The sequence below is a fragment of the Amaranthus tricolor genome, chromosome 8 (genome assembly GCF_026212465.1).
Source record: "Amaranthus tricolor cultivar Red isolate AtriRed21 chromosome 8, ASM2621246v1, whole genome shotgun sequence".
NCBI lineage: Eukaryota > Viridiplantae > Streptophyta > Magnoliopsida > Caryophyllales > Amaranthaceae > Amaranthus > Amaranthus tricolor.
Window position 1 is genome coordinate 27579509 of NC_080054.1, and position 135959 is coordinate 27715467.

A 135959-nucleotide genomic window follows, 5' to 3' on the forward strand; every position below is an offset into this window, starting at 1 on the left:
AAGAATTGAAGTTGATAATGAGGTATTTTCCTAAAGAAGATTTTTTGGGAGGGGATGTCAAATCGTCAGTCACAAATTCATGTATTCTTAATAGAACAAAAAAAAAAGATTTTAAAAGTTAGCAAGTTGTTATGATACTTGATAAAATTCTGAAATGAAATGCTTTTAATATATATTATGCTAATAGAGTGGCTCTACAGAAAAGTAGATTATCGTCACGAGATATAAGATGTGATATGATTGTGCTGTTAGGGTTTATTTTTGTGCTTATTTATGCTTTAGGTATCTAACTTTCAAAAGTTAAATTTATTTTAAAGTTTTGTTATATATGAAATGATTTGAAAAGTTAAATGACGATGATTTAAACCTCATTAGGGTTTAAAATAAATAATATTTTTATCCGTTGAAAATATGAATTTATTTAACAAGTTAAAGAGCAATCCACCCACCCCTATTTTTAGATTTTCATAACGAAAATGTTTGTTATGTAACACAATACAATTCAATATGACCTTTGGCAACTCTTGAAATACCAAAAGAGATAGAGCTATAGCAATCATACAAACTCTTGGCAACTCTTGATATAGCAAAAGGGATACAATCATATTGTTCTAAGCTCAAAATAAAGATGAAATATAGTGTGCATATACTATTTTTGAGTGGGAAGATGGATTAATGTTGGGCATAGTCCACCAATCATCAAATGAAACGAAGCTAATAAACTATACCCTCGGTCGCTAAGAATTCGTAACACTAATAATTAATACAAATATTAAAAAATTAATAGAGACCATTAAATTATACTGAAATATAAGAAAAAGTAAAATATCGTAAAATTAAAAAAAAATTAAAATATAAAGTGTGATAATCTATTAAAGACGGAAGAAGTATCTAGCTATCAACTTTGTTTAAAGATCATGTGAAAACCCATGAGACAGAGCACAATAGTGGCCTATTATATTGCGGCGCTAAGTATAATTCTTTCAACTTTTTATATCATTGTCCCACACTTATCTAAGCTTTTTTTATAATGATTCCAACTAGTTTTGCACCTCTTCTTCTAAATTTATTTTCAATTCATTTTCCTATCAATTTAGTTTCATTTATCTCTATTAAATTTTGTACAATTTCAATTATTTTTCAAAAAATTCTCCAATACTATAATGAGAATATATGACTTATTAAAGACGACTCATTTTTAATTTAATAAGGCTATTATTTAACTAGTTAAATTTTATAATGAGATTAATATTAAAAAAAATGAAATTAATCATATAACACTCTTTTGTCACTCTCTAATAGGAGTATAACATAACATTTAGTTGTGTGTGATAAGTGTTATTATTTGCACTTATCTTGATTATTTTAGACTCCTTATTGCTTATTTAGTAGTGGATTATTGGTCATTTTGGTATTATTAGTCTTATTTTACATGTTAAAACATTATTATTTAGGTTAATGTAATATTTTGATGATTTTCATATGGGATTTTGTTCGAGTTTTGTTGTAATTCTATGTAGTAATAATATAAAGACGATTACAAAAGAGAGTGACATAAAATAGCTGTGAAAAAGTTAAAAAAGTCAACCAAGAGTGATTTCAGAAGAAAAATTTGAATCAACTTCATCAAAATTTAAGTAAAAGCTAACTCAGCTAGTTTAAGGATAGACACATGGTGTATACTGAGTTAGCATTATGTCCAACCTTTAGTAAAGCTAACTAGACTTTTTGAATTCAGGACATTGTTTTGTTGATTTGTATTTTTTATTTAATAATCAGTTTAGTTATTTTCCTAAGAATTATTTTGTATAAATAAAGGCTAGTAACCTAGATTTTACTATCTTCAATCCTTATTAGTAGCAGATTTATTTCATATCTATTTTTATTTCAAGATGTAGGAAAGTGAATTATTAGTATAATATTATATTTTATATTTTATATTATTGTGATTTAGCTAGTTTCCTTAAGTTTAATATTTCGTAATATTTTGTTTTTTTATTTTAGTCCTTATTACTTGTATAAATAGAGGTAGTACCTCTCATTATTATTTAATACAAACTAAGTATTCAAAACCCAAATCAACCTTTATTTCTGCATTATGATTTTTTACACAAAATTCAAGACTCTTTATAGTGTTCATTTTTATATTTATCCCATTAATTAAAGTGGATTTTTTATTTCTTTGTTCTAGTTTACTATTGCTTTCTTATGTTAATCTCTGTTTTTATCATTCAATTAGTGTTTTTGATTTATCTTAATTACGAGTAGCATTGCATGATTAGGGTTTATTTATTTATTTATTTATTTATTTATTTATTTATTTCATGTTTTATAGTGATTAATTTCTTTTTAGGATTGATATATGGATTGAACCTATTGTGCATGAACGGATTAATAAACGTTGTTAATTTATAAAATTTGTTTTTAAATAAGGATCTTTAAGATAAAGTATTATTTGTTTAAAATTCGACCAAAAGTATGGTAGTTGAGATTTAAATTAAGTTTTTTTTTTTTTTGAAAAATACCTGTTAGATTTAAATTAAGTTAAATGGTTATAAGTTACAATTAAACGTACAGAAGCTGAGATTGAGAAAATCTAGATTAATTAATTATTTGACTCATATTTAATTCACGAGTTACTTGTTTATCATGACATTGATTTGCAATAGTGTAGAATTCTCATTTCCTAATTACTTTTATAATTGATATTTGTTTAATTAGAATCTACTTTTAGATAATTTTATTACCTTCATGTTATTAATTATCTTCTTGCGTTATTATTAGATTTCTGTAAACCATATTAACCCATAATTTCTTGTGTTCAACCAGCAACTCACTGTATCGTGTTAAGGAACTAACTCAATTAAAAGTTTAAGCTGCTGGTTGAGGCCCCATGATATGTTATATACTGTAACACGCTCCTCACACGAGAGCCTTTTGGGTTAGAAGTGACATAGATCTTTTTCATACATGGCGTTGAGTATTCCACTATAAATATAATGGGTGGTTGAGAATCGAACCCGTGACCTCTTGTCACACTGACTTTTGATATCATAATTAAAAACTAATTCAACTAAAAGCTTACGCTTATAATAAATTCCCTTCCTTCCCTTTAGACTAACTATAACCAAGAAACAACAAGTCAATAACAACAACAATAATAATAATAATAATAATAATAATAATAAAACTTAAAAAAAATTAATTATTTTTTATAATAACTATCGATAAATATTTTTAAAAAATTATATTTAAATAACAAGAAAATGGGTTCCTCCAAAAACCAAACACCGTACAACGAAAATGACGGTGTATTTTTGAATAGAGTGAATTTATATAAAGAATTACTCCTACGCCTCCTGAAGGAATTGGTCCAGCTCCTCATTGAGAGGCTATTATTTGGTCCCATAAACCAACGCCATGTGAAAATAGGCGATATATTGGTAGAGATATATTAAATTGAGTTGAACTTATTGTGAATGTCAGTATATTTATAGAGAGACACGAGGTGCACACATTGTTAGAATATATCACACATATATGAATATATGTGTGATATATTCTAACACACATTTCACAAGCCAAAAAAATATATAACATCCTAAAATCATATGGCAATGGGAAGAAGGGCTCCAATAACTTATAAAATGTGCAATACCATCTTTAATTTATCGATGTGCGATAAATCATCCCAAAATATATACTTAATTAAACATCAACCAATTATTCTTTTTTGGGCAAAAACTCATCTTTGTCAAAGTCCTTCACACACTCTTCACTCTACTTTGTAAACTCATATTTGGCCCCATCTTTTCCAAAAAGAATCTATTTCTGTTTAATTAAATATTAGTGTCAAATCCATGTTAATATGGTCTATTTTGTTTTGATATAGAAATTTAAATTAAATTAAATTTAGATGATTTTTTTTATATTTATTTTGAATTAATTTTAAATTATATTTCTATTATATGTAAAGCTAGATTAATGAACATTAAAAATATTTTTTTATAAAAAAAAGAAAATTCTCAAATAATTTCACATAATTAAATTGTTTCTATGATAACACCTTAGCAAGAACTTTCCTAGAATTAAAGTGGTGATGTCATATTGAAAAATCCTTACATGTTTTAATATATAGATAGATATAGATATAGATCACTTTGTTTTTAAATTTAATTTGATATGATTTCATAAACTATTTTTATACATATGTACGTAAAGATAGAATGAACACTGAAAATTTAAAAAAAGAAAGGAAAATTCTGAAACAATTACACATAATTAAAATGTTTTTAAAGATAGAATTAATGTGGTGATGTCACATTGAATTCGACTAATATTACATTCATACAACTAATAATATACTAATTGTCGAATTGTTACAAATACGGCTTATATTTCACCACTACTACACCTAATTTTACTTTAATATGCTTAGTAATATACTAATACAACTAATTACACTATACTAACTAATTTGATTAATACGTACTCAAATATGACTAACGCTTCCTTAATGAGACTAATATGACTGATATTATTCTGAGATGACTAATAATATAGTAGTAATACTACTAATAATTTACTAGTACGCCTATTTTTACGCTAATACAATTAATACTACACTAATATAACTAATACTATACAAATATGATAAATACTAAACAAATGCAACTAATAATATAATAATACAACTATTTTACAAATGTGCCTACTATTACTCTAATACTACTAATACAATATTAATACGATCAATATCATACTAATATACTTAATACAAAACTACTACAACTATTACTATACGAATACGACTAACACTAAATTAATATATTTAATGTCATAAAACTAATACGACTAATAATGTACTAATACAATTAATATTTCACGAATACGTCTATTCATACTCTAATACCACTAATAATACACTAATTAATACAATAAATACTATACTAATAAGATATATAGCTGTTAGCATATGCGTACTAATAAGATATATAGCTGTAATTATATGCGAGGAGATATGGGTGGATCATTTTTTCACGAACTATAACTTTTTAGTTATCAAAATTTGAGGCATCAAAAAGTAAATAAATTTTTCCTGATTTTCTTATAATAATATTAATTTTTTATTAATTATGAATTATATCAATTTGGGAGATATTTGTCACAAATAATGTCAACTTTTATTTATACTAAATTATTTGATAAGAAAAAAAAAAGGTAAACTAACGATAAACCAAAAGTTGGTATTATTCTAAATAAACATACCCCTAAATTAGTATTATATTTTATAATTAAAAATTAGTATTATTATAGGAAAATTAACAAAAATTTGTATTATATATGAAAATTTTTTCAAATAAAGTTTATGCAAACTAATATTGAGGGCACGAGACCCATTATTTAGAGGGATACACCTTGTACATGCCCAAATATATCCCTACAAGTCAATTAATCTTGTAAGAGATATTATATTCTAATTTATATCATCATCATCATCTTATTCAGTGTATCCCGTTTATAGAAAACTGTGGTCAAAAAGTCCCTCGGCTCGAGAAAGGTCTTCAAAGAGAGAGAAACATGCAACTTACAAATAGAATAAATAAAATATGTACAAATAACTAAAAATAAAGATAAAAGTAAAGAAGGATGTAAAGAGCGATAATTAAAAGTAATGAACAATAACAAACAATGGGTAAAAGGGACGGGCTTAATAATCTAAGATGTGGATAAGGCGCCGCCAACTGCCCCTATCCCTGGTCAAGTCCTTGGAGAGGGGAAGTTCATGCATGTCACTTTTAATCTGTTCCTCCCACGTACTTCTAGATCTTCCTCGACTTTTCTTGCCCTCCATTATGATGCATTTGATGATCCTTCTTACTGGGATGTTATGTGTCTTTCTCTGCACATTCCCAAACCATCTCAACCTGTTCTCCCGCATCTTTGCGAAGAGAGGTGCAACCCCTAACTTCTCCCTGAACTCCTGGTTTCTTACTATTCATCATAGTATTACCACACATCCACCTCATCATACGTGTTTCTGTTACTTTCATCCTCTGTTCGAAAACCTTCTTCACGGACCAACATTCTGTCCCATACAACAACGCTGGCCTAATTGCAACGCGGTAAAATTTACCTTTTAATCTCCTCGGGAACTTTTTATCACAAAGCACCCCGGTTGCTGCTCGCCACTTAAGCCAACCCGCTTGTATACGATTAGTAACGTCTCCATCAATCTCCCCATTACTCTGAATCACCGATCCCAAATATTTGAACTTGGACGTACATCAACAACTTCTCCTCTATGGTCACCTTTGGCTCCCCTATCGATTCTGTCCCACTGAAATTACATCGCAAGTATTCTATCTTCATACGGCTTATGCGCAAGCCTTTACCCTTCAAGGCTTCCCTCCACTCTTCTAATTTATATCCCAATGAAATAACCTTAAAACAAAAAAATTTTATTCTAATTTTTCCTTTAAATCTGTATTAAATAGATTATTTTTCCATTTATAATTAGTTCCCCTCGTACCAATTTGTGCTTGCAGGTTGAATTGGGCCTGCACGGAGATTTGGGCATCCAACATTTTATGGAGTTTGAACAAGAGGCGTAATCTCAAGTGTTTAAAACAGACTAAACAAATCTTTATTTAATCTTTTATACGCGAATCCAACTTGAAAAATGAATCTATAAGAGCATTAATAATGGTGACCCTTTTAGAGGTCATATGATCAAATTATGGCAAAAATGATTATAATGATGACCTAATATTAGGTAGGTTAGGGAAAAGGTTGAACAAATGGGTCAACAGGTGACCCATTCATGTGAACGGTCACCCTTTTTTTTTAAATAAATTGCCACGTGTCGCCGTGTGATTGGACGGTGGAAAACTGCCTGTCTGCTGCTGACGCCACTTGTCGGCTTTTGATTCGGTGCAAAAAAATACCCGTTTTTTGCCTTTAACGACTATTTTCGTATTTAAATAATTTTTTTAAAAAAAAATTTACACCAACGGTCATATTTTTTCAGAGATCTACAAAATGAGACCCATATTGATATTTTTTGACATAATATTATATTTACATATTTTCTTCTTAGTTTCCTACTTTTTTTGTTAAAAAATATCAAATTAATCATTTCAAAAATCCCAAAAACAATATGGATTCAAATAACCCAAATTATGAAAGAAGAAACCATGTAAAAAAAAACCAAGAAAAAAAATCTTCTAACAATCAAAGTGCTCAAATTTTCCTTAATTATTATTAATGTCTCTATTTATATTTATTGAAAAATATTAGTTTTATTAAAAGAATAATTTTTTTAATTATAAAATAGAATTATAAAATAGTAGATCTATTTTAATCAAATAAAAAATTATATTAACTTTGTACATGAAAATATTATTATAAAAAGATAAAGATAAATATTAGATAAATTAAAAGAGAGAAATTATGGTGGGGTAGAAAAAGTAAGAAAGAGAGGATGATGATCTTTTAAAAGAGGTCATTATTAATAAAATTAGATTGAAAGATGAACTTTTAGGAGAAAGAAAAATTATGAAATAGTAAGATGAACTTTTTTTTGGGTCATGAGTAAGGATGCGATGTAAAAACTAAAAATTAATGTAGACGTACATAAGAACTGATTTTGACCTGACCCAAAAAATCTGACCCGAAACCTATTTGATGGGCCCAAGACGACGACATACCTGCATCTGAATCTGAAACGAACAGTACACACATAAAAGCTTGCATTTTTTTTGCTCTGTAATCTTGGAACGCCAATTCTGCAGGAACAATTGATAAGACCAATGGAATCGTTCAATTTCTTGAGATTGCGAGAAAAAATTGGAACTGATCGTGTGCCCTTTAATTCACCATCAACGTATATACATCTTAGAGAAACTTGTATTATGATATATGTTGAGGTATATATAAAAGAAAAATCAAAAACTTGAAATTATGTTTGAGGCACTATAACTCTAACACGTCCCTTTATACATGAGCAGATTAGGCTATAGATTGAAGTGTGGATGGAGCACTGACTAACCCTCATATAATATATTTCACTGTAAGTAATTAAATGAGGAATAAATAAAATTTAAACTTGTGACCTATATATCACTTTGACTTCAGATATTATATATGTCAAAAAATCAACTCAACTAACATCAACTTATCTAAAACTTTTCTTTGCCACACTCTTGATTTTGCTTCACTCACAATTGATTTAAAATTTGTTCATAATGATTTAGGAATACGATACTAGCAAACTAGTGTATGTATATACGCTCAAGAAGTCAGAAGTCGCCTTTTTAATTTTCTACACCACAGCTTAGAAGACACCAACTTCAAGGATGAAATTTTGAGGATGATCAAATTGAACAAAAAGAAGATTGACCGAGCTAAGCTAATTGCTGGAATTTGGAATGAGATGATCTACAGTCTATAGATGCAACGCAGTAGGAAATTTGTTGATAACCATATAAAAGATGTTATTAATGACATTGTTTTTAGAGTGGCTGGAAGGACGAGAAATAGAATAAGAGAGATGTTTATAACTGAATAGATGGTTTTGTTTTAGGGCGTTACATAGAACTATCACTCTCCTATTTTTGTTTGAGCGTAGGCTAGTTTGAGGGTCCTCTAGCCAGAGTTAATATCCAGCTTGAGTTTGTATTCTTTTGTTTTTTTGTTATATAATACAAATGATTTGCAAAAAAAATTTACAAGAACTCATTTTTCTAACCTTTTCTATGGTAGAAATAATATATTCCATGAAAAGCTATGTATCAAATATTTCACTAGAAATATGGCCTTAATTTGAAGTTTGAGAGTAGTGTAGGATAAAACTGAGTTTTCCACTAAGTTGATGGCGGGGGACCATTAGAATAAAATATATTTTATGATGCTTCCATAAATCTTCTATATAAGATACCATACCCCATAAGTGAAATCACAAAAAAATAATAATTGTTTCAGTCATGAAACGAGGAAGTACAAAAGACATTTAAATACCTGGATAAAAGGTGTGGTCGGGGATAACTGTCAGTATACTGAAAATGTTTATGATCCTTCCGCTGATGAGACCTCAAATCCTGCAATACAACGTTAGCCTTGTCCGGGGGGTGATTTCCCGGAAAACCCCTCCGACGCTCAAGTCAGATCGGGAGACAGAAAGTAATGAATATATGATAATGAATGAATACAAGATTAACGGATTGTAGGATGAGTTCAGATCAATTGAAGGAATATTTGGTTCAGTATAGATTGTACGTAGGAGGGTGAATATTATTGTGGTGTAACGATAGCAATATAAAAGCTTAGTTTGGTGCAAATGATGTACGCGACATGTATTTATAATGGTAGAATGGAGGTTAAATGGTGAATAAATGTGGGAATCATGGGGATGATGGGTGAGTGATAGATTATGGTGAGTAATGGGTAGTTATTTTAAGAAGTTATTGGACCGAGTTGGGTGGTTAGGGTTTGACTAAATAAATTATGGGTTTATTTATTTGACCCCATAACATTAGCCCCACGCATGAAGAGTGATAGATGAGGGAATTTAATGTAGCGAGGGTATCAGTCTTTATGCGGAAAAAATCATACCTGTGATGCAGATCAAATAAATATTCGGAAGAAACCATGCAATAAGGTCCGAATAAGGTAAACTTCGAATTTTTGCCTCGATGGGCCCATGATGGTGGAAGCCCCATGAATTATAAATATTTGGCCTTTGGGCCACTTTTGATGATTCGACTTTTAGAGCCTGATATGATGATTCGGCATTTGAGCCTGATATGATGATTCGACATTTGAGGTTGATATGATGATATGGCCTGGCAGTCAAACACCTGTGACTTAGATAAGGAATCATACTAGATGAATCCTTCGAAAGCATTGATGAATATTCGGATCAGACATAAGTCTGCATTTAAGGAATATTTGGATCGAACGTAGGTCCGCATTGCCCAGCCGTCAATCACCCGGGACTTAGATAAGGAATCATACTAGGTGAATCCTTCGAAAACATTGATGAATATACTGATCGGACATAGGTCCGCTGAATAAGTGATCGAGTTATCAAGCTAGGTGATACTCGCTAGAATATTTTGATCGGACGTAGGTCTGCATTGCCCAGCCGTCAATCACCCGGGACTTAGATAAGGAATCATACTAGGTGAATCCTTCGAAAACATTGATGAATATACTGATCGGACATAGGTCCGCTGAATAAGTGATCGAGTTATCAAGCTAGGTGATACTCGCTATGAATACATTGACAAATAACGCCCAAAATCACTCGTTTTGGGGCTTAATAAGAGTCCGAGTTACCAAGCTAGGTGACACTCGCAAGGATTTCACTTTCAAACTAGGTGAAATTTTGATAATTAAGATAAATACTTTGAAAATATTGCCCAAAATCAATCATTTTGGGACTTCAATAATAATATGGCTTTCAAACTAGGTGAAAGCTTAGATGATTCCATAATATGACGAATAATGCCCACATGTTGGGACTTTAATAATAATATGACTTCAAACTAGTTGAAAGCTCAGATGATTCCATAATGTGACAAATAACGCCCACGTGTTGGAACTTCAATAATAATATGACTTTCAAACTAGGTGAAAGCTCAGATGACTTTATACACTCATCATTGAAAACCACATATAAGTAAGACCCAATATATTAAGAATAATAATGGTGAAGTATTGAATTCCCATGCAGAAATAATATAATATTCTTCCAATGTGTCAATATCATACTTCATCACTTTTCATGTTGACCCATGAATATAACAAATATAAAACACCCGATATATGTTGATAAATAAAAGCAAGAGTAACCGTATGATCATCATCAGATTAATATAATATATTCTTCACTTGGCAATACTAATCAAAGATTTACATCGTTTATGTAGCATTTCATAAAAAGGCCATGGTGATGATTTTGCTTTATGTATCAAGTTACTTGAGATTGTTTTCTCACGGGTGGATGGTTCGAACCACTGTCAGATCATACCCGGATCCAGCCATTACAATCTATATAGGTAGTTTTCCGGGGATCTGATTAATATAGTTTGAACCACTGTCAGATCGTACCCGAATCCAACCAATACCTTGAATTGGGCAATATTTGGAGTAATTTTTTCAGATTGAAATCACGTAGCTGAAGCTAGTTCGGAAACGTTCTACGGGTCATCTAATCCTTTAGATAGTGCATCAAACCGAACTTCAACAATGAAACTGAATTTTTTGGTCAGTTGAAGTTGGTTTGGAAACGTTCTATGGATCTAATAACCCTTTAGAAGGTGCATCAAACCAAATTTGGGTCCGACTTTATGATAATACGTCATGACAATTACTCAACCGGGTCTTCGATGATTCGGATGTAGCATAACTCGGCTACTTTCAATACTTAGACAATTTTGCCAAATTATTGGAGGCCCTTGGGGGGGGGTCCGAGTTTTTAATATTTCGGACAAATTGATGATACGGCAAAAGACAAAACTTGTATAATAACCTTAGACAAGAGAATCCGGCTATTCGATGGTACAGAATGACTCATCGCATCCGAATCGCTTATGATATATAGCTTATTAATTAGACGGTCACATAGCTGGAGTTGACAAAAAATGGTGAAATTATAGAGCTGGATATAATATATCACATAATTAGACGGTCACACACGAGTGGGAACCTTCTTTTCCTCATATCAAAATGATCTTCAAATCAAATCTTCATCATTAACAAATAATTTTCGAATCCCCAAAAATAATGGGTGCCGAGAAAAATTCAGGAAATATTCACATACGGCACAGTAAAGATAAGATGATGGTCCTTTAGTCCGAAATCACTTAGTTTAAGCTAGTTTGGAAACGTTCTATGGGTCATCTAATCCTTTAGAATGTGCATCAAACCGAACTTCAACATTAGGAATGAAATTTTTAGTCGATTGAAGTTGGTTTGGAAACGTTCTACGGATCTAATAACCCTTTAGAAGGTGCATCAAACTGAACTCAACATTTGATGATTCATGTTCATTGATGGTGAAGAAATGTATTCATATTAAGGATGATTTTTTTATACCGAAACCACTTGAAGAATGGTCAAAAATAAATACTTAATGATTTGACCCTCAATTTTCAACTTGAGGGCGACTAATAAGTTATCAAGGTATTAATTTGTACTTGATATGATTAATACGAGTTACAGATAACATAAAGTATAAATGACCGCCCAAATCATAAGAGGACCAATACCTCATAAGTGATTCCAATTAATAAGCTTGGTCCAAAATAATAACCAATTTTACCGTAATGAAAATAACTTATTATTAACCTTCATCCTAACCGCAACACAAGAATTATACCAACTAACTTTATTTAAAAGAAATTAAATAAGCTTTCATACCTGCGGAGAAAGCACATAAGTATTGATAAACATATGAGGTTTGGCGGAAAAACCAATGGAAATTATGATCCTTTGACCAATAGAAATAACTAGGAGTAGCAGCTTGTGAAATTATAAAAATTCTTAAGACTTAAATATCATGATTCATCAATCATCATATAAAAGACATACATTAACCCACAAACTTTGGCCATTGAACTTGAGAGCATACTGACGGTGCATCACACCAATTATTAAGGCATTATAACTAATATGGTGGTTGCGATTTTTTTGTAAGTTATTTGGGAAAAGCCACGACTTTATGTTTCTCTCCCCACGACTAAAAATTCAGGTAGTTTCAGAAGAAAATGCCATTGATGAAGAAGGTTGTGGTGACTCGTCATGAAACCAACAGTAATCTTAAATATTGTAATCTTCCCCGCAAAAATCAAAGGAATTATTTTAAGCAATTAATTCCAACATGTTAACTCTTTGGGGCTACATACATTATTCATGACCAGTAGATATTTAATTTTGCTTCCTTCTGTTAGCTTTTAATCGTTTATCCGTTCCGACAGCTACATTTGATTCTACTACATATGAACTCGTAAGTTGATCCTATTTTTCTCAGGGTAGACATGACTTTTATGTTTGAAATCCCCACAGACGGCGCCAAACTGTTTCAGTCATGAAACGAGGAAGTACAAAAGACATTTAAATACCTGGATAAAAGGTGTGGTCGGGGATAACTGTCAGTATACTGAAAATGTTTATGATCCTTCCGCTGATGAGACCTCAAATCCTGCAATACAACGTTAGCCTTGTCCGGGGGGTGATTTCCCGGAAAACCCCTCCGACGCTCAAGTCAGATCGGGAGACAGAAAGTAATGAATATATGATAATGAATGAATACAAGATTAACGGATTGTAGGATGAGTTCAGATCAATTGAAGGAATATTTGGTTCAGTATAGATTGTACGTAGGAGGGTGAATATTATTGTGGTGTAACGATAGCAATATAAAAGCTTAGTTCGGTGCAAATGATGTACGCGACATGTATTTATAATGGTAGAATGGAGGTTAAATGGTGAATAAATGTGGGAATCATGGGGATGATGGGTGAGTGATAGATTATGGTGAGTAATGGGTAGTTATTTTAAGAAGTTATTGGACCGAGTTGGGTGGTTAGGGTTTGACTAAATAAATTATGGGTTTATTTATTTGACCCCATAACAATAATAATAATAATTAATTAAAATATTACATAAATTATTAAGTAAAGAAAAAATGGCTGGAAGAGGTCGTGGAAATGGGAATGCATCAAGAGGAAGAGACTCACTTGTTGTAGGACAAGTGATTGGAGATGTGTTAGATCCTTTTGTTAGGTCGGTTCATCTAAGAATTACGTATGATAGTAGGGATGTTATCAATGCTTGTGAGTTTAGACCGTCTCAAATTGTTCAACGACCAAGGATTGAGATTCTTGGTAGTAATCCTATCGCTCTCTATACATTGGTATGTTGGGTTTTTATTTTTTTTTTTGAATTACATGGGATTGGTAGTAGGCCGAGGGAAGGGGATGACTATGCATAGAAAGTTATGAGCATGTTTAGCACGTTTGACTGTATAAGGCCTCGAAAAATGAGGAGCCTCAATATTAAAATAATTACTTAGTGTATAATTTTTAAAATTGTAAGGGACTTTATTGAAAATGTCAATATTTGGTCCGCCCTAAGTCTAGGTGATATTTAATTTCTTCTTGAGACCTTGCCTGAGAAAGATTGCATTTACTCTAATTGAGACGAGATCTGATTCTCGATAATTCTTCATTTTAGAAAATCATGTAATTTTATAGCGTTGACAAAGACAATCGATCACTACATAATTATTATATTTTTATATTAAGTTGCATATTATTGGGTTTTACCGTTTAGTTTGTGTCAAAATATAAACTTTAGAAGTCATTTGTTGATGACAGTTGATCATTTAGTAATTACTAAGGAAAATTGATGGATTGTTCAAATTCATAATAATAGAAAAAATACAAAAAAAATAAATTAAATTAAAAAAACCATTGATTTGATGTTTATTTGAGTTTTGTATTATGAAGGTGATGGTGGATCCTGATGCTCCAAGCCCAGGCAATGCCACTGAAAGAGAATACTTGCATTGGTATGCTCTTATTTTATTTAGATTTTATTTGTTTGTTACTAGTTGTTGTGGAGGACGTGTAAATTAAAAGATATAATAACAATTTTTAATTGCCTTTTTTTTTATATGTTTTCAAAAATTTGAGGTCTATAGAAACATATTATAAATTAATATTTAAGACTCTTATTTTTAGAGGATATGGGCAATCAGCTACCTGTATATGTTCAAAACCTCCTATAATTTCTATACTGTATAATAGTATTGTTAACTTAAAAAGATATTTTAAAATATCATTCCTAATCAAATTTAACCATATATATAATAGAAAAGCCAACTTCTGATGATCAAAGCTGAGGAAAGATAACAAAATGTGTGTGGATCAATTTTTAGGTCTCGTTTATGGCTACCCTTATCCAGCTACCCTTCTGATCATAGCTAAGGAAATTGCAGCGAAATAAACATAAAAAAACCTAAAAATAGAAAATCTAAAAATATAGTTGCACGTATTTTAGAATCATGTTCTAAATAAATTTGAATAATTTTTTATTTATTATAGACATATATCACAGTGAGATATTTTAATTGGGTTGGTCTAATGTATATTTATTGTCTTAAACTGATCACTGATAACCTTTAAGTGAGCATGCACTTATATTTTTAAAGTGATGATTTTTTATAGTTTTAAAGTTATCACTAATAACCTAAAAGTGATTACTTACAATTCAAAGCGAAGCACTTAGTGAAATGGACTTAGCTTACTTATATAAACTCATCTTACAGTAAAATAGTCTCATATAAGATGAGCTAAAAGTATGCATTATTGTATCCTTCTCAAAGCCCTAATCATATCTTTCATGTATGAGATATAGATGATGACGTATTTATTTATATATTAATCTTCAGGTTGGTGACCAACATACCAGCAAACGGAGGCATTGTTTATGGTGTGTGATCACTGCTATCAAATAAGTCCTGTTTTTCTGATAATTATACACCACTTTGGACACTATAAAGCATGCATGTCGTTACGTAGTTTCAAAAAATGAATTTATGATATACGTTTATTTCAGGAGTAGTAAAAGATAAAATTACAAAGAACAAATTCAAAGTTTGTGAAAATTAATAATAAGTTTATATATATATATATATATATATATATATATATATATATATATATATATATATATATATATATATATATATATATATATATATATATATATATATATATATATATATATATATATATATGGGATTAAATAAAAAGGATTTTAAAATAAGAAGAATGAGAAAGATTTTTGTTTGATTTTGTTTTGTTACTATATATATAAAAAGAATACTATGTTATAAATTAAGAACATTTTTAAAATTATTTCATAGTTACTTTTCTGTGTAACATAGTTACTTTTACAATTATATGTTTTTGGCTCAATCGTGACCATAGAGTTTTTTTATTTTTGTGAAATTAAGGGTGTAGAGTTCTTCTTACCCTTCTTTTTTTCAACCCCTTCTCATTGGATCCCTCAACTAATCTTAGATAATTAAGGTTTTGAGTTTGATTATCACTTAGTTTTTCTGTTTTTTCAGCCTACTATGTAACTAAAAAAAATATTCTTATTGTATTTTAGTGTATAAATAATTATTTAAATTTTTATAATTTTCAGAAAAATCTAAAAAATATTTCTATAATAACGGGGATGGCACATGCCTGTGATTCAAGCTGTGTAGAATAATTAGTCCAATAATGGGGTAAACCAAAATTTATTATTTACATGATCTAAAGCATCATGATTTTTGTATTTATTTCTACCGATAATATCCCAATGACATGTTTTATTTTATTTTGACACGATGAAAGACGAATATTTTGATTAAATTAATTATTATCTTATATAATTAAAGTTTAAATTTCTTGTGCATCTATTTGAAAGTGCTTCTATTATTCATGAGAATGATCCAACTTTAGAATACAATACTTTTTATGTGATCTATTTTGTTTATCAAAGTTTTTTGTGGTTGATTCTACTTATTTATTTTATTTATAGGCATTTAATTTATCTTTTCTATGTAGTTACGTCTCTTTATCTTTCTCTAGCCGGGAGATTTCTTTGGCCGCGCTCTCCTTTATGGGTATGAGTTGCCGCGTCTTTCCCTCCCCAGACCCTGTCCATACTTTTTCTATGAGCGGGATACACCGGGTAGGATGATGATGATGACGATTATAAACTCTCATCTGTCTATATCATAAAAAAATATTACGTGAAATCTTGACGAATTCATCTCAATATATATTTTTAAAATATCAATTTTTATAATATTTCAAAGTAATTATTAAAATTATTTAACTTTTATGTATGCATTGAAATATGAAAAAATAAATAAATAAATAAATGAGAAGAATAAATGAAACAATGAGAGTAAAAAAATAACTATTGATTTAATTATAACCAACTTTTGGTCTATGTAAGTTTTTTTCTTGGGGCTCACCGAATTTAAATTAGGTGTTTTTAAAATTTAAAATAGGTGCTTTAATTAATTTAAGGAAAGTTATCAATGGTATCCCTGAGTTTTAACACTTTATCAATGGTGCTCTTAAGTTTTTTTTATTATCAATGGTATCCCTGAGTTTTAACGATCGTAACTTTTTTTGACTTTTTTCGCCAAAATCTTCCAAAACCTTTAACTTTTTTTATTTTCTTTTATTTTTCAATTTAAAACATAAAAGAAAAAGAAAAAAGTTAATGGTTTTGAACGCTTTTGGATGGAAAAAGTTAAAAAGACTACGGTTATAAAAAGCTCAATAATACAAGAGCATTGATAATAAAAAAATATAAAGGTACCATTAATAAAGTGTCAAAACTCAAAGTCAAGGGTACCATTAATAATTTCTCTAAATTTTATTAGAAAATTTAGTCCAATTCAGGACTATCTTATAGTGGCACTATCTTAAATCTTGATTTCAATTTTATAATTTAGTTTGTATGATATTAGGGCAAGAAATAGTGCCATATGAAGGGCCAAGACCATCAGTGGGAGTACATAGGCTTGTATTTGTAGTATTTCAACAAATGGAGATGCTGGCAATAAGTGCACCAGGATGGCGTCAAAATTTCTTCACTAGAGAATTTGCAGAATTGTACAATCTTGGTCTTCCTGCTGCTACCATGTACTTCACTTGTCAAAGAGAAGGTGGCTATAGAGGAAGAAGATCACAATAAACCCTATCTCTTTTACGAGATAAAGTCTTGACATAGACTTAGTTCACATTAATTTACTCCACACCAGTACTACTCCACTAATATACATTTCTTACCTGTCACTTGGCTAGCCTATGACATATAAAAGTTAATATCTACTATTTTAGTGTATGATAAGTACACCTAAGAATTTCTATGTCTTTTACTATTACCAAACAATAACTTGCCCTTTAATTACATGCAATATTTCAATTGTCTAATATCAAGGATCATTAAGGGCTCAAAATGAAGGCCCGGCCCATTAAACACCCCTAATCATCACCATTAATAATAATATACTCCTATGTTTTATTTTAATAAGGCAATATTTATTACTTTCAATTGTATGATCAATGTCTCTAATTGTACTCATTTATGTTATTACTTTCCATTTTTGGAAATAAAAAGGGGAGTAAAGCTACATTGCTTTGCTTTTATTATTGCTAATTCTATTTTCTGATTTTCTTTACATTAAATCAGTTTATTTAGCAAAAATACGATTATTTCAGTGAAAAATCACTTGCACAAAGAAGAAAAAAAATTTTATTAGTTTATTGAGCTTTCGTTCAATATAAGTAAGTTTGACTATATATACAAATAACCTTTTAAGCAAACCATTTTGACAAGTCTTATTAAAGCTAGAATACCGAGCCTAAAATGTTATAAGGTATTTTATGAGCAACTTTGGCAAGACATTATACCAAGATCCATGATAGGGAAAATTTCAATAACCACAAGCGCACGGTTGACGTGTAGTTGTGGGTCGAACACAAGGAAACGAGTTAATTAAATTATTTGTTTTATGACTACAAGACACGGATCAAGAAAATAATATGGTTAGGGAAATTAATACTACGATTCAAGAACTAAAACTAAAACAATAACTAATATGAAGATAAAAATGATGCAACAAACTCTAAGGTGTCGGGCATCACCTAGTACTAACATGGGAGTCAATCACTCTCACGATTGTATGAAACTGAGTTATTAGCATAACTAAATGTGATCTAATTAACCTCGAGCTTCCGTTCTATTGATTAATATCGGTTTAAGACCTTACTAGTGTTAATCCTCAAGTTTTATTGGCTAAACTAGTAGGAATTAAACTTAAATATATCTCAAACATAAATTAATCATAATCTCAAACTTCCGTTTCATTGAAAAGGTTAATGAAGATATTTAAACTGAGATTCATTAAGCATAGATTTAATTATAGACTCAAATTCACACAATCAATCAATAAAATATCATCCCATACTTCGAATTAGGATTTATGCCCTAACCCTAGAGAGGAAAACTACTCTCTAGACATAACGATGAAGAACATGTAGTAAATGATAAATAAAACCTTAATTAAAGCACTAGACATAAAGATGATGAATAATTTCAATGCACAAAGATAAAACTTACTAACGGGAAGAACGTAAATATAAATTGCAATGAAATCGAAAATGTAACAATGGAGTTCCACCAAAGAAGCTCTCAAAAGGGAGAACAACAATAAAGAAAACTGAAAATTAAACTAAAGAAAACTACCCTAATGATCCTCCCAATAATAATAATAACCGCCACTATTTATAATGGTTCAAAAATTAATCGTCAGAAGCTTGTCAATGGCAAACGCCGACTCAGCGGTCAAGGACCTCAGCAGAAAGCCGAGTCGGCTTTTAATGAAGCAAAACAATGATTTTTCCAGAACATACCGCCGAGTCGGCGGTCACTTTTCTTCCACAGAAGCCGATTCGACGTTTTGTGCTAAAAAATCGCAGCAAATTCAAACAGTCACCAGTTCTTTCTCGATTGTCAGAATTGGACATATATACCGTTGGAAAGCTCTTGAAGTCTAGTTTCCAATACCGCAAACGTTGCATTAATGCGATCTTTCTATCAAAAGTTATGACCAAAAGAGTGAGCATGTATCAAATTTCACTTTAAAACTTTTGCATTTTAAACACTTTTCAACTCTTTTGCCTATCTTCATTGTAAAACATCTTCAAACAAGAAATAATCTTCTTAGTAAACCCCGTCATCATTAAAACTAGACCTGATCAAACACCGGGCCGGGCTAGGTGGAAAAAAACAAGCCATTGATGAGGGTCGGGTCGTGTCGGAGTGCGGGCCTAAAAGTTCCTGCCCAAACCCCGTCATGTATATGTTTGTTTAGAAAATTAGGTTTGAGATTGTTAGTGGAAAGGACAAAGATATTAGATTGTCAATATTATTATTTATACATAATTAAAAACACAAATTACAAATAATTGAAATAAACAAATACAATTGTTACATATTATACATAATTTAAAACACAAATTACAAATAATTGAAATAAACAAATACAATTGTTACATATTTTGGTACCGAAACCCTCACTTTTTCGGGCCGGCGAGCCAAACACCAATCCCAAACCCGTCCCAACCACTTATTTTCTGCCCAAATCCTCACTTTTTCGGGTCGGGCCGCCCATGATCAGGTCTAATTAAAACCATAAGAATTATGCTTAAAAACGATCAAAATCATTCAAAATCAACATGAATAACCAAAATAGGTAAAGTAGCATAACTCTTTAAAATATGCATGTACAAAATTACTAACAATAATAATCATTAAGGGATATAAAATAATATAATTAAGTGCAAATAATTGCACTTATCAATCCAACTTGTTTAAGCAAAAAGTGAGCAAAAGTTTGAGGATTGGTGATGGAGTTCTTTTTGGATCATAAAATTGTTTGAATGAATATTTCTAAGGTAGAGATCTTGATAGATGATATACTTCATTTGGGTAGAAACTATTACTATCTTTGGAATGCTACCCAACTCACAAAAATTAAAAAATTAAGTTAATAAAGGGTGTGCATAGAATATGGAATTTACTAAATATGTATGATGGACAAAAAGGTAACACATCACCTACACTTTTGGTGTAAAGTGTTTTATTCTTGGCTAACGTACCCACACAATATATTAGAAAGTCAAATAAAATAAAGTCTTCTCATCTCATTACTGGTGGACTTGTGGTGTAAAGACACTTCATGATCCATTTTAAAGATTTTCTAATTTTATCTTATCCCTAAACTTTTTGATTTATTATATATTTTATTTTTGCATTACGTTCAATTATAGATAAGTCTATTTTTATTCAATCATTAACACAAACTTATTTTTTAAAATTTTTACTAGTAATCAGAAATATTCCAAATTAAGAAATCGAAAAAGTGGATCAAACGCGACAGTTTTCGAAATTTCAATTCTCTTTAATTTTTTTTCAATTTTTACTAGTAATAAGAATAATCAAAATGACTCGTCTTAAAATCAACCACATCATCAGCAATTTAAATAGGCATTAAGAGATTATATTGTTGTAAAAGTAGCTATTATATATCATCATTATCATTATATCTGGTGTATTATGCTTAATTGCTCATATTAAAAAGTACGATATACATGAAAATTATAATTATACAACTACTTAATTTAAAAGCCAATATTTATAGTCATACAATAAAATTTTGATTATTCTTAAGATTTGAGCCAGCAATATTTTTAAGTGTAGAAACGATTATATTAGAGTAATATGTTTAAAGTGTATAAAATATTCTGAGGCTTCAAATAAAAGATTAAGCTAATTATATCAAGAAATCAACTCAATTAAAAGTTTAAGTTGATGGTTGAGGCCGCAGAATATGTTATATAAATACTCTTACACGCCACCTCACACAAGAGCCCTTTGGGCACAAGGCCTTTAAATATTCCACTTTAAATGAAGGGTAATTGAAATTCGAACCTGTGACCTATTGTTACACTGGCTTTTGATACCATGTCAATAAACCAATTCAACCAAAAATTTAAACTGATGGTTGAAGCCCTATAATATATTATATACTCTAACAGTAATATCATTAAAAATAACATAAAACTTCTTCAAAATTAATATTTAATCACAAATTAATAAATTCCTGAAATAACATTAATTAAAATAATATATTGAAGTTTGTTAAAATTGTATTTTATAATTTATATTTGATTTAGAGTCGTCGGCTTTTAAACTAAACCATTTATAGAATTACTGCAAGTTAGTCTCAAACTCTCAAGTAAGATTCCATTTTTGTGTATATCATCAAAAGGAGAAATTAAATCGAAAGAGAAGTTTGTAGATCCAATAACAAACGTTACATTATACAACCTCCATTTTATTTAATTCATTGTTTATATTATGTTTAAAAAATTTCATATAAGAGATAAATTTAAATATGGGTTTTCATTGATATATATAAAAGTTTAAATATATTTTTATGAAATATTGTTAGGTTTATCTCGTTGTATTAAATTTTAATACATATTTTATTATAATTTTTTAAAAATGTATTTATTAATATTATGACTCAAGTTATGTTTGGAAAATGGGCGAAAAGCAAATTTAACAAACACATAGAGAGTACCATGGGCATGTAGGTATGTTTTTGATGAATTTCGATTTTTAAAAATATTTTTTCTACTTTCATTTTTCAATTTGACAAGATTTAAAATGAAATATAATAGTTTGAAGTCGAGTTTTCTATCCTTTGTAAATATTTTTCTTCTAAAATTAGAAAGAAAATTTATGTTTTATTGAACTCATTTCAATTATTTCTATTTTTTGAATAGCTTCATTAAACAGTTAAATTATACATTTATGTTTAAAATTAATAAAAAAAACTAATTTTACGAGGGGATCAAAAAGCAAAGTTATCATATAGGACAACATCCAATTGTCAAAAATCTTGAGTAACATGGAATATATAAGGAGTTGAGAAAAGACCATTGCATAGCCTCTCCACAAGGAATAAATATAGAACTCTAAGAAGAATCATGTCTACGCTATTCGCATTTTTTTTTTTACGTATGGCTTTTTATGCAACTACTAATATCCTTAATTCCACTACAAATATCCTTCCACCATTTTAAAGAATCTTGATTGTCAAAGAACCAACTCAACCAAAAGCTTAAGCTTATGGTTGAAGCCCCAGGATATGTTATATACTCTAACACGCCCCCTCACACGAGAGCCCTTTGGGCTAGAAGTGTGGATGCAACACATGTTCTCCTCATACATGGTGCTCAATATTCCACTTTGAATGAGGGGTGGTTGAGATTCGAACCCGTGACCTTTTATCACATTGGCTTCTGATACCATGTCAAAGAACCAACTCAACCAAAAGCTTAAGCTTATGGTTGAAGCCCCAGGATATGTTATATACTCTAACATTGATAAAAAGTTTTGGAAACCTAAAAAATGGCATAAAACTATTGGTACTCATAAAGCACACGTGTTATAAAGTTGGCCATATTTTGTGCCGCTCAATTGTAACGTTTTATTTTATATGTTTGAAAAATAGTATTTATCCAAAGTAATCGTATATTCATGGATGTCATCATAAAAATATGTATGTAAATACAAGTATAAAATGATCGCATGTTATTATATTCATACCATGTAATCATACTTTCTCCTTATTCGGAGTATTATATTAACAATTTTTGTATCATTTTGAATTTTACAAACTTCTCAAATGTATCGAAGTACGATGAGATCATCTATACATTTATACTCTTAAATCGATTATATATAATATTAAAATGAATAATTATAACCTTAAAGTAATCGCTTGCGGTTTACTTTTTATAATTTTAATAGTGATCAATTACAATTCAAAGTGATTACTTTTTATATTCTTAATATTATGATCACATAAAACTTTAAAGTAATAGAGTTACTCTCATTAAAGATCGTCTCTCGATGAGACGACCTCAAAACAAAGAGCTCATATGATAATAATTTGTATTGACATCACTATTTAACTTATATATGGAGTGCGTCTCTCAGTGAGACCACCTCATCAATAATTTGTGAAAGTAATAACTTATAATCTTAAAGTTGTCAATTAGAAAAACGAGCTGATTGTATGTGTCTATCTGTGATACCCCGAATTAAGCTTTAAAAAGGATTGATAGACTACCCATATCAACAAGGTACAGCTTATTTTCAAGGGAGCCTATGTGCTAAGAACTTCACAATTAAGCATCTTGGTGGGGAGCAATCTTTAAATGGGAGACCTCCTAGAAAGTTTTCATGGGTGCACATGAGTGAGACCAAAGAGCGCTAAAAAAACTTATATTGGTATGTGGGGTAAGTCTACAGTCTCCATGGGTGATCACAGGCGATCCGATGGGCTTTTGTATTTTAATGGAAAATTCCACATGATAGCATCTAGTTTTCATGAAACGTCAGTGGTAATACTTTTGTAAGATTTTTACACATGGTAGCATCCAATTTATGCACTATCCAACTGCCGTAGCATCTTCCATTAAATTCTTATTAATTTCTGTTTAATTCATCATTTTGTAAGATTTTTTCACATGGTAGCATCAATTTTTGCTGTCAAATGTTTAATTCACCATGTTAACAATTAATTCATCGATTTATTTATGAACGCCTTTAAATGTTATAACAATTATATTTTCATTTAAATTATTGGCGTTATAAAGTTCAAAAAGTGTGTTACAAACACTAATAAATAATTCAAAAGGGTCATTTTATAAGCTCAAAAAATACATTTCATAAGTTCAAAATGCATTCCAAGCACTAATACATATCTACTTAATTGTTATAACATTTAAGGGCGTTGATAAATTAATCGATGAATTAAACGTTAAAATGATGAATTAAACATTTGAGAGCAAAAACTGGATGCTACCAAGTGGAAAAATATTACAAAATGATGAATTAAATGGAAATTAACAAGAATTTAACGAAAAATGCTACGACATTTAGATAGTGCATAAACTTGATGCTACCATGTGGAAAAATCTTTAAAAAGTCCTACCAATGACGTTTCATAAAAACTGAATGCTACCATGTGAAATTTCCCTATTTTAATTCGACCATCCATACTAATTTGTAATGTAGATAGTATGATGTAAGAATTGATTAAATATAGCAAAAATGAGTCAAATTTAATAGTCAATATAGAAAAAAAAAACATATGATAACAATGAAGTTCGGAAAAATACTAGTGCAAGCACTTCTTTATAATTTCTTTATAGGATAATAACAAGGTTTTAACTTTATAAAAATCATAGAAAATTCTGTTTAAAAAACAGTTTAAGATTAAAGAAACTAAATTCAAAAATAAAAAATTATATCCCAATTCCCTCGTCTCGAACATTTTTAGAAAGCTTGTGCAAGAAAATGTGTTGTATTAACATATGGATCTTAATCAAAAAACGGAGTGGGACCAGACTATTAATGGAGATATGTGTGCTGTGCTCTCTCCCGTGGCAATTGGTAGTTGTGACAAGTTACGAGTATCGAAAGCCCCGGAGAATAATGAACCCGCATCTTGAGTATGGGTGCATCCGGTATGTGATTCCCTATTTATATGTGAACCATATCAAAAGTATGATCATCATCACTGATTTTCTTACAATAATGTTATAATATAATATCAAAAGTGCTTGTGGTTTAATGAATAAAGTATCTGTAGATGGAATAGAAAGTTTGGTCATATGTATCAATTGGAGGGTTTTTTGACTGCAAACATCTCTCTTTACTCCCTCTTTGGGAGAACGGGTATGATTTGTCCGCATCATTCAGGAAAAAGAAAACCCTCATCGGATTTTGTCTTATGCGAGATACTAAGAGTGTCCTTTACCTTTAATGTTACAATATAATATAAATTTAATTATATAATTTCAATAGATTATTACTTATAGTATAAAAGATATGAAAATAGTTAAGTGAATAATAAAAATGTGTAGATGAGACAAAGAAAATAATAGAGATTTTGAATGTGATTCAAGAGAGAAAATTTAGTTTTAATTTTTGGTCTGACTGTTAACCACATTTTAAAGGGTAATGACAAGGTGAACAACATGGAAAAATGTTTTAGTACTTAAATGAGATAGTCATGTGAGTTATGAGACTAAATTTAAAGACTAATAATTACTGAAAAAAAACGTGTAATTTGAGTTGCGCAATCTCAATTTTGATTGTTGGAACTCTTCCTTTTGTAATTAAATTAGTAATTTTGAGTTTTATGACTATCACATTCTCAATAATTTTTATTAGTTATAATAGTAATTTTGGATTGTATACTATCACAATACTCACCTTGGATTTTAGAGGGATGCTAAACAACTAAAGTGAGGGTTTAATATCCACTTTTACATCTAAATGATATCTTAAACACATCTAAATAACGTGTTAAACATTAAACAAATAAAATAAGCATTTTAAGTTACAACAAATTTTTTAAGAGACCATGAGCTTTTTTTTAATTATTTGTGATCACTTTAAAACTATAATTAGTCATTTTAAGATTATAAGTTATCACTTTAAAAATAAGGTAATCACTTTAAGGTTATAATTTATCATTTTACAATTATAAGTAACCACTTTAAGGTTATAAATGACACTTTGAGATTACTATTGATCATTTTAAGATTGCAAGTGATCAATAAGCTTATAAGTAAGTTGTATAAGATTATAAAGTCGTCACCTTAAAAATGTAATTGATGACTTTAAGTTTATAATTAATTAATTCAAAATGCAAGTGATCATTTTGACGTTATAAGTGATCACTTTAAGGCTTCAAGTGTATATTGGGCCAGCCCAATAAAAATATTCTCATCGTGAGACCATCTTATATGAAAATGACTGAAAAATAAATTTTTTAAATAATTTTGTTGGACAATTTAACCTAACTGAAAACACAATTTCTTAAATGCGACTCTCACGGTGAGACGATTTCTATTGGGCTAGCCCATATATGTTTATTGGGTAAAGTGATCTACAAGTTTTAAGTAATCAATTAAAGAAATAAACTAATTATCACTAATTCTTTATTGAAGCCGTCTTACTGTGAGACGACTTTTTCAGTTGGATTAGCCCAAAATGTTTTTTAAAAATTGCTTCCTATAGAAGTGTGAATTTAGATTTCATTTTTTTTATATTTTTTACTAATGGGCCTTTTGTATAGACCCGTGTCACAGTGAGACGAGTCCATATAAAAGGCCTATTGTGCTAAAAATTTCTATAATTGGATTATTTAACTCAAGTATGGGGCACATTTTACGATGAGACTGTCTCATATAAAAATTTGTAAATGAAAAATATCTATTCTTGTGACCGTCTCTCAAAGAGACGATATGAAAACAAGAAACCTAAATTTTTATTTTCTCTTTAATTTGTATTAAATGAGCTATTTAACCTATATATCTAATGCGTCTTTCGGAATAACTGTCTCTCACAATAATTTGTGAATGAGAAATTGGCTAAAGGATGTTGATGATTTTTAATGTTGCGGAGGCCAAAAAGCCCACCAATGAAATTTGAGTTGATACTTGAAACCAATTGGACCCATGGAAAAGGTTCGCCCATGGTCATTTTCCCCTGGCCCATAGTATGATCACGGGTATTAGGTGAAATGGGTGCAGAAAACAAACATTGTAGCAAAATTTCACAAAATCTTTAGTCTTGTATTGTATGAGAACATGGGACGGAACTAAATAATCACCTTATATCATATATTTAGTATTCATAATATATATAATTATTATAACATTATTATAAAAATGATTATTTCTTCTGTTCTTTTTTATTTGTCCACTTTATTGTTTCTATGCATTTCAAAGCAAATTTTTAATCTCGATATCTCTTATTACGCATCATAAAAAATTATAAAAATTATATATTAAAATTCTTTGCATCATGACGAATCTAAAAAGATTTCACTTCGATATATTTTATCTTCAATATATACTTTAAAAACCAAATATAAATTTCTTATATCGGTAAATATATTTTGCTTATCAATAAAAAATTTCTGATCCGCTACCTTCAGATGATGAGTTGCAGTGATGATGTATAAGATATGCTACTACAATTTTCAACACAAATTTAACTGGTTGAAAGGTGAGAATAATAATATTTTCTTCGTTTCATGTTATTTGCACCAAATTAATATTTGCACTATTTACAATTTTTTAGTAATTTACATATTTCGGTTATTATACGAGGAAAAAAAACGTAGTCATGTGGGATTTTGTTTAATTCGTCTCATCGTATTTTTCATAATATAATATCAAATTTTTTTTAATTTTTAGTTATGTATAACTCTAAATATAAACGATCCAACAAATACATTACATTGAAAAAAATATATTTACTGTAAGTTTTTTGGGACGAAGGAAGTAATAATTAAATAAATAGATCATAAAAATATGATTGAGCTATGGAGTATAAAACATGGGCTAACCTAATATCTCCAAAGTATCGACCGAGTCATGTGGTCTTTTCAAGTAAAAGATAAAACTTCCAGAACATACTGCCAAACATACTGTACATATCCAGTTAAGCTTTTGCTATTGACTAGAATTAATTTAATCTTATCTTGTTTCAAGTAAATATTTATTTTTATTAGAGAAAATTTAGGATTGAATTTCATCTTTTCTTTATATCAACCTACTCTTAATTTCAAAAGAATTTACTTGGTAGTCTTTTGGCAATGTTACGGTGTCACTCCATCTTTAAATCATATTTTCAAATTATTTATTCGTTTTCCTCATCTCATCAATCTATTTTTACTTTTATTTTTCAACTTAATTTTTATTTTCACAAATATTCACCCAAAAACACATGTTACTAATTAAGCACAAAGGGAGTAAATGATTTAATATGCACATAAGTAATTTAAAAGTTGTTTATTCAAAAGAATTCCAACATTCTTTCTATAAAATAAATGTAAAACCCAATTTATATTTATAATTATTAAATAACCTAAAATGTCTATAAATTCTTGTGTATAACATAATAATAATTCATTTTGAAAATTATATTTTATCTCAGTTAGTACATGTATCACATTTTTCCCATAAAGTTATGGGTTCGATCTTAACAAACTCTTCCTCAAGCCACATCTTTCTCTCAGTCTAATAATAATAATAATAAATGATTATATCCTTTGCAGCACCGGGAATTATTACTCTAATTTAGAAAATTTTTCATACGCCATGTATTTATATTTTGAAGAAACTAGAAACTAGAAACTAGTTTTCATAAAATGTCCGTAGTAACACTGAATGCTACCATATGAAATTTCCTATTATTTATTTTCAAATCATAACATATACCCAAAAAGATACCAAGTAAGATTTACATGTGAAATATGGCCGGTACTTACTTTAATATATATCACTGTATCATCAGCTAGTTTAATTACTTGACTATAGTATCCAAATTTTTAATTAAAAGAATAAAAAACCCATATAACATACAATAGAGCTATTGTAAAGCTATCCAAATGACAATATTTCAACATTGTAGGCTAAAATGTGTAGCAATGTATTTAAGTAATACATTTATCATCATCATTATCTTACACGGTCTTTATAGTCGTCATCATCATATTCAATGTCCCGCTCGAAAGCAGAAATATTACCCAATATATATATCTCGCAAATAGAAACTATAATGAAGTTTGGGAAGGGAAGAAAGGCGGCAACTCATACCCTCTACTATAATGAAGTTTGGGAAGGGAAGAAAGGCGACAACTCATACCCATAGAGGAGAGTGCGAATAAAGAATCCCTCGATAAACAATACATTAATGAAAACACAAATTGATGATCATATATTATGAATATGTAAGAATGTTCTTGATTAATAATTTAATCTCCATAACCTAATTTTGAAAAATAAAAAAGAAAGCTAATAACATACAATAATATAATTATACAGACTTATGTGATGATAACAGAAGAAACCTGTGATAATACGGATAATCTTGAGTATGAAAACCTTCATCAAAATTCTGAGAATAACTAATGGCATCATACTTAAATGTCAAAGTGGGTGACCTAACTTTATTATTACCACCATTACAATTATTAATACAATTATTACTTTCTCTCATCAATCTCCATAGAAGCTTCCTCCATAACCGCCGACTCCGGTTTTTTCCGCCGCCTCTGCCTCCGTTAGATGGTGGCCGAGGCCGCGGAAGACGGGCGTATTCCTCATGGCTTGAAATGCAACATGTTGGAGACATCAAGCATTTTGATATGTATAGTGATGAATCCTTATTCATTTTATCAAATGATTGTTGATAATTAATAGTTGTTGAATAGAAGTGGAAGAAGTGTAGAGAATGTGTATTGTATGAATAATAAGGATAATAATGTAATAATACAATTATGGGATGTAATTATTTTCTCATATGGGCCTAGCTTTATTTAAAGCTCCACCACTTGTTTTTTTTCTTTTCTTGTTTTTTTTTTTTTGAATGTCTTGAGTTTTCATTTGTTGTTATTATTCAATAATTTGCATGTCTTGTATGAGACCGTTTCACAGTAAGACGATCTAAAAATAAGAAACCCACGAACTAAATGCTTTTATTATTGGGCTATTTAATCCTAGTATGAGATATGTCTCACGATGAAACCGTCTCATACAAGAATTTGTGAATATTATTTGTCCCACTCATTTTGCACATCTATTATTTTAATTTATCTCATTGATTTTACTGTTTTATTTTTTTGTAATGGTCTCATTCTTCTTCTTTTAATCTCATCAAAAACATTTATATTGTCTTCATTTGTTTTTCGTTTATTTCTGCTTCTCCAACTCAATTTTGTTTTTAATTTTTACATATTTTACAACTAGTGCAAAATGAGAAAAATAAAAGGGATATTTATTTATTTATTTCCTACTATGTACCTTTGAATTTGCATTGTTTGCAAATAAGGTGTTTTTTAAAAAATGTGATGGTTTGGTCATAAATGAAAAGCTAATAAAATCATATGAATGATGCTAAAAGAAAATTAAAATTTGTAGATGACATTGAAAAATGATCGTTTGCAAAATAAATAAGACATTTGAATATAGAAAATAAAGCAAATTAAGAGAGGGGAGAGAGTATACAATATACTGCTCGTATAAAATAATTAGGATAACAAACCTTAATGTGTGCTAAAATATAATAATTAAGGAGTAAGAGGGAAGCAAGAGTAAGCTGAGTGAGAGTCTGACAGGGTTTTAATTTTAAAAAATGATAAAGTAATACTCCTAGGATAAATAATGGGAAATTAAAGTAGGCGTGATTAAAGGAAAGGTTGATTTATAAAAACGTTTTTAGAATTTTTTACTAATAAAAAATTTATCATATAGAAGTAATAAAAAAATTAAAACGTAATTGGATGAATAAATTTTTAATTTATTAAGTTATTTTTTAATATATTTAACTGAGATCTTGTTTATTTGTATTGCTTTGTCAATTTAAATTTATTAATTTTAACTTTTGGTAATTGTAATTATACAATTAGTAATATTAGGGATCAAATTAATAAATTGGATAGGATACTAAAATAAATGGTACATTGTTTTTTAAAAAATGGAGTACATTTAAAAATTATTTGTCAATTAAATTCTTAAAATTAGGTCATTTGTGAATTACATGCGGTCTCAGGGTTTAATTTCGAATGATAATCACCAAAGTATTATAATGTCTACAGTGTTTATGTCAATCACAGGATTCTAACCATTTTTTGGTCGGAATTTTATATTAAATGATCGAAATCCTGTAGTTTGGCCATATAGCCCTTAATGTTGTAGACATTGATATTTTGGTGGCTATAAATTCGTAAAAAAAAAAAACATTAAAACTGTAATTCATAAAAGACCTAAACTTTAAAACTGCAATTCACAAGTTATTTTGGTTTTATAAATTTCATTGTGTCATGTTTGGAAACGATTATTTCAATTGAAAATTTGGAATTTGCTCAAATTTATTGTTTGGCAAATCAAAAAATTTTAATTCGGATCAAATTCTACCATTGTTTTTAAAGTAATTAAAGTTGAGAATTTGAAAATGACTCCATAAACCATGTCATTCTCAAATTCTTCATTTATGATTTCATAATTAAAATTCATAATTTCGAAATGAAATACTTGTTCCCAAACACTACATTGAAGTATCTAATGAATCTAATAAATGATAATAAATTATAAATTTATGACAAAATGGTAAATCTGTCCATGAAAGTAATTAATGTTTATTTACTTGATGTTAAAAATTTATACTTTTATTTTTATTAATAGTCTTTAGGCTAATAAATACTCCTATTAAATTAAAGGGTAATGATTAGGCTGTATATAAAAATTAATAATTTTTCTTTATTAGTAATAATTTTTAATTTTTAAGAAAATCTAATTTAAAAATTAGAAAACAATTAATATTTTATATAATAATTTTAACTTTTCAAGAAATACTAAATAATAAAATAATAAAATATAATTAAATACTTATGTTTCCAAATAAAAATAATATTAAATTATATAAATTAAATATAAGATTATTTCTTATATACATCATTTTCTAAATTAAAAAATTTAAAAATCGACAAGAGTCCGCAGGATTTTGATGATATGAGTAAATTTATTTGGATGAATGATAAAATGAGTGGTTGGGGAGGTTGTTGCACATGATATTATTATGGTCCCGTAAATAGAGGAGTTGGTCTTTGTCTAATGTTAATACGCCCCCCCTTCCAATTTACTTTTTAAGATTAGCTTTTTTTAGGGTATTTCACTATATTTTAGATTATAGATTAAAAATTAATTATAAATTAAGAATAATGAATAAATAGTGTCATCTTTTTAATATTACGACTAATTTAGAACGGAGGAAGTACTAATTAATGTTTTTCTCTCTAATTCTTAATTAAGAGAGTAACAGGATGAGGATACCTATTAATAATGACTGACCGATTAATTAAAAATAATAATAAAAACAATAAAAAATAAAAAAATGGATGGTTATATTTCCTAAAACTACGCAAATTGTTTTTTAAGCTACATTGTATGTATTTAATTTAATTAATTAATGTTTCTTTAAAGTGTACTTAGTTTGGACTACATGTATGGGCTGATCTTATATGGTGAGACGGACTCATACAAGACGCATTGTTTTTTAATAATGTTGGTTACATTTGACTTTTTAATACAAATTTCTAGTATAATTTGAGTCTTAATATCTATAAATACACTTTATAAAAAAATATAAAAACTAACCCATTTGTTTGATTCATGCATCATTTGGTATTTTAATCTGTTTAACTCATTTGTGCATTATTTTTATTTTTAGACAATAATTCACCATTTTTTTATCTCATGTATACAATATACATTTTAATTCTCTTTTAATTATTTTCAATCTTTACCAAAAATTCACTTTTTTTAAAAAACAGATACTTCTACTTCATTTTTTTGGTACTAATTCAAAAGAACGAAATATTACATATTAAAATCCGCGTAAATTATATTTTTAACTTATGTCCATGAAAAGTCATGATTAATTTATGTAATCAAGTTGTTTGATTTTCTGTTTTCGTATTCTACGTCTGGATTAGAGTGGTTGGTGAATCTTTCTAACTAGATAATCAGGAATTAGAGCCAGGAGTACGAAAGAGGGAACTAGGTAGGTGTAACAGAATTATGAATTTTATTTTATGAATTATATTTGACAATTTGTTAGGGTTTAACCTAACATTAGCTTAAGTTTTCGGTCAAGTCAGTTCTTTGATAGGTATTAAAAGCCAACGTGATCAGAGGTTACGGGCTCGAAGCTCTACCACCCCCATTTGATTGGAATATTTAGCGTCAGGTATGAGGAAGGTTTGTATTGCATCCACACTTATAACCCAAAGAGTTTCGTATGATGGGGCGTGTTAGAGTATATAACATATTTGGAGACCTTAACCATCAGCTTAAACTTTTGATTGAGTTGGTTCCTTAACACTCATTCTTAAACTAACTTTGCAATTACACCTTAAAATTTAGGACTTTTAAAAATTTTAAATTTATTAAATATTTATATATTTAACCCCTTAAAAAACAATTAATAATTTCTAATCAATAACCGTGATTTATAAATCACCATAAAAAGACAAAAATAATAATAATAAAATAAACAAAATCAAAAACGGTATATTAAAGTCACAAAATTCTCACCCTATCAAATACTACTAGATAAAGGTAATTTATTAACTTTATAAATAATGTTATTTACTGAGACCTCATAAAAACAATCTAGTATGCTATCATTTCCAGTTGACCCTAGATCCATCTTCAATGTTGGTGATAAATGATAATGCTTAGACATTACTCATGGCATTCAATAATGTTCACAATCACAGCCTATTACAATTTAGAAAGAAGCCCATGAGGCCCACCATATGTTCAACAATCAATCAAAACTACTAATGTGATATTGTGTTTACGTGAGACGCTCTTTTTACATCGGTTAAAAAGCCTAATTAATAAATGTATTTGCATATTGACTTTTTATTTTAAGGTCATCTCGTAAATCTAAGGTTTTTTAGACTAATGAAAAACAAAATAAAAAGCTGAAAATAAGAACAATCTAGAAAGGTTAAGTTGAAACAATGCTAGGGCTTCCTCCCTTTTTTGCTATTACATCAACCCTTATATATAGAGGAATGCACCCCTAATGATCTAAGACCTCTGCCAAATGCCCAAATATAGACATTATACCTTTAAAAGGTCGTCCAAATAATAATTGAGACCTAGGGAATATCCGAAAATGATTTTCCTTGCCATTCATTTCACGAATTGATGAATATATACAAAAGGTAATCTCTAATTTTAGGAAACTAAATAACTACAAAATAATTACCAAATCAAAAGATTTACAAAATATACACGATATTATTTTATTCAAAGATATTCTATTCTAATACACTCCCGCAGTCGAATTGGGAGGTTTGCGGACGCTGAGACTAGACCGAAAATCATCAAAGAGAATCCGAGGAAGGCCCTTAGTAAAAATATCGGCAATTTAATATCTAGATGGAGCATGAAGTACACGAACATCCCCACGTCGCACTTTTTCCCGAACAAAATGTATGTCCATCTCAATATGTTTAGTGCCTTGATGGTGAACTGGGTTGCCCGACAAATAAACAGCACTATCATTATCACAATAAACAAGAGTGGACGTAGAAATGGGAAAATGAAGCTCAAGAAGTAAGTTACGAAGCCAACAAGTCTCAGAAACAACATTAGCCACACCATAATATTCAGTCTCAGCACTGGACTTAGAAATTGTAGGTTGGTGCTTAGCAGACCAAGAGATCAAATTATCAAAAAGTAATCTCTAGTTTTAAGAGACTAAATAACTACAAAATAATTACAAAATCAAAAGATTTACAAAATATACAAGTTATTATTTTTATTTAAAGATATTCTATTCTAATAGGGAAATGTGCAAATGAATCGGAGAAGCCAAATGTTCAACACGAGAAGTGATCGATCGATTGATCTAAATTAATCGACCGATCGATCGATTGATCTAAATTAATCGACCGATCGATCTTAGCTGCTTGGAACTATGTCTTATCCTCGGTTTAGCTTCGTTCCCTCTGAAACCTCTGGGGTAACTTGCTTTGCTCGTGAAAAGTTGGTCATTCTTGCAAAAATGAGCAAAACACAATATACCCTACACAAGGCGGATAAAATCCCTAAAAGTAAGAAAGAAAGAACAGGAACCGCATGAAAGTGCAATCTAATTAAGCATAATATACATGCAAAGTGCACAGTTAACATCTCAGCGAGAAACGGTCACTCACAACTCACAAGAGTAGTTCGTCATTTAATGTTCACAACCATGTTAAAAATTCACTATGATTCTATCTAATCCTCATTTATTAACAACAATTACATTTTGTTATCCCAATGTCTTTGATTTGCTATAATGAAATAAAGTTACTTTGATATTTTATAATGTTATTTTATTATTTATGTGGATGAGATGGAGAGAATTACTTAGTTTGTGAATACGATTAACATAGAAGATTTCAAAAAGAATAATTTGTGAATCATATCTTTAAAGTTTAAACCTTTTGAGAATTACAAACTTAATATTTTTTTGCAAATTACAGGCACCAAAATATCAATATCTATAGCGTTTAAACCAAATCACACAATTTCATCCACTTAACCTAAATTACAGACCACTAAAATGGTCAGTATCCTGGAATTTGGCCTGAATGCAGTAAAAATTAATATTTCAATGGCTGTAATTCAAAAAAAAAAAAAAATCAGATTATAAATCACAAAACCTAAACTTTAAACCTGTAATTTCCAAATAATTCTTTAAAAAAACAGCAAATTCAAATTAGTTTCTTGACAAGTTTTTGAATAATAGGAAAACATATTATTCAATCACGTAACCAAACATGTCAAAACAACGCTCCAATAGTAGGTCGTGTCATTTGTTAGTTCAATCATTTATTATGTTAGATTAGATTTCTTTTTAAAGGTGAGTAACCAACTATACTTGGCCAAATGATCTACAAAAGGAGGTACTAATTGTAACGACCAGTGAAGGGAATATTTTGTAAATAATAATTTAAGCAATTTAATTTTAATAAATACTCCTAATAATCAAGAAACGATAACTATGTCCTCTTAATTTGAAAAATACATCATTTTACTTATTTATCAATAAACAAATATTCCCTCCAATTCATTGAAAAGAGGACATTTACTTTTTCACACTATACAATGCAATTATTCAATGCTTAATATATCTTATTATACATAACAAAATATTATAAAAACAGAATATTAATAATCTTTGCATTGAGACAAATTAAACAAGATTTTACTTGACTATGTTTTGATTTATAGATTAAAAATAAAATATAAATTAAGAGTAATAAGTCTATAGTGTCAAAAAGCAAAATGTCCCCTCTTCTATGAATTGGATAGAGTATTAAATACTAATACAACTTGATATTTGAAAGTTTTCTTAGAAAAAGGTAATAATAAGTAATAACAAAATTAATGAGAATCATGTCTTGTCTCAATTGGATTAATTACCATGTTTTCTAGATAAAATCTTAAGTTTGATTTTGACATATATAGCTATCTCATTTCCTTTGCATAACCTCTAATCCTAAAAAAAATAATAAATTACTTCTTTTCCTTTGCCATTAGGGATTCTCTAGCATACACCAGAATAATAAAAGGTAATAACAAACTCAATATAAAAATCACCTTATTTATTTATAAATAATTAATGTAGAAAATACAAAAAAATTAAAATACAAATTCTTACTTATACTAAATTATGGGTTTGAACTCGTGCCATGAGTTGTGCCGAAAAGGTTTAATTTACAAATCTAGCCCCTATTACACCTTCACAGTTAGATAGGGTGGAGGAGGATGATGAGCATTAGTATTGTATATATTTGTAGCTACTTTTGTATATATTGAAGATTTGTAGAATATTGATATTTGTATATAGTTTGTAATAATATATGTTTATTATGAATTCAATTTGATTGCTCGGAGTTTCAGCGATGAATCATTCTGTCTTGAATCATGCATTTGGTATAATGGTTATGATTATCTTAGAATTATGTATGTATTTCAAATAAATCAAACATAAAATCGAAATCAAATAGGAAAAATGTTGTCGAAAATTCGACTCAATTTCATTCATGATGCAACCATTCCTATAACAAATTACATAGTTTATTCGTTAAATTAAACCAATGCTACCTAACATTGCTTTTTAAACTTTCTCATAATCCTCTCAGTCTCTTCTTTCCTATGTGTCATATCATATCTTTGCTCCTGAGGTTAAGTATCTCGTCTTTAAGCTTGTCTTTCTCTTTATCGAGCTTAATTATAATGTCTTTTTGCCATTGGTACCCTTCGGATCAACCCAATTAAAGTAGGTCCAGTCCAATCCTTATCCAAGTAAAATGAACAAGCAACATACTAACTGCCTGGATTGAAGTTGCTCCAATCTCGATCATTTTCAACTTCATAACCACAATAACCTTATATTGTTCTTCAATAGAATGCTTCTTTGACATTTACGCAATATATAATATAATAAAATTATTAAAATTTAATAATCATATAAAGCTTTATAAATTAAGCAAAATAGTTAAGATATACATTGTGTTAATTTCAAAATCGATTCAATTAGTCTTTGATGGAGTTTGAATAGAGTGAAACAAGGAATTGTTGGGTGTATTTATAGAACATAAAGCGACGACTTTGTTTTAAATTTACAACGATTAGTTTTACATATAAAACAAAAAGTCAACTTAAATAGTTAATTCGTTGTTAGTACAGCAAACAAAAGGAGATCTGGTCAAATAAAGTCAAATTTTTGTTTGCTGTTAATAACATTGAACAAAGGTTTAGTCACATAGTTAGTTTACAGTTAGTAGCAACAAACAAGGGGAGACCTGGTCAAATAGGGTCAAACTTTTGTTCGTTGTTAATAACATCGAACAAAGGTGTAACCAGGTTTCCCTTAATTAGCTGTTACTAACAGCGATAAACTCTTCACTTTTTTGACCTGGCCATATGTTACCTGTTATTAACGGCGAACAAACTCTAAACCTAATTTTAGAGTAGCAGACACTTATTTTTGAGAATTAAGTTTTCCCAAAACTTAGTTTCTGAAACTTTTGTTAATTTTTTTAATTTAATTTTATTTTTTTTATTTTTATTTTTTTAGATTTTTGCTAGGTTATGAACTCATGATATGGGTCAGGTATGCTAGCACAACTCATTTTCATCTTTAGTAAACCAGTTGGTCGAGACTGCTTATTATTAAGACCAAACTGTTTTTTCTATTTTTAAACAAGCTACTCATAGTAACGAATTCGAAATCAATTGGTCAAACCAATTAATAAAATCAACTGCACCCGCTATAATCAAATATGAGCTAACACCCATAAGTATTTGAATCAAGATTTTTTTAGTCCTCAAAAAGCACGTTAATAGACTACTGTACATGATATTAAGTGGGTGGTGAAAACAACTGAAAAAAGCTGACATACTTTTCGATACGCACTATACATGATAATCCTTGAAGATGGAGCTACATCCATATCCATTTACACCATTGCACCACAAAAATATCATTCTTTTTTCTTTTTCCTTTTTTTTATATTAGCAACCACTAATAACTCACCCAATAAACCCATCATAATCTCTCTCTCACCAGGAAGCACAGAGAGAAACTAACTGCGACCAAAAATGGCCATGGCCGTGGCGCTTCGCAATCTCTCTAACTCTATTAACAAACCTATTCGTAACTCTGCCTTCAATGCTGCTCCTCTCTACTTTATGGTCTCTCTCTCTCTTTCTCTCTCTATTCTATTCGTGTTTGAATTTAATTAAATCGTTTTCGTTTTATTTGTATTGAAATTGTTCATTTTTGATGATTGTATCTCACTTTTCGTTTTCTATTTTCTGTTTACATTTGAATTGAATTGCTTTTTTATGATGATTGTATCTTACTTTTCGTTTTTGATTTTTACTCAAGTCATCCGAAGCAGTTGTTGAAAAAGAGAAGCAAGTTTCTGCTACGGTTAGAGCAAGATTCTCTTAGTTCTTCTCTTTAACCATATATGATTATTTGATTTTAGTTCATTTGTTTGTCAAATTGAATTTTATTTTGAAAAATTGGACAGTGGACGAAGCAATTGAATGCTTCACTCGAGGAGGTTGATCCTGAAATTGCTGACATTATCGAGCATGAAAAGGCTAGACAATGGAAGGTTTACCTTTTCTTTCTTGCTTTTTTTTCATTATGCTTGAATCATTGACAATGGTACTAGTTTGGTGTTTAATAATTCCTAATCAATAAAATAAACAAAATTAAAAAAAAGTAAATTAAAGTCACAAAACTCTCGCCATATTAAATCTTACCATATAAGGGTTCACAAATCACCGTATCCTCTTGTGTCGAGAAAGTTTGAGAAATGAGACAATCTTGTCATATTGCTTTAATGGAAAATATTATCTCATAGAGAGTGAGACTGTGATTGTGACTGCATTAAGTCTTAGGTTTTTAATTCCGTCTTTCCGGTTGTTGTGGGGGACCTAGGCAAATTTAGGCATCAATAATAATTTGAGCTTTTTATTTTTGAAGATAATTTGAGCTTTTATTTGAGTTAAATTATGGACTCAACCTATGAATTTTTGTAAAAGCATTTTATATATATATATATATATATATATATATATTATATTTGTTTCCCTCTTCAAATTGATTTGTATATCTTTTTCATCTTCTCTCACCATGGCTAATTTATCTTCCTCTATACAGCTTAACTTTTCCTTATTTTCATCTAATAAATTTCTCTTCTTGAAAATGAATTTCCATTTCTTCTACCTCATTGTTATTCCCACATTCGATAGATACAATGGCATCAATTTCCTATACCAGTTCTCTTTAATTAACAAATACTCATGTAACTCTATCCCACCCCTTATATTTTGAATTTAACTGCATCTCTCTTCTTCTTTTCCGTACTTTCTAATTCCATTTCTCCTTATCTAGGACTCATTGACTAATTCATTCAAATAACTACGTCTCCACTTCCCTTCAATATTTTCTCATCTTCACTTAATCTTATTTTCCTTTTCTATCCATCTTTCCGACTCACAAATCTTCTTTGGGTTGGTGTTTTTCTTTTACTATAATCCCACTTTTATATATGTATCCCACCAACATGTTCTCTACTTGGTGTTTTCTCCTTCCTTATTGCATATGCTATATGCAATTATTTTAGTGTATAATTTTTTGCACTTGTTTCTCTTCAAAAAATTATGGATAGTTATAACCTCTACTCTTTAATCTAAATCTCTACAAATTTCTCCTCCTCAACCAAATGAAGAAATTGCACATGATGATTTCAAGCACCGCTTGTGTTTTTGCTATTCCAAGATTGAACTTTGTCTTCCACCGTCCATCTTGCGGGGCATATGAAGTGATATATAATCAGTGATATCAAATTATATATTGTTCTTTTGTTAAGTAAATATACTCCATATTTATATGTGTAATCTTTATTTATATAGAAAAATATCATTGTAATTATTTTGTGATATTATTTTTGTTTTCATTTTACTTAGGTCCTAATATTATTAATTAGGAAGATTGTATTTTATTTATACTCTAGCTTATACTATTAACATAGACTTTTACATTCATTATTAATTGAGTTTCTTCTTCCCTCTACAACTCCAATTATATTATATTTAATCTCTCTCTACATTCTCTATTAACTCTAATACAGCTAATTTATGCTACCTCTTTTAAGTTCATTTTTTCCACAATTTGTCTAAAAAATAGTCTCTTAATCATGGAGTATGATCTTCTGCTAGAGATATTTACAACATTTTTCTTTCAGTTTTTCACATGAAGTGATTGACATGAAATGCAGGCTTACACTATTATTACATTGTGCATGGTGTTTGTTAGTTCTGCAAAGATTTTGTTCTCCATCATTCATTGAACAGCTTAGAAAATGTAGTGTAGTTTTTTTCTACGTTTTTTTTGTGCATTTTTCATCTGTTCTGATTTTTGCTTGGTTCTTCTGGCCAACATGGTTGGGACTAGGGCCTTGAACTTATTCCATCCGAGAACTTTACCTCACTCTCTGTGATGCAAGCTGTTGGTTCTGTCATGACCAACAAGTATAGTGAAGGGTACCCTGGAGCCAGATACTATGGTGGCAATGAGTATGTCAATGGTGTTTTGTTATTACATCTTCATATATTAATACATTTCCTTTCTTTTAATCTTAAAACCTTCTGTTTAGGTACATTGATATGGCTGAAACCTTGTGTCAAAAGCGTGCCTTGGAAGCATTTCGACTGGACCCTGAAAAATGGGGAGGTGAACTTTCTGATTGGGAATACCTTTGTTAAAAAATGTTCTTCTTTTTTCTCCTTGTAAAAAATGTGCTCTTCATCGTCTCTTCTCCTTGAGAGCAGTCATTAACTCCTGTAAGAAAATAAGACTTAAAATATGTCCAAGCGTGTAGGTTTTGTTATCTCAGTAATGGAGCATCCTAATTGTGTTACATCAGAGTATACAACAAAAACATTTTCATACCCCAGTGTCTGTAAATGGTTCCCATCTAATTTTTTTTTTTTTTTTTGGGGGGGGGGGGGGGGGGGGTGGGGGGTGGGAACACAATCTTACCCTTGTATTACATTAAAGAAAGTACGTTATAATTTGTTTGTGTTTGTGTTGACTTGCTGTGCTTCTAAAGCTGTGGTACCCTATTGTCTTGTATGCAGTGAATGTCCAGCCTCTTTCTGGATCTCCAGCTAACTTCCATGTTTATACTGCTCTTTTGAAGCCTCATGAAAGAATCATGGCTCTTGATCTTCCTCATGGTGGACATCTTTCACATGGATACCAGGTCTTTGCTTCTTCACTTTGTTATTGAAAACTTAAATTTCCTTTATTCTTGGTGCAGAAGTCAAAGTCTCAAACTTGTAAAATTTTATGGAGGCAATTTGGTTCATCTATAATTTGTCCTAAGGCATACATGTTACTATACTTCTTACCGAGGACTAATTAGTTTGGTTGAATCAATGTATGTGAAAGTAGCCAGTGAACCAGGATAGTAAAAATGAAGAGCCAACTTTTTTGGGTGTTAGCTGACATACAAAATTTAACATAAATCTGAATGGTTTTTGCCCTGATTAAAGCATTGTAAGCATAGATGTAATTTGAACCATAAATGACAGTGAGGTTGGATCAATGAGTTGGCCTTTTAGGGGTATGCCTTGAGTCTGAAGCCTCACTGGAATAAAGAACAAAGCAAATGCTAGAGAAGCTCAGTAGTTATTTAATTGAGTTTGATCATATGAACGTCCACCAGTAAAACAAATTCCAAACTTTAGGATCATTCTTCTGTATGAAGTTTGAACAGTATCCTGGGTGAAAAAAAGATGTATCATGCGTTATTTCGAACTATGATCTTGTCAAGCATGAACTGGTGTGGTGACCTTGTACCTTGAAATGTTATCTTGCAGACAGACACCAAGAAGATATCTGCTGTTTCCATATTTTTTGAGACAATGCCATACAGATTAAATGAAAGCACCGGGCTTATTGATTATGATCAGGTAGGTCACTGTTTCTGCTGTTGTCTTAATCTTGTCCTTTACATGTTGAAGATGGGAAAATATCATGAGAATACTGTAGTCTCAAAAATTTCTTGTAAACTACCAATTGTAAACTTACTTTCAGGATTAAAAATTGAATATTGATTTGTTTCTTACTTTCAACTTTTAGTCCATATATTCTAAGTGTTCTTAGTATACTTGATCAAATGGCTTGATCACTGTTTAAGTGAAAATAATTGTTAAGAATATAACGTTTCCTTTTAAATGGTTAGGAAGAGAATCTTTAGGATGCTGGAATGATATCTTAAACTACTGAGCATCAAAGAATTGCATTCCTGGTGACATTTAATTTCTTAGACTATGATAACTATAAATCTCGTGATTTATTCTTCACGTCCTTGTCATGAAGATATAAGGCTCATAACATTTTTTTTGTTACTTAATCCTAAAACTGCATACTTAGTACATTGAAGAATGCTATACTTTGTTTTTTTGGCAAAAGAATGCTCTACTTTGTTTTTTTGGCAAAAGAATGCTATGCTTTGTGATTCTTTGATTTTGCCTATTGTTACTGGGCTCATTTAATTGGTGGGTTCCACTACAGCTGGAGAAAAGTGCGTTATTATTCAGACCTAAACTGATTGTTGCTGGAGCAAGTGCCTACGCACGACTCTATGATTATGAGCGTATTCGAAAGGTAGTTCTTTTCTCGTCAGTTTCAGCTCTATGATAAACTAAAATTAAGCTCAATAGGTAGGAACATTGGGTGTTGGGTTTTACTTTATCTGAACTCTGGCTTTCATATCTTTCGCAGGTTTGCGATAAGCAGAAAGCAATCTTGTTGGCAGATATGGCGCATATTAGTGGGTTGGTTGCAGCTGGCGTGGTACCCTCACCATTTGATTACGCTGATGTTGTGACCACAACAACCCACAAATCCCTTCGTGGACCTCGTGGAGCAATGATTTTCTTCAGGAAGGGTGTGAAGGAGATCACCAAACAAGGGAAGGAGGTATTTGAAATCAATGAAATAAGTGATGAACTTTTCAAATATCAAATTCCTTGCTTATCACTTGTTGATTTGTGGATGTTATATAAGATTCAATTTGCCTTATAGTTCAGTTATTATTTATAAAATACATTGAAACCTAGTAGTTGTTTGTAGGTATTGTATGACTATGAGGACAAGATAAATCAGGCTGTATTTCCTGGTCTCCAAGGTGGTCCTCACAATCACACAATAACTGCCTTAGCAGTTGCTCTGAAGCAGGTTTGTGCACTGATATAATTACGGTATCAAATCTACAGATGCTACATCAAATTATGTCGTCGAATCTTTATCAGGGATAAGCCTCATTATGTGTGCACACATTTTGTATTCCTTTTGCTGGTTCTGGATTATGAGATTGTTTGTGCAACACAGGCTATGACTCCTGAATACAGAGCATACCAAGAACAAGTCCTCAGCAACTCTTCAAAGTTTGCACAAGTAAATTGTTTGCTTTCTGAACAGCATGAGCCATCTAAACTCCTATAACTTTTTTTATGTAATAAATTCTTCTTCGTGCTGCATACTGCAGGCTTTGGCTGGGATGGGCTACGAACTTGTATCTGGTGGAACAGACAATCATTTAGTTTTAGTGAACTTGAAGAACAAGGTGATCGAAGATGACTCTATTTATGAGTGTCTCGTGTTGATAATCAGAACAAGTTCTTCCAATATTTTATGCTCTTATCTTTCCAATCTTTTATAGCCTAGAAATACCATAAATGTTAACTATGTCAACAGTTTACTTGGGTTAAGAAAAATAACTAACATCATATACGCCAATTGTCTGGAATCGGACAAGCAGTAACCACTTACTGAACTATTTCTTCGCCTAGGCTACATTTTGTGAAACATCATTTGTAATGCAGCAACAACTAATATGTGGCATAAAAAGTTACAAATGGATTTTACTTTGACAGGGAATTGATGGCTCCAGAGTGGAGAAGGTTCTTGAAGTTGTACACATTGCTGCCAACAAAAATACTGTGCCTGGGGATGTGTCTGCTATGGTTCCTGGTGGCATTAGAATGGGTAAGGGTATCCATAGGATAAATTGTGTTGCACATGACCCAATAACTAAAAATAACTTGTGTTACTTCCTGTTCCAGGAACACCTGCCCTAACATCTCGGGGTTTTATCGAAGAAGATTTTGTTAAAGTGGCCGAGTATTTTGATGCTGCTGTTAAGCTGGCTCTAAAAATCAAGTCTGACACAAAAGGTTCAGCATCTCATCAACACTTTGTCATTCCTGAAGACTAAGTGCATCGATATATGTTTTTTTTATTCTATGTTGGAAGGAGAGAAAAACACTGTAGACAGTAGATGTCTAAACCATTGATGACTAACTTTTTTGCATATATCAGGAACAAAGTTGAAGGATTTCGTTGCCACCTTGCAGTCTGGTGTTTTTGATTCAGACATTGCAAAGCTACGACACGAGGTTGAGGAGTATGCAAAACAATTCCCCACAATTGGATTTGAGAAGGGAACCATGAAGTACAAGAGCTAAGCAAGTTTTTACGACTTGCAAGGTTGGTTGCTGCTTGCTACTTGCTACTTGAGAGATGGGCATGGGTCGGATTTGGGATGGGTCTAGCTAGATCCAGATCCAATCTCTAATTTTTTATTGGACTAAGATCTGAACGTAGGGTCTGAAAATTTCGGAGCCGAACGGGCATGGGTCGGATCTGGGATGGGTCCAGCTAGACCCAGATCTAATTTTTTATTGGACTCAAATCTGAACGTAGGGAAAATTTCGGAGCTGAACGCAGACCCAGACCCTTAGGTTCTGGCGGGTCTAGGGTCTGGATTTGGGTTCAAAACATTTTTTTTTCCTAAAATTATTTTAAAAATATATTATGAAGTCAATTTTGACCATTCGCATAAAATTATTTAAACATTTTTTACTAACAAGGATCTTCTTATACTTTTTACTAAATATATGATTTTTCAATATTCAAGTTCTTAAGACGAAATATTTATCAAGTATTTAATTTTTAAAGCATGGATACAACGATCACATTTTAAATTACATGAAATATAACAAAATTTATATCAAATAATTAAATACACATGATAGTTAATATGTAATTTTTTAAAAAAAGATTTAAATGGGTCCCTGGGTCAGATTTGAGTCTCAACTGTGTAGACCCGGATCCGGACTCTATGGTCATGGACCCAAATCTGACCGGATCTATAGGGTCCAAAAATAGGTGGATCGAGACTCTTAAAAGTAAGTTCGGGCCAGGTCTAGAATCTTAGGGTCCAAAATTCATCTTGGAGTTTATGTAGTTGTCTTATTTTCTTTGCTGAAAGCTTTTATTTCTTATTGTGCAGGTAACCTTGAACTCCAGACAGTCTGCAGGGACAATCATTACCTGAAAAAATACTTCTATAATCTTGTATGTGAAAGAGTTATTGTAATACATGCTCACTGAATAGCAGTGTCTGTGCTGTATAATGTATATGTAATTCCTTCTGTACTTCGGCTGTAAAACTACACATACATGATGGAGCATCAGTGTTAAAAATAATAATCTGAAAAATCTATACCCACGTACTAGAATAGTCTAACATCATAAAAAATATCTTGATTAGCTAAAGTAGATGAATGTCCTAGAACTTGCCAATGTAACCGACATTGAACTTATATAAATATGAGTTAGATAGCAAGATGAAAAAACAGTAAAATACAAATAATGGGTTAAGCCACAAAAGGCTATCCCACAAAATTACAATATGAGTGCTAATTAAAGTTTGTAAGTTATGAGAGATAAGTGAGATATGAGCTCACATAAATAATATAAGTGAAAGTTGTATAGGTGCGGAATAAAAGTCCCACCAAAATATTATTGTATAAATTATGTTGTAATATATGTATGTATTCAATAAATGTAATACAATATTTATTTGGGTCTAATTATAATTCTGTGTGAGTCTAAAACTTCTATCAATTGGGTCAATATATTTATTATTTTATCTTTAAGCTATGGAAAATACGTGGGTTAAGATTTTAATGGCTATCGACCAGTATTTAACTAAACAATTTTCTTATATTAGATATATAAGCTAAGCATATTGGAAGAACATATAATATACAAAAACTTATTTTAAAATAACAGGAAAATATATACTAGTAAGGTTATGACATGAATAGTGTCAAATCAAAATCACATTAACTTATAATTGGGATGAATTGATTATTACATGATATATGAGCACTTTAAAATGGTCATATGAGATGATTTTGAAACAAATTTGAATACTATCTCATTAATTTAAAATAATATATCTAGCTTTTTTTAAAAAAAAAAAATTATAGATGAAATTTTATAAATACTTAAATTTTTATTTTGAAATTAACATAGAGTTAGAGACAACACTATCGGTATCAAAAAATTTTTTAGAAGAGAAATTTGAAGATAATATTATAATGTGGTGCCCTCTATATAAAATATGTTAAAATTTTAAAGAAATTATGTAAGTGATTATATCTCAGAATTTGAGACTAACATAAAAATTAACAAATAAAAATTTCACCTCTATTTCTTCTTGAGACAAAATTTAAATATTAGAAGTACGTCCTAAATTCAAAGTATTTGTTTAGCTCAATCTCCAACTATAATTATCATCCAATCCAAATAAAAATAAATAATCCGTCTGGTATGAGGTCATTTTATGGCGAAACAACTTTAAAACAAGAAGATAATATGCTAAAAGCTTTTATTATAGGATATTAATCCAAGTATGAAACATATCACAATCTCAAGCTGAAACCGTACCATATAAGGAAAATTTGAAAAAAAAAAATTTTTTAAATAACTTTAATCAAAAAATAAGCTTTGCCCAAACTTTATTCCCAAAATAAGCGTCTTTGGCCCTAAAGCTAGGCTTGGTATGTAATCGCTGTTACTAACAGCGAGTATAAAGAAATGGTCAAAATTTTAGTCAAGCTATATGTCGCTGTTACTAACAGTGAAATAAGGCTTTGACCGGTCAATGGTTAAGTCGCTGTTAATAACAATGACTATAGGTAGTACCGGTCCAAAAACACTTCAAAGAAAATTGACGGTCTTTCCCCATAGAAAGAATACATGAGAATTCAATTGCCTTTCTTGTTTCCTTGACCTTTTTATTCTGTGAATTGAATGGCAGTGAAAATCACTTTCGGAAAAAAGAAAATTTAACTCTCAAGCTTACTCAAAAAGAAAATTTAACTCTCAAGCTTATTCAAAAAGAAAATTTAACTCTTAAGCTTACTCATTTTTAGAAATGAAGAGCATATAAATGCAAAAAGAGAGGGATAATGAGTTGGTGAAAACTGAAGCTAAAGATCTGCCCTCTAATATTTAAATACAAGTATTTTGGATATGGATGCATAGATACATCATCCATGGAAAGACCATGGAATAAAAAGGTCAAGGAAATAAGAAAAAGGAACAAGAAAGGCAATTGACCACTACCACCTAAAGTCGCTGTTATTAACAGCGAGTTGACCATTGACCAGTCAATGCCTTATAACTAACAGCGACATATAGCTTGACTAAAATTTTGATCATTTCTTTATACTCGCTGTTAGTAACAAAGATTACATACCAAGCCTAGCTTTAGGCCAAAAGCGCTTATTTTGGAAATAAAATTTAACCAAAACTTATTTTTTGATTAAAATTATTAAAAAAATCTTATCTTTTTCAAATTTTCATTAAGAATATGTGAAAAAAATATTGCCAACACTCTGATAAGCCCAAAAGACTTAAAAGCAGACAAAACACGACTTACTTATTAAACAACAAACAAGGTGATGATTCGAAGCGTATCCAAGTCCAAACCAAACGTTCCAGTAGCACCATTGCTACTTATACTCCAGCTTTTAATGGCGTCCTCCATTTCTTTATCTCGTTCACTGTCTCTCCTCCGTCCTCGTCCTCCTTCTTCTTCCTTCTCTCACTTCTCCCCATTTTCTTCTTCTTCTCGAACCTCTCTCCGTAATTTCCGTAAATCCTATCCTTGTCCTCTTTGGTCTTCTTCTTTCTCCTTCTGTATTGACCATTTTCGCCATCACAGCACCTCTCTTTCTCTTTCGTCATCATCTCGAAGTTATCCTATGGCGGCCTTATCTTCGTCGATTTCTGCTGGTGATGATTCTAATCCTCTTTTGATTGACTTTGAATTTCCGCCTTTTGATTCCGTTAAGCCGGAGCATGTTCGGCCCGGAATTCGTGAATTATTGAAACAATTGGTAAGTTGATTTTGTTTTTGTTTTTGTTGAGGTTTTGGTATTCGATTGATTGATTGATTTTTTTTGTTTTGTATTTGGATGATAATTGTAGGAGATTGAGTTAGATGTATTGGAGAAGAATGTTGAACCAAAATGGGAGAAATTGGTTGAACCTTTGGAGAAGATTGTTGATAGATTAGCTGTAGTTTGGGGAATGGTGAATCATCTTAAGGCTGTTAAAGACTGCCCCGAACTACGCTCTGCGATTGAGGAAGTTCAGGTTTGATTATTGTTCATCTCTACAGTTTAATGGTAGCAATGATTTTCGTTTCTTGTTGGATGATGCTCAATATGTTACTGGTGCAATTAATTTCAAACTATTTGTCTTGAAGACTAAGAATTCCTCCCTCTGCCAGAGTCTGCCTATGGGTTTTGCTTCATTTGCCATAAATATCAATGCTAATGAATTTGCTACGGTTCCATTTATAACGATTGGACCACATAATCTCTCTTGGTCTCATCACAAAGTCTATTTCTTTATTCGTTTTATCTATACATTACATTCATCTACTTGTGGTTTGTTGAAGTTGCATAAAGACAGAAGAGAAAAGTGTGGGATCAGAATGAATCTTGAATTATTATTTTCATTATTTGAAATGAAACTAGTTAAGGCCTCTTCTGCTCACCTGATATTGAAGGAACAATATCGGTGTAAAGTGCTGTGAAAAGATGAAGAAAATAAGAGAAACACAGATTCAAAAAAGGAAAAATTGAAATTAATAATCCAATCTTTCACCATCCGCTGTGAATGTTGGATTATTTTTTAATAATTCAACCTTTGCTTTTAGTTTGTTGTCAGCATACTAATAGGGTATGCCCTTAGCAAACTAAAGGCAAAGGTTGAATTATTATAAAATAAAAGGGAGTGTTGATAGCAAACTAAGGGCGAATGTTGGATTATTAAAAAAATAATCCAAAGGTGGGATAATTCAGAGTGGATGGGTAAAAGGTTGGATTATTAGTATCAAATTTTCCTCCAAACAACAACGCACAAACTAGGTAAGAACAAAGCAAGAAGCCAAGATTTTAATGGTACCTTAAGAACCCTCCCCTACAAACAAAAAAAATATTTCTAAATGTGAATTCAACAATTGCAAACTTGGAAGCCATCTTTATAGGCCAAGGAGTCAAAGCATCAAAACTCTTACTCCCCAAAGTCATAAGCGTGCAAATTGCCAAAAACAAGGTTTTGAGTTATGACAACAATTACTTTCCCGGGCATAAGTGCACAAGCAATGTCACATATTCGCTAATCTTCTTGTGAATCGCAAATCGAAAAAGTGAATTATGGTCGATTTGGGCTATATTGAGTGAATCGCAAAGTCAAGGAAATCTTCTAGAGAATTATGTTACAATGAGCTCCAGTTAGCTAGGATTGTTATAAGTAGAATTGATTCCTTACAAACAATGACTATTGTTTACAATTGATTTTTACTGAATATTATTTTTTATTGTTGAAGAAAATGGGATCTATGTAGATGCTTTTTATTAAAAATTTTCTAATGAGGTTGACTAGTATAAAGTGTTGGAATATTTTATTTGGGTCTCATTTGCTATAAAGAAAAATGTGTTAATCATTATTTGTATAGTCAATACCAAAGTGGTTTATTAAAGAAGCATTAGGCTTAATGGCAATAATGTCATGACTCATGAGTATTATAAAGTGCGATATCGTTGTATAATCTACTTTTGGTGACGAGCAAATTAGATATGTTACATTAAAGTTGATTAGTTAAAGGTTATGGCCTCCAATTCATGTGTTTGTTGATGATTCCCATTAAGTGAAAAGACATGTCTCTTGGTTTTCATATAAGTATGTATCGACATAAGGGAGAATGAGAGTATGAAAAAGTTGTCATATCATTTTCATTTGAAAGATAAAACTTTTGTCTCCATTTCTCACTATTGGAGACTAAAGGGGGAATCACACAAAATCAAGACATTGCATTTGGAAGCGTAACTTACGGTTCCGATCAATAGGTTTTACAACATTAAACATAGCCATTATGGATTATAAATAAGGTATGTGGTTTATGGTATTCTTATAGTTTATTTCGTGGGTTTACATGTTTTTTTGGGCATTATTTTTTAAATATAAATTCTAACATAAAATTTGTGGTGTATATCTTTCTTACCTAATAGTTGTAAGCCTGATATGGAGGGTAATATGTCTCTGCTTTCTTCTTTGGATTTACTGTTCATAATGAACATTATGAGGTTATGTTCCACTCTCAGATACAGATAAACATCACTTTAATTTCTTACCCATCTCTAGGCATCTGTGTGTGATTGACGTATTTTTTATTTGTTCCAATCATTCCTTGATTCAGTTGTATTAATGTGAATGTATTTATATGCACAAGATCCTAGTGTTCAGGTGTTCTGATGTTCTCTGGAGTAATTTGGACAGTGTAAACTACTATTGGTTTGTACCACTATTGGGATCTAGGACCCAATAGCCTTAATGTGCCTTATACATTGATGATAAGGGTTTATCTTTTTTTTTTTTTTTTCTGTTCAATTGTTTGACTTTTCAATAATCTTAATGGTGCTCATAGAGTTGGCTTCTTTTATCGCACTGTCATAAATCGGATACAATAAAAATTTACCGATAAATGAAACACTCCAGATTACTGGTTTTTCATGTTTCTTCATTAATCTGGTTATTGGTCACATCGATTAATGACAGTGAGATAAAACAGAATAACTAGTCAATGCAGTTGACAATTCGACATGTATAATGACCATTAGAACTAGAAATGGATAGATCATTGATAAAAAAAATTAAAAATTTGAAGGTGTGGGTTTGAAACATCATTTTTTGGAGTGTATGATGTGCTTTGGTGAAGAAACGTTTGTGGAACGAAGTATTGATGTTTAAGCTTTTATTATTATTGTGTTGTTATTGGTGTTGTTATTATTACTATTATTATTATTATTATTATTGTTATTGTTATTGTTATTGTTATTGTTATTGTTATTGTTATTGTTATTGTTATTGTTATTGTTATTGTTATTGTTATTATTATTTTTATTTTTATTTTTATTTTGTTTGCTAACTCTTTCTATTGTCTCCATATGGGCAGCCAGAGAAGGTGAAATTCGGGCTTAGGCTTGGGCAAAGTAAGCCGATCTACAATGCATTCAAAACTATCCAAGAGTCCACTGACTGGTTGAAGCTGAGTGAATCTCATAAAAGGATTGTTGAAAGTGAGTTTCTTAGTTTTGCGATTTTGTTGCATCAAATGTATTGACATTGAAAAACCTCTTAATTTAATACTCCTTTCATTCCATCACTGTTTCTGTTTGTTCTAAAATGTTTATACTTTTCACTTTATTTCTCTTTGGTATTTCTCACCATGTAGCTCTACCTTTTGAATGTCCATTCCACTTTCCAGTCTCCCCTTGTCCTGTAATTGCAAACATTATTATAAATGGGGGAGTATTTAGTATTTTATGAAGCAGCCTTGTGGCAATTTCTAACTTGTAAAAAAATCAGTGTTTAAATATCACTCTAAGGTTAATATGTTTTTCCATGATAAAAATCAGTGTATTAAATATCTCTTTTTCCTGTTTTGGATAGTACTTTATCTCTTCTCACCTGACCTTACATGACTTGGTACCCCTTTCTCCCTCACACTCCTTGTTTTCTTCCCATAGTAAAGAGGAAAAATGAAAAGGGAGAAAAGATAACGATTGGAGTACTAATTTGTGCAATTTATAGTCTGTTCACCAATACTTATCAATAATTTACTATTTTCTATGCTCTCTTAATAACATCGAAATCATCCTTTAGCAACATGTTGAATGGAGAATAATTTTGTTAGATGGTGAATATAACCAAATGTGAAACCAAATTGTTTTTAGCATGATACTAGCTTAGTGAGGCATGCCTAGGCTTGAGTTGCGGGAGGTCTTTTCGTCAGAGCCCAAGCGAGATGATTCTCTGAGTTGCACAGGACTGGAGGCACACGCAGAAGCCCATTAGACGTGGCAAAGCCACTTTTCGTTGCACCATTTATGACAAAGGGTACACACCCAATGTAAACTGAATTTTCCATAGTCCAATCAAATTGATCATAAAGTAAACAAATTTAAGTTATATAGATCTTTTAAGTAAATTATAAAACCCTAAAGTAATTGTTTACATCATTTAGAGCCTTTAAAAAACATTTAAAAACTCGTTGTTGTTGACTTATGAATTTGTAAAAATATCTTTGTGGAATGGCTTGTAGATTCTCATTGATAATTAGAATCTAAAAACTAATGGTTGATTCCCGTTACTCATTGATTATTTTGATTCTTATGATAATTGGGCGTCACCACTAGTTACTTCTACAGTAAAATTAGATAAGTGTATGATTTATTTAACATGAATCTTAACCTTTGAAGGTAGTATGAATCATCTGAGTGGATGGGGCTTGTATTTCAGGTTGAACATGTCTGGTATGTTACAATAGTTTACACCTAATTTTAACTTCCTGATTTCCAGACCAATTAAAGGATGCTGTTCTCAGTGGTGTTGCACTAGAAGGTGAAAAGAAAGACCAGTTCAACAAGATTCAGCAGGTGTCCTGTATTTTTGAAATTTTTAAAATTTGTCGTGCTCTATTTTTTAGGTGACTTGAAACTTTTCTGAAGGCACTGGTTGGGGCAGGGGATAGAGGGTGAAGTTATTGGAGTTTGGACTATTTAATATTAATGTTAGATAAGTTTGAGGCTATGTGTTGTGTATGTATATGTTTATTGACTAATCTTGTGTGTGCTTTTTTTCCCTAGGTTGATGTATTTTTCTGCATTCACTCTCTCATTACGTTGCCATTATTACTATTTTCTATACTTTCTGGCCTCTGCAAAACTATCAAACCCTTTGGCTTACAGTCCTAAATTTTCTTAATTATTCTGAAACATGGTCTATATCCACATGGTTTTCACCATTGCTTGAAATAAGAGTTTTTTGTTTCCTACTTATCCTTGAAGCACAAATTCATTTTTGATGGTGCTTTATGAAGGAGATGCCGTTCTCAACTTATCTTCACTGATTAGTTTTTATAACTTATTGGACCAAATTAGCTCTTTGTTGAATTTATTGACTCTTATAAGCCCTTATAGAAGTATGAACTTGTTCGCCCTTGAGTGTGCCAAGCAGTAAACTCCTAACCCAGGTCATTGAAAGCAATGTGGCAGCTGCACCTTGGCTACAGTGCCTAAGTACTGCTTTGAAGATTAAACAAAGTAAACTGGCTGTACCCATGGAAATTTGTTGTCACCTGCACCTAATATGTGGTGTCTACTGTTATAGGTATTGAAATTCCTTGCTTTCTACCCTGATTGCGTCTAGAAAACTTGGGAATCTAGCAAAGGCCTGATAAAGTATCTCTTACACCTTGGAACCCAATTAGAGGCCGAATTTTCCTAAAACAATTCCAATAGTAAAACATATAGAAAAGCACACTTGTAAAGTTCCTACTTAGAGGCCCAAGCAATGTTACCTGAAACGAAATTTGATCCGATATGAAAATCGGAAACAGAAGCAAGAAACATTAATTTTAGAGTTTCGGAAACGTGGGGAACATAGGTACACTTTTATTTTACAACAAGAAATGACTAAAAAAAAAGAATAGAAAAGAATAACTAAAAAGAAAAGATAAGGAAAGGAAAGGAAAAGAAAATAGGGGTTTATGGTAAAATATATGGTTTTGGGCTTGAAAAAAGCATTTGGGTTAAGTAGTTTTGGAAACTCTAACCTAGAGTTTCGGAAACAAGGGTTCAAATATGGGATTTGCTGAGAAGTTTCCGGTTTCTGATAACTATGGGCCCGATTCACCTGAAACAGTTCCAATATGAAAACAATCTAGCAAACATAAGCTTGATAAAGTATCTCTTACACCTTGGAACATAAAGTATCTCTTACACCTTGGAACCTAAGTATAGGCCCAATTCACCTAAAACATTTCCAATAGTAAAACATATAGAAAAGCACACTTATAAATTCCCCTTTAAGAGTAATAACAAAACATGAAGGACATTCAAGGAATTTGGATCTGCATCCAGATTCAGAAAATCTAATGCATTCTGGTTTTGTCAAAGTAGGTGGTCCGTACTTCAGTAAACATCTTTCGATTCGTTTAAGCACGCTTCACTTGTTTGTTGCATCTCGTTTTCTTTGTTGCTTGACCATATGTAATGTTATTCTCATTCAATGTTTTAGAATGCATCTCATTTTTTATATTTAATGGAATGCACCACTTTTTTGTCTTTGTTCGTCATGGTATTGTATTGATTTTGTGTCCATTGCATTTGTTACAGGAATTGCAAAGACTCTCTCAAAAGTTTGATGAGAATGTTTTGGATGCAACCAAGAAATTCGAGAAGTTAATTACTGACAAGAAAGAAATTGAAGGATTGCCTGCCACTGCTTTGGGCTTGGCTGCTCAAATAGCTGTGTCCAAGGTATTTCACTCAAGCCTAATGCTAAAAAAATTAGGTGTTTTTGATTTTCTACATGGTTTATGTTTTGTTCCCATAGAGGCTTTACTGTTCTGTAATGAATGCTTTTGGTGCCTTATATATATTTTCATTATTTATGTATCTTAGGGACATGAAAATGCTAATGCAGAAAATGGGCCATGGATTATAACATTAGACGCTCCAAGTTTTATATCTGTAATGCAACATGCTCAAAATAGGTCTTTACGTGAGGAAGTATACAGGGCCTATATTACTCGTGCTTCAAGTGGTGACCTTGATAACACTGAAATTATCAACCAGATGTTGAAGCTTCGTCTGGAAAAGGCAAAGCTTCTTGGCTACAACAACTATGCGGAGGTAAATATTTGGTTCAGGAAAAGCGCATAACACCCGATGTCATTTAATCTTATTGAGCCCCCCTTTCATCTAGGTGAGCATGGCAATGAAAATGGCCACAGTAGATAAAGCAGAAGAACTTCTTGAAAAACTTCGTGCTGCTTCCTGGAATCCTGCTGTTCAAGGTACATATGAAAATCATTTTTGAGAGTGGCTTTGTTAAATTTGATTCCTGTTATTGTTATCCCATAAACATAAGGACTTTTACACTGTAATTAATAAATTTAAGTTCATTCTGGCACTTCTATTATCAGATCTCTCACACTAGTGCTTTACTGTTAACCATTTTTTATTCAAATGACGAAACATCATGATATTTTTTCTGGTCATTTTTCTTTTCTGACTGTTATATATGGATAATGTGAGAATATTTATATTCCACAATAACAGATACTCCTGTCTCGTCAGGCCCCTTCTTGACTTCCATTAAACAGCTCATCAAGTAGTACTTCTGTCTATCGTGCAGCTCTTCATTTTGGACAAAAATGTCAAGTTGTTTATTGTTGACAGTTGACACACTTTATCCTACTTAGATTTTGTGGAACTGCTTGTCTCCTTTTGCTCATTATATAGAGATCTTTCTCCCCTTTCCCAAGTCCAACTTGTTATTCACTCTTCGTACACTTTGAACATTCCCTCACGTGCCACTTGTTTTGTTGTTGAATAGAATTTAAAGTAGTACTATATCTGCGCAAACTACAATTTTAATGCTCTTTCATGTATACTCACTTTCTTCATCCATTCCTTTTTGCTCTCATATGCACTTGTATATCCCAATTCCTCATTCCGTTCATCTTTTGTTATCCAAGTCATCTATGGCCTACTAAATTTTCTTCCAAGATTCCCAAATTTCAACTTTACTCTGTAACATATGGAATGCACTTAATTGAAATTGTAGAAAACAGTAAAACACCATGGAATGCAAGTAGTTCAGTACGAAGCATTGGCTTCATCATGCAATATAGCTTACCATCACATCAAGGTTATTTTAGTAACAAGTTATTCCATTTCATACATCTCATTACCCAAATGTATACACAATTAAAAACTACTTCATTTGTTTTTGTGAATACAAAAAACTCATTAAGGATTGGCATTGATATCATAGTAGATTTAAGAGAATATTACGAAGATTAAACTATAATTTGATGCTTGTCCTTAAAAAATTATAATTGGATGCTTGAAGGTTGAAGTTAAATTTTGGTTTATTGAATATTTCGATTGTCTTTAGAACTAGTTAGAGGGTGTTAAAGTATAGTTCTAAAAAAGGGTAGTTATTTGATCTTGTATTGTTCAGAAATTGCCAATGCATAGGGTTTGTTGATTCCTAGTCTTAAAATAGAGTCTTAACTTGAGTTTTAGGACAAGACTTTCGGATAAATAAAGTCTTAGGCAAAGTTTTATAGTGAGTCTTTGATTTTCAAGACTTGAGTTAAGACTCTTGTGGACCCAAGATTCCTTCACAACAAACATGTAGTACCTTATGTTATACTCCCTTCGTTTTCTTTTCAAACGTCCCATTTGTTTTTTGCATTTGACTATATTTTAATTAAATGTGCATAATTAAAAATTATAAAAATAGAGATTAAAATACCTTATGTTGAGATGAATCAAACAAGATTTGATTTGACTATTGTTTTAATTCATTGATTAAGAATAAATTACAAATTAAGAGTGACTGATGAATAGTACTCAAAAAGCAAACAGGACATTTAAAAAGAAATGGAGGTAGTATTTTATAGTGAGAGTCTTGTATGAGTCTGAATATTAAAAAAGTAGATAAAAGTTAGTAGAAATATGATGTGACGGAGTTTGAAGATTGGGGTTTGAATCTAGAGATATTCACCTTAGTTTCAAAAAGCGCGAGACGCACTGAAGTGCAAAGCGTAGGCGAAGGCGCGAGCTTTTTGTATGTGAGGCACACTTTTTCGCTAAAGCTTAAAAATCAATTTAAAATATATATAATACTTCAAGCAATATGATATTCATATTTTAGTATTAACAAGCTTGAAAACATTTATTATTCTTAGGTAAACACTTTAGCACAAAACTATTATAGTTATTTTCTTCTTCACATGCTTTTTGTTTTTCTTAAAGAAGGAACGGTTTTTCGAAATTCGTATTCAAGTAAATTTGAGTTTTGAGTTTTGAGTTTTGAGTTCTACTTCATTTTTCAAATAAACAAGCATAAGTTAATTAACCAACCCAACAAGGAGGCGCACCAAGTGCGCAAGGCTTGAAGTGCAATCGAGGCGCCTAAGCGCATGCCTTTTGTAGTGGGCTTTACCTCACCTAGCCAAGGCGTTTTCAGCCAAGCTTGAGCTCGAGGCGCACAAGGTGCAAAGCGAGGAACGCTTTTCAAAACTAAGATATACACACACCCTTATCTCGACTTCGCAGCTGTTGTTACGTGCCACGATGTTCACTGGATATTCTATTTCGTTCAGCTTATCACAGATTTGCTGACCTTTCCTGACCACTGTTGGCTGTGAAGTACCGCTTTGTTTCCTGTGGAATAGATTTGCGAGCAATTGATTATTATATTTCTGGTGGATTTATATTGTTGATTTTATATAATTTTTTATTCTGGTGGATTTATAGCATTCTTTTTCATGGCTTGTTGGTGGTCATCTTTGAGGAATCATTTCATTACTGATTGCAGTACTCTATGTGTGTAACAGTACATATCTTTATAATTAATCCTTCTTGAGTGAATTGTGGGATGAATGAGAATAACATTTGTTATTTTGAGTGATTTAAGAGGTATACTGACTAATATTAAATGTATTTATTGGTTTTACAGATCTTGAAGACATTAGATGTTTTGCCAAGCAACAAGGTGCTGTTGAGGCTGACAACTTGACCCACTGGGATATCAGCTTTTGGAGTGAAAGGCTTCGGGAGTCCAAGTATGACATCAATGAGGTTGGAAGGCTTCCTCTGAATCTCTATCTATGTTCACTTTCTGATTTTAGTGCCGTTAAAGTGTGGATTTATTTGGGTTGGCATGTGTTCTTTATGTGTGTCAAGGGATCTTTTTTGGTTCAACATGATGAGGCTCAACTGGGATTTGGACTTGTGAAGTATTAGCATTTTGATCTGTGGATCACCCATTGTCTTGTGGTGTTTGGGCCTTTATTAGTGGATCTGGATTCTGGTGATCAAGGGTGCTTTTGAGCTACTGTTGCACTAATTCTATTGCGGTTTCAAAAATGTATCAGTGTAATTATTCTTGGAGCGATATTGGGTCACCCTTTTTTAAAGTTAGTATTTGGTGGTCTAGTTACTTGACACCATTTTGTTCAAAGTACAACTGGGTACTGTATTTTTGGGTAACATAACATAGCTTGCACTTAATTTTATCTAAAGGGGTTCAAATAAGTTTATGAACTCCAACTCTGTTCTTGTAGGAGGAATTACGACCCTACTTTTCACTTCCAAAGGTGATGGATGGCTTGTTTTCCCTAGCAAAGAAGTTATTTGGTATCGATATTGAGCCTGCTGATGGTCTAGCTCCTGTAAGTCTGAAATTTTACTATATGTTGTTGGGCCTTCAAAATGTTCTCTGGCGATGATCTTAACTATATGTGGATTATAGGTGTGGAACAAAGATGTTCGCTTCTATTGTGTCAAGGACTCCTCTGGTTCTCCTATATCATACTTCTATTTTGATCCATACTCTCGTCCATCTGAGAAGCGTGGTGGTGCATGGATGGATGAGGTTGTATCTCGAAGCCGTGTATTGTCCCGGGATGGTTCATCTGTCAGGCTACCTGTTGCACATATGGTTTGTAATCAAACTCCTCCAGTTGGTGACAAGCCAAGCCTCATGACATTCCGTGAAGTAAGCTATTATCTTAATTCAAGTTTGTGGATCAATTTATTCTATTTGGAATCATTGGTTATAAACTATAAAGACATATTATCCTATCCAAAGAAGGAAGTTATTTAATTTTTTGAGCATTTCAATTAGTGAAATTAAATTGTTACTGAATTGTAGTTTTACGAAAAGAGCTGGAAACTTGCTCGCAATGTGCTGGATGGGAGGAATTGAAGAGGATTGATAGGGAGAGAGGTGGTGCATGCATCACCTTTATTTGTACCTTAGCTTAATTGAAGACAAAGAAATTGGAAGGATTCCCCCTCCCCTGCTAATAAACGAATCCTACCAAAGTTTAAAAGATTTGGAGGGAAACTCCCGACCCACTTCTCTCTCCTTTCCTTCTTTCCTTCCTCTTCCTTTGTTCTAACATTACATCAGATTATCAGGCTGAACTAATTATCATCCATGCCTGTGCTAATGCATTGACATATTTGAAATTATTTTGATGATTCATGACTGCATCTAGTCTCCTTTGTGGGTTATCTAACGGTTGATCATAGTTTCCTTAGTGATTTATCTGAAAAAGATATGTTACCTTGATTCTTGAAGCTTAGCGTAAAAGCTTTAATTCGGTAATGGAAATAGTAATAACTTGACTTTCTATGTAGTATCAACATAATGGATAGTGGCTCAGTGCTATAGACTATAGAGTTATTCACAAAAGTTCTGCTAACTTGCTTTGATGTTCTGAAATTTCATGTTGCAGGTTGAAACTGTTTTCCACGAGTTTGGTCATGCTCTTCAGCATATGCTTACAAGGCATGTTCCTGATACTGTTCTTTATTAGCTGTGTCACATGTTCATGTTTGGGCTAGGATATAGGACATACTTGTACGTTTATTCCATTAACTAACACTAATTTACTACGCGCAAAATCTTGTACAGGCAGGATGAGGGTCTTGTGGCTGGTATTCGAGGTATTGAGTGGGATGCAGTTGAGCTTCCTTCTCAATTCATGGAGAATTGGTGTTACCATAGGTAAAAATAGTGGATGGAATGCATTGGTATTCCAAAACCATGATCTGTAATTGACAAAGTCTCTTGTGTGCTGATGCAGAGAGACCTTGATGGGCATTGCAAAACACTATGAAACTGGGGAGACTCTTCCTGAAGATGTTTATAAGAAACTTTTAGCTGCTAGGACCTTCCGTGCTGGTTCTTTGAGCCTTCGTCAGGTCTGCTATTTTTTAATTAATAACTTTTTTCTCAATAGGCAGCATGGTTCAGGAATACTCTCCTGTCCTCATTCTACTATTTTTTGGGTGAAAATTAGTGGAAAGGGGAATTGACTTTGAGAATAAGACAAGAAAACAAGTGGATGATAGAAATGATTGGTTAAGATGGAGAGAGAAAATAATTATTTGAATGAGATTAGCCAAAAAGGGTGCAAAATCAGTAGGACGGACTAAAATATAAAGTGGTGCAAATTAAGAAAGACAGATTTGTTTGCTTTAGTAACTTTTGCTACTAATACTCGGAGTAAAAAAGGATTGTTCTTGCTTTGTTCCATTCTTGATTTCTTGTATCCTTCCGCTTATCAGTTGTGCTCTATCATTGGTACTTTTGTATGTAGTATATGCACTATGCTTGAATCTTAAGTCACTTAATGTGATCAAAGTAGAAGATATTATCACGAAAATTTCCCACTACGTGTTAGAAGCGACTGAAATTAGTGATTTAGATGTGAGCATAGGAAAGTCTTCAAGGGTTTGGATGTACACCTAAAGAAAGGTTTCCTTTCAGGAATTTTAGTAAATGTCTGCAATCTGGCAATGCTTCTCTATTTCAGTAATTGGATTCCTTATAGCGGCCTTGATGTACAATCTTCCCTGCTTCGGAACAGATTTCTGTTTTCATTTTGTGCTTTGATTGAGCAAGGTGCAATCAAGATTGAAGCTGTGCTGAATCTTGACAGATTTCTGTTTGGACATATCTGCTGAAGGTCAGAACTCATAAGTAACCCCAGTGCAAAAGGAGGAAATGGAAGATTGGATCCTGTAGATATCTAAAGATGACAGGGGAGCCCGATAGCAGGAGTGAGGAATGATATGTGAAAATAGGTCTAGATGTTAAAATGACAAGGATAGGAACAACTGAAGCAAGGTAGTTTGTATGGATAAGCACTAGGACTAGATGAGTGATTTACGTAACCCATCCTATTTTATGGGATTGAGGCTTTGCCATCATTGTATATTTTGTCCATTTTGCTTTATCGCTGTGAGAGCTAGTCTTTGTGCTTTACAGAAGTATCATTGTGTGGAATTGATGGTACATCTCATGATCTCGGAGAATGTGTTTAATTTTTCTCGTCTCAAATTATACCTGAACCATCCGTGGTTTTTCCTAATGTGAGAGCTAGTCTTCAGACGCTATCATTATTTTGAGCGAACGAAAAGAAATTATCATGTAAATTCTCAGTGCTAACATTATTAGTTATAAACTATAAGAGTGGCTTTTACATCTCTATTAATCATAAATTAGGGAATTTCAGGAGGAAAATTGCTGTATAATTTGCTTTTGTTTTAGTATATGAAATAGAAGATTATATGCTAAAAATACTGTTATTTCATGTTCAGTTAAAGTTTGCTTCTTTGGATTTGGAGTTGCATACTCGGTATATTCCCGGTGGTTCAGAGTCGATTTATGATGTTGATCAAAGAATCAGTAAGAGGACACAAGTTCTTCCACCATTGCCTGAAGATCGCTTCCTTTGCAGTTTCAGCCATATATTTGCAGGTATTTTTCTGTTGCCCTAACCAACTAATGTCTCCTATAGTCTGTTGGATTATAAATCACGGTTTTTAACTCATTTTTACGTTTTAATTGATAAGGTGGGTATGCAGCTGGATACTACAGCTACAAGGTATTCATAGTTTCTAAATTTTTTTTTTATCTTTTTGTTTTTGTAATTCTAGTTTCTTCTCCTACCTCTCAAAAGTCTAATATTGAAGTTAATCAACAAGATTTGAACTTGTAAGGCTTATTTGGTTTGAAAATGTTCAATTTTGAAAATAATTAGGAATGGTAAAATGGAGTTATGACATTGATGCAGATGCCTGATTCCTACTGAAATGATTACCATTCTATTTGTTGGCAACATTCTACTTGTGAAAAAGTATTCATAAATCTGTCATCATGAGTCATGCATCATGTAAATCTTTTATAAATAACAATTTTAAAAATAGTTCCATTAGTTGTCATAATCAAGGACCCACAGGCTAAAGTATAAAATCCGTAAAAATTGAAGACACTACATGCGGAATGACAATCCACGTTGCTTGTGCTCGTCCAAGAGATCATAGTATATTTGATGAAGAATCTCTACTTAAAGGAAATGATTTATGGACCTGCAAGCTCCTTTTCTTAGCATGGTTGTGCAGTCAAAAAATTTCTAGGTCTAACATTATGGTTTTGTTCATTTGCTTTGTTTCTTTGCTATCTTTCTGTTTTTTTCTCTTTCTTCGTGTCAGAACTTTTGCCTCCTCGGTGTGCACTGATCAGTCTTTCTGGTTTAATTTTGCTACTGTTCTTTTATTTTAGCTAACATTGCATAAACTACGTATTGCAGTGGGCAGAAGTACTATCTGCAGATGCGTTTTCAGCCTTTGAGGATGCTGGATTGGATAATGATAAGGTATGATTTGTGAATTTGTGTTCATTTCAGCCTCCATTCTAGTATATATAGTGGTAGCCTCATCGCCTTTCAAGTTATTAGCGACTCACTTAGCTTCTATACCGACGAAGACAACAATAGTTGGTATCATTCACGAAATCGAGGCGCAATGATGTCCTTTCTTGTGTTCGAGTGCAGTAATTATAGGTTGGATGTCTATTTCGTCTTCCGTGAAATTTGGTGTTTCATTTTCTCGGAGCACTATCGACACATTGGAAAGCCTTTTCCTAAATATTTTTTGTTAATTGCTGTCCTCATACGCCGACAGTAAACTTGGGTGCATAAAGATGGGAACCTGAGATGATTTAGTAAATTTTTCATATAAACTTTTGATTTGTTAGGCTGTCATCGAAATAGGACGCAAATTCCGAGAGACAGTTCTTGCTCTTGGAGGGGGAAAAGCACCATTGGAGGTAAGCTGCAGTTATTGGCTAGATCTCGTTTATTTTAATTTCCCTCCTGTAAAATTGTTCCTGCACTTCCTGTGTTTTTCTTTATACCAGGTATTTGTGGAATTCCGTGGACGTGAGCCATCTCCAGAGCCACTTCTCCGTCACAATGGCTTGTTACCTGCTACGGCATGAGCATGATCATGACCAGACTCTTATTATACAGGTCTGAAAATTTATGAAGTTAGCTGTCGGGTATTAGGGATGAATAATTATATCTAGCTCTACTTCAGGAAATGTTCTAAAGTTACTACATTGTGGTTGTAACCGAGTTGCTTCCTTCCGGTACAACTCACTACACAGTACGGACTTTCAACACTCATCGAGTCGCAAGGTTCATCAGCAAAGGGTGATCAGTCTCATATAAACAAACAATCCTGTAAGGGTGTGAATCTTGATCATTAAAAATGGAATCTTTGTTTAAAGAATAAACACATCCTGAATTGGTCAGGTTTGGTTTCCCCCCTTTGTAACTCAGTATTGTTCTTTATTTGCTTTCTTAACAAAGATCTAATTTATTGATATATACGTTTATTTGGATTATTATTACTAGTTTCTAAGTAAGTTAGCACTTTTTATATAACCATTAATCCATTATGATCATGGATTGTAATCCAGTCAAGTACAATATTAAAAATCGAAGGGATTATCACTTTTTTTTGGTATTGACGTTGGTGGAATGGAAAATAATAGTAGGTCAAAGCTTCAAAATCCAAACGCGTCTTCAATAGGATAGCTAAGCTTATTGCAATAGTTGCTACTAAGACCAAGCAATAAAATCTTAATCCCTTTTATGATTCATGAACCAATACAAACCTTAAGACAAAACATAAAAAAATCAAAGATTGCTTAGTAGTGGGGTTGTTTAATTGGTTGCCCGATGAATGCCATAAATTTATGTTCCAAAGTTGAAAATATAAATTACTATAACCCACATACTTAAGTTTGTAACTACTAGGAAACTCACTCTTTAAGAGCAAAGAGTACATCATCATTTAGTGCCCCATATAGAACTTCCCGCTCCTTAAGATGATCATATGAAGTGCTTAATTCTCTCTATATATGTACAAATTCCCAAATTTATTGTTCAATATATCCCAACCAAAAAACTTGAAAAAAAGTATTACTATCAATCCCTTGAACATCCATGGAAGAAAACATGATCAACTCGTATGCTTGTTCGAGGGTTGGCATTGCTTCCATTTACCGGGGAGTAAGAAAAAGAAAATTGGGGAAATGGGTGTCAGAAATACGCGAGCCAGGGAAGAAGACTCGAATATGGGTTGGAAGCTTCGACACCCAAGAGATGGCAGCCATTGCTTATGATGTTGCTGCATATCATCTTAGAGGGTGTGGAGCCCATCTCAATTTCCCAGAGCTGGCAAATGAGCTACCTTGTCCTGCTAGCACCAAAGGTGAGGATATCTGTAGGGTGGCTCAAGAAGTTGTAACCACCCTGCAGTCAAGAATGACTCGTAATAGCATGCAAGGAACTCCAAACGTGACAACCCTACCCACGTACACTTTCTACTCGTCTCCTACAAGGATTGGATTGTCGCCATGGGAGATCCAAGCTTTTAATGAGGCTCCCTTGGAGTCACCAAAAATGTGGGCTAGTATGACGGACATGCTTGAAGATTCTTACATCTATTCTAGTACTTACATAGCGTGGGGGGAAGAGGAGGTGCCCAACCACTCCGTTTGGGACTATCCAAAGTCTTTGTCATATCACACGTACGTACACCAAGTACTTGATAAGGTGGGAAGTACTGGGAACTGCCTATTTTGTGCTATCCACCTAATTAGTCTCCTTGGTTTACCATTTAGTCAAAAATACTAATACTAATATTGTTATTATTGAATTTTTGAACTAATTATTATTCAAAGGTGAGATAAAAAAAATACGATTATTTTTAAAATGTTGTTTGTTTTACAATTTTTTCAAAATTTTAGACCCTTATTTTAGGAATTCTTATGCTACTATCACCACTTATAACATTTTAGTTACTATTCAATAGGTTAGTTTATACTCCTTTCGTCTCATTTAATTTGCAGCACTTTTCATTTTAGTTCGTCTTACTTAATTTGTATCATTTTTATTTTCGGATTATGGCCCACCACTTCCTTTTAATCTCATCCATACATTTTAACTATCTTTTAATTTCAACCACGCAATTCATTCTCTCTCTTCATTTATTATCATTATCTATTTTTTTCTTAAAAAACAATAACTTTCTCTTTGCTTCAAATTATATGAGACAGAATAGTAATTATATATGTATATCATAAGTGTTTTGAGTTTTATATTTTGTAATTCCAAATTGTATCAATTAAAAATTAATGTAAACCTTATGATTTATTTTCATTACTCTTATGTTCCTTTAAATTTACTACATAATACCAATTGAAAGAAGAGTTTTTGAAGATTGTTTAACATCAAACAAAATATATTTTATATCATGTTATAGTATTGCATTGTTAATTTTTATGTTCTGTAGTGTGCTCTGGGAACGTGTTTGTTCCACTATAATGTACTTTCCGTTTGTGGCAATATTATCATTGTACTGACAAGTAGTAATATTATGTGCAAATATTATCATTTTCATTACTCTTATCTTTTGTTTAATTACTACATAATAAGCAGAGGTTTGTCTTTACTTCCATCTTTTCTAAGAAATTGCAACAATCACCATTAGCATAATTATTAAGAAAATAGTAGAGAGTACTTAATTGTGTGAGAAAGATAGTGAGAAAAATTATGAAAAGGTCTGAATAAGAATTTAAAAAAGTGGTAAAGATATTGCCCAAAATGAAAAGTTAAAAGGAACACATTAAAATGAAAAATGTGACAATTTTATAAGAGATGGAGTATTTGTTTCTACTCCTATGAATCAATGGATTGCTAGTATTCCTTGGAATAATGACAGACATTTCACCATTTTCTACCTCTATACCAAGTGATAAAGGAGTGATATCTACAAGCACATTATCTTTTAATTTAGTGTTATCATACACACTGCTTAAGATAGCGGCATGGATAGCAGCACCATATGCAACAGCCTCATTTGGAAATGCTGTTGCAGAGCTCCTCCCAGTCAAAAACATCCTGTAACAGCTGCTGAACCTTTGGAATTCAGCTGGATCCTCCAACAAGGATCATTATGAGACGAGTCCATACAATGAGCATAGCTCAATGCTATCTATTCTTTTTACCAAAATAGATAGAATAAAATATGCTATCCATTACCCTATGCTGTAGCGGGCTAGTAGCTCCCACCTAAGCGGGGTTCAGAAAGGAAAAGAAAACAGTAAACAGTCAGAAATGAAAACACACCAAAGACAGTGTTGGAGGTGTTGTAAGTGGCTTAGTTCATAGCAGCTTCATCAATAAAGGTCTCATAGTCGTCAAAGGCAACACAAGACGGCGTCGTTTGAGTTTCGACCTCCATGTTTGTTTGTGATAACCTCCACACGGTTATGCCTCTAGATTGTTACACAAATGTTGGTAGTCCCAAGATTGATTCATATCACTGGCCACTCTCCTGCTTTACCGTTACCATTTTCCATCTCTTTTGGGAAATGTAAATAGGATAAACAAAATTAAGTCAAAGAAGAAACAAAAAGACAGAAATGAAAGCCTCAAGCTTGAGAGGTTTTATTGTCTTTTTTACTTCCAGGTGAATAGTACCAATCAAAATATCAAATTCATTTAATTTAGTTACTTTAAGTTGATTTAGAAGGGAAAAACATTAATTGATTTGGTGGGTAAACTACATACTACCAATATACAAATAAAATAAAATATAATTTACTTTAATAAAATGTATGGAGTATTTTCAATTGGATTGGATTCCTAGTAATGTGTTGTTTACTCAGTATGTGGATTTAGAAAGAAAACTAAATACATGAATAGAAATTGAATGTACTCCATTGGGTAGATTTTCAAAATTGTGTACTTGTACAATAAAATTACTTTTGAAGTGTTTCGGTTAAGATTGTTATTTGTTACCTAGGAAAGAGACTTTCCACTTTCCCTATTTAATTTCCAATATTCCTAAAAACAGTAAGAATATGAACAGATGAATACAATAAAACACTCTCAAGTCCCATCTATAAAACCCAAATATTTTCTTTCTGGCTTCCTGGTTAAAGACCAAATTATATATACAAATGGGAGAAAGTATGAGTGACTGTGAATGGCCAGTGATTGGAATAGACCTAGGCACCTGCTACTCTTGTGTCGCGGTTTGGCGAGACAATCGTGTTGAAATCATTACAAACGATCAGGGAAACCGAACCACACCTTCTTGGGTGGCTTTCAATGACAAAGAAAGGCTTATCGGTGAAGCTGCCCTTAATCAAGCTGGTTCTAACCCATGCAACACTATTTTTGGTATACTCCTTATTCTCTTTTATTATGTTCATAGTCTCTAGCTACTTCATTGTTGCCTTAGTTTCTATCAAGAAACCAACTCAACCAAAAGTTTAAGCTGATAGATGAGGCCTCAAAATATATTATATACTCTAACATGGCCCTTCACACAAAAGCCCTTAGGGCGCAACGCAGGTATTCCTCATACATGGCACTAAATATTTCACCTTAAATGAGGGGTGGTTGAGATGTGAACATGTGACCTCTGGTCACGCTGATTTCTGGCACCATGTCAAGGAACTAACTCAACCAGAAGCTTAAACTTATGGTTGAGGTCTTAGGGTATGTTATATACTCTAACAATTTAAACACATGCTTTTATTTTTGCATCTTGATTTCTGGTATGCAGATGCAAAGAGACTAATAGGCAGAAGATTCAATGATGAAAGTGTTCAGGAAGACATGAAATCATGGCCTTTCAAAGTAGTTTCTGGAACTAAACCAGGAACAAAACACAAGCCCATGGTTTCAGTACTTTATAAAGGTGAACATTACACATTCACACCAGAAGAGATATCATCAATGGTCCTGATGAAGATGAAAGATATTGCCGAGGCTTTTTATGGTAGCAAGATCAAAAACGCTGTTGTAACTGTGCCAGCATACTTCTCTGATTCACAGCGACAAGCCACTAAGGATGCGGGAACCATAGCTGGTCTTAATGTTGTTCGTATCATCAATGAGCCGACTGCTGCTGCCATGGCTTACGGTCTTGACACTAAGCTAATTACTAGTGGCAGTGCTCGAGCAAAAACTGTTTTGATATTTGACTTTGGTGGAGGGACGTTTGATGTTTCTTTGGTAGCTATTGAAAAGGGTGAATTCATAGTTAAAGCTATAACTGGTGACGCTCATCTTGGTGGAGGAGACTTTAACAACAGAATGTTGAGTTATTTTGCGAAAGAGTTCAAAAGGAAGAACGGGTTTGATATCAGTAAGAATCCCAGGGCTATTGCAAGATTGAGGACTGCTTCAGAAAGAGCCAAAAGGGTATTATCATCAGCTGCTCAAACTGATATTGAGGTTGATTGTCTTTTCGAAGGAACTGATTTCAGATCAACTATAACTCGTGCACGTTTTGAGAAGCTTAATATGGAATTGTTCTTGAAAAGTTTGGACATTGTGAAAAATTGTCTGAGGGATGCCAATATGGAGAAGTGGGAAGTTGATGATGTTGTTCTTGTAGGTGGATCAACGCGTATTCCAATGATTCAGAAGTTATTGACAGAATTCTTTGATGGTAAGGACCTTTGTACAAGTATCAACCCTGATGAAGCTGTTGCCTTTGGTGCTGCTATACATGCTGCTAATATAAGTGGTGTTGGTAAAAGTATTAAGGACATTGTTCTAGTCGATGTCACACCTTTTTCGCTTGGTACTAGTGTGGTTTCTGGTGACATGTCTGTTGTTATTCCCAGGAATACACCCATACCAGCAAAGATGTTCGATAATTATACAACTGTATATGACAATCAGACTTCTGTAGCGTTTTGTGTTTATGCGGGCGAGAGACCCATTGCTGTGGATAACAATTTCTTGGGCAAGTTTACACTTTTGGGTATTCCTCCTGTACCACATGGTATCCCAGAACTAAAGGTGTCTTTTGAAATCGATGTTGATGGTATTTTAACAGTGTCGGCTACAGAAAAAAGCACAGGAAACAGCAACCAAATAACAATTAAAAATCATAAAGGGGGGCTTTCCAAGGCTGACATGGACAGGATGCTACTAGAGGCTGAATTTTTCAAAGCTGAAGATAAGAAGCGTCGAAAGGTGGTGAACGCTAAGAATGCACTTGAGATCTATGCTAACCGACTAAAGCATGCAATGGATAGAGGAAAGGTGACTAATATTGGAAATTTCAGGAAGATGGAGAATGCGGTTGATCTGACACTTGAATGGCTAGAAGAATGTTCGGATGATGTCGGTGATGCTTTTGAGTTCGAAAAAAAGCTGGAAGATCTGCAACGTAGTTGTGGATATATTAAGTTATAACTCCCTAGTAACAACCTGAATAATGCTAGGAAACAGATTAAGATCAGGAACTGATATGATAGCTTCTGATCAGTTTTCAAGAGGTTTACCTCATTGAGCAGAGTTGATCTGACTCACCTTAATATTCTGTTTTTCTCAATTCTAATTCTAATGTGAAAGTTTAATAGGAGGTCGAAAAATCTCTAGAAAAGGGGAATAGAGAGTGTCTGTTTTTTATTTTTCTAATGAAAATCATTCCAAAGGTTTGAATCCTGTTTGGTGGAATTTTGTCGGCGACAGATTATCATCGGTATGCAAAAATAAATTGGACAAAACACACGAAATTGCTCACGGTTCAGCTAGAAATAGTTTGATCATTGCCTAGAGTTCCCTCAACCCTCTTTCATTAACTTTTGCAATCTTAGACAAGCATTAGAAGATTTCACTATCTTTTATTCACCCGTCCTTCCCCTAAAAAAACAATCTAAAACTTCCAATTTAATGAAAGATAAATCCAACACTAAAACTAAACACCACTTGAAAAGTGTTATACAAAAGACTTTGCTTAAACCACGTAAAGGCAATAAGAGATAAATGATGAGCTAAATAAAAAATTTGTTGGATACCACTTTATACTTTATAATATTATATATATAGCATAAAAGAACCCTTGATATAGCATAAATACATGCAATTTTTATATACTAAACATTATTTGAAGTGGATGAACAAAGTTTTGCCCTTTCTATAGTATAGAGTTTTGATAGAAGTTAGGAAATTAGACCAGGCAACTCAAACAGGTAGGAGAAGAGATAATCTACTTACAAGTCTAAAATTACCATAACTAATTGGTAGAAGTTACTCCTTAAGTTTATAAAGAGACACGTGAATAATAATTGACACTTTAATAAGTATAGACTCTTCGGTTCCCACAAATAGTATTTTATATCTATAAAGCTAGGTAGATCTGCAGTAGTTGAAGATTTGGAATTAATGGAAAATGAAGATGAATGGTCAGAGAATGGTGATATGGGAATAACTTGCTCATGCATGGGTTAACCTTGCTAATAATAATGTGATAAATAAAAGGAAATTGAAATATTAATATAATCAACTATTATTCATCTACTCGAAATACACTTAACTATTAATTAACTTGAAATACATTAAGCTATTACTATTGTTGACTCAAGATACACCCAATTGTTTATCATCAGCTCAAAATGCACCCTTATCATTATTGTTAAAGATGAATATAATTTACTCAAAGTTAATGATCGTGTATTTTGAGTGAAAAGAAAATAATTAAGTTTGATAGTTAAACAAGTATTTTACCATCGTGAATGACAATCAAAGCTATGTTGGGGTCGAAGTGTATGATGGGTAAGAGATTAAAAGCACAAGATAACTACAACGTACAATTTATTTTAAAAATTGTTTTTCTTACTTTATATAAGTACAAGTATATTAGAAAAAATAAACCAAGTCACACAAGTATTATATCTAATTTATTTCTATAACAATATGATTTTTTGGGGGAAACCCTTGCAAGTTGCAACCTAAACTGTTAAGTGTTCATAACTAGTGTGTTAGCCCCAAATGAATTAAGAAAGAATTTGTAATTCCCAAAAATATTTTCAAAGTCCCAATAAATCCATAACCAAGGAGTCTTTTGGAGTCCTAGTCCTAGTCCCAGTAGAAAAAAACTGAAACTCAACGTCTTATTGGTGAAGCTGCCAAAAATCAGGTTGTTGCTAATTTAGCTAACCCTACCAATACTATTTTTGGTAAGTTTCTCCATTCCTCATTTTTACTTTCTGCTACCACATTTCACTCACTGTAACATTGTTTTACTCATCTCTATAAATACTGCTAGCTTCTATAGTAACCAATGTCAAGCAATACTGTATTATGGTAATTTACAACAAAAAAAACAAAAAGTGGATATTGATAATATCCTAGGTTGGAGATGTTTTTTGTATCTGGGAAGAAAAAAATGGTGAAAACTGATTGAATTGTTTATATACAATGAACAGATTCTAAAAGGCTTATTGGCAGAAGATTCAGTGATGAAAGGGTGCAAAATGATATTAAGTTTTGGCCATTTAAGGTGATTGCCCCTTCTGATTCTGAAAAAGATCAGGAGCCAATGATAGTGGTTACCTACAAGGGTGAGGAGAAGCAATTTACTCCGGAGGAGATATCGTCAATGGTTCTCGTGAAGATGAAGGAAGTAGCTGAGGGGTATATTGGCTCAACCGTGAAGAATGCAGTGATAACTGTTCCTGCATACTTCAAAGAATTCTCAACGTCAGGCTACAAAAGATGCTGGTGTCATTGCTGGACTTAATGTTATGCGCATTATCAATGAGCCAACTGCTGCAGCTATCAAATATGGTCTCGACAAGAAGCTTGCATCAAGTGATAATAATAGCAAAAAACATATATTAGTTTTTGATCTTGGTGGTGGCACACTTGATGTTTCTTTAGTATGTGTAAAACCTGGTGTTTTTGAAGTAAACGCATAAGTGGATACCCATCTAGGTGGTGGAGATTTAGACATGAATTTGGTGAGTTATTTTGTGGAGGAGTTTAAAAGGACTAATAATGTAGACATTAATGATAACCCAAGAGCATTTGGAAGGTTGAGATCAGCTGCTGAGAGAGCCAAAAGAATCCTTTGTGAGGGTATGGATTTCACATCAACTATTACTCGTGCTCGATTCGAGAGGTTGAATATGGATTTATTTAGGAAGTGTATTGATCCAGTTGATCAATGTCTGAAAGACACAAAGATGGAAAAGGATGATATTCATGACATTGTCCTTGTTGGTGGTTCAACAAGGATTCCTTACATTCAACAGATGTTGCAGGATTATTTCAATGGTAGGGAGCTTTGTAGAAACATTAACCCTGATGGAGCAGTTGCCTATGGGGCTGCTGTGCTTGCTGCTCGGCTGAGTGGTGCATGCAATAATATGAAAATGACACTCATTATGTTACTTCTTTATCTCTAGGAATTAAAACTTGGGATAGTGAGATGACATTCGTTGTTCCTTGTAATATTTCCATCCTAACGAAAAAGAATCATAATTTTACTACCGTATCTGACAACCAAAACACTGTGGAGTTCGAAGTTTATGAAGGTGAGAGACTAATAGCACAAGAAAACAATTTATTGGGCAGGTTTAATCTCTCGGATATTCCTCCAGCACCTGCTAGAGTACCAGTGTTTGATGTCTGCTTTGAGATTGATGCTGACGGGATACTTACAGTATCAGCCGAGGAAACAAAAACGGGTAGCAAAAACCAAATCACTATTACAAATCAGAGTAGGTTATCAAAACAAGAAGTTGATCGATTGCTAAGAGAGGCTGAAAACTACAGAGCCGAGGATCAGAAATACTTGAACAAGGTGAAAGCTAAGAATGATTTGGAGAAAATGCCACCAAAATGTTGGAGTTCTTAAGAAATGATGCTGGCAAGATTAGAGTCAATGATAAGATGAGGATGGAGGATGCCATTTCAATGGCTGGACTGGAATTTTCAGCTTGCTGAACCTTCAAACTTTAAAGAGAAAATGAAACAGCTTCAAATTATTTGTGAACGTATCATTGAACAATCATTGCATGCTCCATCAAGAAGCCGATCTGGGATTTAAAACAGATGAAGGTGTTTAAGTGTTTGTTTTGAAGGCAATCTTCTCACATATTGCAATAATACTGAGCGTTGATCCAGATAATCAGGTTCATATCCTAGTTGTCGCAAAATCAGATTTTGTGTTTCTGAGTGGATCTAATGCTAAGTGTTTATTTGGACAAGTTTTTCAAACGAACCAGTCTAAACAAGTGACTAAGTGAGCTTTGAAATTTCAGTAATTCTTAATTTGGGTTTTGTTCAGTTGTTCTATATATTTTTGATGTCGATTGTTTTAAATAGTAACTACAAAAACCTTATTGTATACCAGTTGATTGCTATTTTGAATACCGATCACTTTCCGACCAAAACAGGTGGCCAACTGTGGTCATTTCTTCAAAGAATTACATTAATTTGCTTGTTAAATTTCTAATTCATTCATTTTGTATTTGGTAAAATCGCTCTTTAAATCTTTGGAGCCAACAGCAATTTATATGTTGGTCACCTTGCTCTCATCAACTATCAGATGTACCATATCGCAAACCAAACATAATCAGAATCTTAAAAATGTTAGTTTCCCTAAAATTTTCTATTCAAGCCTAATGTAAGTTTCCTAATATTAAAATTCTAATATCAGACAACTTCTTTACAACACATTATGCATGAGCATGAAACATAATAGATTAATAAGGATGATGGGAAAGATCAAGCCTTCTATATCACTGCTTGGCATAATCTTGTTACAAGCGACAAGGATGTTGTCATTAATGCCTAACAAATTAATAAAGTAACTTTGTTCGATTGTAGAAAAATTAGATTGAGAAGGTATAATTCAAGAGAAAACAAGCAACGCCTCTCAAAAATTACTATTACTTGATATTATCAAAAGATAACGGATAAGGATTCAATTTACCAAGCTATTGACTATTACAGCTGTGGTTGGTATATAGAAATTTAGTGTGATTTTGAAAGGAAAATGTGTTGGTTCAATGGTCATTTTCTTCACAAAATGCATTCTAATGCATTATCATTTAAAAAAGATATAAGATGGTAGTGGAAATTTATAAACAAATAAACTTTTTTATGATTAAAGTTTCATTTCTATGAGAACAAATGGATACATTTCTAGAAATTTACACCAAAAATCATTACAATTACCAGCATTTAGAACTAAAAACCAAACCGGCCGTAATTTATGTAGAAAATGAGAACTTAAATGGAAGATACAACGATATAGTCAAATCCTTCTATGTTAAGCAACTTTTAACAACTGAGTGGCATTACAACAAGCACTGCTTCCAACTTAAGAACATGATTTGAGTACCTCATTTGAAAACAGAAGGGTTGGCTGATGCAGTACTCACTTGGACCTCAAGTAGTTCAAGGCGCCTTTCTAGAGTGTCAAGCTTCTCATTCAGTGCTGCTAATTTACTCTTTGTTGTAGCCTCTGATAATAAAAGGTAACATAGCACAATAAGAACTCTTGAAAATTGTAATCATATATTTACTATACAAATATATAAAAGCTTAGTGATAACTACAACTTTATTACAAAATACATGATTGATGTTTCTCTTTTCCAAAAGCTAATAAAAGCTCAGTTATAGCTACAACTTTATTACAAAATACATGATTAAAGTTTCTCTTTTCCAGAAAGGCAAAAATAGAAGAAAACAGTATTGCATGAAAATCAAAAAACCAACCAAATAGGTATCAATTGCCAAGATTGGATCAAGTATATGCATAGATATAATGAGTTTCCATTGGCAGATAAAAGTACAACAGAGAAAAAGCTTTGAAATGTTCTGTAACACACCAGCCAAGACCCGACCCAATACTAGTTAGTATGGACACTTCGAGTCTGTCCACCAACTCCAAAAGACCAATTCCTTATTAATATTCAACAAGCTAACTATTATTACAAGGCTGGCTCTATATATAGCCTAAGCCCAACAACAAATACTAAAAATAACAACTATAGTTACTAACAAAACCGAAAGACTAACTAATAATAAAATGTCGATAAAGCCCTTGGACCCTTTGACCCAATTCATTACATGTTCAAGACTAGAGTGGAAGTACTCCAATTCATTACATCACAACAATGCCCTTAGTTGTTCCCACCTAGGAAAACTTTGAGGGGTTTAATAGACATACACAAACAACTCAACCAGCCCATTTGAACAAAAATAAGGTAACACCACTCATAAGTACAACTACTGGTCAAGCTTTACCAGTCACCCTCGGTAATACCACTCAGATTGTAAGACTTACTACAGCTACAAGTCATGCTTTACCACTCACTCTCAATATTAATCCCATAGTTCAAAATATCAACAATGAAATCCTCATGAAACATATTGACATGCATATACATTGAGCTGAAATCCAAGAATTAATATAATCAATAATAACAATGTTTTCAACTCAATCGGTCTTCCTCTATTTCCCTCATTTCATCTTTAACATTTGGAGACATATACGCGCATTAATCCAGAAGACCATTATCAAATGCACGAAACTCAGTCCATCAATCCTCCTCTTGCATTTCCATCTACTCAATTTACACCCTTATATATTTATTCATATTTGATCCTAACTCAGTCCATCAATCTTCCTCTTGTATTTCAATCTACTCAATTTACACCCTTATATCTCTAATTCACAATTAAAGACTTGGACACAATTAAAGAGCACTAAGCGAATTAGTGCGAGAGGATTAGGGGAATGTTTGTCAATGAGAGGCTAAGGCTTGTCTTTGCTATCTAGCCTTTCTTATGTACGGCCACTCCAAATGACCAAGTCTACACAAGTAACACATGTTAGAGGGCCCGAGTTTGATTTCAAGATCACCTTCGACGATCAAGTCAATAAGTACACCAAAGAAATACATAAGAAGCCCAATCTCAAGTGAGCAATGGGCTTTTCCTTGAATGAACTTGCTAGAATTTTTTATGGCGTGAAGCGTTAGATGGTGTTCTTTAAAGCAAGCGTAAATGCAAAAAGAGTTAATGTTATTCTCCAAATGATTGAGAGTAAATAGCAATAAATGAGTTAGAGAATTCAACATAAGCTCTCTTAATGGTGGAGCATGTTGGTGTATTTATACCAAATGATTGACTTGGAGCAGTGGGAATCCTAGTTTACTAAGGAATGTCTCTCTTAACCTTTGTGTGCACCGTTGGTATGTTCTCATGGTCTCACACCTTTTCCTTAGCTATATTAGTAGAGTCAGCTATGCCTTCTGACGTAATGGTTGTCTATTGGATGTTCATGCAAAGTTCACATTTTACCCAATTTGTGAAAACTTCTCTTTTTTGAATAAAGTAAGCCCTTGTCCTTTCATGAAAGCTACCATTGTAGTGATGCATTAAATGCCACATTCTCTATGAAATTTGAGAAGATTTCCCAGCCAAGTGTGCAGGATCAGGTTTCAGATTGAGGGAAACTGATCCAGATACATACAATGTCAAATGAATATGAAATCTTCCTTTGTTTCTTCTAAAGCATTTTTCCGTTCCAGCTCATCAAAATCAAAGGTCACTTTGTTCTAAATTTTGTGAGATATGGAAAAATCTTGGTTGGCAAAATTATTCATTTGCAAATTACTAAGAATACAAGAGAACAATGAATTGCTAAAGTCACAAACACATTAATTACTATACATGAGTCTTCTTATTGTTAATTTATTTGTAAATCAATTACTCCTTCGTTGTGGACCTGTTTCAAACCACAAATGAACAACTGATCCCTAAATCCTTACAGAAATTGATAAAATCTAAACAACCAACGCAAAATTTTCATCCCCAGAACAAATTCTCATAATCTCTACCAATCTCTTAAGAAAATTTTACTTTTATTAGATAAAAGACAGCAAGATGAATGCAAATACAAAATCACATCAATAATTGATAATTGAATCATTTCCAAATTCCAATACAAATCATAGCAAAATTATGTTTATTAGTAGCAAATTCCAGGGGAAAAAGTTACCAAATTGAACAAGAAAGTCGAAAAGGCGTCGGATGTTGAGAGAGATATGAGAAATGAACTCTCGATTTTCCCAATCTGCCTGCACTGCAATTCCTACATTCACCGCATTTGTTATTCCTCCCGCTTTCGCCATTTCTCAAACCTCTTGTTTACTCCAAAAAAATCCCCAATTGATTTCAACAGAACCCTAAATTAGGGATTTAAAAGTGGTTTATGCCAACAACTGAATTCAAGATCAGTTTATTGGCTGCAGCGGAAAGGGAATTCCCTTATCAGAATTCAAGATCAGTTTATTGAAAAGGAAGTATCGAAAGGTTTATTGGTTGATTAGTTATCTTTGCAGTCCTTTGAAGGGAAGATTCGTTTTCCTCACTCAGCAACCAGATTACTGTTTTTCAACTCATTGTAACTTTTTTAGAACATTTCACGACCAAACAATCTCAAAACACAAACAAAAAAACTCATAAACTAAAAAGTTTTGGTTAGCAAGTACGAGGCGTGTCTCATACAATAATCTGTGCTTTTTAAAATGTATATTTTTTCGAATAATTTGCCTAAATAGTATTGCAAAAGAAAAAAAATAATTAATTTAGGATTTACTAAATTCACTTTTCAAACTAGTGTTCATTTAGAAAAACCATTAAATAAAACTATTTAATTGTGGTTTATAAATTTCGAACATCTTAACTACCTAGACAAATCAAATAGAACCCAAAATTATATTTTAATTAAAACTCTTACCAGGAAAATAAAATTTCAAAGGTCCTTTTATTCCTCTATCCCATCAGTAGATCAGATCATTAGGCCTTTCTTTCAAAAAAACTACTCCTACTTAATTAAAACCTCAATTTCATTTTGATGAATTGGAACAAATAGAATTTTAATTTGAAATTTGTTTATTGTACAATGGAGATACGTGTAATGTTCTTATATTTTTCATCTCTATTTTTAGTTGTTCTATAATTAACAATGATGGTTATTGATGCATATAAATAGTGGGTTGTGAAAGTTCTTCCTCTAAGGTGGGATGTGCTTTCACCCGGATGCAAATAAGTTGAGTTGAGTTTCAAGTTTCGGTTATAAAGTGTTTTTTTTTTGGTAAATGCAAAAAAAAAAAAAAAAAAAAAAAAAAAAAAAAAAAAATTTGCCAAGAGAAATGATGGTTATTGATTTTAATTTGGTTGTGAGTTTTTGCATTTACTTAGTTGAATTAGGAATTTTTAAAATATATTACAGATTAACACGAATAAAAATGCAGGAGTCATAAAAATTGATACTCCCTCCTATTCATCTTAAGTGTCCCATTTACTTTATGCATTCTATCCAATGCATTTATTCAATTCTTAATATATCGAGTTATGTATAATTAAAAATTATAAAAAGTTGATATTAATAATCTTTACATCAAAACAAATCAAATAAGATCCCACATGACTATGTTTTAACTTATATATTAATAATAAAATGCAATTTAAAAGTAATAAATGAACAGTGTTTCAAAAGTAAATGGAACACTTGAGCTGAATAGGAGGGAGTAATACAAAGGTGAACATGAGCTGTAACAATTCATCAGTTTTAATAATTTAGGAATTTGCATATAATTAAACAAGCTTGTCATTATGAGTATTACTATTTTTTATTGAACAAGCTTGTTATGTAAACCAAGTCACAATAATATTGATACTTCTTCGGTTCTAAAATACTCGCTACATAATGATTTTTGACACTATTTATTACTAAACCTTATTTTATATATTGCGACTAATGTGTAAGAAAAAAAATATCATCAAGTGGGATCTTTTTTGAATACTCTAATTGCATACTTTCATAATGTTAAGTTTTTATAATTTTTTGATATGCATAGTTCAATATATAGATGATCAAAATAACACATTAGATTGCGTAAAAAGTTAAATGTAACAAATATAGTAAAACTGAAAAAGTATTTAATTTAAGGCACTTATAATATTAACTTGTGCTTGTGTTTTTTTCCAAGTATATTTTGCAGCAAGAACCTCAAAATTCAGATTTGAAACTTCCAAACCATAATTATATAGTTTGATTTAATTTTGTTTTATAACTAAATATTAGTTTGGAAAATAAGTTTTAATGAATCTTAAAATGGGTAATTTTTTTCAACACTAATTGGGCAAATATTCTGTTTTTCCTATACAAAAAAGCAAATAAAAACTATTAATTTTGAGAATCAAGTTTTATTTTAATTATGACAAATTCTATGTTCTACAAGCAAGGTTTTATATTCGATTCTCATATTGCGCTTGGATGAGTAATCCATAAAACCACTATTGATTTTAGTAATACTTTTGATACAAAACAAAACTAAGCAAAATTATTTTTTTAAATTTTTCTCATAAAAACTACTAATCCACATAGCATTTTTATACTTTTAGAAATTAGTTAATCCAAATTACAACTTAAAATGAATTATAGTTTAACAACTCACAAAATCATATAAACTCATAATTTATATAAAGTTATAGATAATACTCATCACTTTATTATTATTATTGTGGTTCGTTTATCACTATTTGTTGGGGGAATTTTACCTAGTTGAAGTAGTAGTAGAAGGCAGTGTTCTAGACATGCGGCCTGCGCAATTTATATCTAAAACCTCTAATCTTCGTGCTAGAACTCCTGAAAAGCTGTAAAGAATGAGTCGCACCATTTTAAGATTACAATTTTCAATCCCCATCTCAAATTTTCCCTCCATTGATCCTTCTTCTCACATTTTCACATCATCACTTGCTAAATTCCCCTTTCTCTCTTCAATTTCATGTATCCAAACTCTTAAACCCTTAAAAACAGCTCAAAATCTCAACTTCAAATCCACCATCTTCAATTCCAAGACTAGTAAGTACAATTCATCAGTTGGGTTATTTATTTAATCATCTTTGTTTATTGATTGTCAAGTTTTGTTCTTTTTTCTGGGTTTTAGATGCTCATGCTGCTGGTGCCCAAGTGGTGGAAGATGAAGCAGAGGTTGAAGTTGCTGAAGGTTTTACAATGACCCAATTTTGTGATAAGATGATTGATTTGTTTATGAATGAGAAACCCAGGTCTAAAGATTGGAAAAAGTACCTATGTTTTAGAGATGAATGGAAGAAATATAGGGACAGATTCTATAATAGATGTCAAACAAGAGCTGATATGGAGATTGATCCTGTTTTGAAGAAAAAATTAAGCTCTTTGGCTACCAAAATTAAGAAGGTAACCTATTTTTTTCTCCATTGAAACATTTTTTTAGTTTAAATTGTAACCTATCTTGGAAACTGTTCGCATTAGGACTTCTTTCTAACTCATGAGAACTGAATTTAAGGGGGTTTAAGCTTTAAGGGTGTGTTTGGTTTGGGGGAAAGCATTTGCTTGGAAACAATTTGCCATGAAAACTATCTATTAAGGAACCAACTCAACTAAACATATCCTGAGGCCTCAACCTCAACCAAAAGCGTAAGCTGATGGTTGAGGCCCAGGATATATTATATACTCAAACACTATCTTGACAATGTAAAATGCAAATGGCAATTGATTTTCTTTTGTTTGATTTGATGGGAAACTATTGGGAAATGGGGATTTTGAGGAAGGAAGAGTGGAGGAAAAGTGTTTTTTCTTCCTTTTTTTGAGGAAAATGTTCCACACAAGTTTTTCATTTTATGTTCCTTGTCAAACCGAACAATGAAAAATGAAGAAAATGTTTTAAGGGAAGTGATGAAAAAGGTTAAACTAAACTAAATAGATCTTATTAGAACTGAGATAAGCTGGGTAGAGTAGGTCCTTGTTGGATAAGTATCTTTTCTTTGGGGTTGTTCTTTAGGACTATTTTTGATGTTTTGGTGACTTGAACTGAGTCTAAGCCAAGGGAAGAAGAAACAAATGAGGCGTGTTTCTAGAGAGCAAATGTCGAGTCTACATTTGTTGGGCTAGAATAGAAGACGAGTCGGTGTTCACTATCTGAAGTTTGGGTATCTTCTAGGAGCAAATGTTGAGTTGTCGTTTTGGAGCTTTGGGAAAAAGCCAAGTCGGCTTTTAGTGCCGACCTTGAAGAGCAGTTTCCAGAAGAGAGCGCCGAGTCGGCGTTTCTTGGACCAAGGGAAACGGCGAGTTGGCTTATTATGCGCTAACAATTACGTGGGTTTTCTTAGCCGGTTTTTCCTAGGTTTCTTAACCTAATTTCTTTGTACGAGTGGGTTACTAAACCCCTCTCTAATTAGAATTAGGGTTTAACAAGAGACACAATAGAAAGAAAATGAGCCACCATTGGAGAGTTTTAAGATTCATCTTTTAATCTCCATTCAAAAGTAAAATTAAAAGTCTGGAGTGTTCTTTATTGTATCTTCTTGAATCTTTTATTGTTGCTTTATTGTTTTTGGGGTAATTGCTTTCGTTGTCCGCACAAAAAGTACTAACAATTCAATGGAACTCATCTGAAGTGAACAAAACTCAGTGCATAGTGAAATGTGAGTAATAAGAGATGTGATTAACTGAACCGTGAACTAAAAACAACTTAATCGAAGTGAACTAAATAGTTGTTTGGGAGAACAAGACATTAGTCTATCAAAAGATAAGTGTTGTTAGAATATTGAAGAAGTATCAATTTGTATGGCTTCTATAGATGTAGAAAACTTCATTGTATATGAAAGATATAATATAGGCTGGAGACATAAAAGAATTAATGTTCTTATATGAATGAGTTAATGCAGATCGATGATGAAATGGAAAGACATACTGATCTTTTGAAAGAGATAGAAGATAATCCTACAGATATTAATGCAATTGTTGCTAAACGACGTAGAGACTTCAATGGGGAGTTCTTTCGTCACCTCACTTTTCTTCAACAAACTTATGACAGTTTGGAGGACCGTGATGGTAACAAACTTTTGATTCTTTCTTTATGGAGTAAATATACGTATATTCTTCTCATGAAGTATGCTCATTTTCTCGTCTTGGATGTTGTTGTTTGTGTTAGCCAACTTAGAGTTTCTTCGGGAATGGAAATCTTAGATCTAGCTGATTCAAATGTAATAGTACTTATTATCCCCTATACATAAGATTTCTTTATATGTATGAACATTGAAATGTTAGAAGTTCTAACCACACCACTGTTCTCCCTTTGAGGATTTTGTTGAGTCTGTAGATAGGAGCTATCAATGTGGTATCAAGAGAGCAGATTACATCAGTAGCATATAGTTGAACAATATAGTTCCACTCATATAGCCTCTCTCTCTTTTTTCCTTTTTGCACATTTAAGTTATTTACAAATTTGAAGATAGTCGAAGAATAGTGGACCAGTGGCATCTGGAGGTGTTCAAAACAGTCCCGATGATTCGATATTTACCCGATCTTGTAACCGAACCTGAATTGACCCAATATAAAAATGGATTAGCAATTATGTAGAAACCAACATAGATACAAGATCCGATTATGAACCGATCGGTAACATCTAATTCGAAATCGACCCGATGACCCGAATGAACTCCTCTAGTGGCATCGATTGTAATTTAACAGGAGTTGACTATCGTATTCTTTTCTTATCTTTTTCTCTTATTGTTTCTATGTTTGATGCACAGGTGTTGCTAGGCTTGCCGCTAGGTGCTTGTCTGCAGTCTCTGCCTATGATAACACGTTAGAAATCGTGGATACATTTGACACGGCTCAAGCTAAATTTGATGACATTCTGAACTCTCCATCCATTGATATTGCCTGTGAGAAGATAAGAAGTTTTGCGAAGGGAAAGCAACTTGATTCTTCGTTGATATTGTTGATTAATAGCGCGTGGGCTAAAGCAAGAGAATCCACGACCATGAATCAGGAGGTCCGATACCCCCATTCCTCTTTTTTGCACCAAATAATAGTTGTTTTAACCAAAATCTTTCAGTTTCTAACACCGATTTGCAGGTAAAAGAAATCATGTATCGTCTGTACAAAACGACAAAAAGCAGTCTGAGAAGCATATCACCGAAGGAAATTAAACTTCTCAAGTACTTGCTTAACATAACAGACCCTGAAGAGAGATTCTCTGCACTAGCTACATCTTTCAGTCCCGGAGGTGAACATGAAGCGAAAAATCCCGATGGTCTTTACACGTAAGGAAGAAATGGAACTTTAGTTTAAATTCGAATTCATGGTTTTGTGTAGAGGTGTTCATTCGGATCATCGGGTTGATTTCAATTTAGGGGTTTTGTGTCTATATTGTTTTTTGCATAATTTTAAATCATTTTTGAAGTCGGGTCAAATCGGGCTCAGTTATAAGGTCGGGTGAATTTCGAATCATCGGATCTGTTTTGAACACCTCTAGTTTTGTGTGGGATTTCATTTGATACTATTATGGTTCTTTAGATCAAAGATGCATTATAGAAGTTCTTGTATCGTGCTTTGATTGGAACAGGACACCGAAGGAGCTGCATAAATGGATAAAGATCATGCTTGACGCATACCATCTAAGTCAAGAAGAGACGGAGATAAGGGAAGCGAAGCAAATTAATGAACCGGTGGTTATCCAAAGGCTTTTCATCCTGAAGCAAACAATAGAGGAAGAATATTTGGCGCGAGAAGTTGGAGCAGGTTTAGAAGCTAACAAGTCCGAGGAAGAATTTTGACACATTCTTTATACAATTACTAGTACCCGTTGTGCTATAGAAGTCGTATGTAGTTTGGCTGGTTGAAAATCGGCTTAGCTTCTTGTACATAAATTTCTGCGGCAGCTTAAATGCGTGGTGAGGTTGTCCAGTTGCGTGTATTTTGATGTTGCTCATCGAAAGCACATTGTATTTGACTAATCATAGTTCTTAAGGTCTTCATAAGTTGATACAGAAATGAAAACAGAAAGTCATTAGGAATTTCAATGCAAATAAATTTATTCTGTCTAATGAATTTTTATGTGATGAATTTGCGGCAAACTGGTAATTGATTCATTCTTACATATCATACACAAATTCAAAGGAAGCTAAGTGAATTAGCCAAAACATACAAAAATAGAAACTCCACCTGATCACTTTGAGATGAACAAATATTTTTTTATAATAAACATGCTGATTTTAAGCTTTTAACTTTTTCATATGATAGATAAAAGGTTATATTCTTTGTTAAATTAAGTATTCATTTTAAATATATTTTCGAGAAACGTGCCAAACAAGAGATATTACAATGTTAGTTTTTATAAAAAAAAAGTTGTTATAATAAGTAATAATAACGTAAATTTGACTAAAATTGTAACCTTTTGTCTATCAAAGGGATAAAAATGTATGTCTACTATGTAAAAAAGTCAAAAACTCATTGTTATTACATTAAATTTTTTGTATAAAATAGAAAAATTTTACTCTCTCCGTTCCTTAAAGAAGTTTTCATATGCAATTCTGGGGTGTTGTAATTGTTATTCTCATAAAGAATCTTTCTATTTATATCACAAATTTTGGTCAAAAATAACCTTCTTTATTCTTATTTTGATATTTTAATAATGCTTATAGTCCCCACATATCTTCAATTACTTCTTTTTAACATTTTTATATTTCTTATAGTTTCCATATGTTTCTCACTAACTTTTTAAAAATATTTTTTTATTAGTTATGGTCGTCATATTTTTTTCACTAATTTTCTTTTAATATTTTTTTATGTTTATAATCCTCATTTTTCGTCAATCAAATTTATTATTTAATAAAATACTATATTTATTATTAAATAAAATTTATTTTTTTAATTATCGTGAATATTCGTTATAGGAACTTGGTATGGAGTATTTACCTAATAAGTGACCTATGGAGACAAGTAAATATATAGGCACACATAAAGTATAAATAAGCTAATGAAAGACTTGGTTTGCAGGAGGGAATATTTGCCGCCCAATCCTTAAACATCGTCATTCTTCTTATTTTATTATCACCTTCTCCCTAAATGAAAATTACGAATTTGTCTCTAAACTTTAAAAAATTACGAATTTGCCACTGGACTTAAAATTTCTTAACAAATGTAAATCGCACTTAATAACACAATTATAACTTTAATCCCGAACATTTTTAATGTAATTCGAAATTCAAAGAAAAAAATTAATACAAGTCGCACAAAAAGTGCGACTGGAATTATTTTTAATTTTATTTTTTTTATTAAACTATTAATAAAAAATTAAAAATTAATTAACAACTAAATTTTAATTAATATATGATTATCATATTAAAAAATAATTAAACATTTAAATAAATTATTTAAATTCAAAACTAATTATTATAATAACATTATCATAATATAATAATATATTAAAATAAAATAATTTAACATTTATTGAATAACAATAACTTAACAAATTAATTAATTAAACAAAAGAAATTTTATAATTCGAAATTAAAAAAAATTAAAAAATAATACCAGTCGCACTTTTTATGCGACTTGTATTAATTTTTTTTTTAAACTATTAATAAAAAAATTAAAAATTAATTAACAACTAAATTTTAATTAATATTATCATAATATAATAATATATTAAAATAAAATAATTTATTACAACATTTATTAAATAACAATAACTTAAAAAATAAATTAATTAAACAAAAGAAATTTTATAATTCGAAATAAAAAAAAAAAACCAGTCGCACAAAAAGTGCGACTGAAATTATTATTATTATTATTATTATTATTATTATTATTATTATTATTTATATTTTTTTTTGATTTTGAATTATAAAATTTCTTTTGTTTAATTAATTTATTTTTTAAGTTATTTTTATTTAATAAATGTTGTAATAAATTATTTTATTTTAATATATTATTATATTATGATAATCTTATTATAATAATAAGTTTTGAATTTAAATAATTTATTTAAATGTTTTATTATTTTTTAATATAATAATAATATATTAATTAAAATTTAGTTGTTAATTAATTTTTAATTTTTTATTAATAGTTTAATAAAAAAATTAATACAAGTCGCACAAAAAGTGCGACTGTACCTAGGTCGAGTCGCATTTTTTTGTGCGACGCGACCTAGGTACAGTCGCACTTTTTGTGCGTCTGGTATTAATTTCTTTTTTTTTGAATTTCGAATTACATTAAAAATGTTCGGGATTAAAGTGATAATAATGTTATTAAGTGCGATTTACATTTGTTAAGAAATTTTAAGTCCAATGATAAATTCGTAATTTTTTAAAATATAGGAACAAATTCGTAATTTTCATTGAAAAGTGGCGATTTTTAATAATTTCCTATTTGCCACGTGGGGCTGTACTTTCAGTAGCAGCAATGTCACGTTCCAGTAGTACACTAGTACTCTAGTAGTAGTGTAGTACTAATAATCATTTTGTACTAAACCCATTGGAGTAAAACAAATATTCTTTGTCCTGCAAAAGTTAGTACTTCTTTATTATTTTTTTTCTACTGTCAAATTTACTTTATTTTTATTATAGTTATTACTGTGTAATTTTTAATTTTTATCTATTCGGTTTGCATACTTTTTTAATTTTCCAACCAAATGTCTAGGGAGAAACTTTATAGTTACCAATCAAAGAAAAAACATACTCCCCTGCTACTTGCAGTTTACACTTTAAGATTCAAAAAACTTTCACATATTTGAGTTTTAAGGTGTAAACTCAACAAGACAGAAAGGGTATTAGGTAGACATGACAAAAATCACAAAATTACTTGTAGTACTATTGATAAATATTTCAAATAAAAATTATATTGTTCCAAGTCTCAAATCTCCTTGTGAAGGAGATGAGTTTCATCATATCATAAGCACATATCATGTTTTGCACTTTGAAGGAGGATATGAGGGTCTTGGGATATGAGGAGTTGAATTTTGAATCACTCCATAAAGTGATTAAGAGAGTGAAACTAGACTGCCTTGAACGAGGTACAACTGATCAAGAGATTAGAGAAGGCCACTAACCAAATGCTCATTTGAGCACAGCAGGTGCACATTCGAGCAGCTTGGTGTAGAGGCAAGTGCGTTTCTAGAATTTGACCTATGCTGGAAAGCACGTCTTGTACTTGCTCTAGGGTTACTTTAATGTATTGATGTATTGTTGAGTCATTAATGATATTAAACAATGTTCGAGGGAAAGGTATACAAGATATCTTATACACTTATGTATCGTCTTCGTTGATTGTTTCTATGTTTTTCTTGATGGTTTTGCATCTTGTTCTTATCAAACACTCCTAAATGCTTTAACTTGAATTTCCAAAACAAATAAGATACTTGACAAATGTCTTTAAATTGTTTTTCAGGTGTTTTTTGACTTTTGGTTAGTTTGTTAATTGTTGGTCAAACAACCCAAAAATATATTCCATTTGATTTGGTTAATGTAGGTTTGTTCCTAAACCTAGGCAAGGTAGACATTTGCCTAGGAGCCAGAGCTTGAAAGGAGCATAATACCTTAATTCATTAATGTTGTCATATAGAACGCAGGGTATAATTTATAAAGTTATAACTTTATTTTTATCAAAAACCCATTAAAAATCAAAATCGATCCTCTATAAAAAAGATTTATTTCTTTTATTTTATTTTGCCTAATAAAATATCTGAAACCACACCAGATAAATGATTTTTAAAAATAGAAATTGGAGGGTGCGTCAACACCAACTACTAAACTAGTGCACTTGAAACAGGCAAAAATTGATTGCTGAACACCACTTTACTCTTCTAAAGTAGTAATTTGTGTGTTGTGTCATGGGCATCATCCCTCTTGTGTCATCTACTCCTTCCAAACTAAGACATCTTTTCTAATATTCCAAAAGTGGATAAAATTCAGGGCAAAAGCCGTTGAAATACCGGCCATTTCTGTTTTCCTTATTTTGGTTTAGAACTAGGCACAATTATAAAAAAGTAATACTCTTTACGTCACTTTTTAAGGGCAGTTGAGGGGTATTTCCGTCCAAAATGTCTTAAAATGTACTACCAAATGGGATAGTTCTCCTATCGGGATTATCAGATCTTCAGGTTGATTTAAAATAAAGTTATATTCATATCAAATTCTATATGATTGTAAATTTATTTTTATTCAATCGTTGGATTCGTTTTAAATATTTTTTCTACCGGCGAAATTAAACGAGAATGAATCATTTCTACTCCCTCTATTCCAAAATACGTAATGTGTGGCTTTTCACGCAGTCCAATGCACTAATTTAACCCTTAATATTTTTAATTATATATTTCTATGATAAAAAATTATAAAAATTTAATATTAATATCTTTACATTGAAACGAATCAAACAAGATTCCTCTTAATTATATTTTAACTTATGTATAGATTAAAAATTAATCATAATTTCTAACATTGCAAATAATTTAAAACAGAGGATATATTAACCGTGGAAATGAAATCATTATCAAATTATCATAGGGCTATTACAAACAACTCTTAACCACTATGCTGACCCATGGTGGACTAAGGTACGCATTACTTATACTTCCTCCATTTTGAAATACACGCTATATTACTGTTATTGACAATAATCATTGTTCAAGCTTATTTTATACTCTATCCAATGCACTTATTCAATTCATAATATATCTAATTATGTATAATTAAAATTTATAAAAAATTGATATTAGTAAACTTTACATTAAAATGAATCAAATAAGATTCCACATGACTATGTTTTTACTTATAGATTAATAATAAAATACAATTTGAGAGTGATATCCCAAAAGTAAATAGGACACATAAGGAGAATAGGAGGGGTATATTGTGGCTAATGTTTAAGAAAATATATAGTCAAGTGGAATTTTGTTTGAATTGTCTAATTGCATACTTTCATAATATTAACTTTTTATAATAGGAGGGGGTATATTGTGGCTAATGTTTCAGATAATAATAAAATAATACATAAAATTACGTAAAAAGTCAAATGTATCAAAATATAATGTAACCGCTAAATATCTCCCTTCTACACCTATAAAAACAGGATCACTCTCTCATAAAATATCCACATTCATTTTCGGATACTACTTTTCTTATCTCAAAATCTGTCAGTGCTACAATAATTGTAAGAATTCATCATCCCTTCTTTCTTTTTCATTGATTAAATTATTGAATTAATTAATATGAATTAACTGTTGACTTTTCGAAATTAATACTGATTCAAGCTTCTAGAGTTGAAATTTGTTGTTTAGATGTAATTTCTGTGATGTTTTCTGCTATTCAATCTTTATATTCTAAATTTGAAAATTATTCTGATTTAATCTGTTGGAAGTGTTGTACTTTGACCTTTTCTTATATAATAAAATCCCTTCATTTTGAATACTGTTATTGTAATTTGCTAGATTACCAATTGTTATGCAAGGTAAAAGTTCTATACTAACCATAAGTTTTTGGTAGTGTTTTGACGAGATGTTGGAGATGATCATATAGAATATTACATATGTTGATCCTTTATTGATTGAGTTGGTTTTCTTAAGAATGTTATCAAACCCCAAACGGGTTCAAATCTCGTCCAACCTAATTTCTCCCCCAAAGGCTCTGGTAAGGGGTCGGGCGATTGTAGGCCCGTCCTCGACCGCCTAGGACTCTTAGAAAGCGGGGCATTCAAATATTAACAAACTCTTGGTATGTGTCTTTCCTATGATATTGTTGATTAGGGGTTTAAAATCTAAATTATATTGTTGCGAAATTTTGGGTCCCTATTTTACCATTAATGGTTGACAAAGGGCCGTAATTAACTAAACTTTTGATTGGGTTGGTTCTGGTTTCTGATTCCTGTTCTTTATTGAGATTTCTATAATATTGCATTATTTCCTTCTGTATTGATTTGTTTTGGTTCTTGTTGTCGATATTATATTGTTGGGACTTAAGATCAAGTTTTTGAATTACTGTTGTTGTTGGGTTTTTAGATTATTTTGTCTTGATATGAGAAACTTGATTAATGTAAAAAAATGTTATTTCGTTTAAGAATTACTAATGATGTGTGACATTGAATTCATTATAGGTTGAACCATGGAAAAGGAGCAAGAAAAACAATGGGCCGAAGCGCAGAATATAGCAATAAGTGTAGATCTTGTTGAGGCTGCTAAGAAACACTTGAAATTTCTTACTGTTGTTGATCGGAATCGCCACTTGTACGAAAGCCCTGCTTTGGACTGGGCTATCTACAGGTAATTGGCGCCAACTCTTGATCTTTTTCATGGCTACATTGATTGCTTACAGTGAATTATGTATGTCATTAAACTATGATGTTGGGATTTATGTCCTCTTATTCCATGATTTTTTCTGGTTGATTAGATTTATAGTTGTTTGTTACGAGAACAAAATATTGGTAATGTTATTTATGCTAGTTTTAGAGCACGAGAATACAATTGAATGAGTCTTCAATCGTCCAAGGTCCATTCTTTTGTGCATGCTCATGGCTCAGGCAGGAGACCTCCAAGGGCAAATGGACACTAGTATAGGGTGGACTGAACATTCATATATATTGAACCGAACATTAATAGAGTTTTGATCAAATGACCCATGCTATGGCTTGGACAAGCTCGGTTCAAGGTCGAACGCAAGGGACGAAAAAGTGCAATAGACCTTCTTTTTATATGATTGATGCAACCCGTGACTCAACACATGTTCTAGTGATCGAAATAGCTAAACTTATGAGTTCCGACTTAATTTTGCTACACTTATGAGTTCTGAATAAACATTTTTGAACTTGTAAAAATGGAAAATGGTTTATTCCGATATTTGATTAGGATGTACTCAGTTGACTATCGCTTGCTCTGCGTTCCCAGGTACAATGCCTTTTGGCTTCCCTTGCTTGCCAAACACTCGGAGAACCCCTTTTCTGAAGACCCATTAGTTATCCCACTTGATTGTGAATGGATTTGGCATTGCCACAGGCTCAACCCAGTAAGCTTCTTGACCCTATCATTCTCTAAAAAACATTTCTTCTTTCAATAGTTAGTGAAATATGTGTTGTCCGTCTTTGAATCAGGTAAGATATAAGTCGGACTGTGAAGAGCTATTTGGAAGAATCCTTGGAAATTATAAAGTCATCTCGTCTGTTCAAGGAACTTCAACGAGTAAAACGGAAGAGATTTGGAAACAAATATATCCCGAAGAACCTTACGAGCTTGACTATAATAGACCGTTCCTAGGAGATGTCTTGCAAAAGATAACGCAAAGTGCAAAATTTACCAATTATGATTTGGTTTCTGCTGTTAAAAGACAGGTTCCTTTCTCTTTTCAGGTAATGGAGACTCCTGCTTTATAAATCTAATTATTGATTGCCCCTTCAAATGAGAATGAATATGACATGAATTCCAAATTATTTTTTGCTTTATACTAATTCGCGAATGCATCAATTCTGATAACATTATTGAGTTTTCAGTTCGTCTTGTATGAGACTGTCTTACCATGAGAAAAGTCCTTATAATTAACTTAATTTTGTAATCGATCATTTTATTTGTAAGTGATCACTTTAACGCATTAAATGTACATGGGCCTGCCCAATAGAGGTTGTCTCACCATGAGACCGTCTCATTTAAAATTAATGTTTTTTTTTTCTTTCTCTCTTGCTTTGATTTTTTTATGATAGGGAAGTTGAAGGATATCAAATGTTCTCATGCATTGATCCACATTCCAGCTCCTATTTTCTTTTCGATCCTTTTGCAAAAAAAAGGCCGCATTGCATCGTATCAGCCGCATTGTAAAGAATTATAAAAACAAACCTTTAAAGGTTTATTAAACTATTTTGGACCGTTTCAATGAATATGTTATGCTTTCGGCCGATATTTGGCATTATCAACCATATCATTCCCGTCACTGCATCAGTGTGCCATCTCAATCGTGAACGCGTTTTTGCACTGTGTTTTCAATAGTAAAAAAGGTCGTTTTTTGAGTGTTTCAATTCAAATTTAATGCTACAGTATAATCCATTGACGATTCCTGTTCTTGTCAGTTTGATTGTTTCGAAGAAAATACGGCTTAAAGTCCTTGTGCATTCATCTCTATATCCTTGTTTCACGAGTTCATAAGCTAAGCAAGCAAATCGTTCGAAGCATGCTTCTGAAGATTAAAAACATATCTATATATACTTATGTTACCTAAATATTTGCTTGTTGGCAGGTTTCAAGGCCACATATGTCAGATCATCTGTTTCTTCAGGAAGCATTGGCAAGATATAAAGGGTTTTTGCATATAATCAAGACAAACAGGAAAAATGGCATAAAAAGCTTTTGTGTTCCGACTTATGATATCGATCTTATTTGGCACACACATCAATTAAATCCTGTTTATTACTGTAAAGATCTCTGTGCATTAATGGGTAAAGTGTTGGAGCATGATGACACTGATTCTGACAGATCTAAAGGGAAAAAACTAGACACCGGATTTTCTCAAACTACCAAGCAATTTGAAGAAACCTTTGGTTTAAGGTATTGGAAAGCCGGGGCAATGTATCGTGGAACTACCCCAGCTCCGGTTACACTAATTCCTATTCCATTCGAGGCGAAGAAGCTTCATGTACAAGATAACTGTGACAACAATCTAATTCAATTTCCAGAGACGAAATCGGTTGAGGTAGCTATGACATCTTGATTACATGATAATCCTTCCTGTTGTCTCCTTTCTTTTCAACTTGAAAGTGGTTCCATATTGCTTCCATATTGCATATTTTACAACTTGAAAGTTGATTGTTGTTGTATTTTGTTACCCCGAAACCGTTAAGTGGCTCCCAACCTAGGCAGGATTTGGAGGGGTCGAATGTATGCAACCTTACCTTTGTTATTCTTAACAAAGAGTATGTTTCTAATTGACCTTTGGTAGCAAACATCATCTACAAGTTCACATAAATTACAAGTGCACATGACTTGATGAACCATTTTTATACAGTACATTATCATTCGATACCAAAGAGCTATAAAATCTTCGCCAATCGAAAAGTGAGACATTGATTGTTATTGTATCATAGATACAATCTCTTTATATTCAGGTATATTCTTTTTGGTTCTATTGCTTAAAATCCTTAGTGGAATAGTTGCGATCGAAGTTTTAGCATGACCTATATAAGGATTCAAGGCTATTTACCTACAGACCATATCAAAAGTTGTTGGTTACGTTCTAGCGGATATTGAGTGTTAATGTGTTATAATTGGGTCATATATTCTCGAGCCGATGGTCTCTCTGATTGCAACCTCCTTATTTCTTTTGATAAGGGTATGGTATGCCGTCATTTAACCACCATAGACCATGATCATAACTTTAATGAGTGAAATATACCGTGTATGATGATGATAATGATCGAGTGTTATAGTTATTTAAGCAATGAAGGTTAAAACAACCTGTATCTTTAAATTCAGAACCTAGTTTTCTTATTGTAACATTCTTCACAAAGTTAAAATCTTTTTTTACTTTTACCTTTGTTTTCAGGTTATTCTCGAGTTCGTGGAAATAAAAAATTTTCCCGAGGCTCACAAAAGAGATATTCGTGTTTCATTCAGCAAGAAACAAACTGATAAGATTTTTAACGCTAAGAGAACACTGAATATATTATCTGAATCCGGTGAAAAACAAGTTGCCTATTTCCAGTGTGAGCCTAATGGAGAATTTCTCTTTGAGATTGTATACCGTTTGCCTTCAAACATACCATTACCGAAATCCTTCAAGCCATTCGGTTCTTGCTCCTTTTCTTTGCAAGAATGCTTGGCTTCAAGAACTCGACTTTCTGTCGATAAGTGGATCCCAGTAGTCCCTCTACCCGGCATCTCATCTGCTAAGCCAATACTTTTGCACGTTTCTCTTTCATTTACTATTCCAACACCAGCACCCCAAGTTTTTCATTTGGTGAGCTCTCAGCCACTTTTCAAAGGTGCGTGTTTTCTTCCACTCCCGAAGATAAGGACGTATAAAAATGCGAAGAACGAGACTAGTGTCACGGATGATGATGGAAATGGGATTTTTAGCCTTAACATGAGGTACGGATAAAATCCTGAAATTAAGCATTCTTTTTCAATTGTTTGATGTTTACGGGCTTATGAAAGATTGCAACCGTATACTTTTATATTCTAAAGCTTATGAAAATCTAGCTTTGCGAAGGTTCAACTTCAATGAAAATAAGACGAGTCTTGTTAGGAGTAATGACCCCGAAGAAGAAAACTACAAAGCATATCGTACTAAAATTACTAATTAAATCCGTGCATTTTATAGTACGTGAAGTTCATATTTATAATGTTTGCAAATAAGGGTTAATCGAAAACAATTTCTTTGTCTTGACAAAAATTAGATTTCGTATTTTATACTCCATAATGTTTGCAAATACTTGCTTTTACACCATTTATCCACCATCTAATTATCAGAGACTTGAGCAAAGACATGACAAAAGGCACCGATGACTTGTTAAAAGAGGTAAACTACGTCGCAGACTCTAGTGAAATGCATACGTTGGCTGAGTTTCGCAAAAATGCGTGGTTTATAAAGGGAAGCCATGGTTCTTTTAAGCTCGTTAATGCTTCTGGAAACAATGGTGAAATCTTTGAGCTCGTTGGTGACAAGATGGTAAAGTCTCGCTGTTGCTCTATTTATTCTTTGTTCCTTCAAAAAATATGTTGTCTAAATATATTGAAAGACGAAGCTCTTACATATATTAGCTTTCGTATCGCCTTTGCTTGTAAAATCATTGGAAAATTTTGAATATTCCTTTTGTTAGTGGAATCACGTCAAGCTGTGGAAGCGAATTTGTTAGTTTGAAACTTAGTTATAACTGCTAAGGAATCAACTCAACCAAATGCTTAGGCTCACCCAATCTCATACTTGGCTATTAATGTTCCATTTGAAACGAGGATTGGATATGATTGGAAGTTGGAACCCATGAGTTGGTCATCTGATACAAACCAACTCAATTAAAAGCTTAAGCTGATGATTATAGCCCAATAATAATATATAATATACTCTATCACTTGTAACACTTTATGACTAATAGTGACTCAAAATTACATAGGTAAAACTCTTTGCTGGAAGGAGGCTAGACTTTGAGCCCAAGCACTGCGAAAAGCAGAGAAGTGAGCAAGACTTTATGACTGCGGTTGAATTCTCTCGAGATCATCCGTACGGACGGTCTGTAGCATTAATAGATTTCAAACACAGAATCTTCAAGGTATATATATTTCCCTGATTGAGATTTGAGAACAGTCTTTAAGTATTCATGTTCCCCTTTGGCTCTTCTCATTTTTTTCCGGTTATGTGTAGGTCAAGGATGCATGGATGATACTAACCGGCATTACTTTAGCCTATATTTTGTCCAATATGCTGAGAACGGAGTGTGGTTTCACCTCTAAGGTAGGTCATGAAGAGAACAAAGTAAGCGCGGTAACTCCTACTGTTGAAACTGAAGCTTTAATGGAGGCCGGAGTGCAAATGGTTGATGAGGGTACAGGAAATGCAACACATGATGTCTGTGATGGTGGGGGTTGTGGAAGTGGTTGTGGCAGCGGCTGTGGACATTTGGCTGCAAGGTGCGGAGGTTGTGGTGGAGGTTGCGGTGGATACATGTCTGCAGGGTCCGGTGAATATGGTGGTTGTGGTGGATGTGGAAGCATGGCTGCAAAGTGCGGTGGATGTGGTGGTGGTTGTGGTGGGGGTAAATGTGGGGGACACATGGCAGCTAAATGCGGTGGATGCGGCGGTGGTTGTGGTGGGGGTAAGTGCAGGGGACATATGGCAGCTAGATGTGGTGGATGTGGCGGTGGTTGTGGTGGAGGCAAGTGTGGCGGATGTGGTGGTGGACACATGATCACTAGTGGTGCAACAGCTGAGCCCGTAGCAGCCTAAATGCCTAATTGTTGAATATATCTATGAAAAAAGTATTCCAGATCCGGACTCAATTTAAGTTGGTTTGTTTAGAGTTTCAAGTTTCGAGTTGTAAATAAATAAAGTGTGATGTATAGAGATATTGCTGCATGATTTGGGTGCATAATCTCTGCTTGTTGCAAGCTTCTCATTCTAGTGTGATAAAACGGGCTATGGTTAGGCTCTTTGTTCTTGTTTTAAATTTTGTGAATTTTGTTGAACATTTCCTCCTACAGATAGTTAGGCTTTGACCAAAAGCACACGTTTTAGTCAAAACATAACTTAATAGTTTAGAGTAGTTCAAAACACACCCGATGATTAGAAATTTATCCTACCTTGTAACCAAACCCAATTTGGTTCAACTTCAAAAATGGTTTACAATTATGTAAAAAACAATATGGACACAAAACCCGATTTCAAACCACTTGAAATTAACCTGATAACCTGAATAAACACCTCTAATCTGGTTGTAGCCATAATGTATGGTGAATTGGTGATTATGTACATAGGCTCAAATACAAAGCTTATTTAAACAAAGGACAATGTTGATTGTTAGGTCAGGGTTTTGTCCTAATGATCAAATCAGCAGTTACAGACTGATATTCCTATCCTCAGTCATTACAGGAATACACATATTCCGATCTATAGCACAGGTTCATCTTCTTCATCATTGCCACTGACATCCTCAGAATCAGAAAACACTGCCATAAGATTCGCCTGTGAATGCCGAAACTTGTCAATGGCATCTTTTGCATCAGAAACTAGGGCATCTTTCGCCGATTTGATTATATCCTTCATTTGAAGAGGGTTTTTTTCTCCGTCCTTTTGAGTCTGACCTAATTTTACGCAGCGCGAGAAACTCACCTTTCTCTTACGATCCCTGATATGTAACTGATCAATATACTTCTCGTGTAAAGCCATATTCTTCACCTTCTTCAGAACCGGAGGACTTGTGAGTGGGCTTTCACTTCTATTGTTGAACCTCAAAACCCACTTGCGGCCTGACGATGATCTGTCACGAGACTTTGAGGAAGATTCCGGACTTTTCAGTAGCTGTTTTGGAGTCAAGTGAAAGGCTTCAGCTGAAGGATTTACTGAAGGCTCAAGAACAGAAAACAAATCTGCTTCATTATTTTCGTTCACATGACAATATTTCTGTAATAAGTGTCGCATAGTTTTACGCGCCATTTGAGACTTCATTTTGCAAGCCTTCTTGCTCTTTGCTTCGGGAGATTTAAACAACTCACTGCTTGACATCAAGAAAACAGTTGGTGATTTCTTCTTTTTCGCCCTTGTAGCAATCTTCGAGCAAATTGGAGTCTGATTATCTGAATGTACTTTATCAAAACACTCCTGAGCAGATTTTCCCGGTACCTGAAAGAGTTTATATGACAAGACTTCACCATGAGCATAAAACAAATAGCAGCAACATTTCATCCTTTGTTTTTTGTGAACATGGAAAAAACTATATAGAAATTGGAAACCAAGGTCAGATTGAGCACTCAAATCATATAGAAACCTAAAACCGTGCAGTTGAAAAGGTCAGATTGGGCCAATTCTTATAGAATTCATCTAGATTCTAAACTAATATCCTTCGAGGAGGCAAACTGCTTTGAGCTAATCATCCTGAGACTGCATAGGTACTGAATACTGATTGGTGGCAACCTGGTCCAATGAAGAAATTCTATATATTGATTAATTTCAAGCAATTCTTGAGATGTAAAGCCTTCACATCTTAGCCATACAGCATCATCAGAGCCACAAAAGCTTTTGACGACAAATAAGGACCATTTTAGTGAAAAATAAGTTGTTCCAGTGAACTAAATGTTAAATTTCAGCATAAAACTACAAAGGAAGGATCCCAAGTTGTCTGGACTCTGATCAAATCAAGATAATAGTTGGCCTTTGCAAGGGTGTATAAGATAGATATATGAGTTTCAATGTAAAATTCCTACATGGTTGTGAACATTCGTGACTTGGAAATAAATCGGTGAAAAAATTGTAAACGACAACGCTCACCAGATTGAGCAAAAGGAGGATTTGCAAAACAGACTACAAAAGTATTTTCATATAACATAACACAATCACAAACTGCATTAACAGATTGAAATTTGGCAGATCATATACCCACTACAATCTACAGCTTGTGAATTTTTGGGAAGGAAGCTACATCAATGTATAGCATGTACCAAATTTGCCCCGTAGGCATTTGATGGGAAACCAAGAAAAATGGAGTAGTTAAGTCAGCTTATATCAGGGACAAGTACTCAATAAACGCAAAGAGCAAAGATGCAAAGACTAATCAGAGAAATAAGAGCAAATACCACTTTAGCAACTTTCTTCCAAAAATGTGGACTAGGTTTTGCAGTAAAATAAGCTCTATGCAATGCTGCTTCCTGCTCCTTTGTCCACCCTTGATCAGTCCCTTGACCTACTTGCTTTCTTTTCCTCTTACCTCCCGTCGCTTTACTGTCTCCTACAACATCCTCTCTATCCGTCTCCCCTCTTCCTGAAATATGGCGTAGAGATGATGCATCACCACTTCCATTAATCAACTTGTCAATATCCTGTCCTATACAATCATGACATTCCTTTTCCTTCACATCAATATGCACTGCAGCTTTTTCCTTGCCTTCTTGTTTCTCTTCCTTTAACTTAACCTCCCCCTTTCTTCCCTCGTTTATTAAAGACAAATGAGAGCTACGCCTCTCCATTGTTCGAGGGTATACATCATTTTCTCCTCCTGCCTTATGAGAACCACTCGAATTCATCTTCTTATCAGCATCTCCAAGTATTTGTCTACATGAATTATCTTTTCTACCATCATTTCCTCGATTACCTTTCACATTATTTCCTTTCCCCAATAACAAAGTTTTCGAACCACTGCAAAAAACTCTTTTATTTTCCTTCCCTTTACTGCATCTTATCCCCCTCACATCACCATCCACTCTAACAGTTGAAGGTTCCACTGAACTAAGAATTTCCCTTGCATTAGACCTACGTCTAATGCAGTGTTTCAATGATTTACTATCATCTTGCTCATCTTCGAAAATCTTTCCAACCGCTACTTTTCTTTCCATCAATCTAGAACAACTACGGGTAATCCTCCTCTCCGAATTAATCGAAATTCCTTTACATAAAACCCTAGCCTCGGAATCATTAGTGCACCCTAAATTAGCCAAAAATTCATTCCTAACAACCTCATTTGGAGGTACAGGAGAATCCCCAACATCTATCATAGTCCTATTATCTTTCTTTTCCCCCAACGTTAAGTTTTTCTTTGAATTACTGCTGCTCTTAGCATCATCACAATGAATAAACCAATCAAATTTTTCATTAAACGACAAATTAACATCAACTGAAGAATTTACCTCATAGCATAACCTCGGAGATCGTCGGAGTCCCTTAAAATTGCCGCTAAAGCTTGTAGTTTTTCTCGACCCATCTGCTGATTTAACAAGACTTTTAGACCCATTAACTGATTTCGAACGATTTCTAGACCTAGTTTCAGATTTGGTAATACCCATCGAATAATCTGTTGACCTATTTGTGGGTTTGGCCGGGGAAGATATAGAAATGGGGTGATTCTTGCATCTGGATATTGCAGCTTTTCGACAGTCATTGAGGTGTTGAAGCCGTGGAGATCGTCGGAGAAAAATTGGTTCAATAACTATGTGAGTTAAGGTTTCATGGGGATTAGGCATTTTCACGAACACCTGGTGGGTGTTGTTTCAAACTTGAGATGTGGGATTTGGCTGTTGGGTATTTCTGAGTTTTGAGAGGGAAAGGCAAAAGCTACAAATTTTAAAAATAAAAACAAGTAGCCAAGTCGATTACCTCACTCCATGCCGAATGAAACCCTAATCTACCTAGATTTAGCAATTTTTTATCCGATTTAAGATTTTAATCTAACTTTATCCAATTGTATTTGAATTAATCTCACTTATTCTGTCTCTCTGATTTTGCTCTTTAAAGTGTATTTCTCTCACAATATGACAATACTTGACAATATATCAATATTAGTAGCAATGTATAAAGTAATCATCGATATTTACAATCTTTCTTATTTTTTTACACAATATGACAATACTTCTATTAATAAATTAATTATAATTCAATACACAGCATATTTTGAATTTATTTTTTAAGAAAATACTGCAAGTTAAGAACATAACAAATACATGACATGCAATGCATCTCTCCAACAATAATAATATCAATTAGATGTTGTCTAATTATGTTAGCAAAATGAGTCATGGGTGGGTCATTTAGATTAAAACAACTATCTTGATAATCAAATTTCAGATTTTACTAGTTATGTTAGTTTTTCGGTTGATTGATACTCTTTTGCGTAGAAGTCCGATGTCATACCCTTTTGCCAAATGTCTTCTTGCAAGTTCGAATACTGAATGCTCGTCACTTTGAGCAAGTGTACCCTTTTACACAATGAGCAATGTACCCTTTTACACAATGACCACCTAGCAATCCTTCCTCATATTCTGATCATAACTTTTACGAGCGAGATACACTAACACTAAGTAAATGATAATGAAGAAAAGTACTATTTAGACACTCAATGATATCTTTGACTAACTCACGACATGAGCTAACCTCACTCATCGGTCATCAATAATAGAGAAGTTATAATAAGTTTCTCTCCCCTTAACGTTGGTTCTTCCTTTTCACTCTAAACTTCACTATCTTCACCGCTCTTTGGATCCAGTCTCTAAGACCCTTAAAGATCACAAATATTTAGAGGAATCATTTTTGAAACTCACAAAAAATGGCCAAGCATCTCTTCCACTTTGTTAGTCACGACTCATAGCACTTACAAATTACAATAATGCTTGTTCAACTATTATATGCTTGTTTGAGCCTTTAATTTGTTCGTTTAAGCACTCCATTGAATGATATGGTGTTTGAAATTACAAGCAATAATTATTTGTATAAACAAAATAAGGAAATAATGATTTTAAACAAAAACTTAATGTGTGAAGGTGAAAATTTTGTCAAAGTTAAATAATGATTAGATAAAATGTGACAAAAATTGCGGGCCCAATCGAAAAAAAAAAATCAGAAAAGCAATTATGAAATTGAAAAATGTAATTGGATAAAAAAGAACGTAATAAATGGAGCAAGGAGTACAAAGAGTGATTGGCAATGTTACGCTATGAATATGATTAAAGCAGATTGCAACATATACAGTGAAGTTAGGGCATGATTTTGATTGTTGCGTGGAAGCTGACATCCACTTTTGCCTATTCACGTTATTTAGTCCTATTTTTAAATTATTATAAAAATTAAGAAATTGAATATAATAGATTAAAATAAAAATTATTCAAAATTAAGAAAGAATATAAAAAGTTAAGTCAGTATGTTAAGTTTAAATATAGAAATGAAATAAATTTATTCTTATTAAAATGAATTAAATTGAAAAATAAGGCAAATTGAATGAGATTTAAAAAGTTACATTATTTTACTTTGATTCGATCCTCATTCTTGAAAAATATTAGGTACTGATTAAGACTTTCTTTCGTCACTACCATCAGGCCATCACTCACCTTACACCACTACCTGTAAAATTTGATATAATATATAACATATTCCAACTCCGGTGTGAGCTAAGAGTATATAAATTGTCTTATTAAATTATGAGCAGTCATATTTGCGTGAAGTTGTGTTTGATGTTTGTTTTTAAAGGTCGATTGAAAATAATATACTTGTTTGTGTTAATGTTATACACTAACAAGGATAAGATTGCAAATATTCGATTCTAACGAAACTCACTTTAAATACAAGTCAGTATAGGCCACTTAACGACGTTAGGTAATGGAATTTCATTGGTGTAAGTATACTTGTTATAAATTTATGAATGTTATGCATATGTTGTGAACTTGTGATGATAGGAAGGTTATTTTTGTTTGTATTTGACTTATTTAAATTAATAAAAATGAATATACCTGAACAAAATTTATTATTTTTTCAAAACTTTAATATAGTTGATTTTTAATTATAATTATTTAATGTATGAGAAAGTTTTAAGAAGTATTGAATTAAATTTTCATAAACTAATCAATTCAAAATGGAATTGATTTGAACATATTATATCCTTTAAAGAGATCTCAATCTCCAAATAAATTCGAAATATATATATATATGTTATAAGTCTTTTTTTAGTTGGATTTTACTAAACCCTCAAGAAAATGAGTACCCTCAAAGTCTGACAGGTGCAAAATAATAAGCAACAACATTTGGCATTTATTCTCTAAATTATTGAAGAAATGATAAAAGACATAAAACAGATGGAATAATGAGTATGATTACTTGTATATATTAATAGCGCAGAGAATCAGATTGTGAATTTGTGATGGCATTTAGTCATCACTCATTAGGTATAAAACAACATATGTAACGAACAGACCATCTACGTACATATTCTATTTTTGAATCATATACTTCTTCCGTTTTATATTACTTTTAATTTATAATTAGTTTTTAGTCCATAAGTTAAAATATAGTTAGGTGAAATTTTGTATGATTCGCCCTCAAACAATTTATTAATCATAATTAGAGATATTAAGGATTATTTAATACATTGAATTGCGTAAAAAGTCAAATAATGCAAACATTTTGCAACGTGATAAAGTAATTTACAATCAGTTATTCTCCTGTGAGACGGTCTTAGCCGTGCAACTGGCCCAGACCAAATAATTTCTGTAAATATTCTGACATACTAATTTTAAAATTTAAAAGGACAATTTCAAGACTTAAAAATACAATTTTAAGACTTAAAAGGTCAATTTCAAAGTTTTTAAATATCAACTTTAATGTTTGAGTCATCCTATTTTAAGTTGAAATGGGAATTTAATGTCCTGCAATTGATTTTTTAAGTATAAAATTTGGTTTTTTAAGTATTGAAATTAACACTTTGAGTCTTAAAATTGTGTGACTTAAAATGTCAATCTCAAATCCTTGAAATTAGTGTTTTATGTCTTTAAATTGGTCTTTTAACTCTTGAAATTGACATTTTAATTTATGAAATGGTAAAAAAAACATTTACAATTGGGTTGACCCAATAAGACATGTCTCACAAGTGAGACAGTCTCACCCAAGTTTTTGTGATTTACAATCATGGCAATTTGAGTTGTTAATTGTATATACAATGATAAAATAATAATAACAATTTAAGGGAATTTTCGCGTGGTAATCCTAAAATTTTGGGTTTTCTAGGCGGTAACCAAAATTTTTAAAAACCCACGCGCTAACCCTGACTCTCTGAGATTTACCAAATTGTTCCACCGTGACCTTTTTACACATAAAACGTTAGTAAAAGTTAATTTCGAAGCTTTAAGGCTGCTATACGCCTATTTATACGACTGACCATTTCAATTGCTATCAGTTTCAACCTTTACCCCCAAAACATAAACTGATAACCCTAACTCTACCATCTTTGGATTTGGAAGAAAAAATATGATTTGGATGAAAGATGGTAGAGGTAGGGTTTATGTTTTGAGGGAAAATATTGAAACTGATGGCATTTGAAATGATGAATCGCATGAAACAATTTGATAAATCTCAGAGTTACCACGTGAATTTTTTAAAAATTTTGATTATCACGTGAAAATCCAAAACCTCAAGATTTTCACATGGAATTTCCCAAAATTTAATCTATGTAAATTTATTATCAGCACTATGTAAGTATTATTGAAAAATTGTAAATTGTAAATAAAAACAAAAATTTGAAAGAGGAAATTAAATACTTATATAAACGGGTATGAGATAACAAATTTCATACGAATTAACACTAATAAACAAGCCTTAATAAATTAAGGGAATTGGATGAAATAATTTGTAGAATAAGTACATCAAAAATTGAAGTAATAATAATCTCTAACTTAATTAGTATGTACAACACAACTATCACTAATTGATACAATAAGGAGTAATTTCTAACCCAATTTATCAATTTTGTGCATGTAGAAAATTAATTTAGCCCGAAAAAATGCACTATTTTGCGGAATTTCACAATTAATTGAGAGGAACGGGCAAACGCGGCAGCTTGGGTGGCTTCTGAGGGCTGAGAATCGGGTCGTGCTTCTCGGGCCGAGGTGGTTCACATGGACATGGTATGGCTATGAACCTTGGCATTTGTTGTCCTGGCATTATTACCGGCAAACTTGCCATTTCTTCTTGTTTCTGCATTTTTAAATGTAAGTCATAGTTTCCAATCAGTAGGATATAATGAATATGATGAAAATAACAATAATTTCATAATAGCTCATCAAATCATGTCAAAATATGTCCGTTTATTAATATAATGAATATGATGAAAATAACAATAATTTCATAATAGCTCATCATACATATTTACCATATAAATCATGTTAAAATACGTCCGTTTAGTTATAATAAGAATAATTTATAATGTAGTTTTTTATAAAATGTACCATTTCATTTATATGCCAATAAAAAGTTAATTATAAAAAGAGTTTTTATTGATAACTTTTCATTAATTATTAACACCTAAATAGTAATTTTAAAGTTCAAATATCTAATTTATTTGAAGTGTATAGGATCATTTTTTTACCATCTTAAAAATTAAATATTATACTCCCTCCAATTCACTACTAATGTCTCATTTGTTTTATGCACTTTATTCAATGCACTTATTCAATCTTTAATATCTCTAATCGTGCATAATTAAAAATTATGAAAAGTTGATATAATTAATTTTTGCATTGAGACGAATTAAATAAGATCTCACTTGACTATATTTTAACTTATAAATTAATAATAAAATACAAATTAAAAGTAAAAAATAAATAGTATTCAAAAAATAAATGAGACATTACTGGTAAATCGGAGGGAGTATAACTATCTCTAATCTCTAATTTTTAACTGAAATAAAACCCAATGACATATTATCATGCCTAGTAGACAATTCAAACTTTTATCAGGGAAAAATGGAAATATGGAATTAATACATCCAGCTAGAATGACTACTACGTGGGGTCACAAATATTATTTTGTGTTGGCTGCACACCATTCGTATCCAATAGCTTATTTTAAAGAAAAATTCATAATATCCAAAACATATTTGGCAGTTTAATTTGACAGTGTAACTATCTAAAATTTCACGCATTTTTTTTTTATTATTGATGCAAAAAACTTTCGCAATATAATATTGATGGAATTACTTTATTAGAGTATTTTTTTTCAGTATTTATATATCATTTTTATTTTGTATTATATTTTTTATCTATAATTTAAACATAATTAAGTGAAATCATATTTAACCCGGGTTGATATCAGTTTTATTATATTAAATTATACAATTTTCTATCAAATACTCAATTTAGACACATTAATTATTAAAATAATATATTGACTGTATTATGTATATATTTATATGAATGTGGTAATAAGCTCTAAACGGTAATATAGCAATGATGATCTCATTTTACTAATTTTAGCTTTTATATTATATATAAACCTAATAGAGTATTAAGTAGGTGTATAGCTTGGTTCAATTATCGCTAAGCTTTTAATCGAGTTAATTCATCATAATAAGCGAAAATGATTGAAATCCCAATATATGAAATAAATCCTATAATATTTTTTTCATCTGGAAGTTTTTTCAGTTAAAAATATTGACGTAATATACCATTATATGTAATGTTAAATATTTTCACAAATTAGATAAATTCAATTAAAAATTTAAGTTGGAAAAATAATTAAGTTAATATCATAACTTACCAAGTAATTATTAGGCTTGGGTTTAGAAAAGTCAGAATGATGATTAGCAGCTTCAAGATCAAGATCATCAGAATAAGATTGACGAAGAGAACGAAACTTATCCCAATGGTAACAACACGAGAAAATCCCACTTAAGCTAAATATGACGATCAACAACAAACCTGTACCCAATGGAAATCCAAGAGACGGTCGTGATGCATCTGAATGATGAGCTACAGGGGAGTACACTGGACTGTGCTGCATCATAAAATTTCTCACTAATTTCTCTTCTTTCTTTCATAGGCTTAAAAAAAAAAGCCTTAATAAATAAAATCTATTTTAAGTAATTAATAAAGAGAGAATTGGAGAAAATGAAAATTGTGATGGGTGTGGAGAAAGGACGGCCAAATTTAAAGACGAGAATTTTTAAGGGAGGGTACGTGTAAAGGTTAAATTGCTACTACTTGTCCGGGGTTGAGTACGGAAAGTGGCCCATTTTATTTGGTATGGTACTTTAACTTTTCTACTAGTTTTTTTGTTTGTTTTTCTTTTATTTCCCTTTTCAAGATTTTTTTTTTTTTTTAATTTCAATACTTAAGATTGGCTTAGAAAAAGTTAGTTGAAGGGCAATAATTGTGATGTTGTTAGCAAGCACTAAGCATTGATTAAAGATTGTTTTATTTTATTGTTTTGTGAATAGAAAGAGAACACTAAAAATAAGATATGATGTGAAATGGAATGGTGTTTAATTAGATTGATGATTTGGTCCTACCATGATAAATAAAATATATAGGTATAAGAAATTAAAAGTATTAATATCAAACATTAATTTTATTTAATTTAATGATGAATTTTCACTAAAGGTAATTTTAAACATTATAATTAATACTTATATATAATTTTATATAATTCTCATGCGGATCTGAGGAAAAAAAATTTCAGTTTACAAATATCTTTTTCAGAAATACATATTTTTAATGGCATACACATGTTTTTTAAACTTTATTTTTTTTATATTTACAAAAATTCTACTAAGTATATGTATCTCCATTTTAAAGTTGCAAATACTTATCAAAATGTGACTCAAATATATGTACTCTAAAAGGACAATATAAACCCTAATTTTTTGTTTTCACCATTTAAGAAGTCATAAGTTCAATTGTTAGTCAGAGTAAGCACCATTTTTCTTAGGTTCTCTCATTTAATTTTAAGATTTCTCCCTTTTTTTCTAGCCTACCATGTAATATAAAAAAAATTAAAATAATATGCTTTTTATTATTTTTTAAAAATATTAATTTTTTATAAATCCTCAAAGCATTTTTTTATCAAGTTTGATGTTGAGAAGTTTATATTTTAAAATGTGTATTGCTAATGATGGCCTAAGGTACACATATACTTCTAGATATTGTTTTTGGCATATATGACATACATGTGATTATACATCAATTTAGTATTCTGTCTCACTCAATTAACCATACTTTAAATTTTAATGTAAGAATTTTTATTTAAATGTTGTAAACTAAATAGAACAGAGTTAGAAGTTTTCTTAGATTGCTTGTAACATGTTACTTTTTCCCTTTTAATTTTCTTGTAATATTTGCTTTTTCATGCAGTCTAATGCATTAATTCAATTCTTAATATTTTTAATTATGAATAATAAAAAGTTATAAAAATTTGATATTAATAATATTTACAATGAGACGAATCAAACAAGATTTCACTTGACTATATTTTAACCTATAAATTAAAAATCAATCACAAATTAAAAATGATAAATAAATAATATTATTTTTGCTAATATTGCAATTAATTTAAAACGGAGTAAGTATGTCTATTTAAAATCGATGACATACACATGTGCATGGGTTTACGAATATTGATGACAAATGTACGGTAAGACCTAACATAAGCTCATAATGTACAAACATGCATACCTACTACTCCTAATACTTGCAACATAGAATACATCATTTTTATACTTCTATGTTTTTATATGCATGATTCCTTGGTTTAACTTGCTAAATGTTGATTTTCACTAAAATATGTCATTTTTGGAACAACCTAGAAAGTAATTAATATTTTAAAGTTCTTTTCGAATCTAGTTAATTGTTTCTAAACTTTCTAGTTAATACTAATTAAATTGAACTAATTTCATTATTTTATTCTTCACAAGATTAAGCTAACCCTTTTCCCTTCTAATATTTCAAACATTAATTTTTAATACTATATATAAAATATAATTGACGTTTAGAAATGGGCAAAAATTCAAGATCGATGTTAAATTGCTAGTATATAATAAATTGAAAACTCATTTTCTAAGTAGACTGGGACCTATATTGTGATACCCTAGATTTAACTTTAAAAAGATTGATAGACTATTCATATCAACAAGATGCATCTTCTTTTTTAGGGAGTCCATTTGCTAAGAACTGCGTTGGAAAAACTTGTGTTGGTCTATGATGTCAGTTTACAGTCTACATGAGTAGTCACCAGCAATCCCTTGAACCGGGGTGTTACATACATTATCCTTTAATTTAGATATATTTTTCAGCATCTTAATATAATTCGACGTCAATAAAGGCAAACCAAAAACTTCCTTTCAAATATCATTTTAAATTCTCATTCGGTCAATAGTAGACTTTAAATTCTTTTATAAGTTATAAATTCTTCTACTCTAATTAATTTAGTCTATCATTCTTTTTTTAGGATTAATATAAGAAAACTTATTTGTCAAAAAAATAAAAAAAATCCATAATAATAATTCAAATGATCTCAAAACATTTTTCAATATCGCATCCGTATTAATCAAAAATCTTTTAATTTACCGTTGGAAAATAAAATGAAAACAAAGAAATAAAGTAAAGGAATATTTTCATAAAGAACGAACATGGGTGTAACAGTAAGTGCACAATACGTTAGGAATTTATTAGTGGCAAATTATTACTTGATTGGTTCCTCACCGTCAAATATGCAAATACAATTTACAACTATTTACGTAGGGTTTACTCATTTAGTGGAAGCATAGCCAGCGTGCAAGCTAAGATCATTTCATATAAAAAATCCTACCAACAAATATCCAAGATTTTTTTAAAATTGGTAAGATAAATATCCGACTATATATATTATATCATCTGATTTAGTCAAATAATCATTTGAGTCAAAATCCCATTCAGCTTGTTAGGTAATTTATTGTACCCGTACACATTAAGAGGGTGTTTGGTAAATGGTTTTTAGCTTAGCTTTTTGGTTAACTCTTTTCTTTTGGCTTGTTGGTTTGTCAAAAAGCTAAAAAAAATATACGGTAAATGGATTTTAAAGCTGCTCCAGCTAGCTTTTTGGTTGGCTTTTGACTTATTAGCCCACTTTTTAGTTAAAAGCTAACAGCCAATACTCAAACTTACCAAACATCTCCACAAATAGCTGGCTTTTACAGTTAACTTAGAAGTCAACAAAAACAACTAATATTTTTAACTAGTCAAACAAACTAAGTAAAAAAGCCAACCACCAACAGTCAATTACCAAACACCCTCTAAAGCTTATTACCTAATTAAAAGTGTGATACACAATATAAATTCTAGTCACACATCGATTATTTAATACTACAATGGCAGAAATTTTTATGATAAATTGTTAAAAGAAATTTTTATGAATTTTGCACTCCTAAAAAACTCTACTTTGATCTTTGGTGTTTTAACCCACTCTCATCTTAAATTCTGACTTTACCACTGTGATATTATATGTTAAATATCAACCTATCAAAACTTAATATGGATATCAAGATTTTAAAATGTGATAGTTTTTGGAAATAACCCACATATGATCTCACATGAGAATTAGAATGAGATTGATAAGTTATTTCTCCTATTACCAATTGATTTTAAGATAATACCTCATCGAACTTGTGTGCAATTAAAGATCCTCTTGTATAAATCTTACCGTCTTATTGTGTGCAAGCCTAATGAAAAAAATTTATCAATGAGTCTATAAAATCAAGTAAGGAGTACTAATGACAAAACTAAAATAAGAATCATAAATTGAACCGTATAAAACCTAATATGGATTGGTCAAAGAAACAAGAATGTACAAAAACTGAAGTAACCGACAATAGTGTGTACATTAACATTATATTGTACTTTGTTCCCTTAGCTTAAGTAGATCATATTGAAAAATTAAAGGCAGAAACTTGCGAGGAAGGGCAGCCCTAATTGACCAAAATATTGGGTGTTTCCCTTAAGGCAGTCCGAGGGGACCCAAATGACTCTTACAATACCGATTTTAAGTTAAGTCATTTTCTTGCCACTTCTCGTGCTTTTCTTTCTGTAAACCATTAACCATTACTACTAAAAATATCATCTTAAATACTGTTTGTAAATATAATTTGAATTGAGGGCGGAAAATGGTGGTGGCTCTTTAGACACTAGATAGCCATAACTTTTTATACTAAAAGTTTAAGCTGGTGGTTGAAGTCTGATCATATATTATATATACTTTAATAATAACACTCCCTTTTTGGCTTTTTAGGGCTAAGAAGACTACAATCTTAAACCAATAATTATAATTAACTTGTAATTTTATAATATGTTATATTTAAAAGAATATAACCAATTCAATTAAAGGTTAAAGTTTCAGAATATATTATGTACTTTAAAATGATCTCTCACATAAAAGTTTTTTTGACCCTTTCATATGGCCCAATGGGCCATGGCTATCAACTAACACATATTTAATTATCTTAATTACCGAAAACATAATTCGAATCAACCAGGTATGCTTGTGGACATCTTTTGTGTTCCCGACCCTCATAGTTGTATCTGGGTATGATGGGAGTCGTGTGTGCCTTAGTCCCTACGTTACAATAAAAAGAAAATCTTTTAATTATTGGCAGATTAGTTAAAGCACCAATTACTAGTAGATACATAAAAAATTTGGATAACCAAAAAAACATAGAAAATTATCACGAAGATATATTAAAAATCATAATATTTTTTTAAGCCAAAGCCTTTACATTTGATAGTGGAAAGCAGGGGTGAAGCCGGGAATTTAAATTAGGGGGCCAAATTGTCAAGATACTAGAAAATTATTTATTATATAAGGTGTTCAAAATTGACATGATGATCCAAAATTTACAGGACTCAAATTTAAAAATAATTTACAATCATGTCAAAACAATATGGACACGAAATCCGATTTCAAACCCACCCAAAACACCTAACTGGAAATCAACAATGACCTGCACAAACCATTAAACACTAGTTAAGCTATAAAAATATTAAAATCATATAGATTGAAATAAACTTGAATCGTTGAAAAAGTTATATTTAATAAATGGAGTTGGAACTTTTCTATAATTATTATTTTTGAAAAAATTAAGTGTTTTTGATTTCATATATTTGCCTAATTGGTCTAAAAAATATTAAAATTAAGATCGAAAAAATATGAACACACGCTAAAAGGATGAATGTGAAATTATGAAAGATAAATAGTAATGACATTATAATATAAATTTATTACTCTGTAAAAATAAAAGTTTAAATTAGGTTTTAATCCCTAAACCTTTTATTACTATGTGTTAGTCCAACCATTAAGGTATAGTAATTTTTGTTATATTTTTACTCTTTTTAAACTATATATCAACAAAGCCAAATTTACAAATGATCACATTTTTGGCAAGGGGGGTCGGGCTCCCCCAGCCCCCATGTAGCTTCGCCCATGGTCGAAGGACACCTGAATTTGCCATATTATTCAAAAATTTCTAATCAATAACCGTGATTTGTAAATCAACACAAAAAGACAAAAAGAATAATAATAAAATAAACAAAATTAATAAAGATAAATTAAAATAACAAAACTCTTACCTTATCAAATCATATCACATAAAAATAATTTGTTAATCTAATAAATAATCGTTATTTATTAAGACTTTTTCCATAATGTTTAACCCAAATTAAAGTAGTCACAAAAAAAACAAATAATTAGATGACGCGAAAAAAAAAAGTGTTGTGGCCTTGTGGGTACAACTTGAAAGGTTTAAAGCCAAAGCCATAAACAGAAAGAGCAATTTGAAATCACAATTTGACAGCTCCCAAATGTAGCAAGTCCCCCTACTTGCTCCCTAGTTAACCCTGTTTCTTTACGTCTCTTCAGCTTGCTCAAGGGTCTTTTTTCTTTTTGTCTGACAACTATTTAAATTATTTTTACAAAAATTGTCAAAGATTTTTAAAGAACTTCCTTAATTTAAGGGTTTATGAGTAAAGTCTCTTTATAAATTTTATGTGAACATAATTGATCATCTATTTTTAACATTTTGTTTATACTAAATAATAAAATAAAATAAAATATTGTGAATAATCTCTACTATTCATACATTCTAATTAATCTAATATTTATATATTTTTGCTAACAACGCCCACTGCCGCATTTTAATCGGCTACTGTAGGTACCTACGTAGCTGTTACATTCACTTATTCTTCCTTCTTATGTCTCCTCATTGGTCCAACCCTACTTCTCTTTAGTGGTAGGTACCTACAATAGCCGGTTAAAATGTGGCATGGGGTGATGTCAGCAAAAAAATATACAAAGGTGTAATTAGTTACTTCCAACTTTTTATTTGAGAAGTTACATAATTTTAGAATGTTTACTAAAAAAAGTCAATTGAAAATAATTTATTAAGCTTCTTTTTTTTTAATTAAGTTTTTTAAAAAATATTTGGAAAAATGAGTTTCGCCCAAACTATTTGGAAAAATAAGCTTCTAGTGAAAACGCTATCAAAGGCAGCGTTTTTGTACTATAATAGGCTGAAAACTAGGTTTTAAGTGGAAGGGAACAACATTTTACACTTTCGTCCCTTTAATTTTTTTGTGTAAAAATAAATAATTCAAGTTGTTGCATGTACGTCCAAGTTCAAATACTTGGGATCGGTAATTCAGAGTAATGGGGAGATTGACGAAGATGTTACTCATCGTATACAAACGGGTTGGCTTAAGTGGCGCGCAGCAACCGGGGTGCTTTGTGATGAAAAGTTTTCTAGTAGATTAAAAGGTAAATTTTACCGCGTTGCAATTAGGCTAACTTTGTTGTATGGGACAGAATGTTGGCTCGTAATGAAGGTTTTCGAACAGATGATGGATGTTATAGGTATGCTGAGGGGGATGTGTGGGCACACAATGATAGATAAAATTATAAATCAGGAGTTTAGGGAGAAGTTAGGGGTTGTACCTCTCTCTGCAAAGATGCGTGAGAACAGGCTGAGAGGGTTTGGATATGTGCAAAGAAAAACATATGACGCCCCAGAGAGAAGGATCGAAGAATCATGGTAGAGGGTAAGAGAAGTCGAGGAAAACCTAGGAGAACGTGGAAGCAACAAAATAAAAGTGACTTGCATGACTTACACCTCTCAACAGACCTGACCAGGGATAGGGTAGTTGGCGACGCTTTATTCACGTCTTAGATTTCTAAGTTTGTACTAATTACATTCGTTGCCTTTGTTCCTAACCTTTTACATATCGCTCTTTTTCTCGATTTTATATTTCTACCCTTTTATTTTTATTTTTATCTCTATTTTTATTTTATTTTTATTTTTATTTATTTTATTTTTATTTTTTTTTATTTATCTGTATTATATTTTTACTTTTTATTTCCTTTAATTATTAGTATTGATCATAGTGTGTGTAAGTTGTAGGCTTTGTGAGTAGTTGCTTGTTCTCACGCCCTTTGAAGATCTTTCTTAAGCCGAGGGACTCTTTAACCGCATTCTCCTTTATGGGTATGAATTGTCGTCTTTCTTCCCTCCACAGACCTTGATCATAGTTTTTAATGAGCGGGATACATTGGGTATGATGATGATGATGATAATGATGATGAAGAATTAGAGACTCATTTTTGTTATATTTTAACATACTTAAAAAATATTATTTTTTTTAAATTCTATATAAATTAGTATTTAGGAAGTGGAGAGAAAATTACTTTGTTTTCTCATTCTTGTATACCTGTATTTACTGTTAGTTATTTTTTTAGTGTGTGTCTTTGTTCTAACCTTTGTGGGGTCTTAGCTTGTTTGTGTTTGAGTTAACAGTGTCACCATCCATTAACATCTGGTCTGGTCCACGGGTAGTCGAGTATAGAGTTAAGTCAGACTAATGGTAACCTAAGGTCAGGTCTAGGGGGGGCAACGTACGCAGGATGTTGAGCTAAGAGTCGGGACTTAGAACATAGGCACGCTACAAGCCAAGTTGTTAGAGTTGGCGACAAAACTTTCTAAATACAAGATTTAAGTGGCTTGCGGTCAAGAAACTAGGTGGAAGGGGCAAAAAGAAAGCGTTTTAAAGGGTTATAAGCTACGGTATGCAGGTTTGGATGGAAAGCGAAGTTAGGAGGTGTACTGATAGGATTATGCTAGTTAGAATAGTAGTGGGAGAAGAGGTCATATCGATCATTAGTGCGTATGGGCCGCAAGTTGGGCTAGATGAGGAAGTCAAACGTGAGTTTTGGATAATCTGGCTGACCTTATAGACATCATACCTACCGATGAAAATGTTTTTATAAGTGGAGACTTCAATGGACACATAGGTAAGGAGGCAGTTAATAACTCAGTTCATGGCGGGTTTGGTTATGGTGTAAGGAACGAGAGTGCAGAGTTCTTGCTTGAGTTTGCGTTAGCAAAGGAGTTGGTTATAGCAAACTCGATCTTTAGAAAGAAGGATGAGCACTTGATTACGTACAAGAGTGGTGGGCATGCAACCCAAATTGACTACTGTTTAGTACGGAAGATTGATCGGAGCTCGTGTCTGGACTGTAAGGTCCTGCTGGGTGCAGAGGTACCCACCCAACATAGGTTATTAGTATTAGTGCTTCGTATGAGGAGAAAGATTGCTGAGAAGAAGATAAAATTCAGGAAAAAGATCATGTGGGGTAGACTTAAAGGGGATATGGTCGCAACTTTTTCAAAGAAGATCAAGACGTCAGGCTACCTAAGTATATCAGATGATGCAAATTAGTTGTGGACGACCATGATGGAAACCATTCGAAAGGTGGCAATGGAGACATTAGGGGTGTCGACGGGGAAGCCAAAAGTGTACAAAGAGTCGTCGTGGTGGAACGAAGAAGTGCAAAAGAAGATAAAGGACAAAAACAGAAGATTCAAGGAGAGCTCATGACTTGCACGGAGGAGGAGGATAGGATGCATAAGAAGAAGAGGTATAAAGAAGCAAAAGGGGCGGCAAAGAAAGTAGTAACGGAGGCAAAAGATCATGCGTTTGAAGCCTTTTATCAAAAGCTTGATACCAAAGAGGGGGAGAAGTATATTTTTAAGTTGGCAAAAGCAAGATCTAGGCAAAAGAAGGACTTAGGGATAGTGAAGTTCACTAAGGATGAAGGTGGACGAGTACTCCTTAGACAAGAGGACATCAAAATGAGATGACATCAATATTTTTCCCAACTGCTCAATGAGACTAGGGGTCTAAAGGAGGGAATTCGAAAAAACTTCAGACATCCAAAGAACACAGGATCATGGGTCGATTAGGAGAAGCTCTCAAAAAAAATGGGGGGATCAAAGGCAGTTGGACCTGATAACATTCCCATTGAGGTGTGGAGGGGTTTAGGAGAGGAGGGTATTCATTGGCTTACTAACCTCTTTAATGTCATCTTGAGGTCTAGTAGATGCCAGAAGAATGGAGGGTTAGCACACTTATCCCACTGTTTAAAAAACAAGGGTGATGCACAAGTATGCAGAAACTATAGAGTGATCAAACTTCTAAGCCACACTATGAAATTGTGGGAAAGAGTGATTGAGAAAAGAATTAGACGAGAGACAATAATTAAAGAGAACCAATTCGGATTCATGATTGGAATATCAACCACCGAGGCAATTCATCTTTTGAGGAGATTGATGGAGAAGTATAGGGAGCGAAATAAGGATCTGCATCTGGTGTTCATTGACCTGGACAAAGCGTACAATAGCATACCACGAAGCATCGTGTGGGATAGCCTTAAGAATTGAGGTATTTTATGAAGGTACATTGAGGTAATACAGGACATGTATGACAGAGTGTCGACTAACATACATACACCGATGGGTATGATAGAGTCCTTCCCAATAAAAGTGGGACTACATCAGGGATCAGCACTAAATCCTTTCATTTTTACGGTCATAATGGAGGAAATCTCTAAATACATTTGAGAAACTGTACCATGGTGCATGCTTTTCGCCGACGATATAGTTTTGGTCGCGGAAACCAAGGAGGAGGCTAATAGTAAATTGGAAGAGTGGAGGGAAGCCTTGGAAGGTAAGGGGTTGCGCATAAGTCATACGAAGACATAATACTTGCGATGCAATTTTAGTGGGATAGAATTTATAGGGGAGCCAGAGGTGACCATAGGGGGAGAAGTTGTTGCATTTACATCCAAGTTCAAATATTTGGGATCGGTGATTCAGATTAATGGGGAGATTGATGAAGACGTTACTAATCGTATACAAGCGGCTTGGCTTAAGTGGGCGAGCAGCAACCAGGGTGTTTTGTGATAAAAAGTTCCCGAGAAGATTAAAAGGTAAATTCTACCGCGTTGCAATTATGCCGGCGCTATTGTATGGGACAAAATGTTGGCCCGTAAAAAAGGTTTTCGAACAAAGGATGGAAGTAACTGAAATGCGTATGCTGAGGTTGATGTGTTGTAATACTATGATGGATAGGATAAGAAACCAGGAGTTTAGGGAGAAGTTAGAGGTTGCACCTCTCTCCGCAAGGATACGGGAGAACAGGTTGAGATGGTTTGGGCATGTGCAGAGAAAGACACATGACGCATCAGTAAGAAGGATCGAATGCATCATAGTGGAGGGCAAGAGAAGTCGAGGAAGACCTAGGAGAACGTGGGAGGAACATATTAAAAGTGACATGCATGAACTTCACCTTTCCAAGAACTTGACCAGGGATAGGGGCAGTTGACAGCGCCTTATCCACGTCGTAATTACTAAACACGTCCCTTTTACCCAGCGTTTGTTTTTGTTCATTGCCTTTAATTATCACTCTTTATTTCCTTCTTTACTTTTATCTTTATTTTTAGTTATTTGTAAGTATTCTATTTATTCTATTTGTAAGTTGCAGGTTTCTCTCTCTTTGAAGACCTTTTTCGAGCCGAGGGACTCTTTAATCGCACTCTCCTCTATGGGTATGAGCTGCCGTTGTTTTTCCCTCTCCAGACCCTAACCATAGTTTTCTATGAGCGGGATACACTTGGTATGATGATGATGATTGATGAGATAACTTTTCTATGTAAAACTTTCCACACAAAAACATGATGTGGATGAAAAAGAAAGTGTAAAGAGATGTTGGTGAGGAAATTTTTTTCGCTAACCTATGAGTGCTCTAACAAAGGTGTGCCAGTATATCCGACAACTCTGATATAGTAATGTAACATGTGTTTCAATATTTGTATTAGCGCATTAATTTAGACAAACATATTTGACAAATCCATCTATCTATATATATTAATTATTTTATTTTATACTAAAGCAAAACATTGATACTACTTGGCATAAATATTTTGGAGTAGCTTAATTAAGTAATATTAAAAAAAAAAAAAAAGAATTGCAACCATGAGAGAATTGAAAAAAGGACCAAGTAGTGGGGGGAACATTTATGAAGTAGCAAATAAACTGGAGTATAACGACAAAAATAACAAAGACAAATACTTAAAAAGTTGCTGCAGCCAGGAATCGTACATGGCATCTTCATCTTAAGATTTAACCAGTGTGCTACTGACCACTGCAACTTCTTTTGATATAAGTGTTAAAAGATAAATATTTACCCGATCCTTAAATATCGCCACCCTTTTTATCTTATCGCCACCCTTGAGGAAATTACGTATTTACCCCTATATAAATCAAAAAATAACGGTTTTGTCATAGAACCTAAAATTTTTTATATATATCACATTCTCACTAAAATATTTCCTACCACACTTAAAAACCAACTTACAAAAGCAAATTGTTGGAGAAAAAACTAAGTTCAATCCGCAAACAATTAATCGAGGTAATTTATTTTCGAATGTAATTAATTTAAATTTTCAAACGAAAAAAAAAAATATAAGTTGAACCACCAAGATCTGGGCGGTTCAACTATAAATTTTTTTTTTTTTTTTTTCGTTTGTTTTTGTATAATTATTATAAATTTTAATTATATTATTGTTATTATTATTATTATTATTATTATTATTTTTGGTACTGTTATTTTAATAATTTTATTATTATTGTGATTATTGTTGTGATTTTTATTGTTCTTATTATTAAATATATTTTTATGTTTTGATTTAAATTTATTAATGTTAATATGTTTGTTATAATTGTTATTACAATTTTTATTATTATTGTTGTTGTTGTGTTTTTTTTTAATTTTTCGAATTTAAATTATTTAAAAAAAATAAAAAATAAATAAAAATTAAATGAATCGCCCAGATTTGAGCGATTGGACCCCGGTTCAATCGCCAAAAATGGGGCGATTGAACCGGGGTCCAATCGCCCAGATCTAGGCGTTCATTTAATTTTTTTATTTTTTTTCGTTTGTTTTTGATAATTATTATTGTTATTTTTAATTTTATTTTTGTTGGTATTATTATTATTATTAATGATATTATTTTTATTTTTTTTATTATTTTTGTGATTGTTATTAATTTTATTATTAAATTATTCTTTTTCTTTTAATTATTAATTTATTATTTTAAATATGTTTATTATAATTAATATTATTATTATTAATAAACTTTGTATGTTGTGTTGAAAATTATTTTTATTATTAGTGTTGTTTGGTTTTTTTTGTTTTTTTTCCATTTTTAATTTTTTATTATTATTTATTTAGAAAAATTATATATTTTTTTATTTGTATTATTATCGTTATTATTATTATTATTATTATTTATTATTTTTATTGTTATATTATTATTATAGTGGTTGTTGTTATTATTATTGTTATTATATTATCCGTTAATGTTATTTATAATTTTTTTTTGTTATTAGTGTTATGATTATTGTTATTATTTGTGTTATTATTGTTATGATTATTATTAATGTTATTACTTTTGTTAATATTGTTATTATTTTTATGATTATTGTCAATTTAGAAAATTAATATTGTTTTTTGTTCATCTGGTTAATGTAATTTATTTTTAATATTTAATGAAACTGTCAAAAATTGTAGAAAATTATATTTTGTCATGCATGTGTTTTTTAATTTACAGTTTTTTTTTTGTTAACTTGGCTTGCATGCAGGTGGAATGGACTCCCTACAATTCTGCTCCTAGTGCGTTGCTGAATGAGCATCCACGAACCACCGTCATCGGGGGTATCACGTGCTTTGATGTCGTCGAGGTGTATTTTCCGGAGCGGACATTGCGACATATCGGGTTCGTGCAGGCTATTCCTCCCGCTCCTATGAGACCAGCCAAGGCTCTCCGACCGGCACACGGTACCTACTCCGTGACCTTTCCTTCTTCTGCTGTATATTTGGAGGCATGGAGTATGTTCCCCTTTAGTGCCCGCCTTGTTGAGCAGGGACTTCGTCGGGCTTCTATTCCTTCAGAGGCTGAACCTAATTACGTTGAATGGTTCAGAGTGTGCTCGCACCTACATAGCCCCCGACGAAGGGCCGACTTCCGGTCATGGTCCTTCTCAGAGCAGAGCTGAATACAAGAGTTTTGCTATGTCTTTTTGTTTTTTTAATGTTGTTTTATTTCTTGTTAACTCTTGTTTTCCTTTTGTGTTTTCAGTTCCTGAATGAATGGCCCAGTCGATTCGCTCCAGTGGCAAGACTACTTGCTCAGCTCGCGGATTTGAACCCCCGTCAACGACATGCGTTAGAAATATACCTTAATGATTGTAGAGATTTATTTGAAGAATGGAAAATTTTTAAAGGGCATGACCCTTCATAGTCTGTACTTAAACTATTTTACATTAATGATTGCATTTATTTTCGTCAATGAATGTCGTTAGTATACACAGTAGTATAACTATGGATTATATACAACTTTTAATGAATGTCGTGTATAAATTCTATAAAACAAGTACGTAATTATTTATATAACACGTAAGACTATGGAGTATCTAAATTTACAGCATCGTCAGCGGTGTTATTAGTTGGTCGTGGTCGTAGCCCGCGTAGATTATTCCAGAGCATAATCCTCGTAGTGAAATGTGTGTCAAGATGTTTGGTGAAATTGTTAGCTGTTTGTTTCCAACGTTGATGGATGGGCGGGAGTGGGGATGAATCGTCGTTCATTAAAAGTTGAACAAAATGATTTCCATTCACCCAACATATATGTATTACTTTATTTACCCTATGCATGCCCGGTGCTTTCCTTAACGGAAGAACCAAACAGTTGTATTGCGAATTACCGTCAGCAGCACCATAATAAGCAATGCCAATGTTTAGAAACGTTGCTGTAGAGTACAAAGCCATCGGTGAATCCATCCAGTGCATAAAAGGAGCAGGTCCATTGCTGTGTGAACCTATTCTGAATATAGTCTCGTCTAACAACTCCTGGGATAGATACAAAGTTAGGTATTGCGCTCTGTTCATTTGCATTTTCATACTCATAGCACGTCTTAAAAGAGGCCATGCTTCCTCGCCTCCCAGCTCTGTGACGGAATTGCTCTAAATCCACAGTTACCATCACCTAACACATCAATCCAGTCGAACAAGTAAGGAGGAAGGATGAATGGGATGTTATTAGGCCATGAAAACTGTGAGAAATCACGACCTCTTGGATTATCTGTAATAATTGTAAATAAGGTTAATATGCTTAAACTGTAACAAATTAATGCAAAAAAACGAAAACTAAAGTCAAGTACCGGATAAGTTGAAACTGAACTTAATTCCTACTGAAGATTGCGTTTCTCGACCACTAGATCTGCCACTAGATCTCCCGCGGGAAGAAGATGTAGACCCTCGATCACGAGAAGATGATCTTCTATATTCAAATGAACTTTTTCTCCATCTCATGGTTTTACTTGTGCTTGGTCTTCCCTTTCTTGGTGGACTTGCGTAAGGCTCAGGTATTTCGGCTCCATCTGGGTGTAGTTCATATTCAAGTACCTGAGACATTCGGCGTACAACAGCGGGATTAGATTTAAGGACTTCATCTACCAGAGATTGAAAGTACTCTTTGTCATTGGCGTTCGCGTATCGTATTCCTTCGTTGGTCTCGTCTCCTAACTCTGTGTACCTCAAAGTACTCCAGAATTGATGAATGTCATCCAAATACAAAGCACCATGTGAACCGATGGACATATGTAAATAACATGCACACGGCAATCCATGGGTTTGTTGAAGTAAACAACCGCATTTGTTAAATACAAAATCACCCAGTTCTAACATGCGGTTATACTCAAGCTGGAGCTGCTCAAAGGCACAGATAGATACGTGGCGATATAAAGGTCTAAAGAAATGCTGTCGCATCGACCTTGCTACAGAAGTCATGGATTCCTGTAGCGCTTGTCGGATCCTGGCTTGCTGATTTGTAATCTGTGCGTGTGCCCTTTTGAACAGGGTATCGAATGAGCTATTACCGCTACCAAGGTAATACCTTTGTCTCGATCGGTTACAATGACGCTAGGAGTCTAAGCAGTACCGAAAATATCTCTCAATCCCTGCAACACCTACGAATACGACACAGCCGCCTCATCTCGCATCAAACTAAACGCAACCAAGAAGTTGTGATTGGTTGGCGTCATTCCGATCACTTCACATAGTGGCCACTTTTGTTTATTCGTTTTGTACGTTGTATCTATCAGCACAACATACGGCCACGTACGTATCATTTGGATAGAGGTAGGATTTGCAATTAAAAGTCTGCTCAATTGCCCTTTGATATCCAAGTCTGTCCAGACCACGTAATTAAGTTCTGTGGCCATATGAAGACAGTGTTGAAGGGGAGTCCTACCCTCCATCTTTTCCCTCCTTATTAATTGTCTAATATTATATATCTGATTCATACTAGCATAAAAACCAGGAAAATTATCTCTAATAGAATTCATAATAAAGGCCGGTTGCATTCCGGTTGCACTAAGCTTTCGTATGTGCTCCCGAATATCTACATTGACCCTATTCGCCCTTACATGACCATCTCTATAGACTAACAACGGGTGGTTATGTTTTCCTTTTTCACCAGGACACACCCTTACCGTCCAAGGTTTTTCTAATGGTTTACGACTACTTCCTATAATCAAAAATTTACACCCACAACTTCTACTTTTAGAACCAGGTCGGGCAATATTATCTAGATTATGTACATCACCCTTAATATTACCATAGCGGTGACATCTTAAATAGACACTAACTCCCGAACGTCCTTCTTTCGTTTTATAAGAAGCACGTGTAAATTGAAAACCGATTGTTATTGCTATCGCATCGGCCCAACTATGTAACTCATCTACGGAAATAAATTCCCTATCCGTAACAAAGCTACCGGAGTAGTCTACGTTGTCTCCAAAGTTTTCAAACTCCTGCAAATTTGAAATATAAATAATATAAATTAATTACATTAATGACGTAAATATAAATAATAATTATAAAAAAAATTAATAACAATGACAACAACAACAACAACAATAATAATAATAATAATAATAATAATAATAATAATAATTACGTAAATAAAAAAATTAAAAAAATTAAAAAAAATTATCAACAATAATAATAATAATAATGACAACAATGATAATAATAATAATAATAATAATAATAATAATAATAATAATAATAATAATAATATCGATAACTAAAACAACAACAATAATAATAATAATAATTAAAAAAAACGTAAATTAAAAAAAAATTACAAATCGCATAAAAATGGGCGACTGGACCATGGTTCAGTCGCCCAGTTTTGTGCGATTGAACCATGGTCCAGTCGCCCAGTGTTGTGCAACTGAACCATGGTTCAATCGCCCAGTTTTGTGCGATTTATTATTTATTTTTTTTTAAATTTCCAACGATTCAAATTGAAACATTTACGTACCGCATCCGATTCATGGTCGCTTTCGTTAGCCATATTTAACCAATCACGGGTGACAACTTCTTTAAGAGTTTTTAGAGAGATAGTACCGTGTTTGAATTCGTACTTCATACGCATCTCAGAATTCGATATATATAGACAAATCTTCCGCATTAAATTGTTAATAGTGTTATTAAGTGTGATTTACATTTATTAATTAAGTTTTAAGTGCAGTGGCAATTTTATAATTTTTTAAACTCCAGGGGCAAATACGTAATTTTGAGGGGGGTCGCGATAAAATGAAAAGAGGTGGCGATATTTAGTAACACCCAATATTTATATCAATCATTCTGGTCTCCATCTACTATCTTTTTCCTCGCTCACTGGTCTTTCAACCGTCCCTTGTGATAAAAATGTCAATATAGATGATTGGAAGATTGAGGTGACTAAAGACCTTTTCGAAGGAGGTTGTCTCAAATAGTAATGTGATAAAGGGAACGCTTTAGTGTTGGATCTCCTTTATAATCATCGTCATTTTTTCTATATACATTTTTGTTTAATTAAAATTCTTATGTGTTTAATCGATTATTACTCTGTTGGAGACGTCATATGACTTATTTATCAGTGTGTTTTTAGGTTCGTTTCAAATAAAAAAAAGAAGTGAGGGTCTCACTTGGTGCAATCTTCTTAGATGAGAGTGTGATTGTCATTAACTTTATTCAACCTTAATTATAATTTTTATTGCCGGAATATACTTAGTATGCTGATGATTTTGATGTGTAGAATGGAAGATTTTCAGGCTGATAATTCACATCTGTTTTCTCCTAATTATTTTCATGGGTATGAGTTATCTCACATTAGAAAAAGAAAAGAGGCCCATCACTTTAAAATTAATTATAATAAACTATTTTTGTATTAAAAAAAATTATTTTTAATTACTTAATGTTCAACACGTCATTTTGAATTTAATATTGATACTTTAAATATTTAAAATTTACATAAATTTTTTAAAGGGCCACTTAAAATCTACCACTTAAAATCTATTTCACAATGACATAGTATCATAAAAAAAATTGCTCATCTTGGACTTATTTTCCTTATTACAAATTTTTGTATGCCATGATCTCACCGTGAGAAACGCCTTAAATATTGGTTAAATTGCCGAATAATACAAATCATTAGTATATATTTTGAGGTCGTCTCACAAAAAGACGGTCTCTACCAAGAATAGCTATCTTCTTTTAGTCGTCTTGTATGAGATCCTCTCACTACAAGACGAGTCCATATAATCAGCTTATTTTTCTAATTAATCACTTTAAAATTATAAGTGATCATTTTAACACGCTAAATGTACATGGATCAGGCGAATAAAAAGTGTCTCGTTAAAGAATTTATCATCTTCTTTACTACTATACCTTGCAACAACTCGATCTTGATTCATGGCTTAAAAGCAAGCGCATCATCCAGGCCAGTCAGCCTGCAATATGAGAAAATTTTAAAAAAAATAAGTCACTTGAACAAAAATAGTCAAAATCTATGTTTTGGGCAAACTTTAATTCCAAAATAAGCGCCATCGCCTCCAAAGCTAGGTTTGATATATACTCGTTGTTAATAACAGCGAACTAAGACAACGGCTAAAATTAAATCAAGTGTTTGTTCGCTGTTAATAACAACGAACAAAAACTTTGGTCGAAAAAAGTCAATATATATTCGTTGTTACTAACAGCGAACAAAAGCAGACCTGGTCAAAGCTGGTCAAATCTCTGTTTGCTGTTAGTAACAGAGAATAGAGGTTTGACATGCTTTGATCGAGTCTGCTTTTGTTCGCTGTTAGTAACAGCGCATACGGACTTGACTATTTTTTTGACCTGCTTCCTAAGTTCGGTATTACTAATAGCGTACACATACCGAACCGAAATTATGAGCTATGAACGCTTATTTTAGGATTAAAATTTGCCCAAAGCTTGGATTTTGACTATTTTTGTTCAAGACTTATTTTTTAAAAATTTTGACAACATGAAACTTACATATCTGTGGGCCGTGAGTATCGAAATAGAGAAGGATCATAATTAGATTTGGGCCCAATTGTTGAAGTCCACGCTCTAGCTTTTCAAGTTGTTGATCATGTAATCCCTTCAGCCTCCTACACTCCGTGGAAACTTCGAAAAACTGAATAAAATAATTCTTTTTTAAACAAATTCCACAAATAAAATTCAAAAATTTTAAATTTTCAAAATAAGCATCTTCGTATTGGAGTCTAAAGTTAAGGCTTATTCGTCATTTTTTTTAGTTATTATTTGCTATTATTAACAGTAAATAAGAGAAAACATTCACGACTTTATTCGTTGTCACTAACAGCAAACAAAATACACAAAATAAACACAATGTCATAATTTTAGAATGGACAAAATAATGACAAAGTTGTTTGCTATTCATAACAACAGCGAACCAACAATTAATATTTTTTTTCATATAATGGATATGACATTGTCTTTATTTTGTTTGTTGTTAGTAACAGTGAATAAAGGGTTTTGAGTTTTTCGACTAGCTTTTTAGTTCGTTGTTCTACCTTACCTCAACTTTGACACAGACACGCTTATTTTGGGAAAAAAAATTCAGGCTATATTATTTTTGCTATTTTTTCAAATTTTCTTGAGACTTCTATATCTAGGGTGTGCACTCTTTAAGTTGATATATTTTCATTACAACAAATTTAACTTTTTGCGACATAGAATTTAGTGGTATTAAAAAAATGCCACTGATTTATATTTTTAGTGTAATAATTTTTGGTTTTTATTTTAAATTTCACTATAAAGTGATTTAGCGACACTTTATTTGATCTTTAGTGGCATATGTAATTGTTACTATAGTCTATAATAGCATTTGTGAGAAATGTCACTAGATCTTATGTCGCAAAAAGCTTTAGTGTGATTTTTTATTATGCTACTAAATCCTCTATATATACTAATAGAAATTTGAATTAGCGACATTTAAATTAAATGTCGTTAAACATATCCCACTAAAAGCAAATTATGTTGTAATGTTCCTTTGGCTTTTATTAATTATTACAAATGGTGACATTTCTCCTCACAAAATGCCACTATCTATAGTAACTAATAAAAACTAGAGGAAGTACAACTTAAACGTAACACCAAATAGCGAAAAAATTTCAAATAGTGCTTTCACTTTATCAAACCACTAATATTTATTTAAATTGATATGTCGAATACAATTTTAATTTCATCGATAAATCCATATTTTATTCTCATTTCATCCACATATTTATTTCATCTATTTATTTACTTGTCTTATTCTTTCATTAAATTTTAATATACAACATTAAACCCTTATAACAAATGGTTTTAAACTTTTAATATAAAGGGTTTAAGACTATTTGTAACCGTACAAATAAATAATATTGAAAGGTTAAAACGGTTTTTGCCTTATTCAATTCTATGTATAATACAGACTTTATTTAGAGTATAATGTCTACTTTGGTAGATGTTATATCTTCTTATCATGGTTTAATATATAATTAGCTTATTTTGTATGAGATCGGGTTTATATAATAATTCATTTCTTTAATTGATTACTTTAAGATTATAAGTAATCGTTTTAAGTTTATAAGTAATTACTCTAAGACTATAAAAAGTAATTATATTAAAATTATAAGTGATCACTTTAACGTCATAAGTGATTATTTTGAGACAAAAAATTATTTGGGCCAACCCAATAAAAATGGTTTCACTTTGAGACCGTCTCATTTAAAAATTAGTGATATATAATATATAAATTAGAAAGATAAGCATAACTCTAGTTGGTTTTTGTGACCGAACATAACTTTGACACCAGATTATATGGGGTGTTACAAAAAATTATTGGTGGATGTCATTAAAGTAAATTTTATTTACGGTTATTGTCTCATGGTTATATTTTATTTAATGGATTTATGTTATTAAGGTATATCATTTCGTACCAATATTTGTTTTATTTCATGTTATTAATTGGGTAATAGAAATATTTTAGTTTTTCTGCATGTTAAAAGTTAATACTGTAAGAACCCTATAATTATATCGAAGCTTGTAATACCCTGTAGTACTACCTCGGTCTCATTAGATTTACAGCAAATTCTTTCTAGTATGTCTTATAAAATTCGCAACATTATTCTTTTTAGTTTGTTTCATGAGCTATGCAATATTTTCAGTTTTTTCATGAGTTCATGGCTTACATTTTTCTTTAATTCTTATTATGTACATTTAAGTCATCTCTCATCTCATCCACAATTTTTGCTCAAATATTTTTATTTGTACAAGAAATATACTTGTAACATACCCGTGGAATAAAGGTAGTTTCCATTTGAGGGACATATATTATATTCTTGTGAGAGACCATCTCTCGAAGAGATGACTTCAAATAAAGAGCTTATATTCTCATCATACATATTAAATGTGCTATTTAATTCAAGTATAAGACATATTCTCGGTAAGATCGTCTCATACAGCAATTTGTGTTATTGAAAAGACAACATTTGAAACGCAAATTCTTGTATGAGACGGTCTCAACGTAAGACATGCCTTGTACTTGGGTTAAACATCCCAATAATAAAAACTTTTAGTTTATAAACTTTTTATTTTAAGGCCTTTCACCGTAAAACGTAAGACCGGAATGAAGTTCTCAAATGATAATAATCTTGATTCTTGACCCCAAACTAGCTGAACTTTAAGAAGACTAATTAAAAATGCAACAATGGAGAGGAGAACAAAGAAACATAATGATTTGGTAGACAAAGTCCTTTTCCCCATGGGAAACAAGAACTCTAAACAAAGTAAAAGAAAAGCTAAGACCTTTTTCAATTAGAGTAGAGACTATTTATTATAAAATTTTCAGCTTTTGCTTTAATTCTCCTGCTTCGAGTTTCACAGCCAACCTACAAGAACACAACAGTTTAAGCTTTTGTTGCTTTCTGCTTAATGGAGGGTCCTTAATCTCTCTTTCTCTCTCTTTTCACTCTTTCTCTCTCTTCTTCAATCTCCCAAACTGTATTCATTTCCATAATTTCTGCTGCATTTACTCTTAATCTGATCTTCAATTTATACACTTTTCCCACCAATCTGACACTGTTTCTTCATCTTCTTTTCCTTGAAGTATGTGGGTTATTTTTATTTCTATTTTTAGTATTTTTTTCTGCATTTTTGTTTGATGGGTTTGCAAGTTTCTAATTTTGTGTTGATCTGCTTGTTTTGTTTTGATGGTGTTCATATTGTGGGTTTTAGTTTGTGTTTTTGTTTTACTGGTTTGAAATTGATTGATTGTGATTGTGAGATTAACTTACATTTTAACTTAAAATACTTATAAAAGGGTCTTAATTGCTATCTGTTGTTAATTTTAATCTTAATTTTGATTTTTGTGTGTGTGTGTGGAAATTTTAGGGTTTTAGCAAGATTGGTATATCAGAGATTCAATATGTTGTATTTTCTTTTTAACATTAATAATTATGTTTAAGATTTTAGTTGAATTGATTTGGTTATTGGTTATTATAAAATGGGTTTTTATAAAGAGAACTACATCTTTCTGGAAATGTCCGGTAAAGGGGATGATGCTTTGTTATGCACCTAAATTACCTTTTTTAGTATTTTTATTTGAACTTTGATCATAAAATGTGGAACTTTTTAAGTAAGTGAAAAATGGAGTATTGTTTGATGGAAGTCTAAAAAGCCAACATTCCTTTTATTGAGAGATTTTTTTGAATGAACTAAATTTGCTGTTGGATGGTTTGTCACATATGGATGAATTAGCGATAGTGTTCACACTTTATAAGTCATTGCACCCTTTCCCCATTCTCATATGGTTTTGGGATGATATCATGCATCTTGTGTTTTTCCGATTATATGCTGGCAGCTTTGCATTGACAATAAATTCAACTCAATTTAACATTTACCTTTCCTTTATCTAATTTCATAAAAAGGTGATTAAGAAATCATAATATCTGACTTTTAGATCTTGGGATTTAACTTCCATGTCTTGGATGGTATTATTTGTAATTTAATCTATTTCACCACATCCTTGAATTTTGTGTATTTTTGCAGATTTGAGGAATTGGGGTAATTGGGGTTGTTTTTGGGTTTAGTTGATTTATAAGGAACCTACAAAGAAGTTGACTGATGTCTCCCCCATTGTTGGGTGTTAAAGGGGGAGCGCAAAGCAATGATCATCCATTGATGCCTTCTTCAACATGTGTAGAATCAGGACTGAAAGAGCACAACTATTTTGTGTTGTCCGATTGTTCCTCTGTTGACAGCTCTAATGTATCGAGCTTGTCCGAGGATAACAAGGATACCCTGAACTTTAAGGCTACTGAGCTCAGACTTGGACTTCCTGGGTCTCAATCTCCGGAAAGAGACTCCGATCTCGGCCTATTGAGTGCCCCAACGCTTGATGAGAAGCCATTGTTTCCCCTGACTCCTTTGAAGGATGGGATCTCCTCATCTTCTCAAAAGGCTTCTGTCTCCGGGACCAAACGAGGCTTCTCTGACACTGAAGCCAATTGGACATTCAAGTCTTCAGGTCATGATTCTGATGCTGCAAAACCGGGGGCTGTCCTATCATCGAGGCCTGGGGCCCCACAAGTCTCAATGAAGAGTGGTGCCCAACAAGCCACTCAAAAGGGTTTGGAGCAGCTGCCACATTCAAACAGTGGCAATAACGCTCCGGCTGCTAAGTAAGTATGGGTGTTGGATTCCCGAGTTTAGGAATCTAGGAATGATAATGGTTTGGTAACTGAAACCTATTGTTGCATACATGACAGGGCACAGGTTGTTGGATGGCCTCCTATTCGATCATTTCGGAAAAATACTATAGCCACCGCTTCAAAGAATACTGATCCACTTTTTGTCAAGGTTAGCATGGATGGTGCTCCCTATCTGAGAAAAGTCGATCTCAAAACTTACTCAACTTATCAAGAACTTTCTTCTGGCCTTGAGAAAATGTTTAGCTGCTTCACACTAGGTAAGCTATTGCTTTTACCTATCAATTAGTTTGTGTACATCATTTTGTTGATTCTTGAAGATTTATGGTATTGTAAAGAGGTTTACTTCAGTTTTTAAATGTTTTCAGGTCATTTTGGATCAAATATGAGTGAAACAAATTTAAAGGATCTTCTGCATGGATCAGAATATGTTCTCACTTATGAGGACAAGGATGGTGACTGGATGCTTGTTGGAGATGTACCATGGGAGTAAGTTTTTTTTTTTTTTTCTAAATTCCTTTGACTTCAATGATGTTACATCTGAATTGAGTTGAGTTGGGATACATTACATTTATAATTATTCTAGGTACTTAAATATATTTGTAAATTAGTTGCATATATACATATATACACACGTATATGTATATCGAAAGGGGATTGGAAGAAAACACCCTAACTTGGTACAAACGTACAAATAGGTGTTTTGGGGGTGATATTTTTTTTATTGGCATTTTAATAAATCTCTGCAACTTTGAAATATGGGTGACATATTAAGCTTCAGGGGTTATTTTTATTCAGTGATAGTTTTGTCTAAAAAGCACGCATCACTCGTTAAACAAGATATGTCACCCAAAGCGATATATGTCACCCATTTGTATTTTTGTTCTAAGTTAGCCGTTTTAACTTGATCCGACACCTAAATATATGGTACAAATAAGCCTTGTTTAGAAATTACGCTGTTTATGTCATTTTAATTGTGAGGCTTGATTGATAATATTGGTATTTGGTTATAGTTTATTTGTTATTCTTGAGTCAAGTCTCGAATTGTTTTGGTCAGACTCATGATTGACATACATTGGACACTTCAAATGCATACAGACTATAGTTTGTTAGGCATGATTCTGAAATGTATGATGTGAAATTTCAAACAAAAATCTTACTTTGTACAAGCTGGATATTTTGAGGTTCTTATCTGTTTGTTCATTGTGAAGTCTGAGTGATATCGGTCATATATAACATTGATTTGTCTATTTTTAATTTGTAGATCACATTTAAATGCATCTCGAAACCTCGCTTTAAAATTAACATGCAAAAATGTTATAGAGTCTCTATCGTGAAAGATTTTTAAGTGAGAACATTCTTATTGATGTTCACTTACATTACATCACTGGACTAACTTATGGGACATGTTATGGACATTGAATTTTCTGGTCCTATGTCAGTTGTATGTCTCTATTATGTGCATTATCGTGTAATTCTTTGGAGGTATCATGAGATATTTTGAGCTAAAGTATTTATCATATTTGTTTTTCGACAGCTGGTTATCCTTATGTACTTGTTGTGTGACTGTGTGTGGGAAGGGAGGTTATAATTCTCTTACAATAGATGTTGACACACTTTATTCCAATGTAGGAACTTCTGAAGATAGTAAAAATTTTGCCTGTTTTCTGAATCATCATTTTTGCCATCTGAATTTCATATTTTCCAAGAGACATATCATCTGCTCTTATATTTGTTTTTTCGAGTCTCATGGCCACTTAAATAACATATTAGTAGCTTCGAAACCTTCTAGAAGAAATTTTGTTGCTGAAATTCTTCACATTACCTCAAATACGAGTGTGTTAGATTCTTATTACTCGGACATAGGTAGGAAATTTTAACATTTCAATTTGGTACAAATTCTTGGAATCTTTGCATAAGGTTGCCTAGTCGGATATGGGTATATGAGTCTAAGTAACATAGAAAAGAACATATTCTTTATCCTTACTCTTCGATAGAGTAACATGGCAGGCTAACCTTCGGGCTTCATTTTAAGCCTCTACCCTCTTTATATGTGTGTGTGTGTATATATATATATATATATATATATATATATATATATATATATATATATATATATATATATATATATATATATATATATGTTTTTTGTTTATCAATTTCCCCAGCCTTAAGGTTTTTAAGATGTAATTTTGTTTTTTTTCCATATCCCGGGGCAGCCTCAGATTTAAATATCCCCCCTATTAGATGGGGTGGAATAATCTTTCTTAGCAATTTCTTGCTTTATATCATTATTTGTTGGGATTACGGCTTTGTCATTGTTGTTAGATTTATCAGATCCCAAGTTTAGGACAATATAGGCCCTTCTTGTAATCTCACCGTGAGACGACCTCTCACAAGAATAGCTCTATAACTTTATATTCTGAAATAGAATCAATAGAACTGTACATTATAGGACTAAATTGCTGCTGCGTTGTTGCAGGATGTTCACTGATACATGCAAGAGATTGAAGATTATGAAGGGGTCTGATGCAATTGGCTTAGGTAACTGTATTCTCTTCCTCCGTTCTTTTTTTATTTTCTTTTATCTTTTTCGTAGATCTCAATGCAAACTGAAAAGTCATTTACTTTAAATATGATTTTTAAAAATTATAAATAGTTAATATTTGGAAAATATACACTTAGATGAATCTGTCAAGATCTTACATGAATATTATTTTCAATATTAATTGGAGATAATTCATAGTCAAATTTTGATACTTACCTCAATTCTAGGTTGAACTGTAGGCTTGATAAAAGAGGCTTCATGTTCAGTTATGTCCAACATATAGTTCTTTATCACTTTCCAACTACTTAAGACAAGAATTTGCACAATGCTAAAAGACAGCCCACCTCTTGAGCTGAAATGCTCGATTTAAATTGGAGATGACATATGTGGTCCGTGTGGGCAAATTTGATGCTTGGTTGAAACTTGACCGTTATTTTTGTGAAATTCTCTGTGCATTCTGATTGGATTGTTATTGATTAAAAACTCAAAGTATCGTTTTTTCGATAATGATGTTTTTGTTTAGATGGAAAGAAAATTAAGAAATGAAAATATACCCTAATCATGATTTTGGATTCCCAATTATGGGCTGGCTTTGTGGTCGAAGGTTTTCTCTTCTGACAAAGGTTTAATTCTCACTACCAACAGAAAAGGACTAATCTCCCCTTTTTCCCCTTGCCTGTTAGGGGGTTTCTCCGGGCTTACCCCCGATTCGAAAAAAGATTTTGACTTATCCGATATGTGGGGTCGTCATGGTAAAATTTTAGACTAGACAAAATAGACTTTCTGCTTCATTGTGATTTTTTGGCAGTTACTTTGGACTCTGTTTTTGCTGAAGATCATGAATACTTGAGACTTGGTTGAAACTTTGAAGCAAAACCCACCTAAAATTTTCAATATAAAGGTTTATATTCGAACCTTTATCTGACTATGTGTATCTAACACGCTGCTCGCTCGAGTAACATAGTGTTCCTGCACAAAGAAGGTGAAGAGAGCTACCCATTTTCAAGATAAAGAATTAAGAATACAACTTTTTCGTTTTTTCATTACCTCAAGAAACATACGAGCCTCACATACATGCTTAATGCTTTATCTTGTGCATTTTACAGCCCCACGAGCCATGGAGAAATCTAAGAGTCAAAACTATTGATGAAGCTGCCGACTCTTGAGAGCAGATGATGGCGATCCGCTTGTTATTTCTCATGACGTAGTAATCTATGTGGTTTTGTAGGCTCATGCATCAAGTGCATGGTGTCTTGTCATATCCTTTAAAATCTCTGTTTAAGAAGCTTAAGATATAATGTTATGAACTTCCGTTTAGACTTCTCTAAGACAACTTGGTAATTCTGTTTTTATTTAATCCATTTGTGTGTTTGAAGAATTTACCAAATTGTTTCTTTAATGATTAGTTTAATTGTATTGTTAATTGTGATTATGAAAATGGTCATTTGTGCATCATGCCCTAGTCCTTGTAGAAATTAGACATGTCAATTTTTAATCCGACCTGACCCGAAATTATCCACATAACCCCATTTTCGGCTAATGTCAATAGTTGGCATATTCCCAATTTATCATATTTGGTGAGTTAGTGACCATTCTATTATTTTAATTTATCAATTTATATTGTTTTGCTTATACTCTTAATAATGTTTAGGATATATTTGTTTCCTTTAATATTTCTCTAAGATGAGAGTCTCATTGGTTGTAACTTATTTATCTAAAAGAATAGTAACCTATGATACTAATTGAAAAGTTGATAAATTTATAAAATATGAGATCGTTTGCAAAGTGGGTACTTAAAGATGTAATCCATTTTTAATATTTTGTTAAATTTAAAAATATTTTTTAAATATGGTATCAACTTAATCAATGGAAACATTACCTTGTGGGTAAAAATAATTCCATATAGGGCAATCTTATCCAAAAATATAGGGCACATCGTCACATATAATATCCAAAAATAGATGCAAATTTAATGTGCTCTCATGCTACAGATTAAAGCAGGAAAAGGAGGATATAAATGAATTGAATTTTTATTTGGCAATCTTATCCTATAAATAATGTGGATGGTGAATTAATTAAAATTCATCTCATTTGAGGATTCATATTAAAATAAAGTTCAAATTGCCAACTTTACTCCTTTACTATTAATGGGCTATTGGTTGGCGGGTATTCTAAGCATCAATTGAGTATCATAAAATTAAAGTCAGATATGAATTTAGTCTATATTATTTTAGTGTATAATAATTTTAAAAATAGCAAATATATTTTTTAATAATTATACTTGTAAAGTGAAAAGGCATACTATATTTTACCTTTTAAGATTGATATACATTACAATTAAAATTAGCGCACACTATAATATTTTAGATCAAAGTCATACAAGACATTTTCATCATAAAACATGTGCCCTAATGATAACAAACACCTTATTTGCTACTAGCTATCTTCAATAGAATTTGCTATTAGCTATCTTCAATAGAATCAGGCCATTATTATACATCATTTTTATTTTTAGCTATTATGTTAAAAAAAATTATTTTATATTTTACTTATATTTTCATCTTATTAACATATTTATTTTCTTTTTTCATAGAATAAAATCTTTTTTACCACTATTCATTTTTCTTGACTTTCTCTATATTTATGCTTGTTTATTTCTTTAAGACATGGAAAGAATTATTTATAGGAGAAATTTTGTGTTAAAAGTCTTTGCTTTCTTAGCTTTAATTTGTTTCTTTTGACCATCGGAAATCTTTAAACTAAAATATATTCTAACACTATGTATATGTATTGTTTACATAAACAAAAAATATTAAAAAATAATGAATATTATTTACATAGAAACAAATAAAAATGGACAAACATTAAAAAACATATTCTAGCAATATTTGTATTAACAATATCGGGGTAGGAACTAGCTGGGAAGGAAGTAGGGCATGTGAGTGTAGACAAAGTTTAATTGCATTGTATTGAGATAGTAAAAAAAGTTTTAAATAAATCCTCTTTATGAGCCACTCCTATACGATAGGTATACATTAGTGTAGGCTATACGATATGAAGTACGTATTGGTATTGGTTAGTATTTGGTGAACAAATGCAAGTGCTTCAATTATTTTGAGCTAACTATTAATAGTATAGGACTCTAAA

General features: G+C 31.9%; 13 protein-coding genes and 1 pseudogene across 14 annotated transcripts; 11 read left to right on the forward strand and 3 right to left on the reverse strand.

Annotated features, from left to right (window-relative positions):
* Positions 1 to 13690: 13690 nt before the first annotated feature.
* On the forward strand, positions 13691 to 17772 carry LOC130821748 (protein RICE FLOWERING LOCUS T 1-like). The gene is made up of 4 exons (XM_057687531.1): positions 13691 to 13918; positions 14514 to 14575; positions 15458 to 15498; positions 17546 to 17772. Exons 1-4 carry the CDS (start codon positions 13691 to 13693, stop codon positions 17770 to 17772), a joined length of 558 nt encoding a protein of 185 aa, XP_057543514.1.
* A 20916-nt stretch (positions 17773 to 38688) lies between these two features.
* Positions 38689 to 46412, forward strand: LOC130820661 (serine hydroxymethyltransferase, mitochondrial). The gene is made up of 16 exons (XM_057686116.1): positions 38689 to 39002; positions 39199 to 39243; positions 39347 to 39433; positions 41281 to 41402; positions 41483 to 41559; positions 41967 to 42091; positions 42711 to 42803; positions 43408 to 43500; positions 43618 to 43815; positions 43969 to 44073; positions 44227 to 44292; positions 44384 to 44461; positions 44772 to 44883; positions 44961 to 45071; positions 45217 to 45384; positions 46190 to 46412. Exons 1-15 carry the CDS (start codon positions 38910 to 38912, stop codon positions 45360 to 45362), a joined length of 1551 nt encoding a protein of 516 aa, XP_057542099.1. The 5' UTR covers positions 38689 to 38909; the 3' UTR covers positions 45363 to 45384; positions 46190 to 46412.
* A 2217-nt stretch (positions 46413 to 48629) lies between these two features.
* LOC130820663 (probable cytosolic oligopeptidase A) lies at positions 48630 to 64546 on the forward strand. Of its 2 annotated transcripts, XM_057686118.1 has the most exons (19): positions 48630 to 49091; positions 49183 to 49350; positions 52217 to 52340; positions 53623 to 53699; positions 55440 to 55583; positions 55728 to 55958; positions 56032 to 56122; positions 58801 to 58922; positions 59408 to 59515; positions 59596 to 59841; positions 60587 to 60643; positions 60770 to 60858; positions 60938 to 61055; positions 62457 to 62616; positions 62712 to 62743; positions 63449 to 63514; positions 63895 to 63966; positions 64057 to 64168; positions 64236 to 64546. In XM_057686118.1, exons 1-18 carry the CDS (start codon positions 48654 to 48656, stop codon positions 64135 to 64137), a joined length of 2424 nt encoding a protein of 807 aa, XP_057542101.1. In that variant the 5' UTR covers positions 48630 to 48653; the 3' UTR covers positions 64138 to 64168; positions 64236 to 64546. The 2 variants fall into 2 exon arrangements, with proteins under 2 accessions (XP_057542101.1, XP_057542100.1); XM_057686117.1 differs by having other exon boundaries at positions 64057 to 64546.
* Positions 64547 to 64688: 142 nt separating this feature from the next.
* Positions 64689 to 66132, forward strand: LOC130820664 (ethylene-responsive transcription factor ERF021-like). The gene has a single exon (XM_057686119.1). It carries the CDS (start codon positions 65150 to 65152, stop codon positions 65840 to 65842), a length of 693 nt encoding a protein of 230 aa, XP_057542102.1. The 5' UTR covers positions 64689 to 65149; the 3' UTR covers positions 65843 to 66132.
* A 1987-nt stretch (positions 66133 to 68119) lies between these two features.
* LOC130820665 (heat shock cognate 70 kDa protein-like) lies at positions 68120 to 70476 on the forward strand. Its single transcript, XM_057686120.1, has 2 exons — positions 68120 to 68395; positions 68784 to 70476. The coding sequence occupies exons 1-2, from the start codon at positions 68173 to 68175 to the stop codon at positions 70427 to 70429; spliced, it is 1869 nt and encodes a 622-aa protein (XP_057542103.1). The 5' UTR covers positions 68120 to 68172; the 3' UTR covers positions 70430 to 70476.
* Positions 70452 to 74137, forward strand: LOC130821749 (heat shock cognate 70 kDa protein-like; annotated as a pseudogene).
* A 256-nt stretch (positions 74138 to 74393) lies between these two features.
* LOC130820666 (protein BRICK 1) lies at positions 74394 to 78541 on the reverse strand. Its single transcript, XM_057686122.1, has 2 exons — positions 78038 to 78541; positions 74394 to 75491 (listed from the first exon to the last, which is right to left on the reverse strand). The coding sequence occupies exons 1-2, from the start codon at positions 78168 to 78170 to the stop codon at positions 75370 to 75372; spliced, it is 255 nt and encodes an 84-aa protein (XP_057542105.1). The 5' UTR covers positions 78171 to 78541; the 3' UTR covers positions 74394 to 75369.
* A 2045-nt stretch (positions 78542 to 80586) lies between these two features.
* Positions 80587 to 84972, forward strand: LOC130820667 (uncharacterized protein At4g37920). Its single transcript, XM_057686123.1, has 6 exons — positions 80587 to 80908; positions 80994 to 81265; positions 82756 to 82921; positions 83623 to 83867; positions 83951 to 84138; positions 84441 to 84972. Exons 1-6 carry the CDS (start codon positions 80710 to 80712, stop codon positions 84649 to 84651), a joined length of 1281 nt encoding a protein of 426 aa, XP_057542106.1. The 5' UTR covers positions 80587 to 80709; the 3' UTR covers positions 84652 to 84972.
* A 4970-nt stretch (positions 84973 to 89942) lies between these two features.
* Positions 89943 to 97009, forward strand: LOC130820668 (glycine-rich domain-containing protein 1-like). Its single transcript, XM_057686124.1, has 9 exons — positions 89943 to 90028; positions 90968 to 91133; positions 91755 to 91872; positions 91958 to 92212; positions 93091 to 93543; positions 94393 to 94937; positions 95319 to 95517; positions 95960 to 96115; positions 96208 to 97009. The coding sequence occupies exons 2-9, from the start codon at positions 90976 to 90978 to the stop codon at positions 96787 to 96789; spliced, it is 2466 nt and encodes an 821-aa protein (XP_057542107.1). The 5' UTR covers positions 89943 to 90028; positions 90968 to 90975; the 3' UTR covers positions 96790 to 97009.
* A 130-nt stretch (positions 97010 to 97139) lies between these two features.
* On the reverse strand, positions 97140 to 100697 carry LOC130820669 (uncharacterized). Its single transcript, XM_057686125.1, has 2 exons — positions 99132 to 100697; positions 97140 to 98181 (listed from the first exon to the last, which is right to left on the reverse strand). Exons 1-2 carry the CDS (start codon positions 100509 to 100511, stop codon positions 97450 to 97452), a joined length of 2112 nt encoding a protein of 703 aa, XP_057542108.1. The 5' UTR covers positions 100512 to 100697; the 3' UTR covers positions 97140 to 97449.
* A 3915-nt stretch (positions 100698 to 104612) lies between these two features.
* LOC130820670 (uncharacterized protein At5g65660-like) lies at positions 104613 to 106996 on the reverse strand. The gene is made up of 2 exons (XM_057686126.1): positions 106564 to 106996; positions 104613 to 105003 (listed from the first exon to the last, which is right to left on the reverse strand). Exons 1-2 carry the CDS (start codon positions 106807 to 106809, stop codon positions 104836 to 104838), a joined length of 414 nt encoding a protein of 137 aa, XP_057542109.1. The 5' UTR covers positions 106810 to 106996; the 3' UTR covers positions 104613 to 104835.
* Positions 106997 to 109429: 2433 nt separating this feature from the next.
* On the forward strand, positions 109430 to 113858 carry LOC130821750 (uncharacterized). The gene is made up of 2 exons (XM_057687532.1): positions 109430 to 109441; positions 113469 to 113858. Exons 1-2 carry the CDS (start codon positions 109430 to 109432, stop codon positions 113856 to 113858), a joined length of 402 nt encoding a protein of 133 aa, XP_057543515.1.
* Positions 113859 to 116077: 2219 nt separating this feature from the next.
* Positions 116078 to 116716, forward strand: LOC130821752 (uncharacterized). The gene is made up of 2 exons (XM_057687533.1): positions 116078 to 116464; positions 116570 to 116716. The coding sequence occupies exons 1-2, from the start codon at positions 116078 to 116080 to the stop codon at positions 116714 to 116716; spliced, it is 534 nt and encodes a 177-aa protein (XP_057543516.1).
* Positions 116717 to 128236: 11520 nt separating this feature from the next.
* On the forward strand, positions 128237 to 134264 carry LOC130820671 (auxin-responsive protein IAA9-like). Its single transcript, XM_057686127.1, has 6 exons — positions 128237 to 128663; positions 129606 to 130237; positions 130325 to 130524; positions 130633 to 130753; positions 132747 to 132808; positions 133919 to 134264. Exons 2-6 carry the CDS (start codon positions 129681 to 129683, stop codon positions 133957 to 133959), a joined length of 981 nt encoding a protein of 326 aa, XP_057542110.1. The 5' UTR covers positions 128237 to 128663; positions 129606 to 129680; the 3' UTR covers positions 133960 to 134264.
* Positions 134265 to 135959: the final 1695 nt, after the last annotated feature.

What these genes read in the sequence shown, in the direction of transcription:
- LOC130820664 (XM_057686119.1), top strand. Translation starts at nt 65,150, where the DNA reads ATGGAAGAAAACATGATCAACTCGTATGCTTGTTCGAGGGTTGGCATT.
- LOC130820663 (XM_057686117.1), top strand. Translation starts at nt 48,654, where the DNA reads ATGATTCGAAGCGTATCCAAGTCCAAACCAAACGTTCCAGTAGCACCA. An exon ending in GAGAATTGGTGTTACCATAG is followed by an intron (nt 60,859 to 60,937) that starts GTAAAAATAGTG and finishes GTGCTGATGCAG; the next exon opens with AGAGACCTTGATGGGCATTG. An exon ending in TTTCAGCCATATATTTGCAG is followed by an intron (nt 62,617 to 62,711) that starts GTATTTTTCTGT and finishes TTAATTGATAAG; the next exon opens with GTGGGTATGCAGCTGGATAC.
- LOC130820670 (XM_057686126.1), bottom strand. Translation starts at nt 106,809, where the DNA reads ATGATGCAGCACAGTCCAGTGTACTCCCCTGTAGCTCATCATTCAGAT. An exon ending in CCAAGCCTAATAATTACTTG is followed by an intron (nt 105,004 to 106,563) that starts GTAAGTTATGAT and finishes TTAAAAATGCAG; the next exon opens with AAACAAGAAGAAATGGCAAG.
- LOC130820667 (XM_057686123.1), top strand. Translation starts at nt 80,710, where the DNA reads ATGAGTCGCACCATTTTAAGATTACAATTTTCAATCCCCATCTCAAAT. An exon ending in CATCTTCAATTCCAAGACTA is followed by an intron (nt 80,909 to 80,993) that starts GTAAGTACAATT and finishes TCTGGGTTTTAG; the next exon opens with ATGCTCATGCTGCTGGTGCC. An exon ending in CAGTTTGGAGGACCGTGATG is followed by an intron (nt 82,922 to 83,622) that starts GTAACAAACTTT and finishes TTTGATGCACAG; the next exon opens with GTGTTGCTAGGCTTGCCGCT.
- LOC130820671 (XM_057686127.1), top strand. Translation starts at nt 129,681, where the DNA reads ATGTCTCCCCCATTGTTGGGTGTTAAAGGGGGAGCGCAAAGCAATGAT. An exon ending in AATAACGCTCCGGCTGCTAA is followed by an intron (nt 130,238 to 130,324) that starts GTAAGTATGGGT and finishes CATACATGACAG; the next exon opens with GGCACAGGTTGTTGGATGGC. An exon ending in GTTGGAGATGTACCATGGGA is followed by an intron (nt 130,754 to 132,746) that starts GTAAGTTTTTTT and finishes GCGTTGTTGCAG; the next exon opens with GATGTTCACTGATACATGCA.
- LOC130821748 (XM_057687531.1), top strand. Translation starts at nt 13,691, where the DNA reads ATGGCTGGAAGAGGTCGTGGAAATGGGAATGCATCAAGAGGAAGAGAC. An exon ending in CTATCGCTCTCTATACATTG is followed by an intron (nt 13,919 to 14,513) that starts GTATGTTGGGTT and finishes TGTATTATGAAG; the next exon opens with GTGATGGTGGATCCTGATGC. An exon ending in AAACGGAGGCATTGTTTATG is followed by an intron (nt 15,499 to 17,545) that starts GTGTGTGATCAC and finishes GTATGATATTAG; the next exon opens with GGCAAGAAATAGTGCCATAT.
- LOC130820668 (XM_057686124.1), top strand. Translation starts at nt 90,976, where the DNA reads ATGGAAAAGGAGCAAGAAAAACAATGGGCCGAAGCGCAGAATATAGCA. An exon ending in AGGTTCCTTTCTCTTTTCAG is followed by an intron (nt 92,213 to 93,090) that starts GTAATGGAGACT and finishes GCTTGTTGGCAG; the next exon opens with GTTTCAAGGCCACATATGTC. An exon ending in ATTTTTAGCCTTAACATGAG is followed by an intron (nt 94,938 to 95,318) that starts GTACGGATAAAA and finishes TCTAATTATCAG; the next exon opens with AGACTTGAGCAAAGACATGA.
- LOC130821752 (XM_057687533.1), top strand. Translation starts at nt 116,078, where the DNA reads ATGGGGGGATCAAAGGCAGTTGGACCTGATAACATTCCCATTGAGGTG. An exon ending in GAAATAAGGATCTGCATCTG is followed by an intron (nt 116,465 to 116,569) that starts GTGTTCATTGAC and finishes GAGGTAATACAG; the next exon opens with GACATGTATGACAGAGTGTC.
- LOC130820666 (XM_057686122.1), bottom strand. Translation starts at nt 78,170, where the DNA reads ATGGCGAAAGCGGGAGGAATAACAAATGCGGTGAATGTAGGAATTGCA. An exon ending in CGACTTTCTTGTTCAATTTG is followed by an intron (nt 75,492 to 78,037) that starts GTAACTTTTTCC and finishes TTTTATTATCAG; the next exon opens with AGGCTACAACAAAGAGTAAA.
- LOC130820661 (XM_057686116.1), top strand. Translation starts at nt 38,910, where the DNA reads ATGGCCATGGCCGTGGCGCTTCGCAATCTCTCTAACTCTATTAACAAA. An exon ending in TCCTGGTGGCATTAGAATGG is followed by an intron (nt 44,884 to 44,960) that starts GTAAGGGTATCC and finishes TTCCTGTTCCAG; the next exon opens with GAACACCTGCCCTAACATCT. An exon ending in AATCAAGTCTGACACAAAAG is followed by an intron (nt 45,072 to 45,216) that starts GTTCAGCATCTC and finishes TGCATATATCAG; the next exon opens with GAACAAAGTTGAAGGATTTC.
- LOC130820669 (XM_057686125.1), bottom strand. Translation starts at nt 100,511, where the DNA reads ATGCCTAATCCCCATGAAACCTTAACTCACATAGTTATTGAACCAATT. An exon ending in GGAAGAAAGTTGCTAAAGTG is followed by an intron (nt 98,182 to 99,131) that starts GTATTTGCTCTT and finishes AAACTCTTTCAG; the next exon opens with GTACCGGGAAAATCTGCTCA.
- LOC130820665 (XM_057686120.1), top strand. Translation starts at nt 68,173, where the DNA reads ATGGGAGAAAGTATGAGTGACTGTGAATGGCCAGTGATTGGAATAGAC. An exon ending in CCCATGCAACACTATTTTTG is followed by an intron (nt 68,396 to 68,783) that starts GTATACTCCTTA and finishes TCTGGTATGCAG; the next exon opens with ATGCAAAGAGACTAATAGGC.